This window comes from Dipodomys merriami, unplaced genomic scaffold (genome assembly GCF_024711535.1).
Source record: "Dipodomys merriami isolate MVZ:Mamm:240054 unplaced genomic scaffold, mDipMer1.0.p SCAF_35, whole genome shotgun sequence".
NCBI lineage: Eukaryota > Metazoa > Chordata > Mammalia > Rodentia > Heteromyidae > Dipodomys > Dipodomys merriami.
The window spans coordinates 13,473,014-13,616,902 of record NW_027205048.1 but is presented as its reverse complement, the minus strand read 5'-3'; the positions used below and the strand labels follow the sequence as shown (position 1 = coordinate 13,616,902).

Here is a 143,889-nt window from a genome sequence, read left to right as displayed (position 1 = left end):
AGACTGGGTCAGTTCACCACTATGTCTAGCATGACTTGTGTTCTTATATGTAGAGGGAAATATAATTTCTCTAGGAGTCTATCCTCAGCCTGTTCCAGAGGTCAGGTTGGATACCTTGTCCCTAAACCACTTAGTTAGACTACCTGGTGGGGCTCACAGCCCCTGGGTAAACACACACACTCACCAGGCATTATCTTCCAAGGGTTCAGGCATCACATCTTACAGTGTCAAGGGCAAAGGACTAAACTCTCTTTGGGTAAAGTTAATGGTTTTCTCCATAGTGCCTGAGTATTCACATGTAACAAACATAAAATCTGCAAATAAAACACCCCCCATATATATATGTATATATATATATATCGATACATAGACATATACACATTCAAGTCCATAAACACATAATCTATACATAAACACTGTGCATATACATCTATACATACACACATACATGTATATATGCATACAAATCTGCACATAAATGATACATATATCTACACATGTGCAGTTCACATGCACAAACATACAAATCTACATCTCCATACATAAACATCAGTATATACACATACATGCCCATGAGCATTCATGTCTACACACATACCTCAGGTATATGAACTTTTCTATTCTAGGTTATCCAAGGAGTCATCTGAGAAAGATTCTGTCACCTTACTCTCTCCTTTGTTAATCAGCATAGAGAAAGCTGAGTCTATCAAACTCCCCTGTTCCTGCCACAGGTGATGTCTGCCCCTGAGGGTCAGTCTTTCTCTTCTTTAAGTTTTCAGGACCCTCTCCTCCACTCTGAAGTAAGTCATTAGTGCATATCCCATGTTGGTGTTACCTGGGGGCTAGACACAGAAGTGTTGGCCATCACCCAGGGCGTCCTGGTAAATCTGGGGGTATGCAGGTTCCAGCTCTGCACTGGTATGTGGTGGGGGGAGAGGGTGAAAGATTTGTCAGTTAGCCCCTTCCCATGCTAAGGATGTTGTCCAGGTTTCCCGTCCTCTGTAAGTGTGAAGAGCCTGAGCTATGGAACACTCAGCTATCCAATTAAGATGGATGTCAGGAAATGCCTGGGTGAGTTGTCTCTGGGGCATTTTTGTACTGACTAGTTGGAACAGTTCATTGGATTTTTTTCCCTATTCCAGCTTTTACGGTAATAAGGAAATTAAAAGCACATGGTAGCTTTCAAGCATGCTTTGAATTTTCAGATTCTGACTCCTCACTGGAGGTCTGCACAGCCTGTCAACCTGGTTCTGGGCCGGTGCCATTCAGGCATGAGGCTCTGACAGCTGGGGGAGTGGGCAGCAGGACAGTGTATGAGAAATGCTAATCCCTGTTCCCAGACCCATGAAATACCCATGCCCCTGCACTTTCCCAGACCTTGTCCCTGTCTGTGGGCCCTTGGAATGTTCCAGGGCCAATATAAACTAAGCAGAGCCATGAAGCCATATAAAAGCAGGCACCCTGGTATTTGGATTTTGCAGCCAGTACCCGAGTACAGATGCTACCATTGAGCAAGCCAGAGGCCTCAGAAAGCAGAATGGAAGCAGGTCTAGGGGATACATAAGGGATCAGGAGGGTCTGGTGCCCACAACTCCCATGTGGAGGTAGTCACTGAGTTGTCCCGAGGAAGCCAACAAAGCCAAAGTGCTATGCCGGGCACCAGCACTCATGACTATAATCCTGGCTACTCAGGAGGCTGAGATTTGAGGATCGCAGTTCAAAGCCAGCCCTGGTAGAAAAGTGAGCCTCCTATCTCCAGCTAACCAGTGAGAAGGCAGAAGTGGAAGTGCAGCTCAAGTGGTAGAGCACCAGCCTTGAATGAAAAAGCCAAGGGAGAGGCAAGGCCCCGAGTTCAAGCCCCAGTGCTGGCACAGTGGGCTTTTCCATGGGTTTGATTTAATGGGTCCCTGAGTGGTAGCTGTGCGTAAGCTCCGGGGACAAGTGGGACTTCTCAGGAGCCACACCACACAAGGTTTGTCACATGCATCTACTTTCTCCAATCTGTGGAGATAGAATTTGCATGGAAAGACTGCAGCCATTTTAAACCCTCCTTTCCAGGTTGTATGTGGCAGCCATGTCGCCTCCCCCAGGCGCGCCGGTCTGTTTGCTCGGGCAGTATTCAGAGGTCCTGGGGGCCGGGAACCAGCGGTGTGCGCGGCCAGGCCAAGCATCCACACAGGCTGGGCGTGAGCCGTTTCCACGCGTGAGCCTTCGCTCTGGGCAGTGCACGGGCAAGGGGCGATCGGTGCCTGGCCACGAGGCTGGCGGGGCCTGCAGCAGGGCCTGCTCCCTGCCTGTGGGCAATCGGGGCTCTGTGGATGCTTCTGGAAGGCTGGGAGGATAATTGTAAACGGCTGTTAGGGGCTGGCGAAGAGGTGGTGAGTGGAGCCCTGGGGCCGCATAGAACAAGTGAGCACACAGACCCCAGGACCAGCCTGCTCAGTGCCAACCCTGGTCTGCCACTCATTCACTGAGCGAGTCTGGGCAGGGAGAGCCCCACTTCCGGTGCCCCGCCCCGCTCCTCTATCAACTGAACCCCACTTCCGGTGCCCCGCCCCGCTCCTCTATCAACTGAGCATCACTTCCGGTGGCCTGCTCCGCTCCTTTGTCAAGTGAGCTCCACTTCCGGTGTCCCGCCCCGCTCCTCTGTCAAGTGAGGCTGACGTCGCTTTGTGGGTCCCAGGCGAGACTGCATGAGTTGGTGACACGAGAGTATTTACCACAGCACCTGGCGTGTGGGAAGCCCCTGAAAAGGTTTTGCTGTTTGAATTCTTGTAACAAGGATAGGACGTGAGTGTCTATCATGGCCTCCGTGTGGGCCAGAACCAAGGGAGAATCCTGGTCTGCCCTCATTGCAGGGCAGAGCACAGGAGGCAGCTAGAGGGGGAGCTCGGGAGGCCTTGCTGGGGGAGGGAAGGAGGGAGGTAGATGGGCTTTCCCATGGAGGGAGTGACCCCTCAAAGGTCAGAGGTGAGCTGCAGGTTGGAGACACAAAGAGACACACATGGGGTATGGCTGGAACCTGGATGTGGAGGCGTGGTAAAGTGGTATCCACAAGGTCCCTCTTCTGGTTCTTGTTCTAGGCCCCGTGGTAGGTCTCGGTACCCAGGAGTGCTCTGTCCCTGCTCGGAGAGGCTCCTTGTTAGTTCAGGTGCATTTGGCTCAACATAGGACAGTGTGTTCCAGTGACAGCAGTGGCATACAAGCCTGCAACTGGGCAACACAGAGCTTCCGTAGCAGCACAGAAGACACTTCCTTTCCATTGGCCTGTCATTTACTCATGGCTCAGGTTGTCGTGTGTGCACTGCAGCTTACGCACTTTAGATATCATGCTCATCACATCATCACATTTCTATCCTGGGTGGAGGGGAACAAGGGCGAGAGGAAGAACAAAGGCTAAAACCAAAAAGGAGTCAGGGTAGCTGGGCCTTTTAGGAAAGGTTGGATCTGAGGGTAGGGCTCAAGTGGTAGAGTGTCTGCTTAGCAAGCACAAAGCCCTGAGGTCAAACCTTAGTGGCATAAAGAAGGAAGAGGAGGGCTAGGAAGGTGGCTCAGTGGTAGAGTGCTTGCCTTGCATGCATGAGGCCCTGGGTTTGATTCCTCAGCACCACATAAGCAAAAAGAAAAATGCCGGAAGTGGTGCTGCGGCTCAAGTGGTAGAGCACTAGCCTTGAGCTGAATTGCTGAGGGACAGTGCCCAGGCCCAGAGTTCAGGTCCCATAACTGGAACTCCCCCCCCCCCAAAAAAAAAGAAGGAAGAGGAGGATGAGGAAGAGGAAGAGGAGAAATAGGTGGAAGAGGAGGAAGAAGGAGGAGGAGGAGGAGGAGGACCAGTAGGAAGAAGAGGGGAGGAAGAGAGCAAGCTTTACAGAAAGCCAGGTTAATGGGAAGAATGCAGGATGATGAATAGTTTTAATGGAACCCCTCATTCTTTTGTTCCCTGCCCTGGAGAAAATCAGTGTCCTCCAAGTTCTAAAGAAGAGGGAGGGAACTGGTGGCGTCTGTCCTGGAACAGACGAGGTGAGGGAGATGATTCCAACCAACTGTGCCAGCTGCCATTGCCGAGGGATGCCCAGGGCCCTGGCAGGGGAGGGGGGAGCACAAGCATGGGGCACCCACCAGGGAGGACTCAGAAAAGGAGACATGTGCAGTAAGTCTTAAGAACAGCAGGAGCTGGCTGAAGAGGAGGAGTGAGGCAGGGACAGGGAGCACTCCCATGGTAAGACTGGTGAATGGGAGACTGGATTTTTGTTCCCCAACCTTTTCACCCCTTGGTTTGGGGTTGACCAGTCATTTGTTTTGGCCAATAGATTTGATGGCTTTGATCCAGGCTTGAAAAGGTTTGCTCTGGCCCTCCTGGGACCCACCCCAAGAAGAGCTTGCTCTGGACCCCTTGTCTGAAGGGGGAGACAGTGGAGCATATAAATACCTTAGTGCTCTTCCAGCCCTGGGATCCTACTAGACTTCTTAAAACTTGTATGCACACACACACACACACACACACACACATATTTATATAGGATCTCATGGAGTAGGATGTAAATAGGACATTTTGCCTTATGTGTGCAGGTGTTTAATCCTAGTTTCTACCTTGGGATATAGTTACAAAGATGTCTTCACTGCTATAGTTTCAGACAGAGCCTCAATACTTAGAAGGCTGTCAATAGACACATGTTGAATAAATGAGCAACTGAACAAATAGAGGAATGATGGATCAGTGCACAGTTGAGCAGAGGAACTGTACAGGTAACCAGAAGATGATGGGGATGTGTGAGAGATGGGGTGGGAAGCCTGTAGTGCAGGAGTACAGGAATATGACAGGCTCCTCTGATAATGCCTGGGAAGACAAGGATGTCAGTTTCGTTGGATGTGTGAGACTCAACCAATGTTTTGGCATAGGCATAAGATTTCCAAGAGGATGTTTACAAATTAAGAGTGTTTTTAGAGTTGATGCATTTCAATTACATTCGCTCCGTTATGTGAAATGTTTGTAGAATCCACTCTGTCTGCTCGCACACTCATTAGCAATCAAGCTGCCAATGCGATCTGCAGATTTAGCAAAGGCTGACAAAGACAATCTTTGATTCACTGGCAAACAAAATTAATAAGTATGCGTGTATGATTCTTCCTACTAATCTCTAATGCTTACTAATCATAATGCTTATGAGGCCTGGAAACGTGGCTGAGAGGTAGGCAAGCATTCAAGCCTGGCTTCTTGGGCTTGAAAAAGAAAATGGTGAGGGGAGTGTTGTTTTTCAATGTTAGAGAGAAAAATAATTGAAAAAAAAATCCGAGTCTAGTTCCTTGAGCCTCTTCCTGCTAGTGTGAAGTGGAGACAGGGTACCTGGTTTAGGAATTCGTTGTATCCAGGGTCTGCTTCCCCTCCCACCCTGTGGGTGGGCTTCTTGAGGGTAGGGGCCCTGTCTGTCTGGGTGTGAGGTTCTGGCCTCAAGCACAGTGCCAGGCTGTCGTCAGCAGGTGCTCCCATGTTGTTCCCCTGTTATGGGCGGAATGGAGATGGTAATGAATTGCCATGGGGTAGGAATTGTTGACCTTTCTTAAAATGTGTTGATTTTACAGGGAAGTTGAGAACCTTTACCTTTCACATGGATTCAAATTTAGCGTCTTCCCAAATTGGTCTTTCTCCTTCTTGCTGTATAATATACACTGTATAATATACTTTATATAGTGACTATATCACATATATATGTATTCATGCATTATGTATACATAGATAACATGCATGTATATTTAGATGATTTACACACAGACACGGACCTATATATGAATCATTTGAAATCAGGGCCAAGTATGATGACACTTCATCCCCAAGTCCTAACCCTTCGGCACACACCTCCTGGAAACAAGGATTTGTTCTCAGCGTGGTGTAATGAAAATGCTTATGGGTGGCCTCTGTCACAGGTTCCTGACAGAACTTCCAATCCCTTGAGATCTCCTAGTTGATGTCAGAACTGAATTCAGAGCAGCCAGTAGGAGTCTGGAGTCTTGGATCACTGTTTGCTATGGACAGCACATGTAGCGTCAGCAGTGAGTGTGGTAAAAGGGGACATTTTCTCCCTTTCTACTAGGATAACTAAAATACATATTCCACTGGGGGAAAAATCATTACTATGTAATTTGGAGTTATGTCCAAATACTGTCAACTGTCCTAAGAATGTATTGTATCTTTTTTAAAAAAATCTAGGATCTAGTTCAGGTACACACATTGTTATGTCTAAATATTTAAAGATCTAGAATGCTCACCCCATTTTTTTCTTTTCTATAAATTAGCATTTTGCAAAGGGCAGGCCTGTGGTCTCTGAGAATGCCCCACATTCTTCATTCTTGTCTCCAGACAGGCCAAATTGGCTGGTCACTGATTTGTCTTTTTGTGCCTTTGTGTCTATTTTACTTGTTCTTCTGTCCCCCATGGGTCCTCTGAACTGGGAATGAGGAGCGGAGGTGGAGAGTATCTAAGGCTTGTGAAGTCCTTTGGTACAGGATGGGGACAGACTTGTATGTGACATGTAGACTTCTCATGTACTTCTTATCTGCTGCATCTAGCTCTCTGCTTGTATTTTGTATGGCTTTAGAATGATTTTATAAACATCCAAATGCCCCTTGTTTATTTATTTATTTTTTATTTATTTTTATTTTTTTTCTAACCCCAACCCCAACCCCAACCCCAACCCTAACCCTAACCCTAACCCCCAAATGCCCCTTGGCAGAAAGAAGTTTCCCTGCCCCTTATGGAGGCTTGATTTGACTTGTTTGGCATAGGCTAGAGGTGAGGGTGTGGCCTTGCATGGCATAGCACTGCTCTGGGCCACAGTTGCTGATCTGATCACTTGTCTGAGGTGTTGACAGCAAGATTTTTCCATGCTGAGCCCACTTCTCCCTGTGCCAGGTGTCTGTGAGATGGTACCCTGGCACATGCAAATGTCCTGTTTCTCAGCAGCTTGTCAGCCAGCCATGATTCTGATCTAGTTCAGTTATTGCACAGTGGTTGTAAAATGAAGTTCTACAGTTTCTTTAGTACCCTGTATCTGGCAACATGCCATAGCAGGAACTTGGCTCTATATCCCCATTTCCACCCACCTGGCAAAGTTCTCTCACCAATCTCAGTCCTCTTTCCTTCCTTCCTTCCTTCCTTCCTTCCTTCCTTCCTTCCTTCCTTCCTTTCCTTCCTTCCTTCCTTCCTTCCTTCCTTCCTTCCTTCCTTCCTTCCTTCCTTCCTTCCTGTCTCTTTCTTTCTTTCTTTCTTTCTTTCTTTCTTTCTTTCTTTCTTTCTTTCTTTCTTTCTTTCTTTCTTTCTTTCTTTCTTTCTTTCTCCTTCCTTCCTTCCCTCCTTCTTTCCTCCTTCCCTCCCTCCTTCCTTCCCTCCTTCCCTCCTTTCCTCCTCCTCCTTCTTTAAAGTAGTTCACAGACTGTAACATCCTGGATTTGTGTATGTGACCTTTTGTATATGTGACTCTGAGGAGACACACTTCAGGTATTAGTGTTTAGCTAATGTTGAGTGAGGAGCCTTGGAACCCAACACTTCATGAGGGTTGCTTGTATGAAGAATTCCTAAAGCAGAGGTCCAAGGGACAGCAGTACATTCTTAAGAGAGCAAATCTGTATTGTATCTTTTTTGGGGCCTTTTTCAGATTTTTTAGAACCCCTAAACCTTCTACTTTTTACTTATTCTCTTAAGTTCCTACAGGGTTAATGGCCACATCAATAATAGAATTTCTGCTTCTTCAGATTTCTTCAGAAATCACAGTCCACGCAGTTTCCAAAATGGGCAGAAGGAGGATTCTCACTTGAGGTGATTTTGGTCTGCAGAAGACATCGAGTAATGTCTAGAGACATTTTTGGTTGTGGGGCCCAGGGGCTGCTGTTATATGTTGGCTAGAGGCTAGGGATGATACTAAGCATCCAACAAAGCACCAACGTAAGTACTTACTCCTGAATGTGAATAGTGTTTAGGTTGAGGAATACTGGAGTAGAAGAAGAGACAGCTTATTTAAAGGGAAGTGATTTAAAGGGTCATGCAGGGAAGGACTGAAAGGGCAGAGAAAGCTGGTCAGAGGGGAGGATTACAGGTACCTCAGCTCCCCTCTTTCTGTTCTGCAAGAGGTCTAAGTCAGGAATTGGCTCCCCTGCTCAAAGCTGGAAGACTCCAGGGAACTGAACTTCCAGGTCTCCTGGTATTCTTTTACCTTCCTGGATGTCTGACTTCCTCTTCTCCACTGATGATGGCATCGTGGTTGTCTCCAGCACTATCCACAGATTACCTGAACTACTGGGTGCTTGCATTAGAATCTCTCTGTCTCAATGAGGAGCTGGAATAGCCACATTTTTGTCAGTGGTCTTGAGTCATTGTTTTGGGATGGTGGTTAACACTCATTCTGGTCTTCAGAAAAATACCCAGCACATGCCTTCAGCTTTGAAATCTGTATCTGCTATTTGAAGCTTTCTGTTTCAGTCTTCTCTTCATCTTTCTTGTTTGTAATTGATGACTTTATCAATGGTGATGTGATGGTGACCATTAGCATCTGGGAATATTCTTTTCCCCCATAAAGACATCTTTCTCTATAAAAACAGAGCCAAGAGCTATCCAGGTAGCTGAAATTGATAATGTTTAACCAATGTGAACTTTTGAGTGTTTTTTTAAAGACTAGATATCTTAGATAATACAACATCATGAAAATGATTAAAAGCTGCATAATTAACCATTTTCTTCATCTTTTGGACACTACTGTAGCTGTCTCTAAAAAGAAATCTTTAGCCAAAGAGAGATCCCATTCTGCATGGCAGGGACTGTCTCTTTGGTTTTCTGGCTAGAAGAAGATAGCTCTCTTGAAGCTTATTCTGCCCATCTCCCCCCCCCTCCCCATCTGCTGTATTGCTCCAGGATTTGGACACAGAAATGTTAGAATCGAGTCCAGAACTCCAAAAGTTATATTTCTCCCAATCTTGGTGTCCCTTACCACTCCACCCATGATTATTTTTCACAATACTCTGTGAGTTGTCTTATATATCCCACCCTGGGCTTTTAGTTGTGGTTAATAGGAGACATAGGGTGAAATATTCCTCCTAGCCAGAATAAAAACTTGTGAAGTGGGCTGGGAAAGTGGCTCAGTGGTAGAGCGCTTGCCTTGCATGCTTGAGCCCTGGGTTCGATTCCTCAGCACCACATAAGCAAAAAAAGAAAAAAGCCGGAAGTGGCTCTCTGGCTCAAGTGGTAGAGTGCTAGCCTTGAGCTGAAGAGCTCGGGACAGCGCTCAGGCCCAGAATTCAGGCCCCATGACCGGACCAAAAACCAAACAAACAAACAAAAAAAAACTTGTGAAGTTTCTTTTTCATGGCTGTATAGTATATCAGGAAACATATGTGTCGTTATTCCTTGACACTTTATTCTATTTGATTTTACAAATCCATATTGGATTTGAAGACATTCCTATTTGTTTAAATTATTATAAAGAGTCAGTGAATATGTCACTGCATTAAAAATTGTTGTCTTGAAATGGAAACCTGAAAGGAGAATTACTGAGCCAAATAACATGAACATTTTAGATCCTGTGCTTTCTTCTTTCTGGAGTACTCTGTGTCATATTTCCTATGGATAGGTCCTTCTTGTCAGTTTACTCCTCAGGAAATTCCTGACCTCCCTGCCACCCCTGCCCATCCCTGATTACATCACTCTGTTTTGACTTCATCCTAATTCATGTGTTACATGATCTCTGAGTGCTGGATCATGGGCTGATTAAATGATGGCACATGGAAAGCTCAGTGCTGCAAGTTGCTACTTCAGTGAAATAGGGTTTCTCTTCAACATACAACAGGTGTATGCCTGTGAGAACACACGGGTGTTTGGTAGAAGGGGCCACTACAATTGAGGCTGCACAGTGCACCTGCTATCCTGAACAAAATGGCTGGAGGCTTCCCCATGCTCTGGCTCTGTCTGTAGCATTTTGATTCCCTGATGATGCTTCTTCCTGAAAGACAGTGTGGAAAAAAGTCTAGGCTGAGTGTCAGAAATGACACTGTAATTTAATTATTTCCAATGACATTAAAATGTTAGCTACTGGAACCCTCTTCCTGAGCCTGAGCTAATCAAAACGGATCCTTAATTAGAGATGGAATAAAAGAACGTTGCTGTGGACCTCACCGGGGAGCTGTTGGGGGAAGCTTGGGATGCCAGGAGTGTACAGACCCAGCTGCCTCCCCCTCTTCCCCGCCATCTCCTGCCCTGTCCCGGACATTCTCAATGTCTGTGTCTCTACTCAGCTGTGCTCAGTCTCGAGAACACCAGGCCTGGCCTCATCCTTGTTGCCCTCCTGCCCCGTATCTTGTCTTCCCATCTGTCATGCTCCCTGCCTGCCCACTCCACCCAGCAAGCAACTGGAATGAAGAGGAAAACCAAACAGCAGAAGGCAGCGTGAGCTGCAGAGCTGGAAGGAACCCTGCGATAACCTAGCTAGAGGAAACCCAGGAGCATTTATCTGGTGCCTGCTGTTTGCTGGGCTCTGGGCCGTGGAGGGAGAAGTCTCCCCGTCCCTTCTTCTTTTTTTTTTTAAATTTAATTTTATTTGTGAACATACTGTACAGAGGGGTTACAATTACATGGGCAGGATAATGCGTACATTTCTTACCAAGCATTGCAGCCTCCTCCTTTGTTTACCCTTCACATCCCTTCCCAGCCTCCCCCCTCCCCCCATCCCAATCCTTCTCCTTCCCTCCCCCTCCCCCCCTGCATTGACGTTGTAAAGCTCGTTTTGGACATGACAACTTGTACTTCTCATTGTTGCAACAGGTCCACCTGTATCCTTAAACAACTGGTTTTTCCCCATCTCCTCCACAAGTTATACTGACATCAAATATAGTGAAAGCAGGGGTTATACTGTGGGGGAGGGACATACAAAGCAACAAAGAGATAATCTTATAAATGCGTTAGAAACACATGCATGAAAGAAAAAAAACATTAAAATACACATCTAAGGGTTCATTTTCCTGACATCACATTATCTGACCTTTTCCGCTTGACTCATACATATACTAGATATTGCAAATAAGGGAAACCATGGGACCTATGTTTCTTTGGGCCTGGCTTACTTCACTTAATATAATTTTTTCCAAGTTTTTCCATTTCCTAACAAATGGGGCAATGTCATTCTTTCTGATGGAGGCATAGAATTCCATTGTGTATATATACCACATTTTCTTGATCCATTCATCTACTGAGGGGCATCTGGGTTAGTTCCATATCTTAGCTATGGTAAATAATGCTGCAATAAACATTGTTGTGCTGGTAGCTTTAGTGTGGTCTTGTTTGTAAACATTTGGATAAATGCCCAAAAGTGGGATTGCTGGGTCATAGGGGAGTTCTATGTGGAGTCTTTTGAGGAACCTCCATACTGCTTTCCAAAGTGGTTGAACAAGTTTACATTCCCACCAACAATGAAGTAAGGTTCCTTTCTGTCCACATCCCCTCCAGCATTGTTGTTGTTAGAGTTCTTGATTTTTGCCATTCTAACTGGGGTGAGGTGATATCTCAATGTTGTTTTGATTTACATTTCTTTTATGGCTAGGGATGTTGAACATTTCTTCATGTGTCTATTGGCCATCCTTCTTTATTCTTCAGAGAAGTTTCTCTTTAAGTCTTTCGCCCACTTATTTATTGGGCAGTTGTTTCTTTGAGGATTTGTTGTTGGGGGGTTTAATTTTTTGAGTTCCAAGTATATTTTAGATATGAGACCCTTGTCCGTTGTATGGCTAGTAAAGATCTTCTCCCAATCCGTGGGCTTTCTATTGATCTTGCTAGCTATATCATTTGCCCTGCAGAAGCTCTGCAACTTTATGCAATCCCATTTGTCTAACCTTTCTTTGATTTGTTGTATTTCCGGGTCTCTATTCAAAAAATTTCGGCCTGAGCCAAGGAGACCTAGGGTTTCTCCTATTCCATCCTGTAATGTTTTCAGAGTGTCTGTCGCCGTCCCTTCTTGAGGAGCTCCTGCTTCAGAGGGCTGGCTCATTGGACATTCCAGCCACTATGAGGCGGAATGGGGGGTGCATTCTGAGGAAAAGGAGTCAGAATGGAGGGGAGCTGAGTGGGAAGCTGAGGGCTTCCTGCCATACCTTGCTGGGGTGTGTGCGTGTGTGTGTGTGTGTGTGTGTGTGTGGACAGTGTGCACATGGATGACCTTGGCTCTTTAGCCTTACAAATCTGGACATGGAAGCCTGATCTAGTATACAGCTATTCATCAGTGCAGAGCAGTTATGATGCCCTGGGACCTTCAGTCTCCATCAGGATGAAGCGTGACATCTCATCCCCAGCATCAGAGATGTAATGCAAGCCCAGTGGGCTGGAACGGAGGCTGGCTGAGATGCTCCCCTCCTGCAGTAACTGGGGGGGTCTCATGAGCATTTTTTTCCTTCAGAACCATAACAACAGCATTGGCCTCTACGTCTGAGAAGAGAGAATGCCTCACTCTCCATCTTCCACTGGCTTCCAGAGCTGTGGCTAGCTTCTGAGTGCCTCAAGGGCAGGTGTGAGGTGCTCATTATGAGGGTAAAGCACGGCTCAGAGCCAGCGGGGATGCTGTTGAAAGACACTCAGTGTTTGGTATGGCCCCAGCTCTGGGGATACCCACTACCTGGGCAACTGACCAGAGCTGGCATGTCCACAGGACACTTTCTGTGTCTCCCACTGTCATTTCTGTTCCACGTTCAGAGTCATGTTTATTGATAGATACGAGGGACATGGACAGATGAATGAGACGCACCCCAGTCCTCGGGAAGCAAACACTTGACATTACACAAGACATCAGACTGACACAAGCTTGACGTGAGTAAGAGAAAAAGGCAGATTCACAGCACAAGCTGGGGCCCCCAAGTCCACTGGGGTGGACGTGGTGCTGGGGTGCTCAGGGGAGGGAGCAGAGCTGAGGGCCGGGTTTCTGGCATAAGCCACCACACCAGAGGGGCCACTGATTCACTGGGCCAGTGGACAGAAACATTGTCGGGAGGAAGAAATGAAGTTTGCTTCTGCACCCCAGTGTGGGACACCGAGGTGACATTTGAATGCAGAGTCTGAGGGCTGTGGACAGACAAGGAGCTCAGGGGAGGCGCTAGGTTTGGCTGGCCATGCTCTGGCTCTTCCCACTGAAATCGCTTCGATTGAACCTCATGATGGATTCACTTTGTGGAGAGATGCAGTGGTGATGCTTGTCCCCTGTCATAAGCTCTGTTGTCGGGTGCGGGGACATGTCTACGTGAGCATGACTTAAATTCCAGGAGCACATGGTGTCCCGGGAGAGGAACAGGGGAAGCTAGACAAGGGGCCCAACACATGTACATGAGTGGGAAAGGCGGGGAGGCAGGGGAGGCAGCCTGGGTAAGGCAGGGAGGTCAGCTCAACATGGCAGTCTCTCCAAATCCTGATGGGACAGTAGGAAGGAAGTCACAGACAGAGTGTCTAGCACTGCTGAGATGTGAATCAAGAAAGAAGTGGACAGTCAAACCAGGCACTGTTAGCTCACACCTATCATCCTGGCTACTCAGGAGGCTGAGATCTGAGGATCATGGTTCAGAGCCAGCCTGGGCAGGAAAGCCCATGAAACTCTTATCTCCAAGTGGTAGGGTACAAGCCTTAAGTAGAAAAAAAAAGCCAAGCAAGAGTGCCAACCTCTAGGTTTAAGCCCCAGTACTGGCACAAACAAACAAAGATGTGGATAGTCATGTTTGCTCTCATTGAATCCTCAGATGATTTTGACCATCAATGTGACCAATCTCTTTTCCCGGCTCTGCATTGCACAGCGCAGGCTGCAGCCTCTCCCAGCTGACATGCTTTATACCACATGCTAAGCCTCCAACAGACACAATGCTGCCCCTCAGGGTGCACTCTAGACCCCCAGCTGGGCCATTCTATTGGCCTAGGGGACCCATGCTCACCATATCCATCAGATGTGCCCCCAAATCAGGTAGTAACATAGTGCTTGGGGTGAAAGAAGCTTCCAGAACATGATGCCTGATGCCTGAGAGGACACCCACAGCATCCGGTTAAACAGTCCACCCTCCAGAGCTTTATCTCTATAGACCTGGAGCTGCTGGTCACCATGGAAACAGAAGCTTTTGTTCACTACTTCCTCTCCTCATTTTTCTCGCTTCTCCTCCTCCTCCTCCCCTTTTGCTTTCTTTCCTATCTTCACACCCACTTGCTCTCTTCCTTTGACTTTTTTCTTCTATTTTTAATTCCTAATTTTTTCATCTCACTTGCCCTGGTTTCTTCATCCATTTTCTAAAAAAATTCTATTATGTAGCTTTGTCAAGCACCTTTAATTTCCTTTGTGGGAATGAAGTGTTGAATAGATACATATATTGTTTAGAATAGATATGAAACCCATCTACACATGTACATACATTTGTAAAGCAGTAATTCCACTTTTTACCAAGCAAATGCTACTCAAACAACTTCCAGGATAAGAATGAGAATGTAGGATACATTCTAGCCTATCATTCACCAAATGCCTCTTAGAGTATAAGGGCTCTTCACTCTCTATCTGATGCTCCACATTTAGACAAAGCATCACTTCTTCAACAAAACTGTGTCTAGCTTAAAGCAGCCAAGCTTTGATTGCTCCTATCTTAAACAAAACCCCCAGAACTGTCAGTCATGTTCAGTTAAAAATACCCTCTGTGCATCTTTTAGTTTATGCATAACACACAATCCAGAATCACCCAAGACTGCTTCTGCCAAACTCTGCAGACTCTAGTCAAGGCAGATGGCCCACAGCCTACAGGATTAGCTGCCTTTGGAGCTCTTTGTGTCTCTTCTGAGTAGGGCCAGCAGTCTATGGCCAGCACCAGCACCCTGCCAACAGCCAGCCATTCCACACCTGCCTGTGTACGCTAGAGTACACTGGCTTTATCAGATATTTATGTGTGGCCAGGGGTAGGGGGTGAGTCAACAGGCCTGACAGTTTCTTCATGGTTCTGTGTCACCTGGTAGCAAAGAAGACACTAGCCCAAAATAATAACAGAGGCAAAAATAACTAAAGATAGCTATTAAATATTCTGAGATCATTTAAAATATTAGTTCATGGGAGCTGAGGGCCCAGCACCTGGGACCTAATAGATGTTCACTAAGCACTCCCTGCACACCTTAGTGAATGAGTCACTAAAGTGGGTATGTTGAAGGACATACAAGGTCTATTAGGGGCTGAACTGTATTCTCTAAAAATGACATGCTCAAACGTTCACCTCCAGTATCTTATTTGGAACTAGGTAGCTACAATATGGTCAGGCTGAAGTCATTAGGGTAGGACTTAACTCAAGCTAATTGCTATCTTTCTAGGAAGAGGGAGGTTTGAACATAGCCCAGCCCTGTGAGAATGTCACATGAAAATTCAGAGGACATAGCAGAAGAGAAACTTTGGGAGGGCAAAACAGAGATTGGAGTGATGTAGCCATAAGCCAGGAACACCTGGAGACCAGAAGCTGCAAGAGGCAAGGAAGAATCCTGGCCTAGGGCTTTTGGAAGGAGTGGTCCTGCCTTCTTGTGGACTTCAACCCCCTTCACAGCAAGGCTGGACTCAGTGGGGGGCACACCTGTTCCCTACCTCTGCTGCAATGAGGGCTGGTTGTGGTCCTACCTGCTTGGGGACTGGGGCTGCGTACGTGTGCCTTGCCCTATGTTCTTGAGCTGCCCAGGTTGTACCCACAGGTGCAGACAGGCAATAAGATGGAGTGTGAGTCTGTGGGAGTGTCCTCAGAGCACTTCTCGATGTGATCTTGTAGGTGACCACCTGCCTAGCAGCTTCCTTTGATGCCAGGATGTCCCTATCATCTCCTCCATCGTCTCTGCTTTCAAAGAACATGGTGGGGGAGAGAACTATGGTTGTAGTTATTCACTCAAGTCTGGTCTTCTCTGTTTTATTTTATGGAACTAGAATGACTTGTTGAAAGATGCCCCTTAGGGAGCTTTTATTGGCTTCCCACTTGAGTCATACTTCAGACAATGAAGGCTGATTGTCAACCTCTGCTTTTTGGAGTTTTGTCAACAAAGATTTAGCACTGAACAATGGAGAGAAACATTCTGGAGGCTTTGAATAGCCCAGCAATTAAGGCAACATGGGATCCCAGTAGGCTGGAAGAGGCATTTACAGCCAAGTGGAGAGGGAGGAGGGGTAACAGGTGGATGCAGGAGGAGAATATAAGATGTGTGGTGTGTGTGTGTGTGTGTGTGTGTGTGTGTGTGTGTGTGTGTGTGTGTGTGTGTGTGTGTGTGTGTGTGTGTGTGTGTGTGTGTGTGTGTGTGTGTGTGTGTGTGTGCCTGCCTGCCTGTGCATGTGCATGACTTCCATGATCAGCATGACCAGGCAGAGCATGAATTACCACCAGTGCATTACTTTATTCAACACAGGCTTGATATTTTGGTAAGAGGATGGAGCCTAATGTAGTCTGCAATCTGACTTTATAGAAACATAGAATTCAGGAGGCAGAAGACCTGGCCAAAGAGGAGTGTTGCCGGCAGGTGCAGGTGACCTGTCACAGGCAAGGCAGGGCTGACAGCAGGCTCTTCGGAAGAGCTTTCCTGGATGGGGAACCTCAGGGTGGAGGGAAGCCAGAGTCTCATTCTCCAGGCGGGGTCCCTGAGACCGGTGTGAGGACCATGGGGCCCTGAGGTTGACATGGGGTGCACCACAGCCTCTGAAGGAAGAATGAGTCATAAGACTCAACGCATAGCCTAAAAAATGAAGAAACTCAAGGGGAGGGGAGGGGCTGGAAGGTATGGGGGAGGATAATAAAAAGAGTGACACTGTCCAAAGATAATAAAAATGAACAGCAACCACAAAAAGTCACCATCTTCAGCCATAATAAAACATTCATTCAAACTGTGTTCTGCACTTGGCTTAGAACTTTCTGTCATTTGCTGCTGCTCAAGCTTTGACCTCTGGGATTTGACCTTTGGGCTTCTTAGCTTTTTTTTTCTTTTAAAAATGTGTTCACTATTTTGAATCTCTTAAAGAGAAATCAGGGTAAAATGTACCTATATAGAATTTACATACAGCAAAATAGACATGAAGTACAGTTGGTTGAGTGTGTGTGTGTGTGTGTGTGTGTGTGTCTGTGTGTGTGTGTGTGTGTCTGTGTGTGTGTGTCTGTGTGTGTGTCTGTGTCTGTGTGTCTGTGTCTGTGTGTCTGTGTCTGTGTCTGTGTGTCTGCAGGCATGTGCGTGCTGGTTTTCTGGGGCTTGAACTCAGGGCCTGGGTGCAGTTCCTGAGTTTTTCTTGCTCAAGGCTAGTGTTCTACCACTTTGAGCCACAGTGCCATTTCCTGATTTTTGGTAGTTAATTGGAGATAAGAGTCTTGCAGACTTTCCTTTCTGGGCTGGCTTTGAACTGCCATCCTCAGATCTCAGCCTCCTGAGTAGCTAGGATTACAGTGTGAGCCACTCACACGTGGTACCTCATTGAGTTTAATGAAAGTATGAGACCCACACTCAAGCTATAGACAGAGTACTTCCATCCCTGGGGGAGTTTGGCAGTGTCAGTTTGCAGTTAACCACCACATGGCTATTAACTCTTACTCAGCTCCGGACATGTGCACAGAGGCTGCCTGGCTCCTACTCTGAAGACTCTTCTCAGTTGTCTGCAGCCCTAAGCTGATGGCCCATGTAACCTTTATCCTCACCTCTGTCTTCAGGATGCCAGCCCTCTGCCATTGCCTTGTCCAGCTGGGAGGGCAGTAGTCCTCACTTGTACACTTGTCTCCTTAGGAGAATGCAGGCTAAGTCCCCACCCAGGTTCCCCAGGCCTGCCCAGAGGCTGACCCTAGCTGAGCAAGCATTTGTTGATAGAGTAGACAAACAAGCAGACAACCTGGCTTGTATGCAAACAGGATGGTTTCTGCACTTGGCCTAGAACTTTCTGTTGTTTGCTGCTGCTCAAGCTTTGACCTCTGGGATTTGAACCCTTCTAAGTCTTAGTGATTCCCCAGCTGGAGTCTCTGGCACCAGATTACAGCCACTCCTAATGGTTCTCCTGGCTGTATCTTACCAGCCAGCTTGAATCTGCCTCTTCTTCCTTCTCCATGGTCTCTGGCCCCAGTCCAGACCACTACCATCTCTCTCTCTCTCTGGGCAGCAGAGTGCTCCTAAGATGGAGCCACTTGAATTCCTACTTGCTATTCCAATCTTAGATAGAGTCTTGGTTATAGCCCTCCCCTGTTTGATGTCTTTGTAGTATTTTCCTTTCTGTCTCCTACCTCCCTCCTCCCACCCATCATTTCCTCTTCCCCCCCTTGCTCCTTTCCTCTACTTTTTTTATGCTGGTACTGGGACTTGAACTCAGGGTTTCCCTGCTGCTGTGCCTGAGCTTTTTTGCTCAAGGCTGGTACTCTATCACTTGAGCCACACCCCCACTTCTGGCTTTTTGTTAGTTAATTGGAGATAAGCATCTCCAGGATTTGCCTGCTTAGGGTACTCTTGAATTGTGATCCTCAGATCTCAACCTCCCAACCAACCACCAGTGTCTGGCTTTCTCCTTTCTTTGATCTCTCCCTTCTTTCCCTTCATTTCCTACCCACCCTTCTGTCTCTCTCTCTCTCTCTCTCTCTCTCTCTCTCTCTCTCTCTCTCTCTCTCTCTCTCCCTCCTCTCTCTCTCTCTCTCTCTCTCTCTCTCTCTCTCTCTCTCTCTCTCTCTCTCTCTCTCTCTCCCCCTCCCCCCCTTCTTTCTTCTTAAATATTGATCAAAAGCAGCACGTTTTGCTGGTGTTTTGGCTTGTTTACCTAGCACCGCCCCTCTAACACTAAAATGAAAACTCTAAGAGTTCTGCCATCATGGACCCTGGGCCCATCAGCATGGGCCTCACAGGGTCCACTTCCTCCTTCTCCTATACCAAGCAGGCACTTGCTATCCGACTGTGTCCACATGAACCCATGAGAGGGCATCTGTGAGAAACTGAGCACTTACTAATGATCCCCAACAGGGGCAGGTGGGCCTCAGGGTGGGGACAGAAGCCTGTGGGGAGACACCCTCTCCTCCTAAGCACCTGCTCACAGCTGCGTGGCCAGTGCTGCTTGCTCTAAGTGTTGTTCATGATAATCTTGTATAAAGCATAGAAATTGGAGGAAAAAAATCACAACTGACTTGCATAATAGTCTCTCTTCTAATTACAGAAAGCTGTGTGGTTTGAAAAGAAAAGACTTTTCCATTAGAAGGCCTCTAAAAAGAATCATTGTGATTTGAGCGGCCTTCTCCCATTTCAGCCCACATGTTAATTATGTTAGCAAATCATCTTCCCCTTTCTGGGCTAGCAGCAGCAGCTTCTTGAAAACCCTGTTCAGAAGGGCATCCTCCAGGGAACGGCCACTTGGCCATTTAGAAGCTAGCACGTATACCTTGGCCAGATCTGCCTGGCATTTCCCACAGGCGCTGCTGGGCATGAAGTTCATTGCTCAGAAAGTCCTGAATCCTGGAGGTGAAAATCCAGATGGGAAGTGGACATCCGCCAAGCAGCTGCTAGGCAGTTGGAAATTTCCCCTGGGGAAGAAGGAATGAGTTCTTGTGAGGAAAAGTCCTCTGGGAAGCCAAGAAGACATCCTCCCTGCTCTCCCTGGCTTCACTGGAGCTACAAAGTCCTTCCCATCCTCTGTCCCTTGGTGAACTGAGACCCTGTTTCTCACTTCCCTTCTAGAAATTTGCAGAAACAACTGAAGTCCAGTGGGAAGATTTTCTAAATCCATTTCTTATCTTTGGAAGGTCACAGGAGCCAATTCAGGGGTACTTGAGGTGCACAAGCAAGATGGTGTACTGATTTATGATTCCTTTGCTAGTTTGGGGATCCATAGCCAGGGTCTTGCACTTTGATCTTTACGAGGTGGTGAATTGAGTCTAATCTTTACTCCCACATCATGAACATAGGCCTAGAAGCTTGGAAGTTCTGCTGAGGTTTGGGACAGCAGTTTGACAGATTCATCACAACTATCTGCAGCCATCCAGAGGATGAAAGGTGCTGTGCCAGCTTCAGTGGGCGGATGACTGTGGGCGCAGGGTCGAGTCGGCTGGGCTCAGCATGGGCCTGGAATCTGTGTAGCTTTTCCAGCTGGGTAGGCATAAGTGTTGGATGTGTCTGTCTGTCTGTCTATCTATCTAATGCTTTCCCTGGGCCTTGAACTCAGGGGCTAGGTGCTGTCCCTGAGAGTTTTTTGTTCAAAGATAGCATTCTTTCAGTTGGGCCACAGCCCCACTTCTGGAGTTTTGGTGGTTAATTGGGGATAATAATCTCACAAAATTTCCTGCCCACCCACAATTGCATTGAACTGGGATTCTCAGATCTCAGCCTGCTGAGTAGGATTATTGGCGTGAGTCTCTGTCCCCAGCTTGAATGTTTTTGCTTTAATATATGAATAGAGTTACTTAGTTTAGTGTGGAGCAAACCTGACATCCCAGCTCTTCCAGAGGCTGAGGCAGGAGCATTTCAAAGTCAAGATCAGTGCTGGCAAAATTAGTGAGGCTCTATCTCCAAGACAAAATAAAACCAAAAGCACATGGGGTTATATCTCATGTGTTAGAATGCTTGCCTAGCAAGCACAATACCCTGGGTTCACTTCTGGGTGTGGTTATGGTGCAGTGGTTCTTACCATCCCAAACGAAAAAACTGAGAGAAACGCACTGGAGTAACGAGAGAAGCACAGGTTTTTTGGAGGGAAAGTAAAGTAAGAGTCAGTGAAACATGCTCTACAACCTGGGAGCAGGTTGAGCGGGAGCACTCTAAGGCCTGAGGAAGGGTGTCTGGGTGTCTAGGACAATTTCTGGCTGATAGGAGTTGAGGAGAGGGTTGCAGGTCCCTCCTACAGGAGGTATCCTGTGTGGTGGATGGTTTGGGGTCACAGGTAGTGGCATGTAACAGTAGTTCAGTTATATGTCCCCATCCCCACAGTTAATTCTGTTACAATGATACTGATGATATGCAGTGCATAAACCTGAGATCTTAATGAAGTTTTTTTTTCCCCTGAGAAGTCATCTAAGGATATAGCTCTCATGCTCCTTCCTGAGGCGTTCTGCTTCTTTGGACAGGCACCTGGGCTATCAGGATGTAGTGCTGGTCCAGGCTGACTCCAGAATGGGACAGATAGCATCGTCTCAGTTTTTGGGGGCCATGTCCCTTATATAAAAAGGCATAGTGTTTGCATACAGCCCAAACACATCCTCCTGGATACTTTTAATTATTTATAGGTTACTTAGAATATCTAGTACAATGTAAGTGTGGTGTAGTCAGTTGCTATAGAGTACTATTTACAGAATAGTGACTGCAAAAGCACATGCAGATGTTCTGTACAAATGCAATCATTGTCTCCAAATATTTTTGATCCAAAAGTGGTTGAATTCAGGATGTGGTACCCGAGAACAGGACATAATCAGGTTGGCTATACCCAGCATTGCATCATGATGGATGTAGAGTTTGGAGGTGTTTCAGGGAGCATGAGTCTGCTTTCTAGATTGGTGGGATTCACACATAGCCTCAGCATCAGTGCCTGGGGGGTGGGGGGTAGGAAGGGATCCTTTAACCCCTGTTGTCACCATCCCTTGACACCATCCAGCTTTTTGATTGTTGCCCAGCTTATAGTTGCAAGAGGACACTTCCTTATTTACATTTACATTTCTGGTTCCTAATAACTTTGAGAATCTCATTATGAGTTCTTAGCTTTATGAGTTTTCTCTTCTGTAAAATAGCCTGTTCATCCTGTTTGCCCATTTTCCTACTGGGGCTCCTATTTTTCTTCCTTGTGTATCATGGATATTCATTTTTTGTTGGATTCAGCCATTAAGGTTATTGTCTCAGGTATATTTGCCTGTTCAATTCATCTAGTCTGCCTGTCATCTGTGGAAAATAAATTCATCATGATAAAAGCAATGTCACCAACTACTGTTCTCATTTTTGTCTTTGCTTTGGGCTTCTGAGGTTTTATTTAAGAGAATTTCCCCCATCTCTATAATACAGAGACACTTTTTCCATTTTTTATTTTTATCTTTATGGTTCTAGTTTTCTCCACATAGAGACTCAAGTTTCTCAAGGCTGCTGAGTAAAGAATCTGTCTTAATGGTGTCATGAAACATATTATCTCCAAAACTACACAGAATACACTGGATTATGGTCTATTTTCTAGCCAAAAATTTTCCTTCCTTCCTTTCTTCCTTCCTTCCTTTCTTCCTTCCTTCCTTCCTTCCTTCCTTCTTTCCTTCCTTCCTTCCTTCCTTGCTTCCTCCATCCCTCCCTCTCTCCCTTCCTTCCTTTCCTTCCTTTTCCAATACCCAGTATTAAACAGGCTGTCTTTCTTCTACCATATATTTTGTCTCCTTTGTCAAATATCAGATAGCTCTAAGTATGACTTTATTTTTGGGTCTTCTAGGCTGTTCCATTGATCTTCATGCCTGTTTCTGTGGCAATACAAGTTGTTTTTGTTATCATAGCTGTGTGGTAGTTTGAGATCTGAGACTGTGATACTACCAACATTGCTTTTTTTCCCCCTAAATTGCTTTGGCTAAATGAGGTCTTTTGTTGTTCTATATGAATTTTTGGATTATTTTCTTTATCTCAGTAAAGAATGATTTTGATGGGGACTGAATTGAATTTGTATATCACTTTTAGCAGTATGGCCATTTTCATAATATTAATTCTACCTATCCATGAACATGAGAGATCTTCCCATTTCCTGATGTTGCTTTTTATTTGTTTCTTCAGATTTTCATAGTTTTTTACTATAGAAGTTGTTTGCTTCCTTGATTGGGTTTATTCCTAATTTTTTGAGGCTATTGGAAATGAAATTGTTTTCCTGACTTTCTTCTCGGATTGTACATTGTTGGTGTACAGAAAAGCTACTGAGTTTTGTAGATTGAGTTTGTATCCTGCTGATTTGCCATAGTTCTTATAGATCTAGGAGCTTGGGAATGGAGTTTTTTTTTAATGTAAGATCATATCATATGCAAATAGGAATAGTTTGACTTCTTTTTTCTCTATGCGAACCTCTTTTATATCTTTCTCTTGTTTTATTGCTTTGGCTAGGAGTTCCAGAATTATTTTGAGAAGGAGTGGAGAGAGTGGACATCCTTGTCATGTTCCTGATTTTACAGGAAATGGTTTTACTTTCTTACCGTTTAGTATGATGTTGGCTATTGGTTGTTCTGTCACATACAGCCTTTTTTATGTTGACATATGTTCCTCCTATACCTAGCTTCTCCAGACCTCCATGAATGGATGTTGACTTTTGTTGAAGACTTTTCCTACATCTATTGAGATCATCATGTGATTCTTGTTTTGGCTCTGCTGATGTGGTGTATTATGTTTATTAATTTATGTTTTTTAAACCAGGCTTGCATCTTTGGGATAAAACCACCTGATCCTAGTGTATAACTTTTTTGATTAGTTGTTGATTTCTGGCAATTACTTTTAAAAGAAGTTTTCAGAGAGACTTAAGTCTTGAGCAATCTTGTTGGAAGAAGGGGCTAGAGATTTTTCTAGGGGGCTATAACTACCCCTACTCCTGACCCTCACAGAGGGCTCCTGCCCCTTACTCTGCCTGTCTGAATACTTCTGGGAGTGAGCCTGACTGTGGCCTGAAGTCTCTTTTGGTCTGAGACAATAGCAAACATGATAGAGACAGAAGTTTGGCAGCCAAACAGATGGAGGTTCCACCAACTCAGCCATTTGTTCACTAGATCCTTCAGCATGTGACCCAACCATTTCTATTTCCTCCGCTGCAGGATAGGGGAGAATTAGTCTCCTTTCACAGAATCCAGGAAGGTTGTACTTATCTGGGGCCCAATAGGAAGCAGAGCCCAACCCAGATGATTGGATGGGTAAATGAAGCCCGGGGAGGTGGGCAAGGATGAGGGGAAAAACAGAGACACTGAGGCTCCAGAGACCAATGGCCACAGGCTTGGGCCTGCAGGAAGTCATACCATCTATAGCTTGCTGAGCTGAGGCTGAGGAAGGGGCTCTCTGGCTGCACAGAGGTGCAGCCACAACCAGGACTCTTGGAGCCACATGAGGCAGAGTTGTAAAAGGATCAGGAGAAAGGAGAAGAAATGTGCAGGCTTGTCTTTTTCTTTTATTTTCTTACCTCCCTCTGGAACACACCCTGGGCACTTAAGGGGAGCCCGTGGCATGCCTAGGAGGGCTTGAGACTGAAGATATGCAGGTAAAAAAGTCAGTAGAGAGGGATTATCATCATTTCTGCAAGTTACCCTACACATAGTAGGTGCTCAGGAGACCCTGGTTCTCCAAAGATGCTCAGTTCTGGTTCTGGTTCTGGTTCTCTGACTCTGCCAAGCTCAGCATTTCCCCATGTGTCTGCTGAGTGGTTTCTCAACAGCTTTCACAACAGCATCTTGTTTACACACAGAACAGCTCATGCCTGAGCACGTTTCCCCAAAGGTCAAACTGCAAATAAGATTGCACTGTAGAGGCAAGGGCAAGGAGGCAAACTGAGTCGCAAAGGGGCACTTTGATGAACTAAGAATACAGCTTATCGAAAGATGCCAGATCTACAGGGGATGGAAATAAGCACAAACATGTTGAAGATTAAATATGAAATGGGTAATTATGTAGTAATGAGATTGAGGACATTACAAAGGACACTGACATTTAAACCACCACATCTCAACATGGTAATGAACGGGGAAAACCCTCCAGCTTCGTAATTATAATCATAGTTGCCATAACAACTCAGTATCTTTCTCCTCAAGCATCCATCTCCAGACTATATTTTTAGAAATGGCTGTGCCTGAGTATGTATTTTTTCTTTATATAGCAGCTAATTTTTCAAATTACCCATCTTTCAAAAAAATCCCATTTTCATTCTCTCCCTGAAAGTGGAAAAGTCTCAGGGGTAATTAGGGAAATGAGCAGGTGTGAACGTCCGTTATGAAGAAAATGCTACAAAGATATTGATATCTTGACAATATTTGTTTCAACAGAATGTTCCTTGGACCTGCACAGTCTCTTGTACCTTGTCAAGCAGCTTAATGTAAATCTCTTCCATGGGGTTCATAAATATTTGAGCAATTACTAGCTGGGTAAGGTGTTTGAGGATTATTTGACAGGTGCAGATTTATGTTGAATAACAAAAATGGGCTCACCAGCATCCTGAATCTAAGGGATGAACGAACAGACAAACATTGGCTTAACCTTGTTTAATAGAAACACATTAACAGATTCTCAACTGGAGAAAACAATGAGTTGCCTTTCACACATGCGGAAACCAAATGAGATCTGAGCTGCCATTTTGGTTTCCTATTTGACCCGTGGCTGCCGTAGCTAGTTGCAGAGTCTGGTCTTACAGCATGGCCATTGTCCAAGTAGAATCAGCACTTTACCAAGCTTCACTTATGCTCTGGGGAGATGCTCATAGCTCTTCATTGAGATTCTGGGCTGAAGTTAAATGGACATGTTATTAGGTTAAGAACAAAACAATCTCAGAAAGAATTACTTTCAGACTGATGCCATGAAAAACCTTAGCCAAGGTTAGTCATGCAACAAGGATTTCCTGTCTTTCTTTTGTCTGTTGACTTCTGTATAAAATTCGCAGATTGTAATGATCACTAGTTTATAAAGAACTTACAAACGCTGTGCCGAAGGCCACAGAGAGAACGCCTTACTGTGGTTACCCATTGGGAATTGGATAGAACTCCTCAGGCTGGATAACTGAGCATGGATTCTCACAAGGAGGAGTTGGTTTTAGGTGGGTTCTTCAGTGAGAAAGTGACCTTGAACCTGCAGATAAGGTGGTAGGTGTGAGCGCAAAAGGACTACAAGTCAGAGGGTGGAAAGCAGGGAGACCCACTGAGCAAGTTTCCCCGTAATCTGGCACCTGAGCTGGCAGAGAATGCAGAGGAAGAGAACCATTAATGAATAATGCGGAGTAACAGGTCACTGGGACTTAACTATCTCAGAAAATAAAGGAGAGATGGGACCCAGATGCCTTGGGGACACTGAAGGATGCAGTGACACCCACGGCACTCTAGGTAGATGGACAGAAATTGGGGGACAAGGAGAAACTTGGAGATCAAGAGAAAGAGCTTGGTTTTGCCCACTTATGTTTCACACTTTGTGAACTTTGTGTGTCACAAATTTTCAGTAAGATGGGGGAGAGAGAGAGACAGAGACAGAGGAAAAGAGAGAGGGAATGAGAGAGAGCAAGAAAGAGAGAACGAGAGCTTTCTAGGAACCATGCCATGGGCTGCAGCCCTGTAGAATTGGCATAGTGCAATCCATTCCTATTCTGTTTGTTCTGCTGGCTTTAATTATGCATCTCTCCAGGGAAAACAAACAAGGCAGCCTGAGCAGAGATGCCGTGAGGAGTGGGACTTATTTCCCGACTCCTGGGATGTATGGAGAGTCACGTGTCTGTGTGGCAGTCTCTAGATGATTTCCAGACACTCAGCACAGGTGTGTGTTCTGTTCCTTAATTTGGAGGTGCCAGGAAGGAAGTAAAATGTTTTTAGAACTGAAGGGTTTCAGGCCAGGCGTCTGGGCTCACAGCTTATAGTCCTAGTTATTTGAGAACTGAGCATGGCCATTCAACATCAGCCTAGGCAGGAAAGTCTGTGAGACCCTTGGAGACTCTTACCTCCAATTAGACACCAAAATACGGGAAATGGAACTAAAGTGGTAGAGTGCTAGCCTTGAGCACAGAAGCTCAGGGACAGTGCTCAGGCCTGGAGTACAAGCCTCTGGACAGGCATGTGCGCTCTCTCTCTCTCTCTCTCTCTCTCTCTCTCTCTCTCTCTCACACACACACACACACACACACACCACCACCACCACCACCACCACCACCACCACCACCACCACTACAACCAAAACCCTCAGGTCAAAAAACTCATGTGTTTGAGGCTTTTAAGATTTATTATTCTCTAATTAGGAGACAGGGCACGTTCTCTGCAGGACCCTTTGCGTGAGTGGATGGTGGTCTTGGGCCTGTTCTCTCTTCCACAGAATCACAACCTAAGAGAGAAGGGAGAAGGGACCAGGGGTCCTTCAGGGAACTTACTCCAGGGGACCCCAAGAATGTCCCTATTTGCAGGTCTCAAACCACCAGGACCCCCGGCTGGGAAATGCTGTCTGGCCTGGGGCAGCTATGCGCAGGCAGGGCTGGGCGGGAGGGCGGAGGCTCTGTTTGCCTTAGTGCCTTGGGTCAGTTTCTCGGATCAGGAAGGTCCGATTGTCCACCTGCAAAATGAAGGGGTGTAAGGAATAATCTGGAAGTTTCCTAAGTTGGATTCTCCCCAAATCTCTGGGCAAAAGGGCAGCCGTCAGGGCATCCCTGCCAGCCCTTCGGGAAAGGGAGGGTGACTGAGATCCGAGGACAGAGGAGCTCTAGCACCTGTTGGGGAGGGTGGGCCTCGGGTCGGCTGGGCGGACTGACGGGACGGGAGGAGAGGGAGCGAGGGCGGGGCGGCCGGCTCGGCGCCCCTCCCGCCCCGCGCGCCCCGCCCGGCTGGCCGGGCACACACCCGGGCCCGCCGCCTCCGCGCCCCGCAGTGCCCGCGCCCGGCCCGCTCCGGCCGCCTCTGCAGCCCACCGGGCGCTCCCGGTGACCCCGACCCCGTGCGGGACCGGGTGGTGGGCATGGCCGCCTCCCTGGCACCGGCCTTGGCGCTCTTGGGCTGGGCGCTGGCCGGGATCGGCGTCCAGGGCGCAGCCCTCGAAGACCCCGAAGATTACGCGCGGGAGCTCTGGAGCCCAGAGCCCCACTACGAGCTCCCCGGTCCCGAGCCCCAGCCCTTCTCGCCCCCGCTGCCCCCGGGCCCCGGGGAGGACCAGCGCCGCCTCGGCCCGCCGGCGCCCGATCCGCCCGAGAAGGGGAGCAAGCGCAGGACGGCGCCGGCGCCGGCGCCGGGGAGGGAGAAGCCGGCCGCCCGGCCGCCCCCACCAGGTAACCGCGCCGGGCGGCCCGAGGGGGCGCCGTGGGCGCCACTGCCTTCCCCACCGGTCTCCGGGACCCCAGGACCCCCCCCCCCCGCCCGAGCCGTCCCCAACTTCCGCTCGGCTCTGCACTGCCTCGCAGGTAGACGCGGAGCCCGCAGCTGGGAAAGCGGCCGGCCTGGAGAGCCGCGCCCGCCCGCCCCGCCACCCTCCCGGGCTAGGGGCTCCCGAGGGCGCTGCTTCGGCTCCACTTCTTCAGTCTTTAGAGGCAGGGGTGGCCAGAGAGAGCATGGCCCGGCCGAGCGAACGGCTGGCCACACCTGGGAAGAGCGCTTATCCAGCCAGAGGCCCCTCTCGGGCCATCGGTTCCCCGAGCTCCCTGTATGCACAGGATGGCAGGGCCTCGGCCCACCTGGGGCGCCCAGGTGGCTGCTGCTGGAGACCCCGGAAGCTCCACTTCCCATCCATCCGGCTCAGCCTTTTCAAATGCTGTCTTGGTTTCTGCCAGCCCTGTCTCAGGAAAGCCACTTCTGTTTCTCTCTCTCTCTCTCTCTCTCTCTCTCTCTCTCTCTCTCTCTCTCTCTCTCTCTCTCTCTCTCTCTCTCTCTCTCTCTCTCTCTCTCTCACACACACACACACACACACACACACACCCTTGAGAAGTGGGGCTTTCTGTAATTGCCCTAGATGGCCTTTGGTCAGTTCCAAAGGCGACAATTTCAGTGCAAGGGGGCAAGCAGGATTGAGACCAAATCCATGGGTCTTGCAGTTGTCTTCCCTGAGAAGGTGTGTGAGACGTCCATCTGGCCTTCGGAATCATGGGAACTAAGATGCGTGACAGCGCAGTGCCTTGATCACAGGAGTGTGAAGAGACTCGTGCATTTGTATGTCACCTGTGGTCCTTGCGGGCACTTTGCACACACTTGTTTCCTGTTCTTTCTGTGGCTATGGAGGCTGGGTGTCCTGGTTATTTTACAGATGAGAAAGTAACTTTCTTAGTGTCATTTGCTGACTGAGAGATTTAGACTTCCTTCCCCTGTGCTTATGACTCAAGGCCTGTTTTGCTGTGCAGGTTGAATCAAAGCCATATGTGTTGTTTTTTACACCTGCTATGGAAAGGTGGTGGGGAGGCACATGCTGGGTTCTGGGGTGCAACAGGGGATGGCAGTGGAAAAAGCACCGATTGCTTACTAGGCAGGTCTGGGTTCGCCTCTAGGGTTCTGTGGATAATGATTCCACTTCCTGAGCTTCAGGTTCTTCAACTGAAGATATAGAGAGTAGCATCTGCCTCCACACTTACCTCTGCCCATTGCTGCAAAACCTTTCTGGCAAGGTGCTGGTTTGGTGATCTATGCCCTAATCCTAGCTACTCAGGAGGCTGACATCTGAGGATGTTGGCTCAAAACCAGTCAGGGAAGAAAAAAAAAATCTCTGACATTCTTATCTCCAATTAACCAGAAAACACATAGAAGTAGAAGTGTGGTTCAAGAAGTAGAGCATTAGCAACACACACACACACACACACACACACACACACACACACACACACACACACACACACACACACACACACACACACACACACACACACACACACACACACACACACACACACACACACACACACACACAGCCTTTCAACAGCTGCTTCCCCAAGCTTTCAGCTGTGCTCCTGGGAACCCTTCATTTGTTTTGCAGATCCTTTTTGAGAATCAACTGAGCACCAGATTCTGAGTCCAAAGGACAGAGAATGCTAGTCAAACCTGCCTGCCTCTCCTCTCTTGGACCTCACAGAAGTTGGGGGACTTTGAGAAAGCAGTCACAGGTGTGCTGAGTGTTGCACAGAATTATTGGGTACAAAGAAACAGGGGGGGCTTCTGGGAGCTGGTGGCTTACTCCTGTAATCCTAGCTACTCAGGAGGCTGAGATTTGAGGATTGCATTCAAAGCCAGCCTGGGCAGGAAAGTCCATGAAACTCTTATTTCCAATTAACCACCAGAAATCCAGAAGTGGAGTTGTGGCTCAAAGTGGTAGAGCACTAACCTTGAGCAAAAAGAGCTCAGAACAGTGCCCAGGCCCTAAAGCCTCAGGACAGATGAGGGCAGGGGGAGAAAAAGAGAGAGAGAAAAAGAGAAAGAGAAAGAAAGAAAAGGAAGGAAGGAGGGAAGGAGGGAAAGAAGGAAGGAAGGAAGGAAGGAGGAAAGGAAAGAAGGAAGGAAGGGTGGTGGGTAGGTAATGCTTCCCGGGGGAGGTGGTGTTTGACATTTGACAAGTGAGCCCACTATATTGTTTGGAGACTCATCATTCCAGGAACAGCTTTCTTTCCCAATAGAAAACAGCTTGGGAAGTCCCAGGCTGCTCTAGTTAACTGGGTCTGTGGACTCAGATGTTGCAGTTGGAATGTGGTTGTCCTTCCTTCATTGAGCATCTGCACTTGCCAGCCTCAGAATGGAGTCTCTGGAGGAGATATCAGGATGCAGAAGAGAAAGGTTATTTGCGTCTGGAGAGTTGGCTTGCTGCTGGAGATCAGCGATGGGGCAGGAAGCTGGTGAATAGTTAGTTCTGCCCCTACAGGAAATGAGCCTCGGGCACCCACCTGGATCCTATTCCCAAGCTGAAAACAGGGAATGGGCCTGCTGGGGAGCAGCTTCCAAGCTCACTGCTATTTCAGCCTTCTTTCTGATGAACTATGTGGGGCTGGCCTTCTTAGACATTCCCCAAATAGAGTAAGCCAAGCGTGACATCTCACACTTGTAATGCCAAATGGGTACAAATGTGTGTGTGTGTGTGTGTGTGTGTGTGTGTGTGTGTGTGTGTGTGTGTGTGTGCATGCATGGTTAGTAGAATCTTTTGCTCTAGATTGAAGTAATATAAGTAGTAGGGCGACTGGCTTAAGAGTGACCTTGATTTAGAAGAGTTTGTAGAGGGCTGGGGAGGTAAATTGAACCAGGAGAAAATGATCATTTCCGGCTTTAAGTGGTGGCGCATGATGTAGTAATAGCATTCACTCCACGGTGGGTGGGCTGTTTGCAGGAAGTTGTCTCTTTATCTGAGGAAGGTATTTTTGGAGGAGGGATGCCAGGGTTGTGGCCTGGGGTGTTAAATGCAAACTTGTAGAATTTACCTCACTGGGTGGATATTGGTAAGTAAGGACTCAGTCCTGGCTAGACACTGAGAGCAGAGACTGAGAGACAGGTAGGAGTGCAAAAGCACGGTACCTGGTATGAAAGTCTACTGCATGCATCATCTTAAAAGATGATGTCTTCCAGGTGTCTCTTGGGAGCATAAACACTGGGCTCGGTGGGAGGTAAGCAGGATGGCTGTGTGCAGTGGGCTCTAGGAGGGAGTTTGGATGGATCTGGGAGGGAGTTGATGGAAGGAACTGAGGCCACTGGGGATTTGCTTTTGGCTTGGATACCTGGCCACTGCAGAAATACTCCATGGATGTCAAGCACAGACATAGGTGGAGGTGACTTGGAGAACTGAGTATTTGGACTAATTGAGAGTGTAGGGCACCTGCAGATCCCAAAACTAGAATGTCCCAAACTCTGAAACACTTTCAGCACAATATGGTGCCACCCATGGGAATTTCCACGCTATGAAAGTTTGTCTCAGATACCAAAATCTTAAAAATATTGTACCAACTTCTTTTCAGGTGTTGTGTATAAAGTGGATATGAAACACAAATGAGTTCATGTTTGATTTGAGTCCATCCCTAAGATGCCTCATTATGTATATGCAAATATTCTCCTAATTGAAAACTTTGTACACTCATAAGATCACAATCAATTTGAGTAATGGGTACCCACACTATCCTGCATTTTCCATGAGGGGTGGACAAATTTCAGACAAGTAGAGTCCCAGTATCCTGAAAGCAATGGAATCCTTGAGCTGTTGCTTAAATTTTTAGTTTAGAGTAATTAGACACTTACAAGAAATTGCAAAATTAAGATGTTGAAGTGTCATGTGTGCTTCTCCCTTTGTGGGGTCACCCCCATGAATGAGCTTATATGACTATAGTGCTGGGTTTCTCAGCCTTGGCACATTTGACACTTGGACTAATTGTGGGTGTATATGGAGGGAGATTGGTACTGGGTTGTAGGATGCTGGGCAGCATCCATGGTCTTGATCCAATAACATTCCACCTCCAGTTTTCCTGACTAGAAATATCTCCACATGTAGGCAAATATTCTCAGGGCATTGAGGATGACTTCTGTAAACAGTAGGGGAACCAGGAAATTTGACAGCTGTAAACACTGATGACTAGATTACAATGTTAATCACATTCCACTAGTTTTTACAGGTATGTGTTTGCCGGTGTGCAGGAGTGTACACATACATGTATGTGTATGTCCATCAGGATATGGAACTATGGAATCTTCTTTTGAAGTTCAAAGGATTTGGTTATCATACAAGTTCTGAAGTCCTTGTGAGCATCAGAATTTTAGACCTTGAAAGAACCTAATTGTTCAAATGCAAAGTCCTGTCCATGGCAGAAGTCCAGCAGCTGGCTGCCCAGCCTCGGCTGCTCCCTTCCACAGATGGCTGGAACCTCCCTACCTGGAGGCAGCCCTTTCCTTGGATGGACAGTACTCACTGCTAGAATGTTCTTCCTCATATGGACTTGACAACTTCTATTTATTCAGCTGTTTTGGACTGAATCTTACAGTGACCAGATCCTTACCGCTGTTTTGGGGCTCAGGGTGTGAGCCTCAGGTTTGCTTATATGGTAAGCACCCAACTGAGGGCATGTTCATGGATTTGAGGTGTGCTTTGCTTCGTGTAGCACCTCCACTTTGGGTGGTGGCCATGCTCTTTCTAGAGAAAATGGAACAGAGTTCATATATGACTCATCTACCTCTCCCTCCCACACCACAGCAACAATCAAACAAAGTAACAAATAAGACTGAAGGTATAATTGGAAGATTCTGCTTCTCCATGTGTTGCCTCTTGGCTTTGAATAGCTGGCTCACATCCGAAGCCCTCACATTTGAATTTTTGCTTGTTCCTTTGAGGGCAGTTTTCTTTAAGCACTGACCAGAAAGCACCATTGTGCCACTACACAAACCCCTGCTGGAAGACCATAGAGCTGAGCTTGAGGAGCTTTCACAGTGGGCACTGGGCCATGTCTGTTTATACACTTGTGCCACCATGGTTCAGTTGGCATCTTGGGCTATGTTGTGCCCCAGCCCAAGGGGTGATAGCTGAAATTGTTCCTTGAGCAGATCAGGCTGTAAACAAAGCTCCTTCTGTTGTGTGTGCTGCCCCTGAGGACAGGTGGAGTAACTCCTATTACTCTTATGCGTTGTTTCTTCCCTGGTGTTGTGCAATTTGGCCTTCGGGTGGAAATGTCAGCTCTTAGGCAAAGCTGGAGTGTGAGGCTTAGGAGAATGTGTCTGTAAATATTTCTACATGTGTTTTAAAAGCCCACCAAGATGCTGCCCAGCTTGATAACTGACAAGCCTTACTGTCAGACCCCATGCTTGCTTAAGAGTTAAATCTGAGTGTTTCCTTCAGATTAGTTCCCCACAAGGCTGCAAGGGAAAGGATGCATTATAAAAAAGCATTAGCTTTCTAAGGCACCACCGCCCTTTCCAAAATGCTTTCCAAAGTCAGCTCAGTGCTGGCATCTTCCCTCCAGCCTGTGCCCACAGTTCCAGAAACCAGGCCTTCTGCCTGGATCACAAAGGGTGGGGGACCCTCCTAGGGCTGAAAGTTGGCTTGCGTGCTGTGGTGTAGCAAGAGTCATGTGTTTCGTAGCAAGAGTCATGTGTTTCCTGGAATATCGCAGTGTCTGTGACTGTCAGATCTCACGGTGGTCAGTGCCTTCAGGGCGGAGACAAAGGCAGCCGGGCTCCTGGGCCTGCATTCAGAGGTGTGGGTCCCTCTGGATGTCCTGGAGGGACTGTGGGGTTGAGCACTCTGGCTTGGCCACCCCAGCAACATATGTGGCCCACTTAGACCCCTGTTTCTGCAGCTGCCCCTCTGAGGTCATGACACCCATCAATTAGGAAGTCATTGGTTGTGGGGGAGGGGCTGCTGGCCCCATCTGGCCTTAGCCTTCCAGCTACTCATGGCATGTATAGAATACTTCCAGTGTTCATGTGAGTCCCCGATGGCACGGTTGTATTTAATGCCTGGTCTGTGAAAGCCACGTGTGGGACGTCATGTTAAGCTTGTTCAGGATTTGGAGATATCTGGGCTCACGGTCTGTCTGTGGGCAGTTGTGGGCACATATGACTTCTGCCAAGGCCTGATTCCTCCTGGTGGTGCGCCGATGGTAGTACCCTGTGGGTCCTAAAGGAGTCAGTGCCCAGCTTTCCAGGCTCTGGAGGGCAGCACGGTGATACCTCTCTCCTGTTTCTTGAGTCTCCAGCCAAGTTGTGAGCATGGGTCCAGTCAGGTAATACACCTGGGTTCTTGGCCTTTTCTTTCCCCTCCTACACCCTTTTAATTGTGCTGCCTGAAATCATCTCTCAAGAGCATTCCTGAAATCCAGGCTTTCTTGCCTCAGGCTGGACACTGAGTATAACCAAAACTCAGGCAAGCTGGCACCAAGGGCGCCCTGCAAACACCGGTGCACACATGCCCACTGCAGGTGTTACACAGGTACAAGACTCATCTTAAAGTCAACAGACTTGTCTGGTTGTGTGTGGGGAAGGTGACAGCAGACCATTCAGAGGGCAGGGGTATGGCCACGGAGGCCCCCCAGCCCTCACACCCCAGTCTGATGGAGTCTTCTGCACTAAAGGCTGGCCTGGGGTGGGCCAGCCAGGCTTTCCAGAGAAGACCGCCTGAGAGACAGAGCAGAGGGGTGCACACCGAGGTTGTCCTTGGTGCCCTGTCTGCCCCTCAGCCTCCCTTCCTGCCAGATCACGTGACTGCAAGCCAGGACAACTTTCAGCTGCTGAGCCAGCTCTCCTGGGCCCACATGAGGTTTTTGGGTTCCCCTGGGATCTGCCCATCTTGGTATAAGGGCTCCAGCCCTCCCCACCCCAACCCCTGGGCAGCTCTTCTTCTCATCCCTATAGAGCTGGAATGTCTAGCTGCTGATGTGCAGGCTTTTCGTGCAATGATTGTCTCACTTGAGGTCTCCAGGCTACATTTCTGGGGAGAGCGACCTGTAGGTTACATTTCTGGGGAGTTCTCAGAAAACCCCACTTGGCAGCTCTTTCCTCCTAGCGTGGGTTTCTTCACCAAGAGCAAGTCAAAGATGGTGAGAGGGAGAGCTGGGCCGGGCCCCCCTTCAGGGGAATGTGAGCCCCTTTGGACTGGAATTTCCTGGCAAAATGTAAAACTGTAGCAAAGGGAATGAGTTTTGAGTTTCTGGGGTGGGAGGGGATGGTTCCCTACTGTAAGCTCCTTGTATAGAGAGGGGAAAAAAAAAGTTTTTTCTATTAACCCAGAGGAATTATATTTATCACCATAGACCAGAATAGAACATGTGGCCTGCATTGGCAGTTCACTTTGCTACTTTTAAGGAATTCTGTTTTGTCACGCGGCCCAGATGGAGATGTTGATTTGATTCTGGCTCCTTCTCTGAACACTATTTCCATTCTCCTTCTTCTTTCATCTGTACCAGCCATATGTTGCCTTCTTGTTAGAACAGGAAGAGGCTACGGAAGAGGAATCCATGCTGGCTGGGACGGGCTCAGATTGCCAATAGGCCTCAGTTCTGTCACCACCTGGCTTCGTCCGGACTTTCAGCAGTCCTCTTCCTCACTCTGTTCCCATCTGTAAAATGCTGTTCCTGCCAAGGTCTGATGTTACCATCTATGTGAGAATATCTGATCAATTGAGAAGTGTATTACATGTGAGCAGTTAGCACCTGAAATAGAGCTTTGTGATGTATAGAGGGGATGATGTATTGATTGTGAAAAGATAGAAATCATCTATTTTTTGTATTTATTTTAATTTTTTTGTTCCTGTGCTGGGGCTTGACCTCAGGGCCTGGGCGCTATCCCTCAGCTTTTTTTTGCTGAAGACTAGTCTTCTATTACTTGAGCCACAGCTCCATTTCTAGCTTTTTACTGGTTAATAAGGGTCTCACGGAGTTTCCTGCTTAGTCTGGCTCCAAACTTCTATCTTCCGATCTCAGCTTTCTAAGTAGCTGGGATTTCAGGCTTGAGCCGCCAGTGCCAGCCAGAAGCCATGTTTTGATCAAGGATGGAAGGCCAGGCTCATTCTGAGTCCCTTATGACTTTCTGTGCAGTCAGTTCCTTGCCTTTTTCCTCTGAAGAGGATGTGAGGCAGAGAGGTAAATGTGATGTCCCAGGTCCCCCTGGGGCTCTGGACTGCAGGGAAAGGGCGGAGGCTGAGCCCGCCCTCAGCTGGCTGCTCCTGACCATCGCTCATCTCTGATAGTAAAGAAGGCTGGGCCCCGGTTGTGATCACTCCCCCAGGGGACTCTGCCCCACATGTGTTGGTCCTGCGGGAGAACCACACCTCCGGGCCTTTCTCTCCCAAGCTAGGGGCTCGTTGTCCTCATTGCTGCGCCGAGACGGTACCGGGGCCAGATCTTTGCCACCCACTCTCTGAGTCTGTCCCAGCAGGGTCTAGGGAGGCTGCCCTGAGATGGCTTGCAATGGGCGCAGTCTCCTGGGAAGGCCTGAAACAGAACATTCATTCGCAGCACGTTGGCTTTTTCTAAACATATTTTGTTAATATGTGTGTGTATGTATATATCTATATAGTTATATATATATAGTAACATATCTTTCTGCCAAATGAGACTCATGCATTTCCAACATCCATGCTGCCAGTGTTGCTAAATAACCCAAGTCTTTGTGGACCTTCAGTCGGCATTGTCAGAAGTGGCCGCCCTCAAGGTGACCAGCCAGGACATTCCTGCACATAAGAGCAGGACAAGTGCCACGACGTGACACTAGTCAGCATCCCTCCTCTGGCCTTGGGACGCCTTAGGGTTTTCTTAGTAGATATCCTGTTCAGTGTGTGTGGGGGTTACTGTCAAATAATGAGAAGTAGTTTTATTAATTGGTCCAAGCTGAAGCCTCAGGCTGTTTGTTGCTATTTCAACTTTCATTTTAATATCTCTTTTATGTATTAGGCTATTATTCTTGAAGTCTATTTTTTTTTATAACCTGTCATCTTCTTGTTTTTGTGTGTTTGGTTATTCACTGACATGATCCTCCCTTCTTCATACTCTCCCTCCATTCCCTCCCTCCCTCCCTTCTTTCCTTTCTTTTGTTCCTGAAGGGAGACCAGTGCTTCTGAGGCAGAGAGAGTGGCTTGGTATTGGGGAGAGAAGCTGGAAAGGTTGGGGGCTGGGTGCACAGTGAGTTTCCTGGGCTACAACAAAGAGTCTCTCCAGTTGGTGGCCACCATCTTCACCCAAATGCCCCAAGTGAGAATGTAAGACTCGGCTGAGAGGCATCCAACATGGGGGGAAATATAGCTCTGGTGTTCAAATCAGACTTCCACTTCCAGTCCATCCATCATATGGATGGTGCCTCTGTATTAGAGTCAAAAGCGTTTTGCAGGCTGACAATAGTTTCAGTTGCACATTGCTTTTATTGTGGTTGTTTGTTTTCTTGGGTGGTTTGGTGCTTCCTTTCCTTTAACCAGAAGTAAAGGCATCTTTCTATTCTTAGGGAAAAATGGCAACAGAAAAGGCCGGAGAAGCAAGGGTGTTGAGAAGGCTGCCAGCGACTATTACAGTGTTCCGGTGGCCCCAGAAGATCTCAGAGAGAGTAAGTGAAATCTTGGAGAACCCTGGTCCCACCTCCAGAGTAGCCACAAGCACCTGGTGCGGCTGCCTGGACCTCAGATTTCCCACATGTGGGGCTGCCTAGATTGTATCCATTCTGAGCCTTTGTGTGGGGGTGGAGGTGTTCCCCAAAGCTCTCACTCCCAGGAGGCACCCTGTCGCCCCACCAGACCTTCCTGATGGATTCGCTCAAGTTATTTCTGAATGTCCCGAGGCTTCGTTGCTCTCCCCACCCTTGGACTTTCCTTTCCCCCAAATAAAACCAGTGTCTTTTCAGTGGGTCCTCTTAGCTGTCTACTGCCTTGTGTGCACGTCTTACCCTTAAACTGATCCTAGGGGCTTTAGGGTCAAAGGCCACATCTTCTCTTTCTAAAAGATGCAGTGTCAGGCCTGTAGAATCTGGTGCCATGTGAAGATATTGGTGCTGTGATGACTTACCTTAGAATGTTCAAAGGTTTAGCTCCCAGACACACTGTGGCCCAGTAGCTACAGCTATTACTATTATTAACAATTGTGTCACTAGTATTGTTTCTTTATTGTTCTAAGCTACAATATCCAGGATAGCTTCCTGTTAATGCTAGTAAGAAACAGCCAGTTTTTTTCTTCCAGTTTTACTTTTTTAATTGAAAGCCACAGAGTTGCAGTACAGAGTTACTTGCCAAATACAACACAAATCTCTGAAATAAAATATTGGCCTCAAGAGACTTGCCCATCTGAAATTTTTTTCAACTTTTTTTTTTTGGTTGGTTATGGGGCTTGAACTCTGGGCCTGGGCACTGTCCCTCTGCTCTTTAGCTCAAGGCTAGTGCTCTACCATTTGAGCCACAGCACCACTTCTGGCTTTTTCTGTTTATGTGGTGCTGAGGAATTGAACCTAGGGCCTCATGCATGTGAGGCAAGCACTCTACCACTGAGCCACCTTCCCTGCCCTTCAACTTTGTTTTAGTTGAATTCTTTATTATGTCCAAGGAGAGGTTAGCATACATGGTACCAAAATTTTCCTTTCCACATAAGCTACAATAGAAGACAAGTTTAGTTATTTACCCAGTATTTTTGTAGCCACTTACAGTTCTCTTCAGCTAAATAGTTAACCTTTGAACCATGTTGATAATATTATGAAAATATCACTCAAAAAGAACCTACCAGACCAAATAATGACAATAATTTAAACCATCCTACCATCCTATGACCTGGTCAGAATGAGGTTACTTTTAAGCCCTCTACTGCCTGTGCTTCTTTTTACTAAAAAGATTTCCAGCCCACTAGAAAATGCTAACATCTGCACATACTACAGGATGGGGAAACATAAATGAGTTTCCCACTCTGAATTTTCTGGGCAGCTTACTGTATAGTAGTGTTGATGCCTGATACTAAGGTATATGCAGGTCATAGATTGTCAGAAATGGAAACTGACTGTTTTAAAACAGTAAGTGCCAGGTCCAATGTGTAACATCTTTGGTGCCACTCTGAATATTATGGGTATCATCATCATCATCATCATCATCATCATCATCATCATCATCATCATCATCATCATCAGTTTTATAAGTGAGGAAAATGAGACTCAGTCATACAGACAATGTGCCTTGGGTCCCACAGCTTGTAAAGGGACAAAACAGAGATTTGAGTCCATGATTCTCATCCTAGACTTTTGCTGAGCAACAGAGCAGCTTAAAATAAACAGAGCATTTCACGAATTTGCATTTACAGGGATGGCCCAATTTCGGCTGCCACGTGAGTCCATAAACTGTGTCACTGAGCTGATTGTCGTAAAGGGGATTTGCATGTTCCCTTGGGTACAACGTTATGATGTGGGGCTGTGTCTCTAACCAAGCCCTCACCACCAAAAAATCATAGGTAAAACGAACAGCATCCTAATATAAAAACAGAAGTCCACAATCATGAACTTTCTACAATAACCTGTAGGATGAAAAGTGTCTTCCATCTGGACGGAGAGGCATACCAACTTCCTGTCTCCTGCAAGGATTCAGACTGATGGCAGGCTATTTTGAGGGTACAATGTGATGTTGAGCTGTGTTTTGGGGTTTACCCTGAGGCTATGGTCTTTAGGGTCTCTGCACCTCAAGTGAGCTGGTAAAACCCCAGATGTTTCTTCAGGATCACAAATGCGGCAGGGCTGAGGGGTGTGGGGGCCTAGCCTCTGCGGCGCTCTGTTTTTTTGCTGCCATCAGATGTGGGCCTGATAATCCTTTGCTGTCTTATAAATTCTTAATGCTTTCAAACATGTTCTTGAACATATTGTGTCCAGATTTTTTTAAAGCAACTTCGGCAGAAGAGTTGGATTGAATTATCTTAGTTCTTTATTCACAGAATTAGAAGTTATTAAAATTTGGGGAGGCATTTTTAGGAAGAGTTCCAAGAACTATTTTTACACAGACACACACACAGTCACAGACAGACAGACAGACAGACAGACAGACAGACAGACAGACAGACAGACAGACAGACACACACACACACACATGCAGGTTCAAAGTTGCCTCTCTTCTGCCAACCTCCACAGCCTCCTGGCCCGTTTAGAGTTGTTTTCTTGAACTGGTGCCATGTTTTCTCAGGGTGGGGCCACTTGCCTCGAAGACAGCTATCATGGCTGTGATTCATTGAGTGTCCTGCATCTGCTTTTGACCTGTAAAAATTCTTCTGTGTAAAATAAGGAGGAACTGAGAAGGGAAGATAACTGGGAGTTGTCCTGATGTGTGTCTATGGGGTGGGGGACACGGTGCACAGGGGATAGAGCAGAGCAGCAGCACTGAGGGTGGTGCTGGGGTGTGTGTGCTGGACACATAACAGGACATGCTCAGGACCTGGAGCTGCCTTGCAGCGTCTCCTTAGGCTACAGTAGGGGGCTTGATGGAGATGGGGCAGAGGATGGCTGCCACAGAGGTCCACTCTTTTATGTCCAATGTGGTGGTCAGTACTGAGGTGTACTTCTTCATATCCAAGGTGATGGTCAATACAAAGGTGCTCACATTGTGTGCCAGGTAGAAGGTGGTACAGATGTTCCTATAGCATGTCCCAGGTTGAGGGAAGTACAGATGTCAAAGTTACATTTGTGGGTAGATTGTCTCTGATGTAGAAATAGCTTGAAGAGCTTTGCCCTGAAAGCAAGGATATCGCGCAGCTGAGATGCTTTATGGATGTTGCTATATTATAACAGCCTGCAAGGCTGCTTGAATTTTATTGATTTACCTCTTCGTCTCTTTCTGTGTCTATCCTTTTTTTTTTTTTTTTACCATGTATGTAGATTTTTAGTTCCTTCCTAAAAAGGTGAGGGCTTCTTAACTCTGGCCTTCCCATATGTCACATTTAGGACAAAAAGAAAGCAGGTGCCAGTGCTGAATCAAAGGCTGAAGAGGCTTTGCTTATTTCCACATATTTGTACCCAGGTCTGTGGCCCATGGAATTGAGTGGTAAGTGGAACAGATGTGTGTCTAACCTGTAACTTAGAATCAACCAGCTCTGCCCAGTTGATCTATAGACACCTGAGAAAGAAATGCTTATTTATGTGCTACTAAGAGTTTGTAATATTTTGTTACACAGCAATAACTGACTGACACAACAGCAATAAAAGATATCCTTGTTTTAAAAAGGTTGCATAGTATTCTATCATTCAGACACCTAATGACAGACATTGGGGTTGACTCCAATCCTTTGTTACTACAAACAGTGTTACAGTGAAATATCCAGGCACCAGGCAATTTACCATACACAGGTGGTGAAATGATTCCTTGGTTGAAAATTCCCACCAGGATTTCCCCCACCAGCAACAACCTGTTGCTACCTTTGTTTCTCATTTTTCCAGCCAAATTCATGCTTGTTTCTTGCTCATGTCCTGGGCTTTTAAGTCTGTGCACATGTCTTCTTTCTAGGGACTTGGTCAGCATCTGAGCTGGTGGTTGGGACTGGGGTGACACTCACTGGACAAGTATTCAACTTCACAGTGACTCAGTTTCCTCTTCTGTTAGGTAGAGGTGATACACCCTGAGAAGTGTTCTGCGATGGTTAAGTAATGTCTGTACCGTTTGGCTCACACTGCACACAGCAAGCTCTCAGCAAACATTAGTGACCTTGATTGCTATCTTGAAGTTTTATTTAGATCAGGGAGTGGAAAAATTTTTAAGAGAATCAAATCATAAATATTTTATGTTTTATTGCCTAAGAGGCAAAATCAAGATGGTTACGTGAATACTTACATAACCATGTAAAATGTAGCCCTTAACAAGGTAAAATCCATTCTTTCTCATGGGCCATATACCATAGCAGGTGGTGTCAGGTGCTGCCATGGGCTGTAGTTTGCTAGCCCTTGCCTTAGCACACTGGGATTCTGCAAATGCTGCCTTCTGATTCACCTCCTTTTCATTTCCCTATGTTTCTGTCTCATGGTCGATCCTCTCTGTTACAATACCATAGATCTAATTTCAAAAAGAATAAGTTTTTCTTTTTGGGTTTTATTTCTGCCTTGCATTTTAAGTATTCTTTGATAGGTGGATTTATTTTAAATATTAAAAAACTATAATATGTATTTTAATTTCAGCATGTGCGTCTTTTAGTTGAAGACTTAACCGTCTTCAACTAAATTTAGAATGAATACTTTCTGTGAAAAACCTTTCCCTGGTTAATCACAACAAGTCACCTTTGAAGTCACATTATTTCTCAGAATCCTTTGGGTGGTGAAGCCATTTCTTAATGTTCTTTCAGAGGCCTTTTTGTTCTATTCTTCATACTAGTGTTTTCTCTCTATTCATCTTTGAGTGAGGTTTTCTCCTGATGCTCTAGTCTGAGGGCACTAGTCAAGAGACTCCTAACTACCCTCATAGGTTGATCGCAGTCAGTGTTCTTGTCCACTCACATGGCAATTCACTGTCCCCTATGTTCTGGTTTCCTGAGAATTGACAATGCCAGTAGTTGTAGCAAGTTGACTGGGTGAAGAGGTTATTACCTTCCATCCCAGAATGTCACATATGGAGTGGAGACAAGGTGTTTGGTTTTCTAGTTGTGACAGACCCAGAGTTTCAAACTAGAGGCACACAGTAAGGGAGGGATAATGTTTTTGTAGGTCCCTCCTCTGAGAAATCTCTATTTTCTCCCTCAACCATCTTCATCTGACTCACACATGGTAAATATTCTTCCATATCTAGTACCAAGTTGAAGGATTGTTGGAAGTCTTTCCTTTTTATGCTGTTTTAGGAGGTTTTTTAGGGCAAGTTTGGGAGAGATTGTGAAATTTTAAACTAGAACTCTCCAAAGTCTATGACACTTCTCGATAAGGGATAGTTTTATGAGTTACATGAAATGATCATCCTTTTAAATTCTCTTTCAAGAAACCTTCCTAAAAAATATTTGAAATAATTATAGGTACACAAGAAGTTGCAAACAAACATACAGGGTTCTTTGCATCCCTCACTTTGCCCCCTGTGATGGTGGCATTTTTGCATCACTGAGGCACAATGATGAAATTAGGAAATTCACATTGATGTAAGCCACAGTGTGTGTTCATATTTCATCAGCTATTCATGAGTGCATGTGTGGGCACAGTCCTACTCAATTGAATGAAGTACGGTTTCATGGAAATACTGCTGTCCATCCAAACTTGCTTTGGTGTCTTTACAGCCAGTGCCCTTCGTTCAGTTCCCAAATCTTGGCATCTGACTATCTGCTCTCTATAATTTATTTGTTTTAAAGATAATTGGATATAGGGAGTTGTACAGCAGATAGCTTTTGAGGTAGGTGGTTTTATGTTTGGCATAGCTCTCCTTTGCTCCTAAATTGGAAAAATGGATTAGTCAGGGAAAGCTAAGCTCTTTTCCTAACACATAGCCAGTAGAGAATAGAAATCCCACAGCCCAACTCCCTAGGTCACATATACACAATTGGCTTGCTGTCCACATCATTCACACAGCATATGAATGCAACACTGTAACTACAGTTTAGAAGAAGAAATAGATCACTATTGGAGACTCTGAAGTCTCTTTGTGCCCCCAAATAGTCACTTCCTCTTGCTTCCCCATCATTGGGATGACTTTTCCTGGCTTTGAATGAGACAATATTCATGGAATCGTCCATCGTATACTGAGTTCTGATGTCTTTTGCTCACTACTGTGTTTAGGAACATAAATGATGTTGTGCATGGCATGGCTCATTACTGCTCTGATTTATGGTATTCCATTGTGGGACTACACTACCAGTTATTCATTCTCCTATTGAAGGATGTGTGAGTTGTTTTAGTTTTTGGCTTTTATACATAGTGTAGTTAAGACCATTCTTGTGTAAATCTTTTGCTGCATGTGCAAATGTATTTTTGCTTGTGCAACAGGGTTACAAATTACCATAACGATCTAAGTGTCTGGTACTTCTTGGTCAGTCAGCCTTTCCACCATTCTCCCCAATTCCATCTCCAGTGGAACTGCTAGAGAATCAGTGCTCAGTGACACCCATGAGAGGGTTCTTGTCACTGATTTTAACAATCCACGCTCTCGCCGCCAACAGTGGGAGCCCTGGGGCTTGTCTTCCTTGGAAGTCAGCATTTGGTCTTATGGATCATTTCCATTTTATTCATATTGGTAAGAAAGCACTGTATCTCATTGTGGTTTTAGTTGGCATTTTCTTGGTGACTAATGACAGATGTTCTCTTGCCATCTGGATAGCTTAATTTGTTAACATCTATTTAGGTCCTATTTGGCTCTTGGTTTTCTGTTTGATCCAAGGGAGATTTTTTTTCTTCCTTCTTTTCTTTTCTTAAAAGTACTGTGAGTCCTTTGTCAGACACATCCACAGCAAGGGTCTTCTACTTCTTACGCTGCTGGGTCACTCCAGTTGTGCTGTCTTTTAAATAACAGATATTCTTAAATTTAAAAGAAACTGATTAATCTTTTCTTTTGTGGTTTGTGCTTTGTCCTTCCTGTTCATTTTCCCCTCCCCCCCTTTTTTTTGCCTCCTCTAAAGTCCTAAAGACATTTTCCTAAGCTGGCTTCTAGTGATAAGATTTCTTTTCATATTCATGTATTTGCATGAAAATTATTTGATCTAAATAACAATATGAAATAAATAATAGTGTGGGAGGAACATAGATGTGGAAATGTTATAAAGATGATAAACAAGTGACTAAGGGTTGAGAAGTGCTCTTTTGAACCAATGCTCACTTTGGGGGGAGCTTATTAGCAATACATAGCAATGATCAGTTGTAGTGGCTCATAATATTTGTTCGGGGATTTTTAGTCAAGCCTTGGGAATTCAGTGAGGAAAACTCATTGTCACAGCTGTAAAGGTGCCCAGCCTCTTCAGGGAGGCAGACTAAATTGAGGCTCTCACAAGATTGACTTTTGTCATGACATTGGGCCAAGGTGGGGTGAAGAGGATGAGTGAGGTGGAGTGAGGTGGGATCAGGGGAGGCCTTTCAGGTGAAGCAGCTGCAGATCTGAATGTCCAAGGAGACGAGGCTGGGGTGTGGGGAATGAAGGTGCCTCTTGGCCATTGAAGACTTTGGCAGCTTGGGCTCAGTTCCCAGTTCTGTGACAGGTCTCTCTGTTGAACTCTCCTGAGCCTAGTCAGGGAGACCTCTGAGCTTGCATTACCTCGTAGATGAGATCCCAGCAAGCTTCTAGGGGATACTGTCCTAGAAGACACCTGTGGGGGCTTAAGAAGGAATGGCTGAATTAGGGTCCCTGGGGATGAGTGTGGCATCCATTTTCCTAGGCTTCTCTGAGCTTCTGAGGTTCAGTCTGAGGGAGCCTCATTGGCCAGCAGGCCTGTGGGGAAGGGCGCAAGGGTCTTCCTTGATGTTGTGGGTGTTAAGGAGCTTTCCAAGATGGAGATTGGTTCATAGATTTCCTAAGACCCAGAGCGAGGCCCACGTCCCACTAGGGAGCTTGTGGTATCTGAGCCAGGCTGAGAGCCCTGGTGAACACATTCTCAGTGCCCTGGGAAGTGGCCTCCAGGGTCTTCATTAGTCAAAGCGAATGTCAAGTTCGGAAAAGCAAAGGAAATAATTCCATAAGTCAGAGCTGTCCAATTTTAGGCGACAATAACAGCAGAAGCCCAAGAGAGCTGGGAACTTGTCCCCACAGGGCCCTCCGTGCCTTTTAAGATTTCTCTCTTCCTAGTAGGTGACCATTGCAGATCACTAGGTCTTCAATTCCAAGTTCCCCTTTTCCACCCATGGACCCCCGTCAGAGCTTCAACCTTTTTCCTGTTTTCACCTCATATACCACCAAGCCTTACAATTGTACTTTGGGGGTTTCAAGATGGTTGAAAGATTATGCTTAGGATCTTACAGCACATTCACTTCTCAAACTTGATCTTGGATACTTCTTAGATCCTTAATGGAGTTTAGTTGCACCCAAGTCTCAGTTTGCTCAGTCTGAACCTCAAGGTCACTAACAGATCTGCGATATTAAAGAAAACACATACTTAGTTGGGCAAGCTGGTGTGTGTGTGTGTGTGTGTGTGTGTGTGTGTGTGTGTCTGTGTGTGTGTGTGTCTGTGTGTGTGTGTGTGTCTGTGTGTGTGTGTGTGACTGAGCACATAAAGCAGTGTAAGATGCTAATATTAAGGACCCTGGTGACTGATAATTCGGGGCCAGGATGGTGACCTCCACTGTGTACGGAGCTGCCATGCAGAGAACACCAGCCAGGAGCAGATAGCGTGAAGTGAGTGTGTGGAGGAGGGGGTCACAGCAGGGGCTCCCATCCTGACACCTGAGGAATGGATCCCAGAGGTGGGGGAAGGCACTACACGCAGCACAAGAGAGCCATGTGCCTTCCAAGAAAGTAAGTTCATCCTTGGCGACTGTCACTTGCTGCTCTTCCAGATTGTGACACATCTTGGATCTCTAATTACTATTTTCCCGAAGGCTTATTTTTTTTTCCCCTGCACCTTTCCTCCTAGTCTCCCTACCCATGTGTTTCTCAGCATCAGAACCTTTTTCTTCCTAGAAGCAACAGACCCTGTGTGTTTGTTCTTCAGGAGAGCAGGAGCCTGTCCTGAGGATGTCCAAGGAGGGCATGGTGGCCCCTGAGTGGCCAAGCTTAGCAGAGCACTGAAGGGGGACAAAAACCTGGGAATGAATGAGTTCCCCATTTGTTTTTGAGCAGTCTTATGCCTAGTAATTATCTCATGGTTTGGCGTTATAACACAAGTATGTTGCAGTTCCAACACAGCTTTTTTTTTTCTTTAAACTTTCTAGTTTATAGATATTTAAATTAGGCTTTGAGACACTCATTTCTCTTTTCCATTTCACTTGCTCTTCAATGCACCCACTTTTGACTTCCTTGGTAATGTTTCCTGAAGGCTGGAGGGCATTCCTAATCGTTGTAAGGTGCCATTGTGATTGATAGGTCCTTGGACAGGGCCCATGTGTTTCCTTGAGAACGCCAACCAAAGGAATTCTTACTGCTTATTCTGTTGTGGTGTATTTGAAGTTCCTTAGGCAGCAGGCTCCTCCTAGTTCCTATCCCTAGGGCTTATGTGCCTGCTATTCTAGAGTTTTAGAAAGGGTCTGTGTTTACGGTGGGAAGTGGTGGATTTTCCAAATACTTCTGTATCTGAAAATGCCTTCACTGCTGGCTGATAGTTTAGCTGGTAGTAAATTCCAGACTTTAATTTTTGTTTTGCTCAGCCTTTTGGTTGCAGGCGCTTCCTGTGAGACATTGCATGTGAGTCTGACTCTCACTCCTTGGTCATCTCACTGACAGACCAGACCTATAGCCTGTCTCTGCTTTCTTAGGTTTCTGATTCTGAGGTTGTGGAGGTTTCTTAAAGCTGACTCCAACATGCTGTGGATTTTTCTTGGCTGCCATTGCTGCAGAGGCTCTGCCTTCAGTGAAAGACTCCGTCACATCCATCCCAGGGGACCAGAGGCAGGCAGGCACAGGAGAAAGATTATTACAAGGTTTATTAAAGGAGCCATGTTTCCCCCCTGAGAGGGAGCAGATGGCAGCCTCCACTATCTAGATAGTAAGTAGCAGGATGTGAGGGTAGGAAGTGAGGTAGATGGGCTCTCAGGTGGGTCTGGGCAGAGAGAGGGAGGGGTCAGCTGACTCAGGTCAGCAGGAACTCCAGGAATGGGAGAAGCTCAGGTGTGGGTGGAGCGGAGGACCAAAGGTGGGTGTAATGCTTACATTCAGGACATGCTGTTAGCAGCTCCCTCCATTAGCAGCTGGAGTCTCAGGCATAATTAGAGCGTTACAGATGTAACTTCTGGGCCCAGGATCAGCCCTGGGTATAGGTCCTAGAGAGGAGGGAGCTGGTGGTTCCTTGTCACTTTTTTCCCTTTTTCCTTTATATTCTTCTCTAGCATGAGAGAGGAATGGTCAGACTCCCTCTGAAAGTCAGGGGATTTCAGGGGTGCCACAGACTCCTGGGTTCTCTGCATGAGCTCGCCTCTCCTCGCTTTGTCTGGGTGTGCGTTGCATGGGTTCCTTTGATTGTCCTGCACAGTTTTCTCTCCAATGCAGAGAGCTTTGCAGGGAAAGGGGCAGGGCGATGCTCTCACTCTGCTTAACTTGCTTCTTATAAGGACACATTGGTCAGTAGCTGTGTCTTTGCCTTTCAAGGACATTGTGTTCTCTTCAGAGTGGATCCTCCCTGGGCGGCTTTTAAATGGCACAAACAATGGAAAAGGCTTTTAAGCAAAACTAGATAGTTAAAGCCAGCATCTTCTAATAAGGGAAACATCTCTAGTATCAGAGTTCTGGGGTTGTGGAGGATGACATCTTGGCTGAGGCCATGTGTTAATCTGGGCTCCCATCAAAGGTACTGTCAGCTGTGCAGTGAATGGACAGGGTAGGGGAAGGGCAGGTAGAGGGCAGATTTCCTGGCTTCTGCTCTGACTCCCTTGGAAGAGTGGACAAGAGGAGGAGATGCTTGCCAGATGTGAGGGCCGCAGCTGTGTGAACTCACTCTGTCATTTGATGGCCTAGCACCCTGCAGAGGAGGCGGACACTGAATTCCTGAGTTGATATTAGGTGTGCATCTTAGGATACCTCACTTAAGGGTACTTCTTTTTCACTCCTGTCATGAGGAGCGTATTACCAGAACTTGTGTGTATTCACAGGAAACGACTTTCGATAAATGTGCAATCTTATTCAGGTAGTTTCTTCTTGATTTGCAGGACTGAATTTGTGGATATCTATTGAACTCAGCTGTTTGCTCATGGCTGGTACCATACCACTTTTGCCATACCTCTAGTCTGGTATTTTTGCTGGTTAATTGGAGATAGTCTCATGGTACTTTTCTGCCTGAACTGTCTTTGAACTGTGATCCTTAGATCTCAGCCTTCTGTGTAGCTAGGATAACAGATGTGAGCCACTCAGTGCCCAGCCTTGAATTGAAATATCTGTATACATACGAGGAGTTTCATTTTTTTGGAAGAAGTGCTTTGAATTGCAGTTGTTGTTGCTTTACTGAGCCAGTGAATTATTTATACATGTATACATATGTACATTTACATAAACATATACACATACACATCGGTCCAGCTGGCTATCCATATACCTATATAGTTTTCATAAATAGAGGCTGCTTAGCTCCACCTCCCTGCACGCACAGGTGGCTCCCAGAAGAGAAGCCATGTGCCAGCCTGAGCTGGGACTGAGGGTTGGATCTGCGGTCCAGCTCTGCTGATCGCAACATTCCTTCAGTAGTTCACTTCAGGTTCCTGGGCCTCCATTTTCTCTTCTGAGAACTCTAGGGAAAGGGTTAGGTGGTGCCTTGGGTTCTAGGAGGTCTGCATTGTTCTCCCTGCTGTGTCCAGGCCAGCCTTCTCTACCAGGTGCCCACAGAGCCCCTGGTGCTGCCATCTTCCCAGGATCCTCTGAGCTTATGAGATTAGTGTAGTCTTTTCCCTGCAGGGACTTATTCTGGGTGTGCAGAAGGTCCTCAGGGGTGCTCTGGGTGCTCGGCACATCCATTTGAGCATAGACTTGATCCCCCCCCCCCACATGCCTGTTATACTTGGGGGTTGTCTAATACTTTAGTAACAAGTATCTTCCCTCTCAAGAGATTTTGCTTTCCTTTTCCCAAGCTGGATGGCTACGAGGAGGCCTCCCTTTGAGACATGCCAGTATTATGGCAGGCTGGTGGGTGAGGACAGTAAGCTCAGGCCTGGGAGGTCTGGTGTCCAGCCTTGGATGCTGCTAATATACATCTGTGTAGGGACAATGGGTTGGAAGTGAAAGGCTATCAGGACCTGCCTGAGCTCTGGCGTTGTATTCTAGAGAAAAACTGTTTAAGGGCTGTTTTCAGAGTTATCTATTTTCCCAAGAAGAGAAGACAATAGTGTTTTTCTCCCTTCTATTTATATCACCCTGCTCATTAGCATGCACAATGCAAAGGCCAGGGTTACTGAAGCAAAATCAACAAGTTCTGATTAATTTACAGAGCCTAATCATGGGATTATTTTGAAATCTACCCAGTGTAGCTCCCTGACTGAGTCTCTTGTGGATGGGTCCTTAATTGGAAACAGTCTCAGAAGTAGAAGGGAGAAAGGGAATCAGAGCCAAAATATACAGAAAGCGAAGATCATCAAGAGAGAAAATTGGCAAAATGTTGATAGTTGCATTGACCTTGTGTATTTGGAAGTCCAAAGTTGCCAGGGGTGAAGTCCAAAGTATGCCACGCTGACAACTGGGAGTTCAGGAGAGAAAGGTAAAACATGTGGTCACATTTAGAGAAACCAGAAACTCATTGTTTCAATGTTGGTCCTTGTTCCTAACAAGCCTTGTTCTTCCTAGGTTGCCCTCCTCTTGGCTTGGAAACCTTGAAAGTCACAGACTTCCAGCTCCACGCCTCCACAACAAAGCGCTATGGCCTCGGAGCCCATCGGGGGAGACTCAACATCCAGGTACCAGCCCTTCAGTTGCCTTCCCTTTCCACTACTCTTTGCTTTGGCTGTAGGCACCTGGAGATTCTACCAGAGCTCACTTTGGGCTTCACAAGTGGCATTGGAAGTCTGTTGTCCCAGTTCTCACTGTAAGGGGGCGCTGCGGAGTCACCCCTTGTGTGTGGAAGAGTTTAAATCTCCAAAGTCAGATGTTGGTAAAAGTGAGGACTCGGCGGGTACTGGGAATCGTGTGGGTCCACCCGCGCCTCTCAAAGTTATCTCCTCTCTTTGTGCCATCTGTCTAGAAAGGACAGGAGCAGAATGAGGCTGTGTCTCAGGAAGGCAATGATCTTGGTCATCCCTTGGTCTTCTGCTCACTTCATCTCTGCATGCTCACCTGACCAGTACGTTCTGTGGTTCCCTCCATCATATCCCCCAAAGTCAGATCTTCTGTGGTTCCTGGGGCAGAAACATCATGTCTGGCCTCCCTCCTTGAGGCACCAGTGCCCTTCCTATTGTCTTCATTCCTTCTCTTGAGCGCCTTGCACACAGGGGAAGCAGTCTCAGACAGTAGTCACACAACACATCACTCTTGAGCCTGTACCATTTTCCACTGGGGACCCTGTCCAGTACCCCAACAACTTAAGCCCCCGCAGATCTGTGACTGAATCCTCCCACCATTCCTGTAACAACTGAGTGGAACCTGGGATCCGAGTGGGTTCCATCCAGGGATGGTTCCTTCTGGAGAATGGAAGAAAAGTCTTTTGCCCCCTTTCTGGTGTCTAGAAGCCATTCCGCAGTTGACTCCTGGCAGGCTGAGTCCTCATCCTGCCATCTGCCTTTCCTCTTCCAATGCCTTCTTGTGACTTTGACAATCCTGTACATTCCAGGGGGACTATCTCCATAACTCAAGATTATCCCCTTTGTGATCACAACCTGAATTCCATCTTCAGGCTTCATTCTTCTGTGCCAAGTGACGATGTGTGCATGGGTTCCAGGGACTGGACACCGGGCCACGCCATTCTGCTGACTGTCTCCGGTACCTTTCCTTCCACTCTAGCTCCTGCTGGCCCAGACCTTCTCAGTAAGCATTAGTTCTGTGCTGTAGCCAGGAGAGGGGTCCTTCCATCCCAGCACGGAGGGGCCAGGAGGGCTGCACTTAGGCTAATGGTTTCTGAACCTCAGTCCCCAGTAGTCCCTGTAGATATTTGGGCATAACCTCCATGCTGAGACCTAGACAAGAGTGGCTGAGGGCCCTGCCCAAGGACCTAGATTGGTTTGTAAATATTCCTTCAAAATTAACAGCTGGTAAGGAACATTTTGATGTGTACAAGCAGAAAATGTATAAACAAAACAAAACAAAACCCTCTTGCATTTTATGAGAGGGTGAGTGGATGAAGTCTCAAAGCTTGACCAGGGGTTACCACTGTTTGTCTCTGAGTACCTCTGGGCCCTGGGCTGGGCTCCAGATCTCTAAGGGAATAACAGAGTCAGTCCTTAGGCAGGGCTGGATCTAAATGGATATGCAGGACTACTCTGTGCATTAATGAACTGCCATCTGGTGCCTTGAACTCCCTCTAAAAATGAAGTTCTCCTTTTAAAAAGAAGCAGCCACATTTATCCATGCTTCCTATCACCTCCAAAGGCTCTTTTAACTCTAAACTTAAACTCTAAAGCACTGATGTCATAGTCATACATGTGGGGTTCAAGCTTTGGCCTGAGTGCTGCCTGCTTGTGAGACCTTTGGAACAATTATCTCACGACATTGAACCACATTGAGACAATAGGAGTGTTGAACATGCTCAGGTTCATTGAGGGGCAAAATTGAGTGGTTTATAATTTTAAAGCATTTAAAGCATTTGCTGATCATCTCATTCCTCGGCTCAAGGCAGCTTCCAGTTGGTCTTTGAGCAAAATTCCAGCCCTGGATGTTGGAGTCTCTCTCCCAGGATGGTACAGCCCTTTGCTACAGATTCTTTCTTCCTTGTTTCCTTGGGTTTTCCCTGAGCCTCTCACCTTGAGTGTCAGCCCTGTGCCAGGAGGCTGGTCTTCTGCTTGCTCATCCCCCAGCACCCACAATCGTGCCCAGAGGATGGCTGGCGTTGGTGACTGCTGGCCTGCTTCACTGGGACATGCAGCAGCCCTCTTGGTGTGGTGGATGGCTCTTGCAGTCCTTATTCTCGGGTCATCTTTCCTGTCTCTGTGGGTGCCATCTTTTCTCACTCTATCATAGGTATAGACCGGGGAGCACTAAGCTCCCTTCCATGATGATGGAGGCAGAAGTTACTCTCCTGCCTTTACTCAGGGTGGAAATAAGACCATGCTTGGAAATCATATTGTTCTTCTGCAGTGGTTCATTATTTACTGTTGAATAGCTGTTTATGGAAGCCCGCTCATGGAGTTATCGCTGTACTTGCTTGTGTGGTGTGGAGTGGCTGCTTTCCAAGGCAGGCTGGGCCAGCCATCCCTCAGATCTGGGCTCCCAGTCTCTGAAGTATGGCTTGTACTATGTATGAGTGAACTTTGACCTATGGACTCCACCTGCAAATAACAACCAGGTCAGGACACCCTTGTGGTTTGTACCACCACGGCTTGTGCCAGAGACATGAATGTCCAGAGTTGACTGCCCCAGGTGCACAATTGAAGCGACGGCTCCAGAAGTACCGCTCCCCACACATGGTAGTTTGAAAGGCAGTTTAAATATAGCCACTTCTTCTCTCACATAGGAGTATTTTGTAGGTGTGTCGCGCTAATGGGATTTGAAGTGTGAATCACTGAGGTGTCAGAATTAGAAGTTGTATTTAAATCATGTGCTAGTGTATGGAAGGAATGAGCAGATCTAGCCCAGCCCAGCCCAGCACCAGAGCTGTGCAGGCCCACAGGGCCTGTGGTCCATGCCAGAGCAACAAGGGCTCACAGGCTGGGCTGCTCCAACTAACTGAATACCTGAGGTGAGGAGCCCACCCCCTCAGATACTCCATGTTACCGCAGGAAAGCGCAAGTCCCACTGTGGCTGACTTCATTGTAGGTCAAGGACCAAAGCAGGAAAAGGAAAAGAATCCGTTTGCTCATCTATAGCTCTCATCTCCCACACAAGGGGAGTTGGCCTCAGCTCTGCCATGCTCAGTTCTTTACGTGCATTATTTTATTGAGTACTCAACACAGGAGACAAGTGCCATTGTTACTTCTGTCTTCTGCAAAACAGACACAGAGAGCGCAGAGTGACTCAGCTAAGATTTCCCAGGAGAGGCCAATTAGGAATCTAAGCAGCTTGAAATGTCGTGTTGTTGTTCCTCGGAATGCCCTAATCACCTCCATGTCAGCAGCTTCGGGGACTCCAGGTACAACATCTGGGATGATGAGTCAGCTGTGGACCTCTCTTTTCTGGTGATCATGTGACGTTGATTGACACATCTGTCACACTGCAATCTGAGCCTCTTCTGCATAATGTGCAAGCCGCTTTCCTGGCTCTTCCCTGAACCATATACACATGCATAGGTGGTTGGCAGATGCAGGGAGTACCATCGGCTCCTGTGACCTTCTTCCCATCCACAAGGGATTGGTTTTAGTGTGGCAGCTGGGGGTGAAGGATGCTCAAATCCCTCATCTAAAACAGTGTGGCATTTGCATAATATCAACCACAGCTTCCCTATACTTTAAAAGACTCTTTTTTTTTTTTTGGTCCGGTCGTGGGGCCTGAACTCTGGGCCTGGGTGCTGTCCCTCAGCTCTTCAGCTCAAGGCTAGCGCTCTACCACTTGAGCCACAGCGCCACTTCCGGCTTTTTTCTTTTTGCTTATGTGGTGCTGAGGAATCGAACCCAGGGCCTCAGGCATGCAAGGCAAGCGCTCTACCACTGAGCCAACTTCCCAGCCCCTTCCCTATACTTTAAATCTCTGGATTATTCATATGTTTTTGGTACTGCCCATGGTAGGGAATTAATAGGTACTTTGTAAACAAAAATAGATTTAAATATGTTGTGTCCAAGGGTATGGTCCTAAATCAACCATTGAAAACAGATGTTTAACATTTCGGGAGGAAACATTCATTTAAAATAAGTTATGAGCCACTGATGCTTGGCTGCAGGATTCATTTTTCTTTTAAAAAGACATGAAAGTAGAAAGGGGTCTATTTGGAAAAAGCCGGGGAAAGGAGAAGAAAAGATTAATAGGGGCAGGTAACCTTGACCAAAATGTGTTCCCCTCATATAGGAAAATATCACCATGAAACCATTATTACAATTAATAAATGATAATACAAAGTTAAAAAAAAGAGATTAATTTTTTGAACAAATAAGGAACTCAGACAAAAGTAAAAAAATCCAATTAAAAACTGAATAGACATTTCTCAAAAGAGGAGACACAAAGGACCCAGTATATGAAAAATGCTAATTAACAGAGAAATGAACATTAAAATAACACCGACAGAATAGCTTACCCAAGTATTGTGGGGGAAAAGACAGAACTTAACAAATGTGAGTGAGAATGAAGAGAGAGAACACTCACCCGCTGTTGGTGGGAATGCAAATCCAGGCATCCATTATGGAAAACAGTATGGAACTTCTTCAAGAAAGGAGACCTAGGCCTGCTTAAGGAGTAAGCAGTCCCAGTTCTGGATGCCAAAGGCATGGAAGTCAGTATGTCTAAGAGACATGGTCCCATGCTCGTATATTGCAGCACATTCACAATAGCCAGGATATGGAACCAACCTGTCTACTGACAGATGATTGGGTTAAGATAGTATAGCATATGTGTATATGCAGTGGAATGTTATTCAGCCATGAAAGAAAAATGATTATTTGTTGTAAGAGCGATGGCTTTTGAGGACATGATGCAATGTAAAACTAAGGGACAGAAAGACAATACTTATATGCTCTTGTTATAAGAAAGCTTACAAGTTAACATGAGCTCGGCACCGGTGGCTCATGCCTGCAATCTTGGCTCTCAGGAAGCTGTGATCTGAGAATCAATTGTGGTTCAAATCTAGCTGGAGCAGAAAAGTCTGTGAGACTCTTATCACCAATTAGCCAGCAAAAAGCCAGAAGTAGAGCTGTGGCTCAAGTGGTGGAGCACTAACCCCGAGCAAAAACTTCAGAGACAGTGCCTAGGCCCTGAGTTCAAGCCCTACTACTAGCCCAGATAAAAATTGAGCTGAAAGAAGGAGAGAGCAGACTCATTATCAGAACCAGGGCAGAGCAGGTCAGGGCAGATGGTGGTTACTGGGTACAGGGGAGCAGTTGGATTGAATGAATAACTTCTGGTGTTATGTAGCATACAGAATGGCTATAGTTGACAATAATATATTTCAAAATAGCCAGAAAAAAGGATTTTTCAATGTTCCTAACACAAAAACGTAAGACATGAACTTTTAGACATGCCAGTTACTCTGATTCTATCTTCTTGCATTGTATATATGTCCTGATATAATCATACTGTACCCCATAAATGTTTGCAATTACTATGTATCAATCAAGTACTCAATATGAATGCTAAAAATAAAATAGTAAATTAAGTGAGGTCCTACAAAAGCAAGAGGAATGGTAACAGGAAGTGATAAGAATGATTTTGGGGCTGGGAAGGTAGCTCAGTGGTAAGTGCTTGCCTTGCATGCATGATGCACTGGGTTTGATTCCTTAGCACCACATAAACCGAAAAAGCCAGAAGTGGCGCTGTGGCTCAAGTGGTAGAGTGCTCGCTTGCCTTGAGCTGGAGAGCTGAGGGACAGCGCCCAGGCCCAGAGTTCAAGCCCTATGACTGGCAAAAAAAAAAAAAAAAAAAAAAAAAAGAAAGAAAGAAAAAAAGAAAAGAATGATATTGTCACTACCCATGGTAGGGAATTAATAGATACATTGTAAGCAAAATAGAGATTAAATATGTTGCATCAAGGGTATGGATCCTAAATCAACCACTAAAAACAGATGTTTAGAATTTCCAGAGGAAACATTGACTTAAAACAAAGAATGAGCAGCCCAACAGTTAAAGATAAAATAGGAACCAAAAGAAGTAATAACAATATACTCTAAGCAGAGTTGATGACTCCTTTAAAAAACTGTCAATGGGCTAAAAGGCTCAAACTTGCCTATTAATGGAGGGAAACTTAGATTGCATTGCCAAGCAAACACAATCACAGAATGAAGCTGATGCAGAAGTGACTTGTGTTGCCCCCCCACCCCCATGGCTTTTCAGTTACTGGGGGCTTGCTCTATGCCAGGCTCTCTGCAGAACGCATCACATGTGCCTGTGTAGCCATGGCCTGGGCCCCTCATATCAATTCTATTTCAGTCCCTGCTTTATGAGCAGACTGATCTAATTGGAGCTGTACACCCAGGACTTGAACTTGACTGTGGGACGCCAAGGGCCATTGGCATTGTGCTCCTCTCTTGGGTGTGCTCAGTCTTCACTGGATTTCTAGCAAAGAAACTGACAATGCTTTACAAACTGAACCTTTCCAAATATGCTTATTTTAATAGCCTGAGTGTTCCTCCAATTTTAGTGGAAGTGAATTAGAACATGGATGTGCAGACATTCTGTCAGCTCTTTCTCAATACACACGTGTCTTTCCTTATTTTCTCTTTGTCTAAGCACTAAATGGGTATGGTGTCTTTGATAGATCATCTTCATTGTTTCTATTTCCAACTTGGGATATTTCCTTGCCCAATGCAAGGAAATAAGTGATTTTCAGTTTTAAAAGTGGCTTCAAAATCAGGGAGTATTAGCCGGGTGCTGGTGACTCACACCTATAATCCTAACTACTCAGGACGCTGAGATCTGAGGATTACAGTTCAAAGCCAGGCCAGGTAAGAAACTCCATGAGACTCTTATCTCCAATAAACCACTAGAAAACAGGAAGTGGCACTGTGGCTCAAGCAGTAGAGCACTTGCCTTGAGCTGAAGAGCCCAGGGACAGCACCCAAGCTCAGAGTTCAAGCCCCATGGCCAACCCCCCACCCCCCCCAAAAAAAATCAGAGAGTATTGCCTTGTAACTGACTTAGGTCTGAATTGGAACAAGATGCGTGGCTACGTTACAGAATGATGGATTCATTTGCATCCCTGGGCAGTCTTATGGATTTACCCAAAGTTTGTTATAGAAGTTTATTATGCAGTTTCATGAAAGGTAGATTTAGAGCTACTTTCTGACAAGTTAGTTACTGAACTCTACATATCAGAGGTCATACCTAATATTTTTAGGTAACCAGTTCCCAGAGGTGTTACGTATTGGCATCCCTTGCTTCTAATTAATTCTCCTCCAAAATATTTAAAAATAACTATGACTTTATCCTGAGGCTGTCTGAATAGCCCTGGGTGACATCTACAGAGTAGCAGCTGTAAGTCAATTATCTTAGAATTGACTAAATGGTTGCGTTCCTGTGGTTATAACTTTTTAATTTGCTTCCAGATGTTTCTGTGTAGCTCAGTGCAGGATGGTGGAAGACGCACACTGAGGAGGAGAGTTTCACCACGGTACGATGATTCAGAGTCACCATTTCCTATACACAAGCAAGGCATTTGCGTCATGCCTGATAGGCTGTGGGTGCTCTGCCAGCACCTGAAAAACCATAGTAGAGTACACGTGGTGTCTATGTATCTCCTTCCTTGGCTTTTAAAAATTAAGATGAAGTTGGGTACCAGTGGCTCACGCCTGTAATCTAACTACTCAGGAGGTTGAGATTTGAGGATCATAGTCTGAAGTCATCCTGGGTAGGGAAGTCTGTGAAACTCTTATCTTTAATAAACTACTCAGAAAAAACTCCCAACAAAACAGAGTTCAAGTGCCTGTGTGCGTGTGTGTGTGTGTGTGTGTGTGTGTGTGTGTGTGTGTGTGTGTGTGTGTGTGTGTGTGTACACACACAAGTAAAAATTAAGATGTATTCTTACCAGTTATTTAAGCAAGTAGGATATAAAAAAACCTGTGTTTAAAAGATGACAACAGCAAAGAAAAGAAAACTGAAAACCTGTTTCCTTGCCAACATATTCCTCATTCTCTACCCCTGAGGTCTCAGGCATTCTGTCTGGGGTAACTACAGTAAATCCCTTTAAATTGTTTATTTGGGAATTTATTTTTCTAAACAATATGCACATGTTAATGTGTATTCATGTATACATTTTTACTTTTTAGGCAGTACTAAGGGTTGAACTCAGGACCTGGTATTTACTTGGCTGGTGTTCTACCACTTGAGCCATGCTTTCAGCCTGGCTTTTTGCTGTTTATCTTGGAGGTGGAGTTTGTTGAACTTTCCTGCTCAGATTAGCCTTGAACTTTGGTCCTCCAGATCAAATCTTCCTGAGTAGTGAGGAGTGCAGGAGTGAACTACCAGCACCAGTCTGTCTTTTTGTATTCTTGCCATGGAAGATGAGGCTATCATCTGATTTGATCATCTTTTTGATTAAGTATAATTATTCCTGCAGATTTTTCCTTTGGTAGGATTTTTCCACGCAGTGGTACTAGGATTTGAACTCAAAGCCTTACACTTGCTAGACAAGCACTTTACCACTTGAGTCATGCCTCCAGCCTGTTTCCGTTATTGATGAGGCTCTTACTCTCTTGGTATTAATATGTACCACCATCTTTACTATGTAACCATAACATGATGTCTCAGTTCTGGGGTATATTCAAGATTATTTTTTATGACTGAAATATATCTTCTACTAAGCCAAAATCTATTAAAATTTTGAATGATGAAATTTTAATATTATTTCTTGATATTTTGTTTCCCTAAAAGTGCTTAGATTCTTGGAAACATCTCCTCAGGAGATGCTGGGAAACAGGCTCAGGTTGGTAAAATATTCTTCAGCATGATTTTCTGCAAGGGCAAGCCTGTTGGGTGATTTTTCATGCTTGCTTTATATTGTTTTTATTTCTGTGGCTGTCTCTTTAGGATCCTCAAATGTGCTGCTCACTGAGACCCTGCACAGAAATTGTTTGAGATTTTTTTTTACCTTCATTCTGAGAATTCTTTCCTGTGTTAGTGTTCTTGATCTCTAAATCGAATATATTCAGTAGCTTCATGAAAATGGTGCATAAGAAGTTAAAGCTTAAAAAATCTAATAAATCTCAAAGTGTTGTTATTTTACCATCATGACTGATTGATTTGGTGATCATGGAATTATGGATGAGAAATGGTTTTTGAGAATTCAGATTGTGTGTGTGTGTGTGTGTGTGTGTGTGTGTGTATGTGTATGTGTATGTGTATGTGTGTGTATACACTAATACTGAGGCTTGAACTCAAGGCCCATTCTTTCAGTGGGCTTTCTCACTCAATGCTGGTGCTCTACTTCTGAATTTTTGCTGGTTCATTGAAAATAAGAATCCCATCTATTTGTCTGCTTAGGCTGACTTTGAACACTGTTCCTCAGATCTCAGCTTCCTGACTAGCTAAGATTGCAGGCATGAGCCACTGGCACCTCATGAATGCAGGATTTTTCAGACCTCTTCTCTCCATTTCCCGTCAGATACCACTGTGGTGAATTCTGGAACCATTCCTGTCCTCATTCTTTGCTTTTATATATTTATATTTTCTTTGTTCTTTGGGATCATTCTGGGTCATCTCTTTGTTTTGAAGTCTTAGAATAACAGGCTTTAGCTTCTTTGTTTTTCTAGATTCTTAGTGTTTCAGAGACTTAAGCCTTTCAGTGTTTTGAAAATATTCTTAAGTTTTTATTTGCTATCCTCCCTACCCTGCCCCCCCCCCCCAAAAAATACCAGACATTTCTTCCTATTTTCCTCTGACTGTCTGTTTTAAAGGGCTATTTATTTTCTTCATGAGAATTCTTCATCTTTTTCTTTTCTAGTCTTTCTACTAAATTAAATTTTTTTTAGCTTTTACAGTCTTAATTTCTAAGAAGTTTTTTCACCTTTTCTACAGTATCTAGTTCTTGTTTCATACAAGCAAGGTTTTATTCTAGAGACAGTAATTATAATTGCTTTGTAATTCTTCTCTGGGCTCTGTTATCATTTTGCATTTGTTTTTTTTTTTCGTCCTGTAAGCATGGCTGCCTGCAGTTCTCTTGCTGGAGGAGAGACGGAGCCTGCGTCTCGCCCTCTTCCTTAGGCTGACATCTACTGAAATCTGTCCCAGCATGCTGAGCCTGCTCTCGTCTGTCTCCAAATTCACAGCCTGGGTGGGTTCCTAATTTTTTTCTTGAAGAAAAATTTCAGTTCCTCTGTGGAGTGGGGATGGAGATAAGATCATATAATTGTTTTCTTGTTCATAGTGGGAAACAATTCCCTGTCTCATTCTGCCCCATACACCTCTCAAGACACCCTGATGTGGAGGTCCTGAGTTTCCTAAGGAATAGTGTGGCCTGTTTCTCATCAGCGAGCAAGGATCCCTGCTTACTTTCTCCCCTTACTGAGTCATTCCGGATTATTCCATTTCATGGCTGTCTTCATGCCTTGGAATGTAGGGCTTACAAATCTCTTTTACTTTTATCATCTGTCTTTTCATCATTGGTGGGGACTTTTGAAAGGAAGAGAGAGGAAAACCAGCATGTGTATTTCATCATCTTGAAATAGAGAAATTCTCTTTGGGAGAGCTCAAGCAGATAGTTTCAGATTTTTTTTTTGTTATAGACATAATACTTCCCACATTTGTGTTAGGTAAAATTGAGTCCATGAGGTGCTTTGATTTCAAAGGTAAGGAATTCATTCTTCATTGATTTGTTTGTTGCTGTCATAGAAAAACACACACTATGTGACAGTTCTGAGAATAGCCCATCCTCTGCAGAATCAAATCTTTGTGGGAGGAGAATTGTGGGGCTTGAACTTAGCCTCGTGCTCTTATTTGGCATTTTCACTCAAGGCTTAGAGCTATGTCTCCACTGTCTTTTTGCTGAATAAGTGAAGATAAGAGTCTCATAGACTTTTTTTTTCTGCCTTTCCTGGCTTTGAACCTCAGTCTTCAAATCTCAGCTACCTGAGTAGCTAGGATTATAGGCATGAGCCACTGGCAAGCCAGCTGGAAATCCAACTTTTTATTTCAATAACCTTTAACTAAAAATTGCCCCAAACTTATCAAGTGCTGAAGTTTCTTGGTTTGCAGAGGCTTTGTGAGTATGGTTCATTACACCAGGGTGTAATTTGGTGACACCTCTCAAGCTGGCTGTCATTTCCCAATGAGTCATCTTTGGGAGTTGCTTTCCATGCCTGACACTCTACTACATTTAATTGACTGCCTGGTGTGCTCAGAAAGAACCAAGATTGGCAGCAGATACAAAATCCCCAGGCTGACAAAACCAGGAACCTACGATGCCATTCCAAGTCCTGGGTAGTGGGTGGGTGTTGGTGAAGAAGCATGAGAATAACTGCCCAGCTTCAGGAGCTCCTTGAGGTGAAGCATGGCGGACTGCAGGGCAGCGCTACTGGCTGTCATCCTCATCCCAGACCAGGAACCAGCACTACCCTGTGCATTGTAGGATATCCACCACATCCCTGGCCTCTACCTGCTGCGCAGGGTCCTTCCTCTCCTGAGGTTGTGACAGCTCAGAATGACCAGGCATTGCCAAATATCCCCTGGAAGGCAGAGTGGACTCCTGTCAAGGGCCTCCAGAAGTCATGGCCTCCTTTTCACTTTTGTGTAATCCTGCTGTAGATGCTTGAAGTTGTAGAGAAGGTGTAAATGTACTAGAATAGCAGCATATTTCCCGGGAATTCTGAAAAAGGAGATTATTCATAAGTCACCTGTATTTTTATATCTGGCCAGTGCTGATCAAATTGCCAGGGCCTTAAATATTCTGATACCTACCATACTTGAAATATCTCATTATTTTGAGCTCATACTTGGTGCCAGATGGTATTTTAAAGCATCTTCAACATTCTGTGAGAGAAATGATGGGGAAACTGAGGCATGTAGCATTTATGCAAATCACCTGAGTTCATAATGTCTGTAAGTAGCTGAGCTGGGACTCAGAGCCAGGTGGTGTGTCTTCCTTGGTGCATTGTGCTGTGGCTGATTTTTTACCATAATGCCACGTATAGACTTGGGTCTGTCTGACTATCTCTTAAGCTGGTGTGTTTCTCACCTTTAGTAGTTCATGCATAGCAGGGGCCCAGTGAAGGGTCCTTCTTGCTGAATGAATGGAGTTATTCTAAACAGCAGTTTCCCAGACTTGTTTCTAAGAACAGAGGAAACACAATAAAAAAGTGTGCACATTATAGTTTCTTGAAAGGAGATGAGTTGTGATATTGTAGGTCATTAATGTGTTACAAATCTCTGTCATTAGGAGGATAATTGCCTTCCAATGCAGAGAGGAAGTGGTGGTATAATTACAGCCCTCAGGCTGCTGTCTGGCAGGGTTGGGAACTGAGAAGTTACACTGTGCAGGGAGGTGCCATTGTTCCTTCAGAATTAGCGCACCAAGCTGCCCCTAGCCCATACTTCATACTTGCTGTTGATTCTAGAAGGCAGAAACTACAGCATGCCCAGGGCCTTATCAGAGATGACTCTGGGGCCACGTTCATCCTGATGCTTGTACAACGGAGAGCTTGTTTTCTGGGGAATGCTGACGTTGAGATGGCAGTGTCTTTGTAAAACCTTGTCGTGTTCACATATTAGCAGGTGCCTCAAAGTTCATCAGGGGTGGTTTCAGGCTTGGCCTAGGTGGTTTGGTTGTTATTCAATGCTGTTTTAGCTCATGTGGTGATGGGTGGAGTTCTGCTCATGGAACCCTTGACCAGGTTGTTCATCTACTATAACTCTATCCTGAATTTCATGTTTCTGCTGCCCATGAAAAGCCAGGTTGTCTTAAAAAGCTTGAACAGATGGCTTCACTCTATTGTGGTTTGTAATCTTTTGAGTAAATGTCCAGGAGTGGAATTTCTGGATCATTTTTTTATTTTTATTTTATTTTATTTTTTTATTGGTCGTGGGGCTTGATCTCTGGGCTTGGGTGCTGTCCCTCAGCTCTTTAGCTCAAGGCGAGCGCTCTTACGCTTGAGCCACAGCACCACTTCCAGTTTTCTAGTGTTTTATTGGAGATAAGAGTCTCACAGACTTTCCTGCCTGGGCTGGCTTTGAACTGTGATCATCAGATCTCAGCCTCCTGAGTAGCTAGGATTACAGGCGTGAGCCACCAGCACCTGGCTATTTTTTTGTTTTTTGAGGAGCCTTCACATTGCTTTCCAGAGTGGTTGAACAAGTTAACATACCTACCAACAGTGTATTAAGGTTCTACTTTGGCTGCATCCTTATCAGCATCTGTTACAGCCAAGGTATAGAGTCAGCCCAGATGCCCCTCAGTGGAGGAATGGATCAAGAAAATGTGGCATATGTATATGCACAATGATTTTTACTCATCCAGTAAAAGAATGGTTTTGTACCATTAGCAAAGAAATGGAAAAACTTGAAAAAATATGTTAAATGAAATAAGTCAGGGCCAGAGAGACAAAGGAGGATGCATGTTTCCTGTGCATGTGGAAGCCAGATTTTGCTCATAACCTTGTAAGTGGATATGGTGGGTGGTATTCAAGTACATGCACATGTACTAACTGGAATACAGTAGATTTAAAAGAGAACTTAAATGCTATAATTCCTAAGAAAGGCAAAGGCAAAGTTCAACAAAATTATCACCAGGAAGTGGGTACTTGAAAGGGTGTGGGATAAGGTTAAGGGGGAGGGGGAGATAAATGAAGAGGAGGAGAGGAGGCGAATATAGTCAAGAATTCAATGTATAGCCTACAAAATTAAGATGAGTGAGGGAAGGGGTGCATAGGGAAGGGATGGGTGAGAATGTGGAATGTCTAGGGTGGAATTTTGATTATTCAAGTTAAAGAGGAGAGAAATTCTGATGCATGCTACACATGGATGGACTTTAAGGGTATTATGCTAAATGCAAGAGAGAATACACAGGCACCCATAGTAGTTAGACTCACAAGACAAAAAGTACTTGGGCACTAGTACTAGGCCTGTAATCCTAGCTACTCAAGATGCACTGTATTAATAAACGGCTTTGTTAAATGGCAGCTCCTTGTTACACCTACTTAAAGATAATTTTAAAAAGTTAAAAAGAAAACAAAAAATCTAATTGAACCCAGATGTTGTTAACTATACAGCCATATATGTTCATAAAACATTTTTGAATGAAAAGTGCTCAGAGACAGCTAGGATGGTGGCTGTCCCCCACTCCTGTGGCCCCTCCTCCTATGCCCCCACTCCTGTGGCCCCTCCTCCTATGCCCCCACTCTTGTGGTTCAGACTTTTTCTTCATCTGCTTAGATCCTTGTAGATTAGCCAGGAAAACTAGGATTCCTGCAGAAAGGTTTGAGTAATGTACAGTCTTCCACATGGCCCAGATGTCCTCTTATTATTTGGCTTAATTTTTTTTAGGTCAATGAATGATCTCTTCAAATGATGATAAGGTAGAGATAATTTCTGAGCAGACATTTTCCCTACTTTGCAAAGCCAGATCTGAAGACTTTTAGGTAGTCATGGTAGCTGACAATGGGCACATCAAATGAATTAAACACTCATGGACAAGTGTTCACTAAGTAAACATACTTCAGGGGCCAGCTCAGATACCTCAGTGTCTAGGGGCTTTTCTGTGGTCTCACGGGGTTGTTTTTTCCATCCTTAAATGCTCCCTCAGCCGTTAGCTCTGATTTCTAGAATAGCGCCTGTTCCATGCTGCTCAGCATCACTTGTCTGCGTGTCCCGCTGTTGCCTGGATAGTGGGGCCCAGAAGGGAAGAGCTCACCTTTGATTCCCCGGCACCTGCATGTGTGGGATGGGATGTGGGCGATGGCTCTTGTGTGTTGGATGAATGAGTAATAGGAGAGCTCATTAATTTCATCTTTCACATTGGGCAAGAAGAGGACCTGTCACAGGGAGGTTTTTTTTTTTTCTTCCCAACTTGTCAATAGTAAGTCACTGCTCTCTGTGACTTAGAAAAAGGAGTTTTTATCCTCTTCCCCATTTTGTTCTCATTTCTCTTATTCCTTCTTCTTAATCACAGGGAAAGATACCTTAACTGTCTCCAGTTCAGGATCTTTCTGAAGAACACCCTTCTCTTCTTTCCAGGCAGGCATTAACGAGAACGACTTTTACGACGGGGCGTGGTGTGCAGGCAGGAACGACCTCCATCAGTGGATTGAAGTGGATGCTCGGCGCCTGACCAGGTTTACAGGAGTCATCACACAAGGAAGGAACTCGCTCTGGCTGTAAGTGAGCCTGGACCACATGTGTGGGGTTCCATGTCTTCTGGCTCCTATTCAAAGGTTTGGACAGACATGAGGTAGCTTACTAGAGGATCTGGTTAGGGGGTGATGTGAGGGAAGTAAACTGGAATGGACACTGCTCCTCCCTGTGCAAGAACAGAGAACAGGCTCCACCCAAGCTTGTGGGGCTGGGAAGGTGGCTCAGTGGTAGAGTGCTTGCCTCGCATGCATGAGGCCCTGGGTTTGATCCTCAGCACCACATAAGCAGAAAAAAACAGAAGTAACACTGTGGCTCAAGTGGTAGAGCGCTAGCCTTGAGCTGAAGAGCTGAGGAACAGTGCCCAGGCCCAGAGTTCAGGCCCCACAACTGAAAAAAAAAAACTGCACTAGGCAGTTGGCTGCCATCTTGGATGGTAGTGACATAATGGTATCCTAACAGATGGGCTGGACGCAGCCTGAGGTGGGAAGTGAGTGGACAGGAAGGGAGTGGATAGTCTTCAAGGAGAGGGTCTAAACTGTCACACTCTGGGAAGAACTAGAAGTTTGGGTGGGTTCCTAGATGAAGGACCACTGGAACAGTAGTACTGGAGGGCAGAAGGAGGAGCCATGTAGCGGGAGGCATGGGAATGAGATGGAAGGCCACGTCTCAGACCTGAGATAAGGGCAGGTCAGTACCAAGTATGATCTGATCCCAAGAGAGGTAGCTGCAACCTCCCAAGTCCCCCATTTCATAGTTTATGTCTAGGGTGGAATTTTGATTATTCAGCTAAAAGAGGAGAGAAATTCTGATGCATGCTACATATGGATGAACCTTAAGGACATTATGCTAAATGCAAGAGAATGTGCATGGGCGCCTATAGTAGTTAGGCTCTCAAGACAGAAAGTAGAGTGGTGGGCTGAGTGTCTACTCAGGAGACTGAGACCTGGAGGATCAAAGTTCAAAGCCAGCCTAGGCAGAAAAGTTCAAGAGATTTTTATCTCCAATTAACCAGTAAAATGCTAGGCTAGAGGCATGGCTCAAGCCTTGAGCAAGAAAGCAAAGTAAGAGTGCAGGGCTCTGAGTTCAAGCCCAAGTATCTCAAGAAAAGGAAGGAAAGAAAGAGGGAGGAAAGAAAAAAGAACAGAACAGAAAAGAAAGTAGGGTGGTGGCCAATGGCTGGAAGAGCGGGGATGCAGAGCCAGAGTTTATGAGGATAGATGGAGCTTTGGGATGGACCATGGTGATAGTTATAAATCAGTGTAAGTGTACATAATGTTCTAGAGCTGGATGCACACCTTGAATTGGTTAAAATGAGGAATTTTGTGTTATATGTCTTTTGTGATGACACAAAAAACAAATGTGAGACATCTACCTTCTCTGTCTCAGCCCAGGGAGAGAAGTAGAGATAGGGTGGGGGGTGGGAGTGGGGGGGGCAGAGGTTCCAGCTTTGGGATGGGCAGGTAATAGCAGTCTGCAGACAGTGATGTGCCATTGTGGGGGCATGGTAGGCCTCCCCAGGCCCAGCAAGACCTCCGCACATGAGGACCACGAAAGAAAAGCCACCAACTTCTCCTTACCTGTGTCCCTGAGGAGCCAAGAATACAGGGGCCCCTGGTCAACATCAGGAAGTAGTGCTATAACTTGGTGAAAGTCAGTATTTCTGAGCAAACTGTGATTAAAGGGCTGAGCCTAGCATCTGTCCTCACGTTTCACTACCTGTCATTGTCCCTGCAAAGGGGACCTTCTTCCATAGTGACAATTTATCAGGCAGTGACTCATCACCTGTTTTCCTCTACATTTCTTTTTCTTACTGTAAAGACAATACCGTAGCCTGCAGAAGCATTTTAAAACATTACCCAGGATTCCACTGTGTTGATGCAAATAGATTTTTTTTACACATTGCAATCATATTGCATATCCAATTATGCTATTTTTAACTTAATATATCAGTAACGTTTTTCATGCTGTGACTCAGGCTTCATGATGATGGTTTTTAATGGTTTGTAATTTACTCAGACACGCCTCAGTCTCTGTCTCAATTTTCAGCTATCATATATCATACTGTAAGAAACATTTTCATACTTTTATATTCCTTTGAGTTATTTGCTTGAGATAAAAATTTCAGAGCTGGGATAATTTGTCAACATGACAACTTTTAGTTATGTATTTGTGCTCTTTTGTAGGTGATGTTTTATTTGCTTTGCTTTTGAGGGGCACTTAGGCTGCTTGATGGTGTTCACTTGTGCTGATTTGTGTGTGTGTGTGTGCATGTGTGCATATTGTGTGTGCATGCATGTGTATGTGTGTACACATACATGCGCACTAGTCCTGGGGCTTGAACTTAGGGCCTCCAATTCTCCTTTGGCTTTTTCCCCACTTGAGCTACAGCTCTACTTGCAGACTTTTGCTGATTGATTGGAGCTAAGAATCTCATGGACTTTCCTGCCAGGTTGGTTTGAACTGGGATCCCCAGGTCTCAGCCTTTTGAGTAGCCAGGATTGCAGGTTGAGCCATCAGCACCTGGCAGTTAGGCTGATTTTTACTCTGTGATATACACTGTGTTCCCCTCAGTAGCTTAATTCCCATGACAGTTGTTTCTACTGTTCAGATGCTAATAGGAAAGAATGACAACAAACATGGCAGTTGGGTTACTTAATGAAAATAGAAACTTGGAAAGAAAGACTGGCTTGAGATTATTACTAAGGAATGGGAGCAGGGATTTTGACCTTTCTGCTTGCATACCAACCTGCCTGGCCACTGTTATGAGATATCTAGCAGTTGGGTTATTATTGGATTAGAAAATAAGAGCAAAGTAGGTCTTATGCTCAAATTCCATTTCAGCTAGAAACACAGGAGAGTTCGGGGTAAGCCAGAAATTACCATAGAATGATATCTTTCCTTGGCCTAGCAAGAACAAGAGCATCAAAGGAGGAAGATGAGGGATAGAATTACTTTTAAAAGTCAGATTGAAAATAAACCTGTCCAAATGTATTTCAAGTCAGATTACTCTCAGGGATAATGGAAAGGAGAAATCTGATGAGTTTCAGTGTCCCCCTTGTGGCTGTCTCCACAGCATAGGGACAGGAAGTAGAACAAGGATATATTTTGGTATCAGGCACTCTTCTTCTCTCAGAGGGCATGGATCATGCTTGAGGCAAGAAAATCTATTCCAGAGTGATGGGGAAACATGTCCACGGTAGATATCATTCAATACTAGCAGTAGAGAAGACTGCCCCTCTTTCTTCCATTCTGATCTCTTATCCCTACCCTGTTATTACCATTTTAGTGTTTCCATGAAGGGTTCTGTATTTCTCTCCAGTGGTTGGTGAGGTCCTCGGTGATAGAGACACTTGATGGTCTGTATATCTGGGAAAGTGTCCAGTACCAGGAATGTGTTAAAAGCTCACTAGATGGCTGGGTGCTGGTGGCTCATGCCTGTAATCCTAGCTATTCAGGAGACTGAGATCTGAGGATTGCAGTTCAAAGCCAGCCTGGGCAGGAAAGTCTGTGAGACTCTTATCTCCAATTAACCACCAGAAAACCAGAAATGGTGCTGTGGCTCAAGTGTTACAGAGTCTGCCTTGAGCTAAAGAGCTCAAGGACAGTGCCCAGGCCCAGAGTTCAAGTCCCATGACCGACCAAAAAAAAAAAAAAAAGCTCAATAGATGGTTCTTTAATGAATGAACAAATGGGGCAAATTGGCAAAGATTCATTCACACTGAGTGTCAATCAGTTATCTGTGGCTTGGAACAGGCATCAGATATAAGGGGGAGGAGGGAGAAAATTTGGAAAGAGAGCTTGAGGCAGGGCAGAGACTTTCAGAGATGGATAGCTCAGAGTACGTAGAGCTGAGGACTCATGCCGTCACGCTCGGCTGTGCTGGTTAAGAGATTTTTCTTCTCTGAACCCTAGCCTTTTGGCCTCTAAAATGAGATGCCTGTTCTTTAAATACTATTCTTTCATAAAGATGTGGGAAAGGTTAGATACAATTGTATTGCTATGTTTTAAAATTGCGAAGCACATAGGAAGTGCTAATTAGACGAGAGTTTTCCCCTCTGTCACTTTGGGTTCGTCTAGAACAGTGGATTTCTAGTTTCATTTTTAGCCAGATTCTTCTCCCAAACAGAATCTAACCATGCTCCCCCAAATGCTAGTTGCTACTTCTTGAATTCTGCAGGTCCCAGGTAGATCTGGGCTTCAAGTCAAACAAACGGAGTCTAAGTCATCTTTCTACTTAAGAACACACACTCTTCTCAGAGAGTACTGCATTTGATGGGTAGGTTTTAGACCTGGAGAAAATGAGTTGCCAGTGATTCTTGTCGGTTGTTGATATACAGAAATACTTGGCAATAGATGGTGTTAAAAGTGTATACAGGAATATGGATAATACTTTTCACTTACAGAGTGCCATACTCTTGGTACTTTAGCTAGGGTCTTGTGCTTTTGCTCAGGGACAGCCTCAAACAGAAATCCTCGTCCATCTGCCTCCTGTATAACTGTGATTGCAGGAGTATTGTCACCATGTCTGGATATCGTTGGTGTTAAATTTTATTTTTTTACTTAAAAATTATTATTATAACGATGATGTACAGGTAATACATTTCTTTTTGGACAATGTTTCTCCTTTCTTCGCTTTCTCCCACTTTTTCCTCCCATCCCCACAAGTTGTATAGTTCATTTTCAACATAGTTGGTATTTTAAATGAACATCCATAAAACTTTATGTTCCTGACATTCTCTATAGGCATTTATCATAATGTGTATTGTGTGCTCTATACTAAGCACTAGGAATGCAGACATGAGTCGGCCATGAGCTTCCAGTCTCCCGGGAGAATCCGGTCTGTTAACGGCAAGTCCACCCTGACATGGCGCAGCAGGAGCTGGTGTTGGATCTGTGATAGCAAAGGGAGTGATGGGCAATGAGGTCCCGAGGCCACCCTGCTCTCGCCACTAGTTCACATCCAAGCTGGCGACAAAGTCTGCAATTCCCGTTTTCATAATCTTTTCAAATAATTCATGCTGTTTGAAAGTAATAAACTATAATTGTTCTAATTATACTGGGTAATTTATATTTTACCAATATAAGCCATCATTCCCCACTGCATTGCAATTCAGTGAAATGTTAGTAGGCCCATAAAAATGCTTTCATTTCTCTAATAACAGAAAACACATTCTCTATAGGAGTTGCAATTAAAACCAACCTGATGACTGAAAAGGTCATTATTTTCCTTGAGGTGAGTCAGTGCTTATAAGGACTTGGGAGAAAGGCAGATGATTTTTAAAAGCTAAATGCTTTCCAGTCTGGCTGTTTGGTAGATGATACCATCTGTTTTGCAAGGGAGGCGGCAGTTTGAGTGATGGATTTGCGAGGTTGGAATAAGGAAGGTTGACTAGTTGGCTGAGTTTGCAAAAGGTTAATCTAGTTAGGGAGATGAACAGAGCCCCTGCCAGGAGCCAGGCTCTGAGCCCAAGAATACAAGGATGGGGAGACTGGCAGAGCCCCAGAAGCTTGCATGTTCTTCGAAGTGGTGCATCTTAGCTGGGATTCTAGGCATGGCTTCTTTGAAAAGGAGAGGTGAGCAAGTCAAGAGGAGGACATTAAGACAGGTAGCATCAAGAGAAGATCGTGTGTGAGTGTGTGTGTGTGTGTGTGTGTGTGTGTGTGTATGTGTGTGTTTGTGTGTGTATGTGTAGGGGGAGACACTGGAGCAGGTGCGTGAGGGACCCAGGGAGGCAGGGAGGTGGCCACCGGTGGAGGGCCCTCCCCCCTGGTAATAATAGGGTTCCTTGATCCCCTAGACAATCCAGGCAAGGGAGAGATGCTGAGGTTCAGGCCCTTACCTGGAGGGTCTATGGTCTTGCAGAAGAGGAGGTGGGATTCCCTGCAGAGAGCTAGTATGGCAGGATTAGGGATTGGAAACTTAATCCAAGGTGTGTGCTGAGGAAAAGCACAGGGAGTTTGCTTGTCCAGTTGCAGTAAGGGTTCAGTAGAATTGTTATCCTCATCAGCCACAGGTTACTTGCTGGTTCATGCACCAAGGGGGCAATAGAGTTGATAGCAGGTGTGCCAAAGAAGTCAACGGAGGAGGTCACCAAGTGCTGCTAGACACAGACCTGGTCTTAGGAAAGGAGGTTGAGGGGTTGAGGTCCAGGGCTGGAATGATAGGAGTTTAAGTCAGAGGTCAAGTTCAAGGAGCCCCTGGAGGAGATACAGCTCAAGATAGAGGCCTGGCTGTCAATGTGAGGATTCCTCAAGGCAGAGGTGAAGCCAGGGCCTCAGGGCTGGCACTCTGTACTTATTTTACTCTCAGCGTATCTCCATAAGGCTGGCCTAGGGCTCAGGAGACAAGGGGGAGGCCGCAGAAGAGAGAAAATAAAGGTGAGAAGAGGCCGGATAAATAAGGAGACGGGGGAGGGTGTTAGTTTAGGGCAGGGGAGGAAGAGTGGAAGAATGGAATCCCCAGACACCCTCCTTGGCTGAAGTCCCATTTGCTCAGTGAGGTGTTCTGCTGGCTCCTCCCTCTCTCTTGAGTTCCCCTAAGAATCATCCTGGTTTCAGCTGCTATTGTCTCCTACTGGGTGGTCCAGGCTGCACACAACAGCAGCCTGCCAAGGTGTGCAGAGAAGGGGCATGGGGCCAGCACCAGGAGCTCTGGAAGAGAGCCCTGTGACCCGTGGAGGTAGAGTTCAACCAGAACCAGTGCTTCAACCATCATCATTCATTCATTCATTCAGCCAGCATCCTGGGAGGGGTGTGTGTGCTCTCAGAATGTGTCACGCTAGGTCTCTTGAGTTAATGAAATGTTTGGCTCCTGTGAGGGGCTGGAGAGAGAGTTTCCACACTCCTGTCTAACCTGGTGAAGAACTGTAAGGAGCCTGCCATGAAGTAGACGGATTATAATAAATTCAAGGACAAGCATGCAATGGCTTCTTTGTCTTACGTTAAATTTCAGTTGTGTGGGGGGAAGGGGAGAGGGAGTCACACTTTTCTCATCCGTGAACTATCCCTTGTAGGACTCATCGTCTGTTGGGCTTTTGGGAGTGATGGGAACTAAGAAGGAGATGGCAGGAGTGGGCCTTCCAAACTGTGTCCTTAGGAGCTGCAATCTCTCTTCCTGTCCTTTTCTGCTTCCTGACTTCCATGAGGTCAGCAGCTCTGCTCCTCTGTGCCCTCTCCACCAAGTCGCTCCGCCTTAGGGCAGGCCCAGCCACAGTGCCAAGTGACTGTAGACTGAAACCTCAGAAGGCAGGAGCCCAAATCAGTCCTTTTTCCTTTAAGTTACTTTCACAGAAATGGAAAGGTGCCAACCACAGCTCCCTGTTCTCTGAAGACTAGGCCCATGCCTAGAGTTGCAGTGCAGATTCGGCAGTATGATAGGATTCCAGACCCTGTCTGTTCCTCTTTCTTTTTTTTTTAATCTGTAAAATGGGGTAGATGTAGCATTCACTACTTAGGTTGAGGTGAGGACTGAAGCGTTTATTTCATATCAAGTCACTGAGGTTGTTGGTGCACAGTGAGTACCCACCCATTGCCGACATTTTCCTGGGGCTTCCTCCTTCATGTGTAAGAGCTTACATACAGCTTCTCCCACCCCTCCGTCTCTCCAGGCAACGGAAGTATGCTCTCAGATCACGTTCTCTGTTTTCTTCTGGCCCTGCCATGGCTTGCCATGTCTCAGAGTCCTGAGAAGTAGGTAGCTGTCACCATCCTGGAATGGGAGTGTGGCCCAGGGGTCATCTACCTTCTAAGCTGCTCAGCCTGCGGGGTGGGCCATCCAGGCAACGGGAGACCCAGAGCACTCTGTGCGTGGCAGAGGCACCATCAGCTGGCGTGGCTCTTTGCACAGTGACCTCCCCTTCCCTGGCTTCCCTTTAAGTCCCTCCCATGCATTCAGATCTGGGACCTTCATTGTCTCATGCCTTCAGAGAGCCCCTAGCAAAGACTGCCCCTGAACCATGTGGAAGCAGGGTAGTGGGGTCTGAATCCTACTGTACCTGTATTTTGTTGTTATTTGGGTAGGCAGGGGATCTTTGTTGGTCAAGGGGCAGGGCTGTGCATGGTTACCTTGTGAGGTGCTCAGAGACCTTTCTTGTCCCCATTGTATGGATGAGGGGTAGAAATCCCAAATAATCCACTTGTCTCAAGGTGAAATCCTTGTCTTCACTGCTTTCTCCTCTCCCAGCTTCTGTGCTGGGAGGCTCACCATGTATGTTGGCACCTGTAACTGGCTGTGTGTGTACTTCACCGAGTGCTTCTGAAGCTGGGCCAGCGGTTTTCCACAGGAGGCCTAGGTTTAGGCCTGGAGACCTTTAGAAGCGGCCAAGCATACAGACAGATCCTGCCAGGCAAGAACTAGAGCAGTGCCAGCTTTGCCCCTCCATCCCCCAGCATCTGTGAGAGCCGTCTCTTCGGTTCTTTTCCCCTAATCCCTCAAGTGTCCACTCCAGATTTGGGAGCTGTAAATACCTTCCTTTTAGTTCTGTCCAGGGAAGCTCAATGTTTCCCTATTCCCAAATTTATGTCGCATTGGCCCCTAAAGTGGCATTTCCTCCTGTTTCCCTGGCAGACACTTTTACTGGAGGTAATGGAAAACAGATAATATTTCTGAATTTGTGTAGCATTCCCTTCTGCCTTCTCCAATAGCCATGGTAACCAGTCAAAGTGAAAACCCAATAAATCAATGGGCTGAGGTTTGACAGAGTCCATCCAGTATTTGGTTGTGCTGAGAATGTGGCAGAGCCGTTTAGCTGGGTTGATCCTTTCAGCAGGAAGAGAGGGGGAGAGAAAAAGAAGAGTGCAGCCAGCAGAGAGAGGGGGGAGAAGGGAAAGAAGCAGGAGAGAAAAAGAAGAGGAAGAAGGAGAGGAGAGAGAGGGAGAAAGGGAGAGGGAGAGGAGAAAAGGGGAGAGGAGAAAGAGGGGGAGGAAGAAAGAGGGAGGGGAGAAGGAGGAGAAAGAAGCTGGGGAGGGGAGGGGAAAAGGTGGGAGAGATGCAGTTCATGTTCTAGCACTGTGCATATCCCCTGCTTATTCCACATAAAATAGGACTCTCTGTCCCTCTGTCTCTGTCTCTGTCTCTGTCTCTCTTTAATATTGTTTCTAGAAACTGTTGAGTTGCAGGGCAAAGCCTGTTGAGCCCAACAGTGCTGTCTAGTTATAACTGGGCCTTGGGTGGGATTGGAGCCACCAGAGCTATGTCAGGGAGGCAGTGGGAAGGAAGGGGAACTGCCAGCTTCCTCATGATTCTAATAGAGAGTTGGCCTATAAAACCAGGCGGGCTTTGAGACACTTCTTTCTTTTAGCTGAAGAGGGATTCCACACTGCTTCCTCTCCTTATGCTCAAGGTGGGCCATGGCCAGTACTGGTCAGCCGTGGGGGAGACGACCCTGGGGAGAGGGTTTGTTCATGGGCCTGTATACCAGGGGGAGACGACCCTGGGGAGAGGGTTTGTTCATGGGCCTGTATACCAGCTGGAATATCATATCCAAAAGGCAGGAGGAGGAAGTGCTTCACTTTACATGTTGGAGTATTTGCATGTGTGTTCCGAGATACCGTGAGGATAGGACTCGATTCATGTGTGCTTCAGGCTCAGCTTGCACATGTAGCCTCGGGGCAATGTTGTATGATATTTTCAGTGTGCTGTGTCTCGACAATCACCCATCACCTAAGACCAAGTGTGGAAGGTTCCATTTGTGGTGCCACAAACTTTAAGTGGTTGGGTTTCCAGACTGGGGTGTTTGACCTTCACTTGCTTGATGTGGTTCATTGTCCGTGCCTGGTGATATTGGCTGAAGCTGGCAGAGGCTCTTGCAAAGTTCTAGGGACATTGCTTCTGTGGCAAAGTGAGGAGAGAAGATGCGGGGCTGTGGGGCTGTGTGTTCCGTAGCTATGCCATGTCTTAAGTTGGCTGGACTTATAGTTTTTATAAATTGCTATTAGCTCTTCTAGATCCTTTGCTTTTCCACATTAATTTTAGGTGATCTTGTTTATAGCTACAAAATACCCTGTTGGGAGTCGGGTGGGAATGATATCCATGGTGTGTGTAAATTCGGAGAGAACTCACATCCTTGCTGTGCTGTATCTTCCAGTCTGGGGCCCCAGAATGTTCTTCCATGGATTTAAATCTTCCTGGGTTCCTTTCAGTAGAGTTTTATGATCATGTGTAGCACCCAAGTCCTGTGCATGTTTAGTTGGGAATATATTTAAGTAGTTCATCATTTTTTTGAGCAAATATTTGCTACCTTAAATTTAGGATGTTTATATTAGTGTTTAGAGGTGACAAGCTAGTCTAGTACAAATACCTGCCTGTCATTCCAAAAGGCTGAGATTAGGAGGACTGCAGTTCCAGGACTAACTAGGCATAAATAAATTTAGAAATTCACAAGACCTCATCACAAGAGAAGGAGCTGGGCGTGGTGGTGGGAACCTGCACCCCCATGATGGTGGCAAGTATAAAAGGAGGATCGCAGTCTAGGACACCTTCCATGGATGCAGAACAAGTTCTTTGATTCCTCATACACTGGTTCCATATCTGCAATGTGGGAATGATAGCAGGACTTAGCACAGAGTACTGGTTAGATGGATAAACAAGAAGAGCACTTAGCACCCCATCCAGCACTGTTTGCATCCTGGTCATTCCTGGAATTTTGGGAAGGTGGTCGGGGAAAGTGGTCATCTCCGAGCAGATGCTGCTGAGGAGTGGAACAAGGCTATGCAGGGAAGCGACCCCTGCAGTGGCTCCACGCTGACAACACCAGTGTGACAACCCCCCCTCCCCCCCGCCACAGTGCTGCCCCTGCCTCCTGTGAGGGAGTATATCTGGGCAGTCCTCTCCAAAGGCAGGCAGCCATGCAGAACTGGATCTACAAAACCTGACAATGACCCTGGTGAAAACAGGGTCTCTGCTTCCAAGGGAAGGTGAAGGTGGCTCTGAAGGTCGGGGCTGCTTTCTGCCGTGGGAGTGGGGACAGATGAGCATCATGATTGGAAACGGGGGTGGGGAGCAGCCACAAAGTTCAGGGACATACTGTGAGGCCAGAGGCACAGGCAAGGCTCCTGTTTACTGTCTTGTGTTGGCTTCTTTTACACAAAGATGATAAATAGCTGTGCAGTAAAAAGTTCAACAAGAGCACATGGCAAAACATAGAGCATCACGAGACCAGGTGTTGTGCACTAGGCTGCCTTCCTCCGGGTTTGCTGAGATGTTGTGTCTTTCTCTTAGGCTGCTGAAATTTAGTGGTGGCCACATTAAGGTGCCAATGACTTTACTCCAGCATTTCTCTCTGGCTGCTCTCTTTCCTCTGATAAGTGTATACATGCTCAGGGTTTCCAGACAGTGTTAAGGACCACATGAAATCCAGACAGTGGATCTGCCATATTGTGCAGTCCATTCCAAATTGTGAAAGTACAGGTTAGGTCTGGAAAATGAAAGATTTCTCCTTTCTGAGCACCAAACCTAGGGTCTTATTTGTGCTAGGCAACCACTGTCCTCACTGAGCCTGCAGCTCATTTTCCTTCTAAAAATACCTAGTTATCTCAGTGAATAAAATCCAAACCATGTCAGATAATTTTGATTTGAAAAAAAGGAGACTTTCAAACTGTGCTTTCAAAGAATCAGGATTAAGCTTAGTGTGGTGGCTCGTGCCTCAGCTACCCAGGAGGCTGAGATGAGGAAGATCAGAGTTCAAGGCCAGCCCAGGCAAAAAGCCCAAGAGACTCAATAAAGCCGAGTCTGGTGTACCATCCCTGTCATCTAGCTTCATGGGAAACATAACTAGAAGGATCATAGTCTAGAGCAGCCTGGGCAAAAATGTAAAATCTTACTTGAAAAATAATGAAAGCAGCTGGGTGCTGGTGGCTCACGCCTGTAATCCAAGCTACTCAGGAGGCTGAGATCTGAGGATCACGCTTCAAGGCCAGCCTGGGCAAGAAAGTCTGTGAGACTTATCTCCAATTAACCACCAGAAAACTGGAAGTGGCGCTGTGGCTCAAGTGGTAGAGTGCTATCCTTGAGCTGAAGAGCTGAGGGACAGCACCCAGGCCCAGAGTTCAAGACTCACAAAAAAAAAAAAGAAAAGAAAAGAAAAGAAAAAGAATGAAAGCAAAAAGTACTGAGGACATGGCTCAGGTGGTAAAGTGCCTACCTAGCAAGTACAAGGCCTTGAGTTCAAGCCCTAGTACCACCCTCAAAAATAAAAATAAGTACGAAAGCAAGATTCCATTTTTTGTGCTCTGCCTCCTGATACTGGCCAATGGCAGTAAGTTGAGCTAATCTAGGTTTAAAGAGGCCAAGTTTCAGTGCACACTAGTCAGGACAAAGATTATTAGCAGATATTGAGTTACTGCTATCAACTTCTTGGTACATAGTTGCAGCCGCCAGAAGTGGCATGGCCAGGATAGATAGAGCTCATCTTTGAGCCTTGCTCTGCCAGTCTTGAAGGCCCTCTGCCCTACATCTGGACCCAATGTTGTCCTACATGGGAGATCTGTTCATCTCAGACTGCAGAGCATTGAGGACAAAACAGCTTCCTTGTGTTGCTTTTGTTCACTGGCTGCCATCTTGGATACCCAGCAGAGACCTTGTTTCCTGCCAAGATCTCTCTTTCCAGTGGAGATTTCCAAGATGAGGCTAGCTTCAAGCCAAGAGTGAAGGGGTGGTTGAACCCATGGTTTTCCTAAGCATTTTCAGAAGTTAAAATTTTTGCTAAATTTCACAGAAGTCATTATTTTTCTTCTTTGCAAAGAACCTTCTGATCTCCATCTTTGCTTTCAAGTCCATCTAAAAAATAACATTCATGCGGCCAGCAGAGAAGTCCACTGGCTTTTGGAATACAAGGCAATGGAGCCAAAAGCCAAGTGCTTTTCTAAGATTCCACTGACCTCTCTCCGGGTGTTGTAGTAAAACCTGAACTTAAAGACAAAAACGGAATTTTGTTTTATATTACTGCTTTGAATTTATAACGGAGATAACACATTGGCCTCAATTTTTGCATGTGTTACAAGAGAATGACCTTGAAATGAGTGGAAAAATTGAAACACTGCTAGAGGCAGGAAGCAGAGATGATAGAGAAGTATATTGGTTTATTTTTTAGTTAACAACTTATTTTACAGTTTAAAAAGCCATGTGAAAGTACTGGTCACTAAAAACAGTAAAAACAAAATACTGGTCATTAAAAATAGCTGTTGGCTCACACCTGTAATCCTCGATACCCAGGAGGCTGAGATCTGAAGATCGAGGTTTATAGCCAGCTGGGTCAGAAAAGAGCAAGAGACTTTTATCTCCAGTTTAACCAGCAAAAAGTGGAAGTTAAGGTATGGCTTTTGCAGTAGAGTATCAGCCTTGAGTAAAAAGCCAAATAGTATGAGGCTTGAGTTGCCCCATTACTGGCAGATACATATCCAAAAAGTTAGTAGCCTTTGTCTCATACACCCTAGTCCTCTTTCCTGCCTCCTGGGTAAAACTTTAGCTCTTATTTTATTTAGCTTTTAGTTTGTTTTGGGGACTTAAACTTAGGGCTTCCCTAGTCCTTTAACTTTTCGTTTATTGCTCTGATAAGGTCTGATACTTTTGCCTGAACCAGCCTAAGACCATGATTCTTCTATCTCAGCCTCCTGAGTATCTGAGATTGCAGGCCTACCAGACCCAGCTTTCTAACATTTGCCCACGCTGGCTTAGAAACCAAGTCTTTCCTGTCTCTGACTACCAAGTAGCTGGGATTACAGATAGGTTACACCATACCCGGTGTCCTTTTCTTCCCTCCTCCTCTCTCTCCCTCTTCCTCCTTTCCTCCTCCCCCTCCTCCTCCTCCTCCTCCTCCTCCTCCTCCTCCTCCTCCTCCTCCTCTTCCTCCTCTTCCTCCTCTTCCTCCTCTTCCTCCTGCTCCTCCTCCTCCTCCTCTTCTTCCTCCCCCTCCTTTTTCTGTGCTAATCTTGGGTCTTGAATTCAGGACCTGGGCACTGTCCCTGAGGTTCTGTTTGTTTCTGTTAATTTTCCTCAAGGCTAGTACTCTACCACTTGAACCACAGCTCCACATCTAGCTTTTTGGCAGTTAATTGGAGATATGAGTCTAGCAAACTTGTTTGCCTGGTTTGGCTTCAAACCATAATCTTCAGATTTTAGCCTGTGGAGTAGCTAGGATTATAAGCATGAGCCACCAGTGCCCAGCCAATTTCATTATTCTTAATCTCTGTTTCTGAATAAAATGTTCTCAGTACTCTTTCTTTTTTCTATTAAATGAGTTATTGTCTACTGACTTTTAACTACTGTTAAAGGTGAGAATTTAAATCCATTCTCTTTCTTTGTTACTCTGTCTCTTTTTCTGTTTCTCTTCTTCCAACCCTCTTTAGGAGTTTTTAGGAACTTTATAAGAAAAGAAAAAGAGTAGAAAAGTAGGAACTCAAAAAACCAACAGGTTTTATTTGGGAGGAAAGCCTGGGAAATACAGCCTGGCTGAAAAGGAAATGGCATGCCCCCTAACGCTAGGGTCCTTTAAATCTTAGGCCTAAAAAGCAAGTCAGATGGGCAGATGGAAGCAGAGTGAGGTGGAGGTGGGGTGGAGAGCGATCTGATTTTGACTGAGGAGTTTCAAGGCGTCAACAGCATCTGTGTCCACTAGGGGCCTCAGCGCCAGACGTGGCCTTGGTCTCAGGCTCTCTTCCAAGACCGCAGGGTGCGTTTGTTCAGGGGGGATGATCCGGTGCAGGTGGCAGCAAGGACAGTTTTGAGATGTGGCTCTCAGGATGGGGGTGGGGAGGAGATGAGTGCTTTCAGTTTAAATCATTTTTCATCAAAATCGATTTCAACATTTGCATCATGATCACTATCACACTGTTAATTAGAGCTCAGGTCACCTGGTAGTACTATACGTTCATTTCCTTTCCTGGGCAGTGTTTTTGCCCTTACTAGTGATGAAAGCTATCAGTCCCTTCTTTTCAATGGTTTTCTTGTTTCCTCTCCTTAATTCACTCCCAAGATGTTCTGATAGACTGGTGCTCTATCACTTGGGCCCTGCCTCCAGTTTTGGCTTTTGCTGGTTAATTAGAGATAGGTATCTCTCAAATTTATCTGCTAGGTCTGTCTTTGAATTGTGCCTCTCAGATCTTAGCCTCCTGGACTAACTATGATCACAGGTGTGAGCCACAGTGCCTTGCTAGGAATATGCGTTTTGTTGCTCTTGCTTGATTGGCAGGTTGGAAACAATTTTCCCAGAAGTATTTCTAGTATCTCTGTGGATATATAATTCTCAGACCATTGAAATACCTCCCCCATTTATAGTATCCTCAGGGTATTTTCTGCTCTGTGCAAAAATCTGCACACATTGTTTCTCATTGTGGCTTGTACTTGATACAACCCCAGAATATAGAAAGTCCTATTTTTCAGTTCTAGGAAATTCTATTTAACACTATTCTTATTATCATCATCATTTTTATTAATGTCAACTCCATTTTCTCCTGCTTATATTTTTAGAAGTATTATTATTTGCATATCAAATCCCTTCTATTAATATTGTTCCTTCTGGCTTAAAATGAAATGCTAATGAAGGCTCACCTCATTCTTTCTCACTTATCTTTCATACTCAGCTTCTATATGGTCTCTTTAGACTGCCGAATCAGCTCCACTCCCTTTACAAGCCTTCTATTTCACCTTTGAACAATATCACAGTGGAAGCTCAGTTATTATATACATAATGATGCACTCTCTGCCCTCCTTACTAGATCAGGTCCCACGCCTGGTTTTCCCTAGTTCCTGGCTCACTTCTTCTGCCTGGTATTGGCAAGTGTTTGGTCATATGTCAACAGATGTCTCTTGTGCAATAGTGTGAGCAGTCTGAGCTGCAGCTCATACTATCTGTAGAGAAAAGCTTGCTGTAGGGCAGGGCAGTGCACTCCTGTAATCTAGCTACTGAAGAGGCAGAGGCAGGAGGGTGTTTTTTCCTTTTGAAGATTAAAGCCAGTCTGGGCAAAAGTTCGTGACACCAGATTTCAAAAACAAAATTAAAAAAAAAGGAGATGGGAGTGTGGCTCAAGTGGTAGCTGAGGTACTGTCCCCCAAAAGAAAAATTCTCTACAGCTGCTTTGCTTTGAGCTTCTGTGCCAGTCAAATATCTTGTTTGAGTTCTTCTTGTTCATTCGGGTGAATCATCATCAGGACCATGGTGAGGAAGCCTGTATGGTCTGATATCCATTCTGGTATTCAAAATGTCATGGCCCCTGACAAGGCTGGCGTAAGCTTCCTGGCTGATAAATTGCCAATGACATCTACTCTTTCCTTAAAATAGTTTTGAGCAACCCGAGTGGCAGATTACCATCTTGTTATGTGAACGGTTTAGAATTGGATTTCTCAGCATTGGCATTAAGGCATTTGTTGTTGGAGAGAGAAGCATTTCTTTGCTAGGGGTGCTTTCCCTATATGTTGTAGAATGTTAGTACCATTATTGGCCTCTCCTCATGTGGTGCCCTCTCTAAGTATAGAGTACCCCTCCTGGTCTCTACCAACAGGACCAATGTTGCCAGATGTCCCTTGAGAGGAAGTGCCCATCCCTTGGACAAGTACCATCACCTTCCATGAATCTCCAGATGTGGTGTCATCCCAGTCAAATATGTCTGGCAGCGTCTGCCTCGGCCTGGCTGACGTGCAGGGGAAACCGACCCTGCCTGCCTGCAGCTGTGGGAATAGACTCATGTGGACGGTGGAATGCTCAGAAAAACATACTGTGTCCTGGGCTGGAGCTAGGAGAGGTTCAGGAGTTTCTGGTGGTGTCTGACACTGTGCCCGGCTGTCTCTTGCCAGTTGGGCTAACTCTGGGCAACAGAATGTGCCTCTTCCAGAAATATGGCTTCCAATGTGGTATAGAAGGATCCAGGTGTTTTGAGAACTATCAGGGAATGCTTGCTCATTGACAGTAAGTGGATCATGAAGTCAAGCACTGATTTGTCAGGTGGAAAGGAATTTTCTTGATGTTTATTTGGGCTCTCTTTAAGAGAGAGCCTGATGGGGGAGGTAGGTGGGGTGACCTAGTTTTCTCACACTGTGGTTTTCTGGCTAAGAGCTAAGCTTCCCATTTATTGACTTAAATCAGGAAACCATTGTTTTATCCTGTTGTGATTGGGCTGGCAAGATAGGTCTGAATACCTTGGCTTGAGTCAGGAGAGAGAAGGTTCTAGAAAGTTCAAGAGAGAAGCCAGAGTTGGAGTGAGCTTCACATAGTGCAAATGTCCTTCCACAAGACACTCCCATCCTGTTTCCCAGTCTTATTTGTGTCACCTTACATAGCTGAAGGGCCTCGGTGGTTGTAATGAAGCCAGGATCTTAGATGGAATGGGCATCCTGGATCAAGCTTCAGGGTCCTGTCATAAGACGTGTGGGCAGAGGGAGCAGTAACTATGAGGAATGAACAGAGTCTTTGTGTTGCTGGCTGTGAGGAGGAGAAAGGTGGCCACCAGTCCAGGAACGGGGGTGGCCTCTTCCAGCTGAGGAAGCAAGCAAACAGAAAGAACCTACCTGCTGCCTCCTTGACTTTGTTCCAGAGAGCTGTGTCAGACTTCTGTCCTGTAAAACTGCAAGCTAATAAATCGGTGTGGCTTTAAGCTGCTGTGTTTGTGCCTAGTTGTTACAGCAGCAATGGGAAACTCATACAGCTTTCAAAGTTCTTCATGCACTGTTGAGCAGATGCAGGGAAAAATGTGCTGGTCTCTTGTTTCACATGGTAACCCAGGGCCTATAAGATATATGTGCACCTGTGTCCGTGTTTGTGTTGGCCATGGCATGAGGTTTCCAGTCTGGAGTCATGGGCTGCTCTGAGCAAGAAGTAGACTTCCGTAAGCCAGGCCCAAAGAAACAGGTCCCATGGTTTCCCTTATTTGCAATATCTAGCATATGTCTGAGACAAGCAGAAAAGGTCAGATAAGTTGATGTTAGGTGAAATGAACCCCAAGATAAGTATTCAAATGTTTTTTCTTTCATGTAATTGTTTCTAACATATTTATAAGATGATTTCTTTGTTGCTTTGTATGTCCCTCCCCCACCGTATAACCCCTGCTTTCACTGTATTTGATGTCAGTATAATCTGTGGAGGGGAAGGGAAAAAACAAATCATAAACGATAGGGATATAGGTGGACCCATTGCAACAATAAGATGTACAAGTTGTTATGTTGAAAACTGAACTTTACAACCTTGGCTGGGGTGGGGGGGTGAAGGGATGGAAGATGGGAAAGGATGGGAAGGGGAAACAAAGGAGGAGGCAACAATGCTTGATAAGAAATGTACTCATTATCTTGCCCATGTAATTGTAACCCCTCTATACTCTATTTTCACAATAAAAAAAGTAGACTTCTATATCACTTGGAATGTCTTATAACATGTGCCTTACATCACCATGATCCACACATAGATGTTACAGTTTAGTGCTTATGGATGAGTTGAAGCCCCATGTTTCTTCTCCATCTTAGGCTTTCCAAAATGCTTAGTGCATTGTAAAATAGGCCTGTAATTTCCAGTCAAGGAAGTCCTACTCATAAGCAATAACAAAAGTCCAGTGATCCTTAGATCAGTGCTGTAATTCCTTTCAGGATGGTTAAAAGAGGAAAGAATCACATTTTATCCCATCTAAATGCATCTACTGTGTTTGATCCTTAATGATGAACTTGCTTTGCTCCTAGATGAAGAAAGGTGTGCGGGTGGAAACATTTTGTAAACTGAAATGCCACTTGTATTATTATTACAAAGCAGAGACATAGTTGCTCATTCATGGAAAGAAAATAATGTATATAAGAACTTACAAGAGCACAGCTTTCATTTTCCTTCCCCTGTGATCCTGAGCGCTAGAGATGAAGGATACTTGATGTCCATGTGACCTCATCTCATCTTGCAGTGGCAGCCATTGCTGCTTTGTCTTCAGACCACATCAGATTTTCCAGGAAGCGCAGTGAAAGGTGTGGAGGGCCTTGGGAACCAGGCTTCCCTGATTCTATTCACTCTCCTCCATTACCCTCTTTACAGTGACAGCAATCTCTGATTCCTAATCCACAAATCTCCTCAAGCTTCTGAGGGGAATTTAACTGTGCCATCCAACTGGTCCAACTAGCCATTTGCATTTGAGTATCTGTCCTGTAATAGGTGCTGATTGCTTTCCATGGTCCAGCAGGTGGTTTAACAACTCCATGCCCTTGTCTCACTCTTCTTTCCTATGTCCAAGTGTGTGAGCCTACACTAGAGATGGTCTCCTCTATGACAAAGGATCTCATTGATGCTACAAGACATAGCTGATCATGTGTTGAAGACTGAGTCCCCTGCTGGTAGTATTATTTTGGGAGACAGTGGGAACTTTAGGAGGCCGAGGATGTAAGCGACCTGGGGAATTATGTGCTGTCCCAGGTCCTTCTCTGTTCCTCATTATCTTCTTTCTCTTGTCTGTTTCTTCCTTCTCTTGTTCGGCCATGATGTTCTGACCAATGGCAGAAACCAGAGTTTTAGACCTAAGGCCCAAACTCCAGAAAGAACATATCTGGTTTGACCATTTGACTACCACCTAATAAAGAGACACAGTGAAGGGCAGCAAATGGTGATTTATTGCATAGCATGGGCAGCCATGGGAAGGCAGCACTTCAGCCCATTCTCAGCTATCTTTGGGATAAAGATATGAGCGCTATCAGTTTAAACAGGCAAAGAATTAAGGGTACGGATCCAAAGATGTGCATAGTTTTAAGAAGCCCCAGTTCAGGTTTGTTCAGAGATGATCAGAGGTGATCTGACAGTCCCTTGTCTCAGGATTCATCAGGCAGTGCCTAGTTACAATAAGTCATTGACACCTAGTAGGTGATCCATTCTCCTGTTGGTTTCTTACTGCCTTCTGATAGTTGTAAAGTGACTGCAGTGGAGAATGGTTTATGTCAAGGGATACAGGTACAAATAGAGGCAGGGATGGCTAGCTGCTTTTACTTAATTTGTGTGCTCATGAAGGGAATCTGTGCTTTTCAGCTAAAACAATTTCTAAGTACCTGATATACTGGTAGAGATTCTTATTATTTTTCAGAAGGTTACATAGCTTGTCAGGCTTCTAGTGTCAGCATCTAACAAAGCAGGATTAGAGCTAAGAAGGTTAGAACTTGATCTTTTGCTCATATTATGACTATACATTTACTAAATGCCAAAGCAGTAGTTTTAAAATGTGTTTGTGATCTTATTCAGTGGTGAAGACTTTCTTTTCATCACAGGAATGGCATGTTTATCACTGTGATACCTTTCAGTATGCAGCTAGAAATCATAGCCAGGTTAATAAGGCAGGAAAAAGAAATAAAAGACCTAATGATTGGAAATAAAGAAACAGAGTGGTCATTGTTCTCAAATCACATCAGTGAAACGATGCAAAAGGAATCCACAAGCCATTAGAATTCAGCAACAAACTAGCCAAGAGGTGATAGGATACTACTCCACTAGCAAAGCAAGTCTCTGGCTTTGGGGGAACAAATTAGATTCCAGGAGACTATTTGGAGGCAACTACCATAGTCCTAGCCTATTGTAGCAGGAGAGGTGGAGAGACTTAGATATACTTTGGAAAGATTGGGACTAATTGACAGAACTTGGTGATGGACTGAATCAGGGAGGGTACGGATGATGCCAGGATTTGGACCTGCTTGAGTTGATGTTGCTGCCTTTTCTGAGGTAGGAACTCAGCTAAACTACCATGTGGGGGTGCCTGGGAGCAGAAATGACTCAGTTGGTTTGGGGATATGTCACTGAGATAGGTAGAAAGGTAGGATGCCATTCTGAAGTTCAGAAGAAAGCTCAGAGACATAAAATCAACTAGTTACTATCCAAACAAAAGTGGTAGGGTAGTTCCTATATGTTTTTTCATAGTAAATTTCTTCTGACTGAGGGTATCCCTACCCCGTCTCGATAGGCTGCCCTTCTGCCATCTGTCTTGCCAGATCACTGGCATCATCAGCTGAGAAATTGGTGGCAGAGCCGTCGTTCCTCCATTGCCATATGGAAACAGGTTGTTGCTGGGGTGGGGTGGGAGGTGCTTTTCTAAGCATGGCGTGAGCTGTGGTTAAGGGGCTTTTCCTCTGCCTTGGTCTCATTCTGCAGTCCTAGCTCAAGTGCCAAACTCTCATAGGGAGACATGTTGTTGATGGATTGTGGCTTCCAGCAGGTATTCCAACAAAGCAGGGTGGTAGGAAAAGATGTGAGATGAGGCTGTTGCCAAGCACCTGGGAAGTGTCTTTGTGATAGTGAAGATGAGGGAAAAGAAATTGAACCAGCTGCTCCTAAATAAATTCACTAGGCTGCCTGACTCAGACTAGAAGCGCAGACCCTTTTCCCAGTTGCTCTGGGATCTGCAATCAAGTGGACTTCACAGTAGAGGAAAGGATTATAAAAATGTTAGTAGGCAGTATTTTCTAAAAGACTAAGAGATTAGTATTTAGTGCTAGTATTTGAAACATTGAGATGGGGTGCCACAGGGGAAGGTTTTTCTATGTTGCTTACTAATTAATACTATTAAAATACTAAATCAGAGAGGAAAAAAATGTGTTTTCTACATGGAAGATTTTTGTTTGTTGTTTTCTGTTGTTTTTGTCAAAACCATCAGATTGACCTCTACTTTGGGAAGCCAGATGATAGCTGCTTTATGCCCAGTGATTCCTTTTTCTTCTTTGTTGCTGATACCAATTTTTAAGCTTAGAGCCTTGAGCTCATTCCACTGATACTCTACCACTTGAGCCACACATCCAGTTCATCTTTTTGTTGATTATTTTGGAATTGGAGGCTTACAGACTTTTCTCCCTGGCCAACCTTGAACTTTGAGCCTTCAGATTTCAGCTTTCTGAGTAGTTGAACTGTGATTACAGGCAAGGAAGAATGCCTGGATCTCCAGTGATTGCTATGCAGTAGAATGTGGCACGAGGACTCTGGGTTTGGGTCCAGCCATCACTTGATTCTTTCTGGGTTAGGAACTGTCTGCCTGGCATGATAGCTAAAGAAAACCCCCAGGTCTTATAGAAACTCAGCAGTTATTTTTGTTTTATATTTGCATCTGGTTTGTTGCTTTCCCAAGTCAGTCTCCCAAATGAAATTTCTAGACCAATTTTCAGCCTTTACTGATACTATTTTTCCATGCAGGATTCCATTAAGTTTCCACTGTGTGTGATATAACTGTTCATTCAAACAAATATGTAAGTGTTTTGTGTATCTTTATGTGTGTAATCAACATTGAATACTTACTCAGGGTTGGGAATTGTCCTAAATGGTTAGAAGACATTAAACCAGGCAATGCTCAAATTAATTCTTTTGAATGTTACTATAAAGGTGATGTACAGAGGGGTGACAGTTACATAAGTCAGGTTCAAATTAATTCTTTAAGATGGGAAATTTCCTGATTTCCATTTTATGGATGGGTAGACAGTGGTATAAGCAGGTCAGTTACCTGACACAGGGTAAGTGTCATGGAACAGGTACTGGACAGAACATGTCTGCTCTCCTGCTTCTACACCTTGGTATAGGAGAAGCAAGCATTTGAAAGTCTGAATTCTTGGTGCTGTTTTACTTTCCTCTAGGAGTGACTGGGTGACATCCTATAAAGTCATGGTGAGCAATGACAGCCATTCCTGGGTCACTGTTAAGAATGGATCTGGAGACATGGTGAGTCTCTTCTTCCTTCTAACCAGGCCCTTGGCTGTATGGGGTTTGTACAGAGAGATAATTATGCGCTGTCCCCTGGAAGTTTGCCAATTCTGTGACAACTCAAATCAACTATCATAGTCTGATAAACAGTGTTCCCCTATCTACATGCCCCCCCCCGGACCTGGTGCCAAGTGGCCCACATCTGGGTTGAGGTCAAATTCAGCCATTAATCAAAGCGCTTGTCACTAACCCAGGCCACAAGTTGGTACACAGGGCAGCTGTTCAGGACTTTCCTGGCTTCTTCTAATCTTTAATGCCACGATTAGCTCCCGTCTACAAGTCCTGGCCCTGTTACTCTTGTGTTGATTCCCAAGTGCATTTTCCCAGCATGGTCTCAGCATCTTTCATACTGTGCAGCTCCTCCTCCTACTTTCTGCTCATTCTTATCCCTCTCCTTGCAGGAGAGGGAAGCCCCCTGATTTTCAGCCTTTGGGCCCCATTACTGGCCTTCTTCAACCAGCACTGCCCCTTTCTTTAGAACCCACTTGTTCCTACAGAACAAAATAGTTGTCCTTCAGTGCCAGAGGTCTCTTCCCCCAAACTCTGCCTGGTACTCTTCTTCTGAATCACCACGGCTCTGTGATATCCCTTTGCCCAGAAGCTGATAACCTCCCAAACAGTAAATTAGTGCTCCCCCGGTCCCACTAATTGGGGATCTCTAGGGAAAGATCCAGACCCAATTCATTTCCCTTTCCCCTCAATGCCTAGCATAGATCAGACATTCTAAAATAGGAATGGGGAATTCTTGACTCTCTGACCCTTAGGTAATCAAGATCTAAAAGATTCTTCTTTTTCCCTTGAGCATAAATAGATATTTGAAGGCAACAGCGAGAAGGAGATCCCGGTGCTCAATGAGCTACCCGTCCCTATGGTGGCCCGCTACATCCGCATAAATCCCCAGTCCTGGTTTGATAATGGGAGCATCTGTCTGAGGATGGAGATCCTTGGCTGCCCCTTGCCAGGTGAGTTTGTCCCCCTGCATGTCTGGAAGGGTCGAAAGCCAATGTGAGACAGGTGCCTAGGCAAAAAGAGCCAAAGGAACTAAGCGATTATCCTCTTGTGTTAAGAGGAGGTACGTGTCTACTGTAGCTTATTTCATAAACATAGTTGGGACAGAAAGAAAATAGATAAAAATTGTCTCACTATCCCACGCAGATACACAGAACATCAGGGATACTAAGGCCTCTTGCCAAGTGTGGTTTTCCTCATTGTGATTTTAAGATAATGTATATTTCAAGGTTGAAAATTCATCCAACACTTTTACAAGAAGCGAGCAAAAGCATTATATAAAGTTTTGAGAGGCTATGTCTTAGTGGCAGAGCATTTGCAAGCACATGAAAGGCCCTAGGTTTAATTCTTAGCCACACACGCTCGCACGCATGTGTGCAGCGTGCACACACACACACACACACACACACACGCACACACACACAATACTTTGGGGGCACATTTCTTTGTTTTTGGCAGGTTCCATTATATGAGTAGTGGAGGTAAGGCTAGAGATGGTAGAAGTTTATTTATTTTTAATTACTTTTATTTTTATTTTAATTACTTTTATCTTTGTTTTCTTTAAGTATTTATACAAAGGTGTTTTAATTCAACAATTAAGTTTATGAGTACAAGGCATCTTTCCATGTCGCCCTTCCATTGTTCTCCTCCATCTCTCCCAACCCCACCCACCCCTACAGGTTATGTGGTTCTGTTTTCTCATATGTGAATTGGCTATAATGACTGTATTTACCCGCCTTTCCTCTCTCCATTTGTCTGGCCTCCTCCTCTTGACCTCACCCCTCAAAACATGTTTAGTTTGTTGATATTCATTTTTCTAAACTACTTGTAGATTGTTCAGAGGAGTTACACATTGAAACCCTCCCCTGAGTGTATCGTACTTTAGCCAATATGTTTAAATGTATAAAAATATATGCATATGGGGCTGGGAAGGTAGCTCAGTGGTAGAGTGCTTGACTTGCATGCATGAGGCCCTGGGCTTGATTCCTCAGCACCACATAAGCAGAAAAAGGTGGAAGTGGCACTGTGGCTCAAGTGGTAGAGTGCTAGCCTTGGGGTGAAGAGCTGAGGGACAGTGCCCAGATCCAGAATTCAGGCCCCATGACTGACAAAAAAATATACACATATGACACTATGTTTTCAGGTATATTTATAATTTACATCTAACTTCCACATATGAGAGAAAACACGTGTCATTTATCTCTCTGAGACTGACCGACTTAACATATTCTAGGTTCATCCATTTCTCTGTAAGTGACATAATATATTTTTTGATAGATGAGTAAAATTCATACACACATAGTATTTTCTCGATCCATTTGTTCATCATAAGGCATCTGGGCTATTTGCATAACTTGGTTGTGGTGAATAGTACAGCAATGAACATGGATGTGCAACCGTCTTTACTGTATTCTGACTTGTAATATTCTGATAAATGCCCAAGAGTGGTATCACCGGATCACAGAATATATAATTATATAAATATATAAACTATACAAACATATAACTATGTTTAGCTTTTTGAGGAATTTCCAAACTGCCTTCCAAAATGGTTACATTAGCTTACATTCCCACCCAAGGTGTGATAGGCTTCCTTTGTCAGAAGATCATGACCAAAATGTGGTCATGGCAAGGTCTCTTTGTTTATTGCTTGCCTTGGCTACCAGTGCTCAGGGAAAATGCTCGTTCTTTTACGTTACCTTTCCCTGGCCCTGTTTCTGCATGATATTCTCTGTAACCTTGGGGGGTGGCAGGAAGGCAGTGAGAATTCACGTGTGCCATCCGGGCCCTTCCTAGTTAGTGTCTGCTCTTCCAGGCTGGTCTGGTTTGGCCTTCCAGAGGTTGCTGACTTGTTTCCTGTGGGGCCTGTAGGGGGAACCTGTGAGAACAGTGGGCTCTCTAACCTTGACAGTCAAGCTGTAGAAGACTTTCTGTTTCCACACTTCATCATAATCAGACATCTCTGGGAAGGCAGCCAGCCTGAAGACCCCTTGCCCTCCCTGCCTCCCCTCACTGGAATGGGCAGGGGCTGGCTCCTTCCTGTCTACTTCAAGTCATGCCCTGAAGAGCAGGAGTTTGTATCAGAGGCAGAGTTTATCTTGCCTGGATTTCTCCTCCAGGAAGCCTTCTTATTCTTTTTTTTTTTTTTTAATTACTTTGTTGTTGTTTTAGAGGTAAAATACACTGGGGTTAGCTTTACATACAACAGGTGTGAAGTACATTCCTTTCACATAGTGTCATCTGTTCCCTCATTCCCTCCCATTCTTTCCCTCTCCTCTCCACCCATAGTTCACTTTCATCAATGACCAGTGCAGCCAGTGTTCTCCACTGCTGCACTTTTTCTCCATTTTTCCTCCAATTCTGTGTCCTCGCCCCCCAGATGTGTATGTGAATACACAATTTACAAGGTAAAGAATACAGTCATCAAAAAAGAAAAATAATGAATTAAGACAAAAGTCCTTTGTTCCCATATCTTTAGAATTCATTTCAGAATATATATTATTTTGTATGCATATGAAGAGGTGCTTGGGTATTGCACCATTGTGATTCTCTCCTAAAACTATCCTCTTTTGGGTCTCACTATATGTGAGTATCTAGAATACTGTATAATTTGTCATATCCCAGTGCATTTTAACTCTAACATCTGCATATCAGAGAGAACATGTGCCATTTGTCTCTGATTTTCACTTACCTCACTTAACATGATTTGTTCTAGTTCCATCCATTTCCCACCAGCTGACATTATTTTATTCTTTCTAATGGCTGTGTAAAATTACATTGTATGTAGGTGCCACAGTTTTTGGATCCATTCTCTATTGTGGAGAACTGGGTTGTTTTTATATCTTAGCTATTGTGAATAGTGCAGTGATGAACATGGATGTCCAGGTGTCCTTATCATAACCTGGCTTGTGATACTCAGGGTAGATGCCCAGCAAGTATGGCTGGGTTGTAGGGAAGGTCTGTATTTAGTTTTTTAAAATTATATATTTATATATGGGGCCTGAACTGGGTCTGGGCACTGTCCTTCAGCTCTTCAGCTCAGGGCTAGTACTCTACCACTTGAGCCACAGCACCACTTCCGGCTTATTCTGCTTATGTGGTGCTGAGGAATTGAACCCCAGGCCTCACGCATGCAAGGCAAGTGCTCTATCACTGAGCTACCTTCCCAGCCCCATGTATTTAGTTTTTTGAGGAAGCTCCAGACTGCTTTCCAGAGTGGTTGTACTAGTTTACATTCCCACCAGCAGTGTGTTAGGGTTCCTTTTCCCCCACATCCCTACCAGCATTTGTTATTAGATTTCAAGACATTGGCCAGGCTAACTGGGGTAAGATGGTATCTCAGGGTTGTTTTGATTTGCATTTCCTTTATGACCATGTATGGTGAGTATTTCCTTGCCATTCTTATCTCTTCTTCTGAGAAGTCTCTCCTTAGCTCCCTTGCCCATTTTGTAATTGGTGCATTAAATTTTGGGGTTGGGTATAGTTTCTTGAGCTCCTTCTATATACTGAATATTAGGCCTTTGTCTGATGTATTGCTTCTTTTCTGGTGTGCACCTGGGACTCTGTTCAGGCAGTTCCAGATTGTACCTGTAAATTCTAATGTCTCTCCTATTCTCTTGCTGTAGTTTCAGAGTTTTGGGTCTGATGTTGAGGTCTTGATCCACTTTGAGTTGATGTTGGTGCATGGTGATTAGCTTGTCTTATAGAATTCAGTGGTGAATCCATCTGGGCCCAAGTTTTTCTTGTGTTGGGAGACTTCGGATTACTTCTTCTATCTAGTTGTGTTATTGGTTTGTTTAGCTGGCTTATATTTTCTTGGTTCAGTTTAGGCAGTTCATATGTTTCTGAAGATTCATCCATTTCTGCTCAGTTTTCCTTCTTTAGTGAGTATAAATTTTGAAAGTAGTCTTTTTAACCATTTGGATTTCTTGGATGTTTGTTGTAATGTTTCTGGCAGCATCTATGATCTTGTTGATTTGAATTTCCTCTTCTGTTTTTCATTAATCTTGCAAGTAGTCTGTCAATTTTATTAGTTTTTTTCCAAAAAACAAGCTTTTTGTTTTATTGATTGTATGTATACTTTTTTAGTTTCTGTCTCATTATTTTCTGCCCCAATCTTTGCTATATCTCTGTCCAGTAGCTTTGATTTTTTTCTTGTTTTTCTAGCAGCTTTAATAGCATCATGAGGTTGTTTACTTGAGCTATTTGTTTTCTTCATATGTGCACTTAGGGCTATGAATTTTCCCCTTAGCACTGTTTTTACTGTATCCCAGAGGTTCCATTGTGATATGTTTTCATTTTCATTGAATTGAAGAACTTTCTAATTTCTTCCTTAATTTCTTCTGTGACCTAGGTGTTATTTAGTATGTGTTATTCAGTACCCATGTATTTGAGTGATTTCTGCAGTATGTTTTGTTGTTGAAGAATAGTTTGAATCTGCTGTAGTTGAATAGGATGCTAGGGATTATGCCAATCCTCTTGTATTTGCTTAAGTTCTTTTTTGTTGTTGTTTGTCATGGGACTTGAACTCTAGGGCTGGGCGCTGTCCCTGAGCTCTTCAGCTCAAGGTGAGCACTCTACCACTTGAGCCACAGCACCACTTTTTGTTTTCTGGTGGTTAATTGGAGCTAAGGGTCTCACGGACTTTCCTGCCCTGACTGGCTTTGAATGGCAATCCTCATATCTCAGACTCCTGAGTAGCTAGGATTATAGGTGTAAGCCACGACACCTGGCTTTGCTTAAGTTCTTTGTGTGAACTATGATATGATCATTTTGGAGAATGTTCCATGGGCTGATTAGAAGAATGTGATTGGGTATTTGTTGGATGGAATACTCCTGTAGATGTCTGGTAAGTCCATTTGGAGTCATTTAGTTCAGAGCATTCTTTGCTTATCTTTTGTTTGGTTGACCGGTCCTTTGGTGAGAGCTGGGAATGAAAATCGCCCACTATTATTGTTTGGGTCTATCTTGTTCTTTAAGTCTGAAAGTATTTGTTTAATTATTTAGGTGTGCCATTGTTTGGTGCAAAGATGTTGACCACTATGATTTCCTCTTCCCTTTATTAATGTGCAATGAGTTTCCTTGTTGCTGCATACAGATTTTAATGAAAAGTCTATCTTATCAGATATCAATATAAGCCTTCTTATTCTTGCCCTTGTCTGGGGTAAGCTGAGTCTGGGCTACCTGTGGCTCCCCCGTGTCTCATCACCACCAGGGCCGAGCACTGTCCCCTGCTCTGCTGACACTTTTGTACTTGCTCTAGGCATTTAATTGCTTTAGCTTGTGTGCACAGCACAGTTAACACAATTTTTCTGTTTTCTCTCAACCTTGTAATATCAGCAAGCCTGCTTTGCCAACCATGGAGTGTTAGAACATATGTATTAGCAACAAAGTCAGACCTTCACCCCAAACAGGCTTTTTCTTCTAGGTTTTTTTGTGCTTCCTAGATTATAAGACATTTTCCATGGCACTAAAACTACTGGAGACTTGCTTGCCTTGTGGGTGCTTCTTATCCCAAGTCCAAGGACAAAACCCTTGTGCTTTTAATCTGCCTTGGACACTTGGACGTTGTGTCCGATATTTGGACTATAAACTGCCCCACAATCAGCATCCTTGTTTCTCTGCCATTGATGTGTCTGTGTCCCCACAATTAATGGCCTGGTGGTGAAAAATAGTGCAAAGGCTGATGTAGCAAGGACATCAAAATACTGCCTGATTGAAATTTGAGCCAGCTTTGTCTGTTCCAGCTGGAGCTGCAGCCCCATCCTGCCCACTGTACTGGGGGTCCACGAGTTTATGGGGTCTCAATGGCCTTCACAGGTACAAATGTCACAAGAGTATTCAGGGAGGGAGTTATGGGCTCTGGCCCTCCTTACACTAGCATGGGAGTCTTCCTAGAACAGCCGAATCTGCTTGCTTTATAGGGAGAGGTCATGTTTCTCTCTGCCAGCAAGAATTCATCTGTTGTTGGTAAAGGGCAAAGGGCAGCCTGTAAGAGTCCCATGAAATAAATATTTCCCTGTAAAGTTATTCTTGGTGTGTGTTTGAAGATAGGTCCTGGGGGCAGTTGGATCATTCATGAAGAGAGTTACATTGTGGAACCTGGGTAACTTTCAAGTATGGACTCTGTATGGTTCTGAACCCACTTCACCTATCCCCAGGATTTTTCTTCCAGAAGTTACTTAGCAGTCTATGCAGAGGTGCTGGCTGATTCTCCATCGGTCAGAGGATTGGTTACCACAGAGTCCCCAAATGAGACAGCGGGGACTCAATGAAGTCAGCCACCTAAACATAAGGTAACCTTGTAGTCTAAAAGCAGCCCCGGCCCACTCTTCCTGAAATTCTCCTTTGTGAAGAATTCATGTAGCTTTGTTTCTGCATCTCTTTGTTCTGTTCTTTCCATCATCATCCCATGAACTCTCTCGTGGGGGCAGACTTCGAGGGTGCTGTTGCTTTTTAAGACTTCATGAATATGTTTCCAGAAATCTTGGAGCCGCAAAGTGGTCTATTAATAGGATCTTTAAAGCTTAAAAGAAAAAGGGAGTTGTAGTTGAATGGGTGCAGAGTTGCTAGTTTGCAAAACGATAAAGCCCTGGAGATGGATGGATGTGGGTAGCAGCATACTATGAATGTGCTGCATGCTACTTCCTACACTTAAGAGGTAGTTCAGATGATAAATATTATTTTACCATAGCTAAGAAGAAGATATTAAATTCAGTTTAATATTATTAATATTTTTTTCAGTGCTAGTGCTAGGGCTTAAACTTGGGGCCTGGGTGCTTTGCCTTAATTTGCTCAAGCTTGATGCTCTACTACTTGAGCCATAGCTCTACTTCCAACTTTTTGCTGGTTAAGATGAGAGTGTCATGGACTTTCCTGCCTAGGCTGGCTTCAAACCTCGATCCTCAGATCTCAGCTTCATGACTAGCTAGGATTTATATGTCCAAGTCCAGCTTATTAATATTCATTTCAAGAGCAAAAGAAATTCCCTTCCTGAAACTGAATGATTGTGTCTAGTTTGGACTGAAGATCTGCACTTAGACTTGGAGATGAAGAGTTCAAGTTAAGACAAATACAGGCTGACTTCTAGATCACAGTCTTGGTGGATTTTAGGTATTTCCCTATGCTCCACTACACACTGCCAGGGTTTTAAAAGGACCTGGTGAGCTTTGCACCACTTCCTCGTGGGGCTCATGGGGTAATGGGTAGTGCTCCGAGTCCCAGGTACTGCTTAACCTTTAGTACTGGAGGATAGAGGTTGGCACCACCACTAGCTGCCCAGTGGCTTCTGTTGGTAATGCGGAATTTAGACCCTCTGTGGGGAGCTCAGCACTTAGGTGTTCTGGGTTTTCGGATTCGACTCAGAACCCCATGGTGAGCTATATGGAGGGCTTTCAGGTATGGAGGAGTGGCTACAGGGAGAGTGCCCAAGTCATCCCTCTGGGCTCACCAGGGTCAGTTGGAATTCTGTCTGTCCTTCCTCCAGTCTGAACTTCTCCCAGCCCATGCTTCTTTACGAGTCACTGGAAAATTATTTTAATGGTGAAACTACTTCTGTCTGGCTGAGCTGTGATAATATTTCAGCCAACCTTCTTCTTCCATTACTATGTATAAAGTGGGGAAGTTTTGGCTGCTGCTCTGTGGGAGCATCATAGGTGCAAAGACTTTTACGTCAATCTGTTCGCTTTGCTACTGTTCTCTTTTCTTTACCTTTTGACCACTAGTCTCTTGTGCTAAGGAGCTGGTCACTAATTTGGGCTTCTGAGAAGTTCTGAATTAGAGGGTGACATGAAGTGGCCCACGGTCTCCCCTCATTTCAGGCTCAACCTTTTTTTTTTTTTTTGATGAGCACTGAAGAGCTCTTGGGAATTCTGTGCACAGATCCAGCCCCTGTATCCTCACTGGTTGCCAAGGGTTTAAAGAAGAGATGACTTCCTTTGGGGGAAAGAAAGAGTGAGATTTGGCTTAGCTCAGGCCTGGATTCAAATACTCCTTGGCAACTGGAAATATCCCCCGCTCTCTTTTCTTCCTCCATACAGTTGAGGTCAGACCTTTCCTGTGAAGTTGTGACAAACTCCTTCAACTCCTCAGGCCACCATTTTGTCAAACAATCAAATAAAGCTAGAGAAGCCCTCATTACCACCTTGTAGAAACTCCAGACTCTCGCTAGGATGTCCAGCACTTCCTGGTCTGCCTGGCTGCTTTTACCTTTGCTTCTCCTCCTTCCTCACAGCTTTGCTGGTGATCACCTTGGACCATTGCTGCCTGTTACTCTAAATTCTAAACAGAAGTCTCACTGAGGCTGACTTGCATGGGGGCCTGGTCTGAGGAGGGCAAAGGCTTTGATCATAAGTGACATGAGACCCTATAGATGCAGTCATCACCATTTGTCTTCCAGAAGTTCCTTGTTATCCCTGCAAGGGGACTCTATTGATTGCACTTTCCTCCTCAGACTGGCTCATACCACATTGCTTAGAATATCTTTTTACTACCCATCTCAGCCTACTGTTTCTGTTTCCTGTCTCTGTCTTTCTAATTTTTTGGGCTTTTGGATTGGGTCTGGTAGGTGTAGGTGTGTGGTAAGAGGGTTGCCTCTTATTTTATTTTATTATTTTTTTTCTGAGAACCTTGTGGCTCAATTTCACCAATTTTTTAATTTTTTTCTGGTGATTTTTTAAATTGTGATTAAGTGATTACATAATTTCCCAAATTTCACAGTATTGTGGGATAATGATGCTTATTTAAAGTCACAAACTCATTCTAACTTTCCTGGAGCAAATTGTCTATCACGGTCTATAACATATAACGGTGTACACATATACACCATACATGTGATCAGCAGCATGAGGTTATTTAGTAGTGGTTCAACCAGATGAGTGGAAGTTCTTTGCTTCTTAAGTCCTGTTAATTTTGTCGTATCAGCTAACATTTTGGATTTAACATCCACTTATCAGGGAGACCATGTACCGTTTGTCTCTTTGCTCTTGGCTTACCTTGCTTAACATGATTTCTTCTAGCTCCATCCATTTCCCTGTAAATGCCATTATTTTTTTGTAAATGCCATTATTTTGTCATTTCTAATGGCTATATAATATTCCATTGTGTATAGATACCACAATTTTTGGATCCATTCATCTGTGGTGGGGCATCTGGGTTGTTTCCATATCCTGGCTATTGTGAACAGTGCTGCAATAAACATGGAGGTGCATGTGTCCTTGTATATTGGTTCCTGTTGTTCAGGGTAGATGCCTAGAAGTGGTATGACTGGGTCATAAGGGAGGTCAATATTTAGCTTTCTGAGGACCCTCCAGACTGCTTTCCAAAGTGGTTGTATAAGTGTACATTCCCACCAGGGTTCCTCTTTCTCTGCATCCCCTCCAGCATTTGTCGTTGGCTGACTTGTGGATGTGGGACATTCTGACTGGGGTAAGGTGGTATCTCAGGGTTGTCTTTATTTGCATTTCCTTCACAACCAGGGATGGTGAACATTTCCTCATGTGTTTTGTTGCCATTTTTATTTCTTCATCTGAGAAGTCCCTCTTTAGTTCCCTTGCCCATTTAGTAATTGGTTTGTTAGGTTTGGAAGGGATTAGTTTCTTGAGTTCCCTGTATATACTGGATATTAACCCCTTGTCTGATATATTGCTGGTAAATATTTTTTCCCAATTAGTTGGTTGTCTTTCTAGCTTGGTTGCGATAGCTTTAGCTGTCAGAACCTTTTTATTTTAAGGTAGTCCCATTTGTCGAGTCTCTCTCCAATTTGTTGTGACCCTGGGACTCGGTTCAGGAAGTTCCTTCCTGTGCCTATAACTGTATTTTATTTTTAAACAAAGACATGAACTACTTCTTTCTTTCTTACCCCAGCTAGCTGGCAACTTGCTTTGCAATACCATGAATCCCCGCGTAAGGACTCTGGTGCTCCCCAGGGATTCAGATGGACTGCTCTTACTTTTATTTATAGTTTTTATTTTATTACTTTATTTTTTGTTCCAATCCTGGGGCTTGAACTGGGCCCTGTCTCTGAGCTTTTTTGCTCAAGGCTAGATCTCTAACCACATGAACCACAGCTCCACTTCTGGCTTTTGGGTGGTTAATTGGACATTCCTACCTAGGCTGGCTTTGAATCATGATTCTCACATCTTAGCCTCCCGAATAGCTAGGATTATAGGCGTGAGCCATGAGTGTCCAGTTCATTTGTATTTTTATCTTCACAGCTTTCCCATTTATGATGCACAGACATAGTGAAGAGTGAGTGTAACCACTCATAGGGGGCTCCTATGGGTTTTTGCTCAGGCAATTTTACTTTTCCTCTCTCTCCTTCTTACACTGTCCTTGGTTGAACATTTTTGTCTGGTGACAGATCCTTACTTTTAGTCACCATATTCCATGGGTGGGGGTGGGCGAGTTTCCCTTTGCATCCCCATGAACTCTGCCCTGGTTTGGCTTTCTGGCTTGTGTTTGTGTGACTGAACCTCTCCAGCAGTAGAAATCTGGGGCTTCCCTCTCAGACTCCCCCCATATGGATGAAGGGGCAGGTCCCATGGCAGTCACAGAGTTCCCTCCTGATTCATGTCAAACTCTGGGCCTGGGTTTAGCTACTTCAGCAAGAAGCCCACCTCCGCTTGTATAGAAGCAGCTCAGCCTAGAAAGATGGAGGTCCTTTCTCAGTATAATTTGGTATAAAGCTAGCCATGATTGTACAAGGCTGAAAAATGTTCCCCAAAATTCATATCTGGCAAAAAACTTTGGGTGTGACCTTCTTTTGAAATAGGATACTTGCAGATATAGTCAGAGGCTGGCTTTGTGGTAGGCAAAGAAGCCCTGTTCTGGAATGCACCTCTCAAATCTGCCTCTGACCTCCAAGAACACTCAAGGTCAAGGTTTATTTTTTAATGGAGGCAAAATTCACATATCAGTTAACTGTTTTAAAGGGTATAGATCAATGTGAGTGTTGAATAGTGACTACCAGAGTCTAGGAAGGATATTCATTGGGGTTAGGATGGACAGAGACACTGGGTTTGATTGCTACATGCTACATGCTAGTGTGGAAATGGCTTACTGGGCTGTTTGGTGGCATGAAGTTCCAGATACTTGAAAGGCTAAGGCTGGATAAGGTAGGGAGATTGCTTGAACAAAGTAAGTCCCTCCTATCTTGAAAGTTTAAAAAGGAAACAAAACATAAAGTTAGCTAGGCACTGTGGGCGCATGCCTGTAATCCTAGCTACTTAGGAGGATCATAGAAAAGTTCACAAGGTCCCTTCTCAATCCATGTCTGGGTGTTAGGGCACATGCTGTCATTGAAGCTATGTGGGAGGCTGAGATTAAAAGTGTGGAGGTTCCAGCCCAGCCCAGGCAGAAAAGTATGTATGATTCCATTTCAGTAGAAGAAGCTGGGCATGGTAGCTCACACCTATCATGCCAGCCACAGGGGTGAGCAAATACTAGGAGAGTCACAGTCCTGGTAAGTACCTGTGTAGGAAGTGAGCATAGTCCAAAATAACCAGCACAGAAAAGGTCTGGAGGTATGGCTCAGTGATAGCTGTGTAAACATCAGTTCTTTTGCTTTTAGTACCTTCTTTGTTTTTATTTTTGGTATTGGGAGTTGCATATAGAGTTTCTTGCTTATTAGGTAGGTATTCTACCACATGCTTAGGTTTCCCTATCACACTAAGTCCATTGGTAAATCACTCATCACCTCCTCTGTCACCCTCTCCTCAACACACACACACACACACACAACCTCAGGAGCTGCCTTCTGGGAATAAGCTTATCAAAAGAACCACATGCTCATCCCTTTTATAACAGGAAATAAATACACTTCCCTCCCAGCTGGACGCCCACTTGTTCTAAGCAAGGTCACTGCTGACGAGCAGCCAACTGTAAAGAACAAGAGTCCGGGGATTCTGACATTGCCCTTGAATTTGCTGACAGGCTTTGATTTGGGACTGCTGTCGTTCTTTTCAGACTGCTCCTGTGCAGTGAATTGGTGCTAAGTTTGGGACTTGGGAGTGCCCTGCTGTGGCTGGTGTGAGTGATGGCACTGACCAGAGGAGGGTGGGGGATTCCTGTCTGCCAGGCCCCATTGAAGTCTTCCTGCCTTTCAGAATCTATCCTGGGCCCCTCCTTTTCCATCACTAGTTTTGCTTTCTCTCCGTCCTGAGCAGCTATGTCTGTGGTACTGTTGAATTGTTTGCTTGTCAGGTCTGGGTCAAGTCTACTTGAGCTGCTGGAAGTCATAGAGCACGTGCCTTAAGCTCAAGAGAAAGCAGCTGGGTCTCTCTCTTTGTCTCTGTCTTTCTCATAGGTCTCTCATCTTTTTCTCCATCTCTTATCTCTATTATATAGTCCTGGACCAGAAGATAAAGGCAAGCACATAGTCTTCTCCTACTTGAGTTGAAGTGTTTATAGACATGTTTCAAGGAAGAAACATGAAGAAGCATGAACCCTACGGAGCCCTTGTACTTGGAGATATGTGTTGTAATGTGAATCCAATCAACAAGATACAAAGAAGCTACATTTTGAGAGGTTGAATTGTGAGGCTCTATTAGAAAGCCAATGACTGTAAGTGGATTCTTATCCCAAAGACCTGCAGCCCTGAGAATACACTTAACACCATCAGAAAACTGAGCCATCAGAGCCAGAGAGAAAAGAAAGGGCATAAAAACAATAAAACAATCCAGATCAGCTCCAATGGAGTGCTGAAGTGGGACACCAGAACGTTTTGGGTAGTTTAACAAAAGGAGTAGGTTGGAAACTCATTTTAGGTACCACATCTGGAGTTTGTCCCTCTAACTAAGGCATTCCTAAACCATCAGCTGGCTTCTAGTATAGGATGTTTAAGACTAACTTTTAGGAAAATGGAGGAGAAAGAAAAGAAACGGGCCGGACTCAATCTTCCACAAGTGACGACTGTTTATTGAAGAACAATGAGGGGCCGCAACCTTCCTATGGGATCAGGGGTTGTGCAAGGAGGTGGGGTTGGAGTTGGGCTTTTATGGGATCCGAGCAAGGAGACAGAGGTTATCAACACGGCTGTTGGGGCTGGGTAGGTAGGGAGTTTCAGTTAGGCCCACAGCGGAATGTTTGAGGCCAGGCTTAGGTTGGATTGCCCTGCCTGCACATCGAGCATGTTTGCGCATGCCTGTGGTTTAACCTGGAATCTGTATGTACCTGGGGTAATAGGGTGGGGGCCAATCCTTCAGAGTCCATCTTTAGATACATAAGAAGATTGGGCCAAGAGGGGAGAGGTAGGTAAGTCCTCTACTAACCACATAGGAAGAGGCTGGAGACAAACTCATCAAAGCTCCGCTGTGATAATAAAGGCTCATAGACCAAACAGGCCAAGGATTTCTTTCGAATTAGCTTTCAAAACATTTAGCTAATGTAAATGAAAATTCGAGGACTGGGATTGACTTTGCCTGAAGGCAAGGGTAGGGCTAATATCTCAATGCCACGTTGTTGGGGTCAGGGTGCCATCTGAGTGACTCCAGCAGAGACAGACTCCCTTAGAGCTCTGGGAGCAGAGTCACTCAAAGGCCAGAGTAGGTCCTGGGATTATCTCTGAGCCTATGACTGTGGCTAAGGCAGCTGTATTCATTGGCTGGACCTGAGTCTCTCATGTCTCTCAAGGAAGCTCCACCGAATCACATGTGATAGGTTCTCCACTGGACAGAGTCTTTCTTCACAGAATTCTAAGCCAGATTCACGGCTTCCCTGGCTGATTGTCTCTGTCTGTGTTTCAAACTCACTTCTTACTTCTCTACCTACCACGTGGGGCTCCAAATAGATTCTCGGTAAAACCTTGTCCAGTCAGAGTAAAGGGACAAGTCAAGAAATTCTTGTTCAAAATAGGTAAGACTGAAAGTTGTGGAAGGTATCCATGGATTTGAATCAATCCTGGAGCTCATACTCCCAACCTTTCAGCCCGTTGATTTCACTTAGAAAAAGAATATTACCAAATGTAGAGCTCTTCTGCATTTAGGGCTCTGAGCTTTCCATCCATCCTTTCTCATAACCTTGGAGGCATAACTCATGTTTGAAAACAAAGGGGGCTTTTAAGTCCTTTGGAAAGATGCCCCCGTGCTGGGGGCAGGGTTGTTGAATAGCTCCCAGAAAACAGTACCTGGGTAAGTTCAGTGTAAATGAAGGCAAAGAAATTTTTTTTGAAGTTTTACCTTTGCTTTGAAATCTGTAGCTTTTGGAAATCAAAGAGAAATCAATGTTAGCACATTCGTCAAAGGAAGGTGCCTGAAACACAATTGGGGCAGAGGTCTGGATTCTTTTGCTTTCTTGCTTGGACAGATGCCAGTTTACCTCTCTCCCTCCAGTTGTTCTGCCCAATGACAGTTCCTTGTTTCTGGAACACCTTTGGTGAGATTAAAGTGGCATGCTCAATTTTTGGTCCCCATATGGTCCCTCATGCATGCAGCCTTGGTTCTCAGGAGAAAGCCTGTCTCGAGCAGCACGCATCAGACTTGGCTGAATGGGATGTGTGGAGCAGGTATCCTGCCTCTGCTGGGCTGGTGGTGTACAAAGTGCTCTCAGACAGCGCTTCTCAAACGTCAGCTGGGATTCAGATTCCATAGGGCTGGGCTGGGCCTAACAGTCTAGGCTGCTAGTCCAGGGGTCCCATTCAGCAGCAACAGATCAGGCCACACTGCTCCAGACATCCCAGCCTGTGGACTCTGACCTTTCTGCTACTCAGTACTGCATCTGAGTCCAGAATGAGCCCTCAAGCCACTGGGATCAGCAGAGGCTGCTGTGGCCCCCATAGTTCCCACAATTCCTAGGTGGCATCATGTGTTCTGTTCAGTGGGGACAGGGGGCACTGTGTTGGCCAGGACTTCTGACTGCATCCTCCAGGCAGAGACATTGGCAGGCTGAGGGGTCTGTGCTCTTTGCCACTCTTGGTCAGATTGAAGTACGGAAACTGAATCTAACCAGTGCCATCTTGGCCACATGGTGGAATTGGGTTTAACGGGCGCCATCTTGTCTTCATGGTAGAGGCAGGGAAGTCCCACCCCCAGGTGATGGGCATGCTTGAGTTCCTAGAGGCAGGGGCAGGCACTTGTACAATAGGTTACTGGACCTGTCAGTCTTATGCTTTGAACTCGTGAGACTCTCGAATTTCCTGTGACCCTGCCCCCTGACGCTGACCATATTTAACCTCAGACCTGCTAGGTGCCATTATGCTATTCCTGTGTCTCGTGTCTCCTGGCTGCCCTTTGGTCACCATGGTGTCCTACGTCAGCTCTCCATTGGGGTTGATCTAGTTTGTTAGTGTTGTTTTTCTGCTCTTTCTTTCCTCTCCTGCTCTCATGGCTCAGTTTTCTAACAGTGTTAAGTGTTATTGGAGGCTGCAAGGTCTTTGTGGCAGGAGTCCATCTGCAATTGTGGGCTTTCCAGTAAAGACTCCTGATTCGACCTCTGAAAATGTGGCTTCTCTGTTTCTCATGTCTGAGTTCTGGTACTACAAGATGAGAAGAACCTCAGTCTAGATGGAGGATCCCTTCTGACAGCATCCTCCTTCTTCATCCCTTGTCTCTTCCCTTCTTCTGTGCATACTTGTTCTGTGATCACACATAGCCTAAGCTCACAGGAGTTAAGGGGAAATGATCATTTGTGTGGAGGGGAATCTAGGGAGAGCAGGCTTATCTCCCCTACTCTGGGCACCCTCAGGGGTCTGTTCACACACTCTGATGAATGCTGTGTTAGTCAGACTTTCATCGCTGTGACAAGATATCTGCCAGAAACAACTTAAAGGCGGGATTACTTGTTTTGTCTCACCATTTCAGTGGTTTTGATTTGGGGTCTTTGGATCCACTGATCCTGGACCCCTGTGTGCTGAGGGAGAACCGTATGGCAGCAGAAGCGTGTGGCAGAGCACTCACCTTCTAATAGACCTGAAGCAGAAGCCAAGAGGGGAGAGAAGTGGAGTCCAGGTTTAACATGGTCAAAGGCTTACTCTCAGCGAACTACTCCTCCAGCTAGGACCCACTGCCAGAGTTCCACCACCTCCCAAAAGAGCAGCACAGCTGGGGAGTAAGTGTTTATAGCACACAGTTTGGAACATTTCATATTCAAACCATATTAGGTACTTCTGTTCCCATGGCAGAGACCCACTGGCATCCCTATCATGGGGATGTTTCATGTTGGTGAGCAGAAATCCTGAGGCAGGCCGGGAGCTCTTGACAGCCTTGGGTTTCTCTGTCTCTGCTCCAGGTCACCATAGCACTGAAGTTATCCTGAGGCTAGTGGCCCATGCTCTAACTGGGGACTGATTGTCACTCTCTCCTCCCTACCAAAGCACCTTCCTTTAACCCGGAGCAGCTGGAGCAGTTCTGGGAATGCTGTGCTCTGGTTGGCTCCATCCCCCAGCTGGGAACCTGCACATTTCTGAGAGTGGGAGGAGAAGATTCCCCCTTCATTTCGGTTAGGAGGATGAAAGGGAAAGCATCTGGGGTCAGAGGTTAATATTGTCCCTATACTTCCTAAGTCCCACATTACTGGTTTTCCAGGTTTATGAGACATCTGTCTAATGCTCATCATAACTTCACAAGGAAGGTCTAGCTTTCCCCCCTATTTTCAGGTGAAGAATGAAGGCAAAGCCTGCTCAAGTGACTTTCCCAAAGTCATGCAGCACAAATCAGAAAACAGAGAGTTGAGCCTTGGCACTGTTTGCACACACTCTTAACCACTGTGTAGTTCTGGCTCCCATGTGGCTCTTTGCAGCTCGGTTCTCTTACTTTTGAGCTGGAGATGGTGCTATGTTGGGAACCCTTGGCCCTCACCTTGGTTCCCACATAAGACCTTGAACCAAGATGTAACAAGTAACAGAACAATGCAAGCAAATTCAAAACCATCTTTCTGTCCCCAGATCCTAATAACTATTATCACCGACGCAATGAGATGACCACCACTGATGACCTGGATTTTAAACATCACAACTATAAGGAAATGCGCCAGGTAAGACCAGAGCATGTGGACTTGGATCAGGAGTTTGTCAAAGAACAGCAGAGCATGTGCCTATGCCTGTACACATGGGTGTGTGTGTGTGTGTGTGTGTGTGTGTGTGTGTGTGTGTGTGTGTGTGTGTGTGTGTGTGTGTGTGTGTGTGTGTGTGTGTGTGTGTGTGTGTGTGTGTGTGTGTGTGTTAAAGAAATTAGGTTAGGAGATGGGTCCTAGCGACTCATATCTATAATCCTAGTAACTCAGGAGGCTTAGATCTGAGGATCATAGTTCAAAGCCAGCCTGGGCAGGAAAACCTGTGAGACTCATTGCCAGTTAACCAGCAAAAAAAGCAAAAGCTGGAAGTGGAGATGTGGCTCAAGGGGTAGAGTAAAATAGCCTTAGTGAAACAGGTAAGGATCAATGCCTAGGCCCTGAGTTCAAGCCACAGGACCAACAGAAAAGAAAAGGAAAAGAAAAGAAAAGAAAAGAAAGAAAGAAAGAAAGAAAGAAAGAAGGAAGGAATTAGAATGGTATGGAGGAGACAAGAATGCAAGAATCTGAAGGTCATTGTGGTCAGATGAAGGTATACTGAAAACACTTGGCTGAAGGCTGAGGTATCTCTTTAAGTTTCTGGTGACCAGAGAAAGGGTCCCTTGCTAAAAAATGGGTACAGGATTTAGCCACAGAATTTTCACACTTCCTAAAACCACTGTGTTCAAGTAAGATCGTGGATTGAAGGCTGTTAGTCTTATGTGAGTCACAGGAGAGAAAGGATTGGGTAACTCTTATCAATGGTAGTAAAAGAGCTTGCTTACAGGCCTGGCTGCTTTGTGCAGCTATTAACTTCCACTAATGCATTCAGTTCTCCTAAGAGAACTGGACCTGTTGTTTCTTACACATGAAAAAAATGAATCACAAAGACACAATCTCACATAACCCCTTGATATTCAGATTCTTCAGTCTCAGCCTTGGTTGACACCTGGGAATGTTTGTTCAAACACAGATTCTTAAGCCCACTTCAGACCAAGTGAAGCAGAGTCTTGAGGAGAAGGGCTGAAGACTTCAGTTTCTAAAAGCTCTTTGTATGCCTCTGTGCCGCCTCACACCTTCTGGCTGATGCATTTATAATCCTGAATGTAGCTAGATGCTTTTATAATTCTGAATACAGCTAGATAACCAGTTGGTCTTTACCCAGATTGAAACCCAGACCTAATAATTCTGAGCTGTGGCAGCCTGTGCATGCTGGCTACAGAAGGAGGCAGGCCTCCCCCCTGTGGGAGCAAGTTACAAGGGCAGCCCCTAGGCTAAGTCCATTGCTTCGGAAATCCTGTCCCATTGTTCCCTTAGCAAATGGTGGGAAGAATGAGAAGTTGTGGGCAAATGAAAATGCCCTGGATATCCAAGAATCTATAGAGCCAGCACAAATAGAAATATCTTCACAAATCATTATGGAACAAGGGTTTACCAAAGGCCGTTGGTGAAGGCTTGTCAGTACTGCAAGTGGCAGCCAGCAGTCCATGCAAACCCAGGAGAAGTTTCTGGGATGGGAGCCGTCAGACTGAGCCCCATTCTGCAGAATGAGCATGCCTGGCTTGTCTCCATGTCATTTAACTTGAGATCCTCACTCGCAGCTTCTAGACACCTGTCAGCACAGACGTGGAGGTGGGATGTGCTAAAAAGCTCCTCTTGCTGTCTTGCTCTTCAGAAACCAAGATAATGTGCTTGGACTTGAGGTCTGTGACTCATGCCTGCTGCTCTGCTCTCTCAGGGTATTTATACAGCTCTGCCCACCACTCCATCTTAGGCGATGCTGATGGGGGAGAGCTAGCCGTGCTTGCTGGCTATCTCAGGACCTTGTGTTGAGCCCAGAAATGAGACAGATAGCAACTCAGCTGATGTAATTAATGTCAAAAGGAATAAGCCCAAGTACACATAAAGAGAGCTAATGAAGAAGATCTGGGGGCTGAGGCCTTAGAAAGTCATTGCACGTGGTGAGCTGGGGTTCTAGGGAGAGCTGGCCGAGTTTACATCATACATGAGGCAATTATTTTTTTTTTTGGTTGGTTGTGGGGCTTGAACTCTGGGCTTGGGCGCTGTCCCTGCACTCTTCAGCTCAAGGCGAGCACTCTACCACTTGAGCCACAGCGCCATTTCTGGTTTTCTAGTGGTTTTATTGGAGATAAGAATCTCACAGACTTTCCTGCCCAGGCTGGCTTTGAACCGTGATCCTCAGATCTCAGCCTCCTGAGTAGCTAGTATTACAGGCTTGAGACACTGACGCCCGGCTTACATGAGACAGTTCTAATAACTGTGGCTTGGTGTTGGATGTCAGAGCCAAGAGAACCTGGGGTCACCCATGCAGCCAGCCCAGGGGACACTGGACAGGTCCTCTGAAGAGGTCCCACTACTCTGCAGCACTCAGCTAGAAACTGCAAGGAAGTGTCTCTCAGCCTGATGAGTACTCATGGTAGAAGGGATTTGCTATTTGGATTTTTGGCTCTCGGGGATGTGAAAGAAGGCAGCATTTATAGCTGTTTCCATATAGGGAGTCTGCTAGGTTAGGTAGAAATCTTTCTACCTTAGGAAAGAATAACTGGTTGGTTGATGCTACTATTGAAAGAGACATTATCATAACAACACCAAATGAGAACCAGCAGTAGGAAGCAAGAAGAGAAGGTGGAAAAGCTTGTTGTACTGTGAGAGAACAGGGTGGAAGCAGATGTGTCCAGGTGTGTGTCTGCTGGGAAAAGTGGGTCTGAGTGTCCGTGTGCTTCTTTGTGTGAGCAGAGCTGGTTTCTCTTCAGCACAGGGGGAAGGAAGGTTGGCAAGAGCTGCATTTGGGGGTCCCCAAGAGAAGGATTTCCTTGGCCTGGGAAGGGTGAGGGGAAGGACATTTCCAAGGCAGCTGGTTAGTCCTATGCCATGTGTTGGAGTGATTTGGGAAGAGAGAGGAGGCTGGCATGCCCCTGTGGTGCTTTTCAGGTTCAACTTAACTTTGATTTGGGACTGGATCCTAGATGCTCTGGAAGTTATGGTTTGGCTAATACCTGGGGCCCTGATGTAGGTAGACAGAAGTAAAGGAGCAAGGCAGGGATTGGAGGGCTGCTGGCTAGAGTGACTCATTTCCAGGCCAACTGGGACTAGCCAGCTATCTTGATGGAGTGTGAGGGGGCAGCTGCTGAGCTTCCTAGTTGTACCCATGCGCAGCCTGACCCTGGGGTGGATGATGGTGGCACGAAGTCAGGGCAGCTTAGTCGGCTGGTGAGTCCAGATGTGCAAAAGTCCTGACCCACAGGTCATGTCCTGCTGTGACTCCCTCCCTTTCTTTCTCCCTTCCTCTGGAAATCCTTTACCATTGGACCAAGAGCAGTGTTTGTTTTCCAGGCAAATGAGGAAAAAGGATAGAAGAGAACTCTTGGTCTGCTGCCTTCTTTTCTTCTAAAACATTTTCATTCACTGGACAAATGCTGTTGTGATGACTTCAAATGCAATCCTGAAGGTTTAGAGGGAATTCCTCCTCCACTCTTCTTTGCAGTTCTATTTCCCATTTAGGTCTCAGTCTGCTTGTACTTTTGGCATCAAAGTACCAGAGACTACGTAATAGATATACAGTAGAAATTCATTCTCTTAATTTAGGAATCCAATGCCAAGGTAAAGGTGCCAGGAGATTTGGTATCTGATAAGGGCTGCTTTCCAAGGTAATGCCTGCTTGCTTTCTGTGTCCTCACGTGGTGGAGAGCGAAGAACAAAATGCCCTAGCAAGCTTCCTCAAACCTCTTCATAAGGACAATGTTCCATTTATAGGGACAAAGGCCTGGAAATTAATCACTTCCTGTTAGGCCCTACACCTGTGTGCTCCAATTGGGCATTAGGTTCCAACATAAACTCGAGTGGGAGCAGGGATTCATATATTCAAACTCTTGCTAGTTTCTTATGTTCATAAACTCCATCTGAGTTTGATCAGAAGATAGTTACATCCTGGTCCCTCATCTCTCAGTTGACACTGGATCATCGACATTTTCCCTGCTGTCTTCATGATTATGTTCAGAATGTAGCAGCAAGGTTGATGAGTGGATGTGTCATAGTTTCTCAGCTTTCTTCCTGCTTAGAAGCACTTGGGCCTCTCCCAACTCTTAATGAATATGACAAACTAGGAAACATGCCACGTCAAGTGTCATCATGAGTGTCCTTTTACCATTCTACAGGAATAATTTCCTTCTGATATACTGCAGGAAACTGGAAAAAAAAGAACTTCCTTATTCAATCTCCTCTGGTAGAAAAAGGAAGCAGGAGGTCTAGATTCAGCAGACATTAGGATGGCATCGTGTATTCCCTCCTTAGTGTTGAAAAAACAAGTCTTGCAAACCTTCTAATACAGTACTTCTCAACTTATTTTCATATTACCATGCTAAGGAAGCTTTTTAGACTTTCTTCAATTCTTCTTCCCTTTATTTTATTCAATTTTAAAGAATAAGACTTTTCTGGTAGTGTTGGGCTTTGAAGAGTCTGAAAACATTGTGAGATTTAAGATTTTTATACCTGAAGGACCAATTTCCTTACCACCTTTTTTTTTTGTCGGTCGTGGGGCTTGAACTCTGAGCCTTGGCGCTGTCCCTGAGCTCTTCAGCCCAAGGCGAATGCTCTACCACTTGAGCCACAGTGCCACTTCTGGTTTTCTGGTGGTTACTTGGAGATAGGCATCTCATGGACTTTCCTGCCCAGGCTGGCATTGAACTCAGCCTCCTGAGTAGCTAGGCATGAGCCACTGGTGCCCAGCTTCTTTACCACTCTTGAGAATCTATGCCCTAGGCTATGATGAAAACTCTGTGCCTTGTGCTCCCTCTCTCTCTCTCTCTCTCTCTCTCTCTCTGATACACACACACACACACACACACACACACACACACACATCAAGGGTCATACAGCCACCTAGATTACAGAAAAGAATATTTGTTTCCTTTAAGGAGTAACCAGTCTTATTCTCTTACAAGAAGGAGCTATTTAAATGGAGGAATCCGTTTCTGGTAATGTTCCTGATTGCTTTGGTGGAAGAGCAGGGTGGATCATCCCTGACACCTTTCATGCTTCCTAGCATTGCAGAGCGCCACTGTGCAGAGAGAATTGCAGTGGTGATGCCTAAAGATATTTCATCAAATGCCCTTATTTCCATGAGGGAAAGATGCGTTTGATACCGTAAAACAATGACATGCAGTCCATCTACAAACCCCCACTGCATCAATGCAGAGAGAGTAGAGCTGGGGTAAAATTACTACTACAATGAAAGATGAGACTGAGGAGAAGATTTTGATAATTTGTGAACCAAGATTCTTCTTCTGTCTGTGGCCGAGTGTGAATCCAGTATCAAAGGTCATGGTCTCCAATACTGGCAGCACATCTGCTTTCAATTGCAAAGGGAAGGAAGCTAATAGTGGACAGCCAAGCCCATGCTGAAAGTTCACATTCATTGCCTGGTTAGTGATGAACCACCTGGCTCTTGTGTCTGCTGAACTAGTGGTTGAATTGAACACCAGACAGTGGATCACCTGCCAATAAAAAGCTGCTCACATGGATGCTGGTAGCTAAGAATGAGTGGGCACCAGCAGAGATTAGTATCTGGGGCCTCAAAACAAGTGTGGCACAGCAGGTGAAATGACCAGCACAAATGTTATGTCAGCATTGGATTACTGCACCTTCTGGGACATACAGAGAGTTAGAAGAGCCTTACGAATCTGAAGTCCTAGCTCCATCTAGACAAGATGTGACTTAGGGAAGATCACAATATCTCTTTGAGCCAAAGTCCCCATGTCCATAGAATGGGGCCAGCCTCTTCTCCCTTGTCTACTACACCTGCTAGTCATGACTGTGTGAGATTCAGCGGAGAGAGAATGCACTGCTACTTCTCATGAGAACATTACTAGTGAAACAGTGGCTGAATCTTACTCAATTGTGGCTCCAATCACCCCTGTACCCCTGCAGTACTGATCCATTCTTTGAAGGACGTGGAAGACATAGTTCTTATTGTACACCATCTTGGATGTCTTGCAAACAACAGTCCTCAGTGGCCAGATTCGCTCACTTAAATATTATGGCTGCAAAACAAGTTATAAAATGAAGCACATTTTCCCCTAGGAGCCATGAGAATTAGACCTGTGTGCAGCCAATGGAGGCTGCGCTCCTTATAGGGGAGTCATAAATGCCAAGCTCTAGTAGTGAGGAGTCTTTCCATCTTTCCACCCCTTAAAGATATTCTTGAAACCCGCCCTTTCAGACAATCATAGAACCTCATGTTATGAGGGGTAATAACTGGGCTACCATAAATTCAGTCATAAATTCTTCAGACTACCAATTCTCCACTTCTAATAGATGGTAAGCTGCCGTAAAATGTGCATCAGGTTTGCTTTCAGTTCATTTTATGGATAATTTGCTACCCGAAATGTTTTGGAAGGTTGTTGGGCTGCATTCAGACCTGTGGTGTCTCTCTGGGGATGTGTCCTTCTCTGTTTTCATAATCTCCATTCAGGCAATTCTGGCTCATCTCTCAGAAGGGCAAAGCCTTCCTGACAGGCATCTCTTGCCCATGCCCTGGTTGAGATGCCCTTCCTCTCTCTGCTCCTGAAGCACCTGAGATCCCACTTCTATTAACCCATGGTCCTAAAATTACTGCACGAAGACTCCAGCCTCCACCATGAGTGTGGGCCTCCTCAGGTGCCCAGCAACGAGCAGGTCCTCAATAAACTTTGGATAGATGGGATTGTGAAACAAGTCTCACCTGGCAAATCGAAGGTTCTACAGCTGCCTCACAGGTACTCGTTCAGGAATGTGAGGTGAGACTGTCTCTGGGGAGAGGATGCGTCTAGAACTCTGTCCCCAAGAGTGGCTTGTTCTCCTGTGATTGGTCAGCCTTTATTTCCTCCTCTGGCAGCTGGTATCAGACCATGGCACATGTGCATTTCACTTCTGTGCTGCAGCCCAGTTTGCCTACCATTTAACCCTGGGATGTCTTCTACCATGTCTACCACATGCTGACCTTCTACAGCACGTGTGGACTGGCTGTTCCATGCCTCCCGTCTGCCCCACTACCTGTTCCAGGAGAGCTGGAGCACCATCGGCCTCCTCAGCCTAATGGGGCAACTGTTCAGGAAATTGTGAAGAAGTTGTTATGCATTATTCATTGATATTCAATAGTTAATTGGGCAAATGATAGCCAAAGGTATCTATTAGGAAAGCAGAACATCACAGTGAAAAAGTAATGACCCTACCTAGGGAGAGGACCAGAGAGTGACAACCACACCCAGGGAGGTGACAACCACAGGGAGGTGATAATCACACCCAGGGGTTTGACAGCCACACACTGGGAGGTGACAACCACATCCAGAGAGGTGATAACCTCACCTAAAGTAATGACAACCACTCCAGGGAGGTGGCAACCATGCCTAAGGAGGTGACAACCACATCCAGGGGAGTGGAAACCATACCCAGGAAGGTGACACCCACAACTGAAAAGGATATCGCAGTCTGCTGCAACTGTCAGAACAGTACTGTAAACTTGGTGATATATAACAGAAATTTCTTGCGTCTACAGTTTACAAGTCCAAGCTCAAGGTCCTGGAAGGCTTGGTATCTGGTGAGGCCTCAGTCTCTGGGGAAGGAGGCCAATAAGCTTCCTTGGGGCTCTTTTATAAGGGTGTTAATCCTGTTCATGAGTCCCACTGGGACCTACTCACTGCAGATGCCTTCACCTCTTCATCCTATTATAGCAGTGATGAGGTTTTGGTCTGCAGGTCTTAAGGGAAACCAGTATGTAGACCCCAGCTGGGCTGCTGAGTGCAGGGCTGGGGTGGATCCCAGGGCAGGCGCTGGCAGGAAAGGTGGGCATTATCCCAGAGAAAGGAGGGTGTTCTAGTCAGAGGTGTCACAGCTGGGCTATGGGAAGGTTGCTCCCAGAGGACTGTGGAGGTGGCTGTCCTCTTGGGAGTCCTGCTGTTTCTCTATGAGGCCACCTTTGCTGAAATCTTCTAATTCCTCTTGTCTTTCAGTTGATGAAGGTTGTGAACGAAATGTGTCCCAATATCACCAGAATTTACAACATTGGAAAAAGTCACCAGGGCCTAAAGCTGTATGCTGTGGAGATCTCTGACCACCCCGGGGAACATGAAGTTGGTGAGGAACCCCCCTAGGATGGCGGTGGGTCCCCTTTCTAACAATTCTGGATGCTGGGCATTAGCAAATTAGTTGTCTAAGAGCTTTTCGTATAGCTCCTTCAGGACCAGAGGCAATTGGCAGAAGGGCTAACTAGTTTCCTCAGGCCTGCACACACACACACACACACACACACACACACACACACACACACACACACACACACACACACACACACACACACACACACACACACACACACACACACACACACACACACACACACACACACACACACACACACACACACACACACACACACACACACACACACACACACACACACACTTTTATAGTCACTCTCCAAAGACCCATTATTGAGTGGGCCTTGGTTCTAGTATATGAATTTGGGAAGGCCCTATATTAAACCATAGTATTGCTCTTAATAAGAATCCAAGCTTTGAGAGAGAAAATATTCAGATGGCTCCCTTTCCCAAATAATGTTATTTGTTGACTTGCCCTCCAGAACTACTTCCTGACCACATCAACTCATTTTTGGGTCCTTCTGAAACTTTACAGGAAGTTCTTTTAAGAAAAGCAATCATTTTTCAAAAGAGAAAAATGCTTGTTTTGGCTCCTATGGAACTTGTAACCTTTAAACCCTGAGCTCTGGTTTGTTTTGTCTACCCTTGCTAATAAGAAAGAACGTCACTGTCCCATGGCTTGTCTCATCTAAGAGTTGTCTGTGCCTATTTGGGAATAAAGCAGTTTTCCTTCCTTCCTTCCTTCCTTCCTTCCTTCCTTCCTTCCTTCCTTCCTTCCTTCCTTCCTTCCTTCCTTCCTTCCTTCCTTCCTTCCTTGTAGCAGAAAGTTACATCATCCAAGGCCTTGAATGGGCAGGCACCAGCATGTGGCTGTGAACCTGCTCACAGGAGCCCATGTTTCTGTCTCTGTAAAGGTGAGCCGGAGTTCCATTACATCGCTGGAGCCCATGGCAATGAGGTGTTGGGCCGTGAGCTGCTGTTACTGCTACTGCAGTTCCTGTGTCAGGAGTACCTGGCTCAGAATGCACGCATTGTGCGCCTGGTAGAAGAGACCCGGATCCATATCCTCCCCTCCCTCAATCCCGATGGCTACGAGAAGGCCTGCGAAGGGGTAAGGGCACCAAACAGCAGCCGGAAGCCTCAATCCTGAGGCATGCTTCCCAAGTTCATGGGAATGTTACCTTGGAGTCTTCTGCGTGTTTCTTGCTAAGGCTCAGGCTTCCTCCAATGGTTTCTGAGAGTTGCAAAGGAGGAATTGAGGAACAGTGATTCTGAGAGAGGGCCACAAATGGGAGACGTCAACGTGAATAGTGATATTATTGCATATATTGAATGGCAATACTACAGCACAATTAGCACCTTGCATTGGCTGATCCTCAAGATACATACCAGCCTTGGCTATTACCTTTCATCTTCTCATCAGTGCCCCAAGGATGGCAGAGCTTATTATTCTGAGATTCTACTTACAGTGTACGTTCTAATTATCATATGGAATTTGTATGTATCATAGTTACGTATGAAATATAATTAAGTGTATAGTTACATCTTGAGTCTAGTTTGTTTTGTATTATGTCATATGATATGCTGTAACGATATCCTACCACAACTGGCCAGCTATGTCTACCATGGTCCCTTTGGAATGCAAGCTTTGTGATATAATTTTTTTCTTGTAGTTAGAGATTTAGGATGCTAACTTGTAAGCCAGACTTGTGGCCAGGGCAGGAAGAACGTATTAATATAATGTCAGTACTGCAGCAATGGAATCATAGGCTCAGCTCTCCTCTAAGGTTCCGCCACTCTGTGGAAGGAGAGGTGAAAGAAGGACTCTAATTCTTTTCAAGCACTGCCATTGGCAGGAGTGGCTCTCCAGGTTTTCTCTTGGGGTATTTATTCCCTGTGGATGCTATCCTTGGATCAGAGGCTGTAGAGAGGGAGGCTTTGAGACGTGTCCAGAAGAGAAGGACATGAGTGCTGCTTGCATGGTTGGGAGTCCAGGGTTTCCTGCAGTCTATGTTCTCTTCACACTCTGAATTGTTGCCAGGGCTCAGAGCTGGGAGGCTGGTCCCTGGGACGTTGGACTCATGATGGGATTGACATCAACAACAACTTTCCTGATTTAAACACACTGCTCTGGGAGGCAGAGGATCGTCAGAATGTCCCAAGGAAAGTTCCCAACCACTACATTGCCATCCCTGAGTGGTTTCTGTCTGAAAATGCCACGGTGGGTATAAAAATATCTGGAGGCCAGTGGGAGGCCAAAGGGTGCCCGCTGGTATTTGCACAGGAGATGACATTTAACAGCAAGACAAAGCCAGTTTTTTCTTTCTTGTTTTCTCCAAAAGTAGGCTAGATAATAACTACCTTTTAAATTGGTATTTGAGAGATTCTTCGTAGGAATAACTAATTATATTTCTTCATAATGGTCCCTGAATTGTGTGTGTTTGTTGCTGTGATTATTATCCTTGTCAGTCAAACTTCTGGGCGCTTTCCCTAAGCTGCACTAATTGCTGGATATATACTCAGTTCTACTTCTGGTAGTGTATGCAAGGCAAATTTCTGGTGATAAGCAATGCTCTGTGTAAGTACACTTCTGATGATTTATGCACTCAAAGACAGTACTGAGAGAGTTCAGAACACACATTTCATTATAGTGAAAGACTGAAATTTACCCAATGCCCACTGGCTTTGTAAGCATACGTAAATGAGGCCTTCGTGTAGAAGAGAAAAAGTCTGCACAATAGCTTCGATCAAAGTCCTTGATGAGCCTTAGAAACGTAAACTAAGAGGAAGAAATGGCAGAAGACAAAATTTGGTTTGACTGTGTCTCCTCTTTTTTTTTTAGTTTGAAAGCAAGGAAGCTGGGCAGACACTAGTGGCTCACACCTGTAATCCTAACTACTCAGGAAGCTGAGATCTGAGGATCTTGGTTCCAAGTTAGCCCAGGCAGAAAAATTTGTGAGACTCTTATGCCCAGTTACCAACAAAAAACCTACCAGCTTTGAGTGAAAAAAGACAAGCAAGAGCATGTGGCCCTGGGTTCAAACCCCAGTATCGGCATGTAAAGGAAAAGAAGTAAAAACAAGCAAGGTAGCTTTTAGATGTTCTATTCAGGCACATAGACCTCTTTCTGAGGTTCTGGTATAGTCACAGCATGGATTAGCCCTGGTCCCATCTGATGAGCTTAATTTTATGATTAGCCCAATCTGTGGCTCCTGGTGTGTTTTAAAAGCAAAACTCAATGCTAGTGAGTTCTATTCCAGACTCGGTTTTCTATACTGCACACTGAAATGATTTCCTATCTGTTTCTCTTCCATTAGCAATTTATCCTGCTAAAATTATTTTCATTGGGATTAAGAATGTATTGTAGATACTGATTCACTTCTCCATATTTAACCATAAGAGACTTTTCTTTTTGTGCCCATACTTGGGCTTGAGCTCAGGGCCTTGGTTCTATACCTGAGCTTTTTTGCTCAAGGCTGGAACTCTACTACTTGAGCCACACCTCAACTCCTGGATTTTTGGTGAGCAATTGGAAATAGGAACCTCATGGGGTTTCTTCCTTCAACTTGAATCCTGAGAAGCTAGGATTACAGGCATGAGCTACTGGCATCTGGACTGCATATCAGACTTTTAATTTAAGCTTTTAACATTGTCAGCTTTCTTTTTCTTTCTTGACATTTTATCATAAAAAATGTCAAACATACAAAATTAGAGGAAGCTGTAAAGGACCCACGTGCTGCATGTCAGCCTTGACACTCAGCGAGTCATGTGTCATCTCTACCTTCACCCACGGAGTCTTCCTCTCCTTACTGAAGCAAATTGCAGGTGCCATGTTATTTCATTTACAAATATTTCAATAGCTATGTCTAAATATAGAGACTTGTCTTTTAAAGCAATAATATGTTACCATTATTATATCAAAATTGTTTCTTGATATAAATTACCCGATCAGGGTTCACATTTCCCTTGTTATACTGATTGGTAAATTACTTCCCTCCCTCCCATTTTCTTTGGTTCCATTGAACCCCTCAGTTTGTTTAAATCAGGATTCAATAAAACCCATTTGTTTTCATTAGACTCCAGGGTATTTTAATAACGAGTGTCCTCTCTATTACATTCTTTCTCTTTTTTTGTGGCTGCCCATCTTGAGTATCTTGCAACAGCTCTGCTGTGACCCTCTGGGTTCTGTGCAGTGTGTTCTGCTATCTGGATGCTGCTGACGGCAGCAAGCCTGCATGCTGTGTGTACTTCCCTTTATGATTGCTAGAAATGGACAGTGACATTGAGGCTGAACTGAACTAGATAGAGTAAGGGATGGGATACAACAGCCCAGGCACCAAACCCACGCCGGGCCTGTTTCCCCAAGTGGTATGTCATTGGTCTGAAGCACTGTGCATTTGCATTTTGTATAAGGCTCCACTGCTGCATGACTTACAAAGCCCCCCAAATTAACTAAATGACCTTTTGCAGAAAAAAACCTGTCAATCCATGAACTAGAGACATAGCCATATTCAGGGAAGATCTTTGTTAGGTGTGTGCACTCCCGGGGAAGCATGTTGCATTGGTTTTTGTGGATGAACATTTTATGCTATTTGTGGATGAACATGCTTGACCAAGAAGAAACTTACTCTGGTTCTAACATCCCTCTGTGGTAATCACTTGGAATATTCCTACAATGGAAACTAGAGAATCTGCTAATCCATTATTTTCCAAGTCCAATTTCCCCAGGACAGATTTGAGATTCCAAATATTACTCTGATTATTTTGTAAAATTACTGCATTTACAAATTATGTGCCTGTTTTGAAAGCTGGAGAGGTGAAGCAATTTCTTTCCTCTTCCTTTTCTTTATCAATTTTGCATATTTCCAGGTGGCCATGGAGACCAGAGCAGTCATCTCTTGGATGGAAAAGATCCCTTTTGTGCTGGGTGGCAACCTGCAGGGGGGCGAGCTGGTGGTGGCATACCCCTATGACATGGTGCGGTCCCCGTGGAAGACCCAGGAGCACACCCCTACGCCAGACGATCACGTGTTCCGCTGGCTGGCGTACTCCTATGCCTCCACTCACCGTCTCATGACAGATGCCCGGAGGAGGGTGTGCCACACAGAAGACTTCCAGAAGGAGGAGGGAACCATCAACGGTGCTTCCTGGCATACCGTTGCTGGAAGTAAGTCTGAGATTTGCTCTGCCTAGCATCGTGGGGCCCAATGGTCATCATAGCCCAATGGTCCAAAAGGCATCTACAGGTGTCTCCTGGAAAGCCCTCATCTTATCTGCATGCCCAGCATGATTGCTAACAATGGCTACCATAACTGTGCCCTTAAACCAATGAGCACTCTGTTAACTCCTTTCCCTGCCTACTTACCTTGAGGTGGGTGTGATTATCACCTCATTTTTATAAATGAGAACTAACTGGGATTTGGAAAATGGTGATAATCTACCCAAGAAAGAAAGGGAAAGAGCTGTGTGTGTGTGTGTGTGTGTGTGTGTGTGTGTGTGTGTGTGTGTGCGTGTGCGTGTGCGTGTGTGTGTGTGTGTGGTGTGTTAAGCTTGCTCTTCACACTGAGATATTTGGATCTTACAATGGTCAAGGATGACTGTAAGTGGACTTAGTGGTGATATTGAAGTCAAAAGCAAGCCCAGTGAAGGGGCCGAGCATATGGGTGCTGGCACTGAAGCCAGGACTTTTCACCCAGAGCTGGTCAGATTTTAAGGAATGTTCGTCATTGGCCACTCACCCCATGTTCGGTGGGAAGTCAGTGAGCTGCAGGTGTGTCCTGCCTGAGACCTCTGGGCCATGTTGACCAGTTCACAGACATCTGCTGTCCACCTGAGGTCTGCAGGCCCAGTAGTGCAGCCTCGCCTGCAGCAGGTGATTCAAGCCAACTGTGTGGCATGGAGAACAGAAAGCGTTGCTACTGGGATCCACATAAGCCTGGAGAGGATTCTGTGGAGACTCGGGGAGCTACGTCACCAGGGCCAGAGGACACCACAGTCCTCATGTCAGGGCTTGTAGTTGGCTTCCTCCCTCAAGTCCAGAGCTCCTCAGTTAGGGAGGAGGACCGCAAGTTCCTCAGGTCCCTCTCGATGGATGGCCAGACCTCGGCATCATTTGCCTTGCTTCTTTTCTTTATTCTATGAAGGGTGGCTAAGCCAATGATGAATTTGAAACTATTCTATGTTAGATAGACCTGGGCTCACATCTGGCTCTGTTGTTGGGATGCTGTGTGACCCTGGGCAAGTTAGTCTAGTCTTAGCACCCAGTACATTACCCTTAGCAGAGTGAGGGCGGTGATGAAGGTGACAGTGCTATCTCCCTGTAGGATGTTTGAGGGTTCCTTTGTACTCAATGTCTGGCTTATCAGCAACATTCTACTGCCACTTCCCCTCCTCCAGGGGCATGGGGCCATGAAATCCCTAGGATGAGCTTATCATTGCTCTCTGCAATTGCAGTTGATTGCATTTGACTTACCTGTTATTTGAGTCTGCTGGAAACGGTTTTAACATATATTTCAAGTGTGTCTCTACAGAAATATTTGTTCCCATGGACATTTGAAAACATGTACACAGCCAGGCATGGTGGCTTATACCTAAAATCCCAGGTATTCCAGAGGCAGAGTTAGGAGAATCTTGGTTCAAGGCCAGCCAAGACAAAAACAAGCCAGGCATGATAGATAGCACACGCTTGTGGTCCCAGCTCCTCAGAAGGTGAAGTAGAAGGACCATGATCAGAGGCTGGCCTGGGCAAAAGCTTAGGACCCTATCTGGAAAACAAAATAAGAAAGCAAAACAACTGGGGGCATGGTGCAGATAGGAGAGCACTTATTTAGCAAGCATGACTATCTAGTTCAATCACCAGTACTGCCTAAAGTAAATCAGTAAACAAATAAATGAAAAGTAAATAAAACATGTGCAGAAGGCTGGGTATTTTTTTCTTGTTGTCAGACAAAGTGGAGGCACTCTGCTTATCCCTCTTATGACTCTGTCCCACAGAAAATAAAAAAAAACAAATGCAAATCCCCATGTCTCAAGAAAATTTCCTAAAGGCACACAAAAGATATAGTTAACTTCAATTTTTAAAATGTGTTTTTAATTTACAATTTAAAACATTCAATTTTAGAAATTGAACAATCTCTCTATAAAAATCCTTACGTGAAAATATTTCTTTTTTTCATGGCCGCTGTGATTCAGTTGGGTATGGACCCAGCTGGGTTGCCATTATCCAGCCAACAGCAACTTCACGGGCAGCCACCTGCAACATAATTACATAGGCAGGATTTGATAGGTTTTCTCTATCAGTTTCATTTCCCATGATCTCGGGGGCTGGGTGACAGAGCCATGTGGTGTCTTCAGCCTTTGTAATCCTTCTTTGGAGTAGTGTGATGGAGTCTGCAGATTCATTGCTTTGCAGATTAATGAAATGCAATTTCAGATTTCCTCCCCTCTCCCTCTGTCTTTTTATTCAGTTCTTTCTCAGTTATTAGTGGCGCACTGCGGGCAGCTGTTAGTGGGGAGGAGGGCAGTTGGGAGCAAGAATCAATGCATTCAAATGCTCAGCAAAGGTATGCGCTTTCAATCTCTGGAGTTGACATGATGCTGGGCTCTCTGTTCCGGCTGCAGCCCTGCACTGCCCTCCAAGAGGGAGGTAGGTAGCTTAGCAGACACAGCAAGCACAGTTTTTAGGAGTTGCCTGGCTCCAGTTTCCCTGTTGAAGTTTCCCTGCCTCAGACAAGAAGCAGCAAGTGAATGGTTGAAGCCATTCTTGGGCCTCGCTAAGCCTTATGGGAGTAGCGGGACATGCACAACAAAGACAGTAGGGCCTACCTAAGCTGTCCCAGAGTTCCAGTTCTCCTTCTCCATGTTCTCTGGCTTCTGGTACTTCAAAGCAAAACAGCATAGAATACTTAATTGTCCTATTTTGGTACTTATAAGGCTTCCACAGAGGCTTTGAAGGAAGCATGGTGCCTGATTGCACCACAGTGCATCTGGTACCACAGGGGTGCAGATGTCTGTTTTAATGCCGGATTGGGGTCATTTGTAACAGCAGTTCCAGAAAATCATTCAGGGACCAAGTATGTGTCAGTCTGGCTGCTCCACATCCTGTCCTGTCAGAGTGCAGAAGGTCTGTCCACTTTGGGGCTGTCTGGGTAGATGTCACTGCCTGACAGTCCCTCAGGATCAGTGCTTTATTTGGAGATATAGCAGACAGGGCCTCAGATCTTAGCTCTGGCCTTTTTAGATACTGGATCTGGATTTAGCTTTATATTTGTAAACCTGCGCAAGGCTGTCTCGCTCTGCTGTGCTTGGCAGAAGACACAGTGATCTTTGGGCATACGACAGGCCCTGGCTTAGGGAAGACCCACAGGAAGCAGTAGGAATTCATAGGTGCTTCTGAGAATTGGAATAGTAAACTCCTGTAGATCTGTCTGTGGAGATCAATTGAATTAAACTTAGAAATCCATACAGGTGATGAATGATAGCTTTATTCCAAACACAGCATGTTAAACTGCGTCTCATAAAGCAAATACCTGTTCTTGTGGAGAGAGTAATTCATTTACTTTTGAACGTCTCTGCTTAGAACTTGCTAGGTCTTCTGATTTAAAATAATCTTATGCTTACCCTCAGTTTTGACTATGTGGTCCTATTTTTATATTTATTTATTTATTTTATTTATCTTTAAGGAGTTGTACAGAGGGGTTTCAACTCAACATGTCAGTTTGTAAGTACAGTGTACCTTGATCACTGTCACACTTTCCACCGTCATCCCCACCATCTGTCCCAACCCCACCTACCTCTTTAAGTTGCCTGGTTCTATTTTCACATAAGTACATTGAATACAGTGACTGTATTCACCCACAGTTTCCCATTTTTTTGTCAATGATACCCTATATGGATCTGTCCTTACCTCAATCCTTCCCACCTCTACCCTCTTCCAACTCTTCCCAATCCATGCTTGTTTGCTGTCCTGTAAATATTTGTCTGCTAGGACTATATTCATCTGTTAGGACTATTATGTAAAGTAGTAGATTCTTTAAAACTAGTAGATTCTTTTTTTCTCTTTTTTCTCTGGCAGTACTAAGGTTGAACTCATGGTACTCTACCACTGAGCCATGCCTCTAACCTGTTTCATGCTGATTTTTTTTAAAAAATCATTTTTTATAAAGATGCTGTACAGAGAGGTTACAGTTATATGAATAAGGTAATGAGTACATGCTGATGCTGATTGTTTTAATTAATTTACTTTATCATTACTGTAGAGGTGATATACAGAGGAATTGCGATTACATGAATCAGGTAAATGAATACATTTCCTTTTGTACAGTGTCTTCTGTTCCTTCATTCCCTCCCAGTCCCTCCTCCCTTCTCCACCCATGAGTTATTAGCTCACCTTCATCAGTGTCCAGTGAGCTCCTCTACTGCACTCTTCCTCCCTTTTTCCCTCAAGTTCTGTGCCCTTCCCTAGATGTACACTTGAATACACCATACACAAGGTAAAGAAGACAGGATCACCAAAAACTAAAAAACAAAAGGAGAAAAGATAAAAAAGAAGTTTCTTGTTTCTCTATCTTGGAGTTTGTTTCAGTGTGTTTATTATTTTATGTAACTATGGAGAGGGGCTTGGGCATTGTGCCTCTGTTCTCTCCTAAGAGTTCTCTCTTTTGGTCTCACTGTATGTGAGTATTATGACTCCTGAATAATTTATCGTATCCCAGTACATTTTTTATCTGATTTCTATATATCAGAGAGAACATGGATGGAACTAGAACAAATTTTGTTAACGTGAGGTAAGCCAAACTCAGAGAGACAAACAATGCTGATTATTTTTAAGACAGGATCTGGCTTCCTTCCCAGAAGCACACCTATACTGCACTCCCATATCCAAGTTTCTTCACTAAGATGGAGTCTCATAGAGTTTTCGTTCTAGCTGGTCTGGAAGCAAGGCCCTCCTAATCTCAGCCTCCCACAGTAGCTTTAAACGGCAGGTGTGTACCATTGTACTCAGCTATGGTTACAAAGGGATCTCTTGAACCATCAGCCTCCCAAGAAGCTAAGATTAGGTATGTAGGTGCCACCTAACCCAGTTTTGCCATTCTGGTCAAGTGCTACCACCACTGGTGGATGTACCCAGAGCCAAATCTGTCAGGGCCCTGCTCTAAGCACTCATGCTCTCTCACAACCAAAGAGGTGAGCATAAGAACCATCATTTTGGTATAACAGCAGATGAGATGAAGACCATGAGATAAGAACACCGGGATGGGAAAGAGAGGCAGCGTTTGCAGAACGCCCGTGTTCTAAGGTAAGGGCTGGCAAATTACAGCCCATGGGTGAAGCAAACTCAGACATCACCTGTTTTTGTGCAGCTCATGATAAGAACAGTTTTTGTATTTTTTAAGGGTTACATTTTATGGGGTTGTGTAAGTACTTATGTAATCACCTTGATTTTGCTTCTTTGGCAAGAAAGCATAAAATATTTACTATCTGATGCTTAAAAGAAAGTTTCCCAATCCCTGATCTGAGGCATAAATAAAACCTCAAGATAGTAATCAAAGTCACTAACATTTAGAGGTTGCTGTGTACTGTGTTAACTGCATGATACAGACATTACCTAATCTTTACAGCTCTGAGGGGATGGGTATTGTCTCATCTTGCAGAGGAGGAAACTGAGTCACATTAAAGTTAGAAACTTGTCCAGTGAGCATCAACCCAGACCCAAACCCGTGCCCTCAACCACCACATCAGATGGTGGCCAAGTCCCTAGAGAGATGACATGTGTGCAAAGACTTAAAAGTCCAGACACATTTGAGACACACACTGCTATCTAGCTGGAAATAAAAGGAAACAGAGGCCAGCAATGCCCACTCCTGTTGGGGATTTTCAGTTGGGGAATCATTACAACCTATGCGTGGTAAATGACATGGGTCATGGCCGTTTCCCTTCAGTATTGTTTGTCGTGGCAACAGATTAGAGATAACCCCAGCATCCGCCATTAAGTGGTTGAGTGGTGAAAAGAAATGATGGAACATAATGCAACTTTTTAACAACAAGGAGACCCTTCATTTCTGTGGTGTTAAGTCAGCTACTACAAAGTCTTAGTAACACGTAATAAGCATTTCTTTCTCAGGTGTCTGTAGATCAGCTGTGCAGAGCTGGCTGATTCTAGACTACAAGATAGATACACATCTGTTCTACTCACTGCTCAATTCCTTGGGCCCCTGGCTTGTGTAAATAAGCAAAGCCTTTTAGGCTCTTTGGCTCAGCACTGGCACATGGTCACCTCTTGTTCTTTTGGCCTAAATGTGACATAGGGAAAGGCCAGAGTCAAGGAGCTCTCACCTTTTGGGAAAGAAACCAAAAAGCTACACTGCAGAAAGTATAGATGTAGAAAGGAACGAAGGAAGACGTTCACCAATAATTCAGGCAACCTCACAGGCTGGTACAGAACAATCCAAGTGCCTCCAAGATGCTCACAGCAGCTGATGTCATCCCTTAGTCAAAGCCATATATTATCTGTCAACGCCAAGTGACCCCAGGGTGACTTCCACGTTGGAGGCATGCCACTCACCATGCTCAGTGGGGTTGGCATCTGCACTGCCCACCATCTTGGACATGACGTACTGTCATCTGCACTGGCCACCACCAAGCAAATGACAAAGTTGACATCTGCATCAGCTACCATCTTGGACACAGTGCATGAAAATCTGTATTGTCTATCACCTCGGACCTCTGTGGTACCCAGCCTTCTGGCCCATCTCCATCGAGGCCCCCTAGTGTGGTCTAAGGGGCTGCTGCAAGGTGACTGTAGGTCCCAAGCTTGTCCTGCTGTGCATCCAGCAGTACCTCAGGTGCTGCCTGCCCCCTGTGCAGCCCTCACAGGGACCACTTCCTCTCTCTCTCCAATAGATGCCCATCAGGGATTCCCAGCACCCTCACCCCTTCCCCAACTTCTCATCAGCCCCTCTTGTCATTGTTAGACAGGAATTTCCACAGGCCCAGGTCATACCTAATGTGTTCAGTGAATTAGTGATCTTTTATGCACTGGTTACTTTTAAGATAGGGTACAGCAATATGACTGTATAGCAACCCGCCTATTTTAGGTTTCCCATCATAGATGAGAGGATAGGATAGGTACAAAGCCCAGCTTCTGTCAGGATGAAACCTTATAGACTTCTCTGCCTTGGCTGTCTTGGGGCCACAATCTTTCCAATCACAGTCTCTGATATACCTAGGATTATAGGCAAGATCCACTGGTGCCCAGCTTAGTGCTCATTGATTCTTGATGCCTCTGTCCAGTTGTCAAACATTCCTGCTTCCTCCCTTGTGCCATTTCTTGCATCTCTCAGTTAACATGTCTGCTGGCCTTTGCAGGTCTGAATGATTTCAGCTACCTTCATACAAACTGCTTTGAGCTGTCCATCTATGTGGGCTGTGATAAATACCCGCATGAGAGCGAGCTGCCTGAAGAGTGGGAGAACAATCGAGAATCTCTGATCGTATTCATGGAACAGGTACGGTGGGTGTGTGATTGAGGAGAGGGAGTAGCTCCAGGCTGAGGCCGAAGTCATGGCATCTACTGAGTGTTTCAAGCCTTAGGCATTGTTGTCCTGGGCCAGCCACAGTGCTACTGGGTACTGATGTCTCTTTACATGCCAGCAAACAGACCCATAGAAGGGTGACACTCCGTGGGTGTCGGCAAGTGCTCCCCGGCTCTGCTTTGTGGGGAATAGTGATACTGTTGGAGCAAACCTCCTTGGGCCCCTTGACTTAGTTTGCATTTACCACAAGAAAAGACCACAGACAAGAGGCTTAAACAGGTTCTGGAGACTGAAGCCAATCATCATGGTACCCGAGGTTGGTGTCCTCTGGGGACCCTCGCGGTGGCTCACAGGTGTCTGTCATCTTGCCGCTTCACACGGTCATCCCTCTGAGTGCTCCTGCACTGTGTCCTCACTGGATCAGGACCCACCCTCGTGGCCTTCTCTGTACACACTAATCTCTTTAAAGGCCTTGCTTCCCCAAACAGTCAAGACCTGAATCTCCTGTAGCTCCCCATGTCCCCAAGCCTTCCGAATCATGTTGTCCTGTTACCTGGTTGGTGAGGGTCCTGCTGTCCTCCCTGGGAACCTCAGGTGCCGTCTCTACCGTGTGTTCTCAAGGTCAAGTCCATTTTGTAGCACTGTTCAATGCTAAAAGTAATTGAATAATACCTGCTCCATGGAGCAACAATGGCCAACTGGAAATCAGAAGGTTAGATCAGGAATGTCGAGCCTCAGGCCCTGCCATTGGTAGAAGTTATGGGGCAGGGGTTGGCACCCATATGCAGCATCTGAGTCTACCCCATGAGGGGCCCAGTGGGTTCAGTAGAGCTGCAGGGGCTTCCCTGGCACAGAGAGTTGTGGTCTGGTTCTTCCTTCTTGGAAAGCTATGAACACATTTGGTCTCTACCTTGGAGTTTCACGATGAAAGTTCTTTGTCCTTTGCGTGTCTAAGAAGATAGAGAGCCTTGTGATAGGTGTGGATAAAGGTTATGTATATAGAGAGTGTTATTGCCAATGACTTGAGCCCACCTTGGATTGTCACATTCTGCAAATAAGGAGATGGTAGAATGAGATTTAGGATTGTTCTGTGTCCTATGACACAGCTAATCAATACAATGACCCTAATTCAGAGTTGTCCTTTCCAGGAAGCTCTGATTTTCTTTTCTTTCCTCTGTCTCTGAAGTCACTAAGTTCATTAGAGCCCAGACAAGTCCAAATAAATTTACCTTGTAAAAACTAACTTACAGTTTTTGCAACATGCGGTGGGCTCATACCTGTAATCCCAGCTACCTAAGAGGCTGAGATTGGGGGGATCATGGTTTGAGGCCAGCTGGGCAAAAAGAAAAAATAGTAAGACCTTTCTCAATGAAAAGCTGGACACAGAGACACACATCTGTCATTTTAGCTCTGGAAAAATCTAACACAGGTTGTCCAGGGATAAATTAGGAAATAAGCGAGATTTTATTTCAGGATGACAGCAAACCTCAGGGATAGAGGCATGGGCTCAGCAGAACACTTGCCTAGCAAGCGCTGATACTGGAGTTGAGACTGGAGTTCAAACCCCGGTAACTGAAAAACAAGCCCAGTTCTCAGTATATATATTTTGATGAGAACCTCCACTCGTATTTCTTTCTGTTTGTACTTTTTATTGTTATTCCTATGGAGTTGTTCAAAGGGGTTACAATTCTACAAGTCAGATAATGAGTTTCAATGCTTCTTGGACAATGTTGGCCCTTCATTTGCTTTCCCCCATTTCCCCCTCCTGTCTTTGCCCATGAGTTACTTGGTTCATTTTTTACATAGTATATATCAAATATCATAACTGCATTTGTTCACCTTTCCTCCCTCCATTCTTCTGATCTCCCTAAAAAGATTTTTAAAAAAGAGAGCAAAAACAACAATATCACCACCACCAACTCCATGCTTCCATTTCCTGGAATTCATTTTGGTGGTAGCATTTTCAGTATTCACAGCAGTGACCTCAAAGCGTATCAGAGCCTCATAAATTGTAGATCTTGGGAATATTTTAATTCCAATGAAAAACTTGCTGATGCCCTCATAAGAACATGAACATTATACCCCAAATCCACGAAAGCCATGGAGCTTGAGCCTTCTTGATGGGGATGGGGCTGGCATTAGGCTTACGGCCCACCTCCCTGTGCTGGTGGTGGCCAGAGCTGGTCCGTGGCTCACTCACCATGTCTTGTGTTTTCTGAGCAGGTTCATCGTGGCATCAAAGGTATGGTGAGAGATTTACATGGAAAAGGGATTCCCAATGCCATTATCTCCGTGGAAGGCGTTAACCATGACATCCGAACAGGTAACTAACTGCAAATGCTTACAAACTATCTCTTATGAAGAAATATATAGTCCCTTGAAGTGTTTCACATAGGTTACAATCAAGACCAGAAACATCTTACTCAGAGCTGAGTAGTATCTCCTTCCTCTGACTTCCCAAGAGATGTTTGAAAGCCAGGTTTTCAGCTAATACATCCCGGCTTTCTCTCTTGTTCTTGGATTAAAGACAACTGCCTTCCAGCAGTGGTGGAGGAATAGGAGTAGAGAAAGCAGCTCTGACCCACACTGGCAGCCCCTGCATTTGTGGTGATGGAAGAGCTCAGCAGGGCTGGAGTACAGTCAGAGACAGAAGCCGGGGTGGCTTAGAAATCCACAGGGAGACTCAGCTACCTCCCTTCCTCCAAGACACAGAGTAGCTTGGATATTAAATCTCAACGTGGCTATTTGATTTCCATTTGAATGGAGGGTAGAAAATTCTAGAATGTTGGATAAGGGGAGGGCCAGAAGAAGACCTTGAGAAGGCAGGGCTGAAATCTTACTCCAGCTCTCTTTACAAAGGAAGGAAAGAAATTGTAAAACCCAGGACCCTATGGACCAAATTCAGTTGGCAGTACCCAAATGGCCTTTAAAATTTATGTTCACTATCTTTGAATAGTTGTACAAATTGGCCTCACATGTGTTAGGGGTGCTCCTGGCACAGAGCAGCCCCTGGGCCACATGGCCACTTCAGGAACTCAGTGTTGTTTACCACGGCCAGTTCCCAGAGACCCTCCATTCCTGTCCTCTCCTGTCTCTCACATTCACTCTTTGTGGGAGGCAAGCTGTTCTTAACCTTTGTTTTTTGTCGGTCGTGGGGCTTGAACTCTGGGCCTGGGCGCTGTCCCTGAGCTCTTCAGCTCAAGGTGAGCACTCTACCACTAGAGCCACAGCACCACTTCTGGTTTTCTGGTAGTTTTTATTGGAGACAAGAGTCCCATGCTCTTTCCTACCCTGGCTGGCTTTGAACCATGATCCTCAGGTCTCAGCCTCCTTAGTAGCTAGGATTACAGGCATGAGCCACCAGTGCCTGGCTGTTCTTAACCTTTTTCAGGGCAAAGCAGAAGCTCAGGAGGCTAGCTGGCTCCAGGAAGGTTAGAGAGGCACTGGGTTTGGATCTAAGTCTTTGGTTCCCCCCACCACACCTCCATGCCCCATTGGGCTGAGAAGTCACCTGCAGGCACTCTGCAGTGCCCTTAATGCAGACCTCACTGATTTCTCTCTAGGAGGTGATAAGAAAACAGGTACTCCAGCAAGTGCTAGGGCCCCTTGCATTCAGGGCTATCAGCACCTGGGATACTTTAGTTTAAAACTGGACATCACAGCCAGGTGCTGATGGCTGATGCCTATAATCCTAGCTAGTCAGGAGGCTGAGATCTTAGGATCACGGTTCAAAGCCAGCCCAGATAGGAACGTCTATGAGACTCTTATCCGCAATTAACCACCAAAGAGTCAGAAGTGGAGCTGTGGCTCCAGTGGTAGAGCACTGGCCTTGAGCATACAAGCTCAGGGACAGCATCCAGGCCCTGAGTTCAAGCTCCAGAATTGGCACATGTACGTGCGTGCACGCGCACGCACACACACACACACACAAACACACACACACGCACGCACGCACGCACGCACGAACGCACGCACACAGAGCTGGGTATCGTGGTCCTACAGTCCGGGGCACAGCGGGTGATTCTGACACCCGCTTCCCTCTATTTTGTGTGGACTAACAGCCATCTGCAGAAGTTGAGGTTGTTATTGTAGCGCTTCTTTCGGTCTGTACCTTCTTCCCCTGCGTGGCGGTCCCTTGGCTCCTCCCCTGTCTTTCTGGCCTTTCCTTAGATGTCATTGTGCCACCCTGTTTGTTCAGCTGTCAGCCCTGGCCACCTTGCGCACACTGCACAGCTGCCTCACCTCACCTCTAGCAGGCCACTCAGTGGTCAAACCCTGGGCTTCTTAGCTCTGCCTCCCCTCCACCCGGCAAAGGGCAGGAATCATCCGCTGTTTGTTGAGGTTGTTATTTTCATCACAGACACAATGCCACTTAGAAGAGGTGGGCACTCAATGAATATTTATTGAATGACTATGTGAATGGATGTATGAATGAATGAAGAGATGGGTGAGTGGACATTGTATGTGTGTGGGTCCCAGGGTGGCACAGTGAATGGCAGAGCTGTGAGTGGAGCCAAGGACTGCAAATCCAGAACTCCTTCCTTTGTCCCCACGCTGGTTCTCCTACTTAGGGAGAAGGAACCCCTCCTCTGTACACTGTTTGTGTATATTAAAGATCCTATTTGCACAACTGATCACACTGACCTGCCGGGAAGTGGAGACTTGGGTTGCAGGAGGAGGTGAGCCTGGGATTGATCTTGGCCCAGGTATTCAGTGTCCTGCTGCCTGGCCCAGTTGTCTAAATGGATGAAAGGATTTGAACTACCACAAAATAGTAGACTGCTATCAATCACCCCAAATGGCAATCTTTCCACTTATTTACCAATTTCCTTGCTGAGTAGTACTTTCTGAACTTTCCTGCCATTTGTCTTGGATTTTACAGCCATTGACCGTGAAGTTTTATGCTATCTCGCAGTCACTTTTGTATGTAGTAGCTCTTCACAGGCATTCATTTAAAAATCATCAATTTATTCACTCATTCATTCTTGCAACAAATGTGAACTGAGCAGCTGTAATGTGCCAAAGGCCATGGGGGTGGGGGGTTAACAGCCACTGTAAGTGTAGGACAGGATTTGTATTTTAAATAATGCTGCAGAACTCCTTTAAAAGAGCTTGGGCCACTCCTTGCACTATTCAGTGCCTGGTAGGCGATGTAAGAAAACCTGAGGGTTTTAAGCTGCGTGGGAGGTAAAAAGGCCCTGGGGCCCCCTAAGCATGCTTTGCCTAATGGGCTCTGGATTTCAAGCCCTATAATCAAGGAGACAGTTTGGATGAGCTAATGGGAAACACACAGCTCTTCCTTTATTTCCCCCTATAAATAATTTCCCAGCGTGCCCTGCTGACTGATGCCCCCCTTCTTGCATACGTGGCTTCTCATTGGTTCCAGCATCTTTCGGCGTTCCACAAGAGTGCTGAATTTGCCTTCATTTCTTTCTATGGATTATATGAGCTGACAGGCTTCATTTCAGGAGGGATTTTGCACAAAGTAAACAGAAGTATTAAACGGAATTCCACACGGAGGAAGAATGCGCTTGAGACGCATCTAAATGTATTCGCCAAATACCTGGCTTGGAATTCAACAGGACATCTGCCCTTAGCAGGCAGCGAGGGTCTCCTCACTGGAGCTCATCAGAGGAGTGAGTGGAGGCCAAGAGCCCACTCCCTGCCAGTCTGTCTCCATCCACAGTTAGCTGAGGATGGTCCCTGACGATGACCTGCAGATCTGGGGTGCTGTGGGCTCCCCCTGGGCTCTGGCTGCAGTTTATTTGGGCTCCAGGCCTCCTTGTCTTCTCATGTCCAAGTGTAAATACTTGGAGCTCTGAGTTTCTGGACTGTGGGCAACAGGATGGAGGTTGTGGAGGGTGTTCAGCACCAGGGCTTTCTCCTCGGTGGTCTTGCCTAGCTCTTTCCAGAAGCGAAGAATTCCACATCTTTTAGAATTGTTTTCTATATTTGTAGCCAAGAGAAGCCAGAACGAGCCACTGGCTGATGGCTGTACAAGATGGCGTTCTATGTGAGGGCACCCTGTTCGCAAGTTCAACTTCATAGTGAATGGCTCTATTGTTCTTGATTGCCTCTCCATCTCTGCTTGTGTGTATGAACTCTGCAGGGAGTCTTCACCCCAAACCACTTCCTGTTAAAACCATTAAGGCCGCCTCCATGGAAAAAAACATTGGCGGGTCCACGTGCATTAAGAACATCGGGGTGCGGGAGCTCAGCAGGTTCCCTGCTGGCCACCTCGGTGCTCTCCGCCTGCCCGGGCTGGTCTTGAGGAGGTCTGGCGCTATTTGTGCTCTGAGGTCTCCTGGTTTCTTTCCACAGCCAGTGACGGGGATTACTGGCGCCTGCTGAACCCAGGAGAGTACGTGGTCACTGCGAAGGCAGAAGGCTTTACCGCCTCCACCAAGACCTGCATGGTTGGCTACGACATGGGGGCCACGCGGTGTGACTTTACGCTCAGCAAGACCAACCTGGCCAGGATCAGAGAGATCATGGAGAAGTTTGGGAAGCAGCCCGTCAGCCTGCCCGCCAGACGACTGAAACGACGGGGAAGGAAGAGACGGCAGCGTGCGTGACCCTCCTGGACCCTTGCGATGCACCCAGACCCTGAAAAGGAAATCTACCCCAGTAGTAGCTCTGTAGAGGACCTGCTCACTGTTTTGTCTGTAATTCAAGGAGCCCCTGGGAGCAGGTGCACATTGCTATGCAGGCCCGGAGGGTTTTTCCTTTGTCCCCATTTATCCAAAGACCTTGGATAGAGCAGCAGAGAACAGCTGGTGGGAGAAAGTCAACCTGAGACTCTGAGAGAGAGAGGAGCCTCCTGGCAGCCCAGGAAAGAAAAGCAGCCCCACTCCATCTCCCCACCCGCCTTCCGTGACATCAAGAATTCCCCCGTGCGTTGTGCATTTGCAGTTGGCACGGCTGACATTGCAGACCCCTGCTGACCCTGTGTTGCCATTTGAGAAGCTCTCTGTCCCCTGGCCTGGGGACATGCTGGGCTGCTACAAACACATTTGTCGTTCTGTTGACAATAGAGGCTTTACTAAGTGAGCATCAGCGTGCCCCATGAATCAGCTTAGTTTTCTTTTTTGTAACAAAGGTCATGTCCATCCTAAGGGAGAGTGCAGAGATAATTTGAGAGGGATTATTGGCTAGCGGGCCTCATGGGGCTTGTTGCGTGCAACTGGAGTCCTCCAGGAACCTTGCTTCCCCTCTTCCTCCCCCTCCCCCAACTCCCTGCTGGTCCCAGAGGCTCTGCAAGTGGGAGAGCCTGGTGTGTCAGCCTTCTGAAGGGCTAGGCAAGTGAGCCTGATCTCCTCTGAGGCTGGCTAGGACTTGGAAAGTGAGAGGAGGAGGAGGCTGACCTGAGCAGGGCTCGTCTTGTGGGTGTGGGCTGCCCCTCCACGGCCTCCTCCGAGGTAGCCCTGCTTGGCTCTTTTCAGAAACAAAGAATCCCACACGTTTTCAAGTTTTTCTTCTGCATTTGTAGCTAAGAGAAGTCAGAAAGCCACACACTGATGGCTTTTCATGCAATAACCCACCCTCCCAAGATGGTGGAGGGGAGTTTTCTGATGTGTAGAATGCCAGTTCTCCCAAGTTAGGCAACAAATATTGGGTGAAAAACGCTTAGGACTGTCTTGTAGAGCACTGGTTTGGGAAGGGTTCATGACTTAATCATCAATCTACGGAAACAGTTTGTATCTCACTTTTTCTTCATGTGGCTGCCTCCATGACGTGGGAAGAGCGAAAAAGAAAATAAAGAAAGCAAATGGTAGTGATCCTCTGGTGTGGTTTTTCTGGGTTCACTGACAGCCACCCGGATGCCAACTCTACTACCTCTCTGAGGTTGGTCACGCTAGAGGAGACCTCTGCCTACGGTGGCCATCCTGTGTCCCCATAAAGGGCATATCAGCCCTGATGCCAGCTGCTTAGAACCTTTCCTGCCTCTTGCCAGGGAGACTCATGTGTTGGACCCACAGGTGCCTCTAAAGACAGTAGGGAGCATCTTTCCAGAAAATGTCCTCAGACAACTTGCAGACAGTCTGCATTGGGGTGAGCAGACTTTTCTGATAAAGGGTCAGGTTGTCAGTGTTTCCAGGCACTGCAAAGTCTGGTCATAACTCTCCCTGCTGCCACTGGGTGTAAAAGCAGGCATGTGCATACATAAGTGGGGAGGGTATAGTTTTGTATACCAAAAAAAGGTCTTGCTGGACATAGTCCCAGGCTACTGTAAACTCTGTCCAGTAGACCTCTTTGAGATGATGGAAATGTTCTGTTGTGGGCAATCAAATGCAGGAATCTGAGCAGGCCCCAGTCGCACTGACTTCGACTCCCTCCATGTGAAAGATTGCTGAGGGGGCTACATGATACAGAAACCCAATGCCAAGTTGTTTGGTAATCACTGAGCAATTTCTGTAAGTTCTGAGACCCAGGATTTACTCCACCATTGTCCCGCATCTGTCATACATGCACTGTTAAAGTGTCATTGTGATGGAGTGTGGTGGTGCTGGATTGAAATGGTATTTTGTGTGGCAGGGCCACAAAAATAGTTTTCCAGATTTGTAGGTTTCAATTTGCTCTGGGTGGCCACCACTGTGTCTAGAGAAGCTTGAGATTCGGTCACACTTTGTATTGGTGTCCTCATGTTCCCGGGGGACAGTCACAGTGCTGAGGGTAGCCCTCGCCATCTAGCAAGCTTGGCCAGGAAGCAGCAGAGTTGGTTCCATGCTGCTGAGCTCAGGGTACCAGGGCGACCTCTCCCGAGATTGTGGAACTTTTCCTCCTGCCTCTTATCCCTTACCTCCTAACACAGCCTCAAGTTCCTCACTGAGGCACAGGAAATCCAGAGAAAATCAGGAGGAAGAGATAAGAGTTGGAACATATGGGTCCGTATCTTTCAGTACCTTCTAGTGTGTGTAGAGAATAGGAGCTCTTTCAAGCCTGAGAGTCTCTCAAAGTCTGAGGTCACCCCCAAGATCCATGACTATATGGATGGTAGCCCAGACTAACTGGTGTGTCAGGAGTAACTGCTTGGAGCTTGATGTGAAAGACACTAAGGTTCTTAAGAGGAATGCAAGCTGCAATTGACTAGTTATATCTGTTGTGGGTATGGGAAATGGTAGTGGCAAGAATGCCTGAACTTTCTAGCTTTGGTCTGTAGTCCAATCTCTCTGACCTTGGAGACAGAGAGTCTGCATCCAGAGCTGTAGGCCCAATTCATATTCCAGTGTCTGTTATCACAGTGTCTCTTTCCACTGTCCTCCTTGAAGGCAGTAATTAGGTCCTGGGCGGCCTGAGGAAGGTACAACCCAACTTTTTCAGGAGCAGTCCATTTCCCAGGCAGCAAGAAGCACTGGGGACTCCTTCTAGAAACCAGAGGAGGAAGGATGGAGCCCTAGATATGATAAGCCTGCCTGGGAACTGACTAAATATGCAGTAAGCCCCAGAGAAGCTCAGAGGTCTGAGTCTAGGTGCTTTCTTTGCATCAGAGTTCCTAATCAGGTGTCCTGCTTGCTTGGCCTTGTTTTAAGTTTCTTTTAAGGCTGGGTGTTGGTGACTTATGCTTGTAATCCTAGCTACTCAGGAGGCTGAGATATGAGGCTCACAACTCAAAACCAACCAAGGCAGGAAAATCCATGAGACTCTTACCTCCAGCCTGTAGTGACTGCTGAGGGAATAATAGGGAAAACACAATTCCGCCCTGTAGTCTGCAGTTGGCACCCTTCCTTAAGTCTCCTTGTAAGTATAGATAGTGCCGTGCTTCTAATTTCTGGACAATGAAATGTCAATAAGAATTCTAGGAACCCGGGCTGGGAAGGTGGCTCAGTGGTAGAGCACTTGTCTTGTATGTATGAGGCCCTGGGCTCAATTCCTCAGCACCACATAAGCAGAAAAAAAAGCTGGAAGTGGTGCTGTGGCTCAAGTGGTAGAGTGCTAGCCTTGAACTGAAGAGCTGAGGGACAGCACCCAGGCCCAGAGTTCAGGCCCCATGACCGGACCCAAAAAAAAAAAAAGAATTCTAGGAACCCCCATCCTTTCTCCTTCTGTCAGCCAGAAACAAAGACATGAGAATGGTGCCAAAGCACAGACATCCTTGATAGTGACTTTAAAGATAGAAACTAAGCATTGACGAGGGCAGGACCCTGGGGCTTGGAGCCACCAGAGTGCCCACCAGAGAGTACCTCTCTGGATGCTTCCGTTATACTCCATTTCAATTTCAGTTACTGAGGTTCTGTTATGTACAGCCAAACCTGTTTCCTAATGGATGCCAGCTCAAACCACAGCCTCTGATAGAAAAGCCAGCATGTCCAACCTGTAAGCAACTCTGAGCATGGCAATGGGCTTGCATCGTTTCTCATTTAGTCCTCTCTCCTCAGAGTTCTGGAAACCTGAAGCCCACATGCTGAGCTGAGCTGTGATTGACAAGAGCAGTTCACTGAAGTATTTGCTACTCTGGTTTTCCTTCCCAGGGTAGGCAGTGACCCTTCCCCTTCCCCTTCCCAATCACTTCCATCTCTTGCCTTTCTCATGCGGATGCTGGCCCTTGTCTCATAGCTCATCAGTCTGTTAAGGATTCTGATGGCGATTTTCGTATTTCAGCTCGCTGCCCTTGCTGGAGCGTTGCGTGCCCCTGCACTTACACATTTGGGTATGTAAGTTCAGCCTTTCGAACCCACACCACTGGCCTAGATGAGTTTGTATCCACAGAAGAGAGAAACATGGCATTTTTAAACATTGCTTTATCCCCTCTAGTTGACCAGTTAATCAAAGAACTTTACAAAGACGTTTCTTCTGAAGAACAAAACAGTAATGAGCTTCCAAGACAGCCTGCTTGCTCGGTTACTTCATTAAGGGTGAAATGATCTGTGTCCTCCTGAAGTCCTAATGAAGAAAGACATCTTGTTTGTGAAAGGGTAGGTTTTGGGTCAGAGATAGAGGGGGCGGGGGCAGATATACACACAGGGGATGGCCAGAGCAGATAATCAAATACAATTCTGCCCTAAAATCTGCAACAACCAGCCTGAAAGCCAGATCAGCATGCACAGTAACCACCCCAGAAAGCCAACTGCATATCTGAACCACAGGAAGCCATACTTGTAGGAAGCCAGACCACTGACTCTAGTACATGCATCCCAGAGGCCAAACAGCTGCCTTTGTCTGCGAAGTGCATCCGACACAGCCAGGATTTGAATACTGACAGCTTCCCTAGACCTTGTCCCTGATTCTAACTGAAGACCAATCAACGACAGTCAAATTCTTCACTAACAAATAGCAGAGGAGACTTTGCCTCCGTATAGACTACCTACATCTTCTTATGTGGCCATCTGCTGCCTGCACTTTGGTGTACATTCCAGGAGGTAAAGCTGGAGATGGTGATGGTAACCTGATGTCACACTAGCTAGGGCTGCTCTGTATTGGAACTGTGTAGGTCTTTGCCCTACGTAGACCCCCTTTAGACAGTAGAGATAAACTGCACACATCTGAATGTTTGGTTAATATCCCGAGTCTCTGGATAGCAGTATACGCATCCTTCCATGCAGAGGAGCCTTCTTCTAGGTGTCCCAACTTTGGATCTGCTCTTCTTCCACCTGCGGGGGGGGGGTACTTTGGTTTTCAGAGCCATTGTCTGGCTCAGGGTGTGTCACATAAGAGCATCCCAGAGCTGCTGGGACAGCCAGGGTTCTAGAGCAGCCAGGTGAGTGCTGCTGTGCTTCATGATTGTCAAGGCAGAGATACAGGAATAACAGGAGTCTTTTCCTGCTGACCATCAGGGCCATACCCTCTCTACAGACTGGAGGCGGAATTATCATGGAGAATGATTGGAACAGCAGTCATGTCCACTTCAGAAAAGACAGAACCAATAAAGGCCTCTATAATCACCAGCCATCCCATCCCAGGTGGTGGAAATTTAAGAAGCCCCGTGCCGTGTAAGGAGAGAATTCAAGTAGGAGCCTGCTGGGCCCAAGAGTGAGGCAGAGCAGCAACTCCAGTTCTTCAGATACAGGAATCTGACTCAGCAGGAAAACACAGGTTCTGACTCATCAGGTACCAGCTCAGCCCTCAGGAGGAGGTGGCTGAGCTAGGAAAGGGAAAGCAGGAGCAGACCCAGACCCTGAGCAGTCTGAAGTACCCACTTCAGGCCTGGGATCTGTTAGAACAGAGTTGTGAAGTCTTCCAGTACACAAACATATTCCAGCTGTTCAACATCTGTGAAATGGGCATTCTTGTACCTTCCTTCAGGAAGCTTCTCAAAGCAGTGTCACCCAAGCCTTAAATGCAAATGCATGCTTCTTGTAAAATGAGCTCTGGTGGCAAAAACCTGCTGCTTGTCTGCCGAGGTCCCACTCTGATGACTCTGGGACTCTAACACCTGGCTTCCAGGCTCCAGTGCAGGAGCCTCACTTGTGGGAGCCATGGGGTCCAGGATCTCCTCAGCATAGGCCACACAATTTCAAGAAATGCAAAGGGAATCAGGGTGCTGAGATGTAACAGGATCATTCCAGAGAGGGGCACTTTATTATAAAACATGTATATCCAACAGTTTTAGTGGGTGGAGTGGAAAAATATCTTTCTTCTCACTAAAGGAAGATACATAAGCTGGAAAAAGAAGCCACTGCAGAGCAAGCCAGAGGTTTTGCTGCAAAGTTATCTGTGGCAAGTCTGATATCTTGTGATTGCATCCCAGGCTTGTCCCACACAGCCCCAGGAGGCAGCGTGACATGGAGAAGATAGAAGCCATTATCTCACCGATGGAGAAATGAGGCTGGCTGGGAGCTTGTCTATGCTATTTTCCACCTCTGAGAAGGCGAAATGCTGAGAACCTAGTATTGGTATGTGGGGAGTTGTTGAGATGAGCTTTAAGAAAGAAAGATGTCCACACTGGAATTTTTTAAAATTTTATTTTATTGTAAAGATGGTGTACATAGGGGTTAGTTACATGAGTAAGGCAACGAATACATTACTTGTCAATCAATTTTACCCCTCCCCTTATTGATGTCCCACTATCCCTTTCCTCCCCCTCTCCCTTCTCTCATTCCCCCCCCCCAGGTGTAAAGTTCGTTTCCAATATACTGTCCTGTGGGTATCCATGTTGCAATGGGTCACCCTGTTTCCTTATTTCAGTGTTTTGTTATCTTTGTGCCTTGGTTTGGAGGTTCCCTGAAAAATCAAGTGTGAGACAAGAACTTGGGTACCAGAAGTTTGTTTAAGGGATGGTTCCAAGAAGTAGGGGTGAGAGTTTAGAGCCAATGATATGGGAGAGGAAAAACCAAGATAAAGATGCTGCCATGGGCGGTGCCAGCTCACAAAGTGGGGTATTTGACAAGAATCGGGGGCCAGATGCCCTTGGCTCATGCCTCTAATCCTAGCTGCTCATGAGGCTGAGATCTGCAGATTGTAGTAAGCACGCACACACACACACACACACACACACACACACACACACACACACACACACACACACACACACACACACACACACACACACACACACACACACAGAACACGTACCCTTGCTATCACCTTGAAGGGGAGAGTCAGAGCTTTGATATCTGGCTCCTTTTCTATTGGGCAAAGGTTGAACCTGGAGTGTTTGCAGCCCTACACACCAAGGCTATGCTTTCATGAGGCCCAGAGGATTCCTGAGTGCCCAAGGAAAGTTTGCAATTCAGAGCAGAAAGTGGATACACAGCCAGCATCAAAGACAGAGCAAGTGGCATATACACCATTGTCCTAAGCAGCTGGAGTACCCAGAGGTGAGTACTTAAAGGTAAACCTAGGGAAATAGTACTGAGTGGAAGACATTCTAGATTCCCTGTTTCAACACGTGGACAGTGAAGGTCAGCTAATAGTGTCTCTCCTCATCTCCCCCATGTGCTGTTGATCATACAAAAATCTTCCTGATGTCTGTGACGAAAGCAGGACACAGACTGAAGCGTGTTTACTGTTTACCAGGTACTGTGCCAGGGGCCGGGGACACGGGGAAGAGGGAACAGCTCTTGCCTCTGTCCTCATGAATGTGATATTTTTGAGGTGCTGCCAGAATTGCCGTGGATACATCAGCCCCAGTGGAGTCGCAGAGGGTGTGTCAAAGATGGAGCCATGGGATGCCAGGCAGAAGGAGCCAGGAGAGCCCATCCCTTGATGTGTGTAGGGCTGCGCTCAGCCAGGGTGCAGGCAAAGGTCATTTCGGAGGGTAGATGGCAGCTGCATAGGAGACAAACATCTCCACCCAAAACAGTGGCCTTGTGGAGAAAGCTACGAGGCCAGTGGAGAACCTCAGGTCTCACCATGAGCTGGAGGGCAGTGGAGTTAGGGAATGGGTAGTTACATGTCTTAGAGTAGAAATCTATCCTAAAGCCGGGCGCTGGTGGCTCACGCCTGTAATCCTAGCTACTCAGGAGGCTGAGATCTGAGGATCGCGGTTCAAAGCCAGCCCGGGCAGGAAAGACTGTGAGACTCCTATCTCCAATAAACCACCAGAAAACGGGAAGTGGCGCTGTAGCTCAAGTGGTAGAGCGCTCGCCTTGAGCTGAAGAGCTGAGGGACAGCGCCCAGGCCCAGAGTTCAAGCCCCACAACCGACAAAAAAAAAAAAAGAAATCTATCCTAGTCCTATGAGATCGGTCTCGGCTGGTGGAATGGACTGCTCACACGCCACGCACACATAACACCTTCCCAAACTCACGTCAACAAATGTATACGAGACTCACATGCAATTGCAAGATGCTTCTCCCTCTTGTCTGTTCCACACTTTCAGGAAGGAGATTTTGATGCAGCAGGAGGGGTGGATTTGTAGTGGATTTGCAGTGTGGGGGGTGTGGATAGGCGAGATCCGGAGGAGCCCTTGGGAGCATCTTTGCCACAGGAGAGAGAATGCAGATTTAGACAGGGTCAGTAGCCAGAGGGAAAACTGAGGCATAGGTAGGACCTTTGAGGTATTACCTAGTTGGGACCACAGTATAGGTTTCTGTGCAGATATTGAGCCTCGAATCCAACATGAATAGCTCACCCAGTTGGGCCTTCAGCAGTGGTAAAGCTAGACTCAGCCTTTAATGCTTTCAAGCTGGTCCTTCCCCGCTCATCTGCTAAGACTTGAGCCAAGGCGAAGATGCTTGAAGATCTCAGAAGCAACAGGCTGCCATGGTCTTCACTATTCATTTCACCCTATTTGGGACCATTTGGTTTTTTTTTTACCTGAGCTGATGAAATCCATTGGCTTTAGCTAAGAAAACCAGAGTGCTGTTATTACCTTACAAATGTGTATCTTTAGCCAAGATGTGCCTCCATTCTTAAAAATGTTTGTGTCCAAACCACTCTCCCTCCTTGTACTGAAAAGAAGAAGACAGAAGTCATCCTCGTGTAGCTTGGAGGAGGAGTATATTGTCCCATTTTCTTAAGTGGTTAGACTTTTTGCAGTGAGCTGGATATTTTTCCGTATGTGGTTGATGGATTTGAAGGTATGCCATGTTTTCCGATAATGCCTCTGAGTATAGAAGTAGAGTAGGTTTGTCCTGTGTGGTATAGCCAACCAGAGAATATAATTATTTAAGTTTTCCAGTCCTTGCCTGTTGAACTCATGCATCATGTAATGTTTCCTACACAAAAGTACTAATATCTTTCTGGAGCACACACGTCCCTTCTGCTGGAGATTAAATAGTTGTTCCCATCAGCTGTGTCTTGCGAAGAAATTCTGTGTTCTTTGTGTGGAGAGGCGTCAATCTGCTGAAAAATTAACAGGATCAGATTCCACACTTAAGTGACTATCAATCATCCCACTTCTCATAAATGCCAGAGGCTGATTTATATTCTTGTTCCTGACATGAGTTCTGTATTTAGCATTTATTAGGAGATGGAAAAATGGTGATAGACAGGAGAAATGTGAGGCTCTTTCCTGGGGTACCTGCCTAGTTATCTCGAGCTGGTATCCAGCTCCCACACTATGAGGCATTGTCCCCCACCCCCGAAGCCCCAAGTCTCTGAAGAGTGGACATTAATGGAGGCCTAAGCACTGACCTGTCTGCCCTATTGCCAGATGCTGAATGGCACTACGAGGGAAAATTGGGGTGATTCCAGGAAAGGACCTTCACTGGGCTGCAGATCAGCATTCACTGAGAAGACAGGGACTCTTGAGTTTTGTTGGCCACAGTGTCATTGGCACCACATGGTCGGCTGAGTATACACTTGACTGAAAGCAAGAACACGGTGATCTAGACGCTGCTACTCTAAGCTCCTGTAAGTCAGGTCAACACAAACACAGAGTCCTTGAGTGTGATTAGTTAAGATTCCTTGAGCCCAATGGGGAGTATGCCTGGACCCTATGTGCGAGGTTATCTCCCTGAGCCCCACATTCACTGCACTCTGGCATAGACTAGCCCCGCGGGGCTCTTGGGAGCAATGTCTAGTGGTGGGTGGGAAGCCCCCCCCCCACTGCCTTCTCTGCTGACTCTTTGTGATGGGGAAGACTCTCAACCCTTTGATATTTAATCCCAAAGGAAGTGCTGTGTTGGGGTTGGGGGGAGGAGTAGGGAAACGGTGACTGCAGACCAGCACAGAGGACATTTCTGTAGTTTGGGTCATGCATGTTATTTCCAACCCATGAGTGCATCTTACTTTTCTTCTGTTTCCCAAATCCCATCAGTCTGCTCCTGAGCTTCTGCTCTGCTGGTTGAGTCCTGAGAAAATGACAGGATGAGAAGCAGCCCTGGAGCATGGACCATCAGAGTGCTGCCGGTGGATTTTCCTTTGAAATTAAGGATCTCTATGTAAAACTGTCCTTTGCAATGTCAAGATGATTCCAGCTCTGGGCAGGGATGCAGGGAGTCTGAGCTGGTTCTCAATGGGCACTTTTCATCTGCCAACTATCCCCAGGTGAGTGTTTATGCACCAGACCTGGAACTTTGCTTGTCTCCACCTGCAGACACGGTGGGGCCT

General features: G+C 45.6%; 1 protein-coding gene across 1 annotated transcript; it reads left to right on the top strand.

Annotated features, from left to right (window-relative positions):
- The first annotated feature begins 27,545 nt into the window (after positions 1-27,545).
- Positions 27,546-134,728, top strand: Cpxm2 (carboxypeptidase X, M14 family member 2). The gene is made up of 14 exons (XM_069988243.1): positions 27,546-27,926; positions 37,528-37,626; positions 50,393-50,502; positions 65,492-65,631; positions 88,158-88,242; positions 89,096-89,246; positions 106,169-106,257; positions 114,279-114,402; positions 115,340-115,536; positions 116,467-116,646; positions 119,295-119,592; positions 126,792-126,931; positions 129,182-129,281; positions 133,280-134,728. The coding sequence occupies exons 1-14, from the start codon at positions 27,620-27,622 to the stop codon at positions 133,531-133,533; spliced, it is 2,274 nt and encodes a 757-aa protein (XP_069844344.1). The 5' UTR covers positions 27,546-27,619; the 3' UTR covers positions 133,534-134,728.
- The last annotated feature ends 9,161 nt before the right edge of the window (positions 134,729-143,889 follow it).

Excerpts from the sequence above, each read along its gene's own strand:
- Cpxm2 (XM_069988243.1), top strand. The coding sequence starts at position 27,620 with ATGGCCGCCTCCCTGGCACCGGCCTTGGCGCTCTTGGGCTGGGCGCTG. Across the intron at positions 115,537-116,466 it reads ACGAGAAGGCCTGCGAAGGG|GGCTCAGAGCTGGGAGGCTG; the intron begins GTAAGGGCACCA and ends AATTGTTGCCAG. Across the intron at positions 116,647-119,294 it reads TTCTGTCTGAAAATGCCACG|GTGGCCATGGAGACCAGAGC; the intron begins GTGGGTATAAAA and ends GCATATTTCCAG.